Source organism: Takifugu flavidus, chromosome 2 (assembly GCF_003711565.1).
Source record: "Takifugu flavidus isolate HTHZ2018 chromosome 2, ASM371156v2, whole genome shotgun sequence".
NCBI lineage: Eukaryota > Metazoa > Chordata > Actinopteri > Tetraodontiformes > Tetraodontidae > Takifugu > Takifugu flavidus.
This window is the reverse complement of record NC_079521.1, coordinates 11,306,673-11,449,241: the sequence shown is the minus strand read 5'-3', so window position 1 is coordinate 11,449,241 and position 142,569 is coordinate 11,306,673. Positions and strand designations below refer to the sequence as shown.

General features: G+C 43.7%; 6 protein-coding genes and 2 long non-coding RNA genes across 19 annotated transcripts; 5 read left to right on the top strand and 3 right to left on the bottom strand.

Moving 5' to 3' along the window:
- Positions 1 to 749: 749 nt before the first annotated feature.
- On the bottom strand, positions 750 to 2,120 carry cdkn1ca (cyclin dependent kinase inhibitor 1Ca). Its single transcript, XM_057016301.1, has 2 exons — positions 1,438 to 2,120; positions 750 to 1,339 (listed from the first exon to the last, which is right to left on the bottom strand). The coding sequence occupies exons 1-2, from the start codon at positions 1,838 to 1,840 to the stop codon at positions 1,239 to 1,241; spliced, it is 504 nt and encodes a 167-aa protein (XP_056872281.1). The 5' UTR covers positions 1,841 to 2,120; the 3' UTR covers positions 750 to 1,238.
- Positions 2,121 to 2,919: 799 nt separating this feature from the next.
- Positions 2,920 to 18,817, top strand: trpm5 (transient receptor potential cation channel, subfamily M, member 5). 4 transcript variants are annotated; one of them, XM_057016193.1, is made up of 26 exons: positions 2,920 to 3,057; positions 4,730 to 4,797; positions 5,691 to 5,847; positions 5,929 to 6,109; positions 6,639 to 6,805; positions 6,888 to 7,065; positions 8,293 to 8,357; positions 8,689 to 8,874; positions 9,196 to 9,295; positions 9,386 to 9,504; positions 9,647 to 9,994; positions 10,518 to 10,661; positions 13,866 to 13,989; positions 14,121 to 14,266; positions 14,698 to 14,810; positions 14,886 to 15,002; positions 15,429 to 15,687; positions 16,510 to 16,628; positions 16,710 to 16,842; positions 16,918 to 17,092; positions 17,218 to 17,386; positions 17,477 to 17,655; positions 17,827 to 17,959; positions 18,082 to 18,154; positions 18,255 to 18,345; positions 18,458 to 18,817. In XM_057016193.1, exons 1-26 carry the CDS (start codon positions 3,031 to 3,033, stop codon positions 18,565 to 18,567), a joined length of 3,681 nt encoding a protein of 1,226 aa, XP_056872173.1. In that variant the 5' UTR covers positions 2,920 to 3,030; the 3' UTR covers positions 18,568 to 18,817. The 4 variants fall into 4 exon arrangements, with proteins under 4 accessions (XP_056872173.1, XP_056872156.1, XP_056872180.1 ...); XM_057016176.1 differs by having other exon boundaries at positions 18,446 to 18,817; XM_057016200.1 differs by having other exon boundaries at positions 18,255 to 18,364.
- traf6 (TNF receptor-associated factor 6) lies at positions 18,648 to 23,153 on the bottom strand. Of its 9 annotated transcripts, none has more exons than XM_057016236.1 (9): positions 23,052 to 23,131; positions 22,867 to 22,983; positions 22,031 to 22,353; positions 21,698 to 21,848; positions 21,384 to 21,542; positions 21,224 to 21,295; positions 21,023 to 21,100; positions 20,646 to 20,951; positions 18,648 to 20,259 (listed from the first exon to the last, which is right to left on the bottom strand). In XM_057016236.1, exons 3-9 carry the CDS (start codon positions 22,351 to 22,353, stop codon positions 19,654 to 19,656), a joined length of 1,695 nt encoding a protein of 564 aa, XP_056872216.1. In that variant the 5' UTR covers positions 22,867 to 22,983; positions 23,052 to 23,131; the 3' UTR covers positions 18,648 to 19,653. The 9 variants fall into 9 exon arrangements, with proteins under 9 accessions (XP_056872216.1, XP_056872207.1, XP_056872242.1 ...); XM_057016227.1 differs by having other exon boundaries at positions 22,863 to 22,983; positions 23,052 to 23,127; XM_057016262.1 differs by having other exon boundaries at positions 22,903 to 22,983; positions 23,052 to 23,120.
- Positions 23,154 to 23,191: 38 nt separating this feature from the next.
- ttc17 (tetratricopeptide repeat domain 17) lies at positions 23,192 to 34,042 on the top strand. Its single transcript, XM_057016163.1, has 25 exons — positions 23,192 to 23,394; positions 23,919 to 24,008; positions 24,157 to 24,326; positions 24,486 to 24,597; positions 25,392 to 25,523; positions 25,999 to 26,108; positions 26,230 to 26,377; positions 26,527 to 26,666; positions 26,805 to 26,965; positions 27,291 to 27,403; positions 27,568 to 27,717; positions 28,083 to 28,198; positions 28,394 to 28,550; positions 29,098 to 29,169; positions 29,454 to 29,678; positions 29,807 to 30,026; positions 31,083 to 31,202; positions 31,346 to 31,626; positions 31,714 to 31,867; positions 32,012 to 32,132; positions 32,263 to 32,422; positions 32,510 to 32,593; positions 32,701 to 32,820; positions 32,900 to 33,043; positions 33,148 to 34,042. Exons 1-25 carry the CDS (start codon positions 23,224 to 23,226, stop codon positions 33,277 to 33,279), a joined length of 3,603 nt encoding a protein of 1,200 aa, XP_056872143.1. The 5' UTR covers positions 23,192 to 23,223; the 3' UTR covers positions 33,280 to 34,042.
- Positions 34,043 to 36,558: 2,516 nt separating this feature from the next.
- On the top strand, positions 36,559 to 41,500 carry LOC130521709 (uncharacterized). The gene is made up of 2 exons (XR_008949421.1): positions 36,559 to 37,751; positions 39,815 to 41,500. It is a non-coding gene; the product is annotated as an uncharacterized LOC130521709 (long non-coding RNA).
- A 1,723-nt stretch (positions 41,501 to 43,223) lies between these two features.
- Positions 43,224 to 53,840, top strand: hsd17b12b (hydroxysteroid (17-beta) dehydrogenase 12b). Its single transcript, XM_057023008.1, has 11 exons — positions 43,224 to 43,525; positions 47,298 to 47,344; positions 47,534 to 47,609; positions 48,089 to 48,196; positions 48,393 to 48,457; positions 48,986 to 49,030; positions 49,529 to 49,563; positions 50,296 to 50,377; positions 51,354 to 51,419; positions 51,534 to 51,683; positions 52,985 to 53,840. The coding sequence occupies exons 1-11, from the start codon at positions 43,351 to 43,353 to the stop codon at positions 53,096 to 53,098; spliced, it is 963 nt and encodes a 320-aa protein (XP_056878988.1). The 5' UTR covers positions 43,224 to 43,350; the 3' UTR covers positions 53,099 to 53,840.
- Positions 53,841 to 56,841: 3,001 nt separating this feature from the next.
- LOC130521510 (uncharacterized) lies at positions 56,842 to 130,566 on the top strand. The gene is made up of 3 exons (XR_008949350.1): positions 56,842 to 57,143; positions 130,210 to 130,235; positions 130,341 to 130,566. It is a non-coding gene; the product is annotated as an uncharacterized LOC130521510 (long non-coding RNA).
- LOC130521509 (leucine-rich repeat-containing protein 4C-like) lies at positions 92,612 to 126,670 on the bottom strand. Its single transcript, XM_057025108.1, has 2 exons — positions 125,605 to 126,670; positions 92,612 to 97,177 (listed from the first exon to the last, which is right to left on the bottom strand). The coding sequence occupies exon 2, from the start codon at positions 97,136 to 97,138 to the stop codon at positions 95,255 to 95,257; it is 1,884 nt and encodes a 627-aa protein (XP_056881088.1). The 5' UTR covers positions 97,139 to 97,177; positions 125,605 to 126,670; the 3' UTR covers positions 92,612 to 95,254.
- Positions 130,567 to 142,569: the final 12,003 nt, after the last annotated feature.

The following is a 142,569-nucleotide window of genomic DNA, read 5'->3' as shown; positions in this document are numbered from 1 at the left end:
CTGGCATCATTTGGGCGTCGAGGCCGACAGCCTCCCCAGGAGAGTTTTATTGATTTCCCTGCGATTAAACTGCACCTTCAAACCTTCTGCCGGTGACAGATGAGGCATGGACATGATTTTGGACATCAGCCCTTTGATTGTTTGGCTCCAATATAGTTTATGCAGAAGGTAAAGTTGGGGGTGGGGGGGGGGGGGTCAAAGTGGAAACAGGCCTCTGTAAACTGGGCTGAGCTGGTGTCAAAGACAATTGATACTATGACAATGAAGAAGGATGAATGAAAAGAGGGGAACCAGGAGGAGACCTGGGGACGGGGGAGGGGGCTGGTTTGCAGGTGAAATGAACTGCGCACTGACTGGGGGACATTGTTCTTCCCCAAACCCAGATGGCTTATTGGAACTGCAACGTTGTGGGGGTAAACACACTTCCTGGGGGGATTCTTGCCAATTTGGCAGCTACGGCTCATATTAAGGGCTCTAATTTGAGGCCTGACAGCACAGTCCTCACAATTGTACGCTGAAACATCTCATAAAGCCACCAAGAATAAGCAATTACTCTAAAACTGGATGAGTTCTGCCAAATTTCAAACTAGCAACTCAAATTGATTTTACTACAACTCTGGAGGGTCTTTATTATTAGTTTACTCATTTCACTGTCTCAGACACAGGCAAGAATATCATTTGCTCATAAAGCCTGCATAAAATCCAGTATGCAAAGCTTTCAGTGTTTTTTTTTTACATTGTTTTTTCCACATTTAGCAAAGTATTTTTACTCCAAGAAAATGCCAAATGGGTATCTTTTCCCTCACTCTTTCTGACAAATCTTTCAGTATTTTAAAATATATTTATTACTTTGTCGAAGCATCTGAAAATGCAAATGAAAATATGACTTGGTCCGGTTGGATTTATTCATAAAATGTTTAATAAAATAAAAATATCTGCAAACTGGTTCTGAATGCAAATCAGTACCAGGGACAAACCAGTGTGCTTGTTTTTACATGGGTGGCTCATACAGCTATTATCACAGACTCACAGACATTTAAAAAAAGCCTCAGAGAAGAAATTAAATTAAAATAAATAATATAAATAACACAGGTGGCGGAAAACTGTCCAAATTAATCAAAAATAGATAGAAACAATAACATAAATTAGAGAATACATTCAATGGTTTGCTGCAGTGCGCCGACCTCGTTCCAGTTCGCATAAAATGACATAAAGAGTTCGTTGTGAGATGCAGAATCTCATCTTATTGCTTTGCTCATGGATGGTTCAGTAGAGCCGGTGTGGAAATGATGCAGAGGGACCTTGGTGTCGGACGTCCTCCTCTTCTTTGCGAAAAAATCTGCAGAAATAAAGAAACATGTTAATTATCTGTTTTTCTGGAGGGGCATCAGCTTCCTTTTCCTGCCTGAAACGTGTTGATTTTTTTGTGTTCTCCACCTGTGATTCGTGCGTAATTTCCGAGTTTGGCTGCAGACTTTGAGCGCGTCCTCTTCCTCCGGGCGGGGGTTTCTTCTGTGGGACACTTGCGTGTGTTGGAGATCTTGGGACAGTTCTCCTGATCGGCTTCACGCTCTGTCAGCTGGTCTTCCCCTCCAGTGCTGGGAGCGCGGAGCTCCCTCAGCGGTGTGGAGTAAAGAGCAGCGGCGCAGGCTGTGGGGACCTGCTCCCACTGGAACCTGCCGGACATCGGCGTCTCACTCTGGAAGTCAAAGTTCCAGCGGCGGCGGTCCTGATCCATGATCTCCTTCAGCCTCAGCTTCAGGTCCCTGCGCAGCTGCTCGTGATCCACCGGGCCGAACAAACTCCTACACACGAACCCTTTGCGCCCGACGGGATCCATCCTCTCTCTCTGGTGGCTGTTTCCTGCTCCTCTGCTCCTCCTGCTGCGTGCACGTTTATGAGCTGCAGGGCGCACAATGAGCAGAGACCCCTGATTGGCTGTTTCCTCTGAATTAGTGGAGAGAAGGAGGAGGGGGACTAGGTCGAGGCTGATGTTCAGTTGTTCAAGACCACCGAGACCACGTGGTAGTCCTCTTTAACAAGTAAACCCCGTTTTTTAAATTCTCACTACAAACACAAACTAAAAAAACTGAACAAAAACAGCACAATAACAATTTAAAAAGTTTCATTGTGATCTTTGATACAATCAATTCCTCTTTATTGGATTGATTTTCTCTCTCACACACACACGCACACACACACACACACACACACACACACACTATACTGCTATTTTTTGGAGGACTTAATAGACATAATAAATTATCCATCTCCTGGCCCAAACCGTCACAAATAAGTGCCTCACCTTAAGTCTGACCTCAACCTCAACACCAAGTCTCAATCCAGTCATCAAAAAGCTAAAATGTCCTCACTTTAATACAGTTAAAACATGTTTTTTCATTTTCAAAAAAATAAATAAAGAATCCCCCCATGCTTCGGAGTCATCTGTCTTCTGTACCTCCCTGTTTATAACCTCCTGGGATCAGGCATTAGTGGCCATCTCGAGTTGTTCTATTGGCACACCAAACAGCCTCTTGCCTAAATGAGATGTTCCAAAATGAAAAGTGGTTCAAGTCAGGAAATGAGATTTAGTTTAAGTTGCATGTAGGTCATGCAGCAGCAGTAATTAATGCTGCTTGCTTTAATTGCTTTTCAATGCACAGAGAGATGACTTCTCCCCGCAGAGAGCGCGAGACGGAAAGGTTCTCATTTTAGGATTTGCTTTGACAACCCAAGTTCCTTTGCTTCAATCCGTTGATAACATTTAAACTCGCATCGATTAAATAGAGCTGCACTGTAAATCACTAAGAAGCCTTCACATCAATTCACCAGCACTGAGAGCAAACCCAGAAGGCTAAATGGTGCACATTTGAATTGTGTTTACGAGCTGGCAGATGCGGTCCTGATGAGAGGGACGTCACCTCATTGGCTGGAGGAGGGAGGAGCCCCGCCTTCCCACTACCTGCAAATTGCCCAGGTGATTCACCTGTAGGAAGCGCAGAGAGGACAAAGGGAATGTTGGTTTGAGCCATGCAGGAGACTCAGGATACTGCTCTGGTGAGTGGAAAGAGGTTGTCTCTACTATTAAAATGTGTGTTTTATGAATAGTTTTAAGCACACTTTTGTAGCTGTGTTATGGTCAGACTGGATTTGATTATAGTTTATTAAACCCATTTATATCACTGACAGAGTTAAACTGGAATGCCACTATATTTTGAATTTTTTTCCCCATCATATAACAGTGGAAATATGAAATTATCTGTATACTGACATTGTGTTCACTCTAAATGAGCCAAACTTCTCACTTTTACAGCTGTCGTGGTTTGTAGTTGGAAGTGTTTCTAAGAGGTTAGCGAGTGATGGAAGCTGCACTTTTAAACATGAAATTGCGTTATCATTGCCTTAGCCTTGTTTTTTAAACTTGACAGGTCAGAAATTGGGGATTTTCAGCCTTCTGGAAATGTAACCCGATAATAGATAATGAGACAGTTGTTGAAAACAGATTATTTGAAAAGGCCTTTCATTTTCATAAACTGTGTAGTGCCAATGCTACATCCGCCAGTTTAAAAAACGCAAATATAGAATTATACATTCTCAGTTTATTCTGCCTGGGAGAAACTGATGATGACGGACTTTTGACCTAATAGAAAGTGCCACACACAGCTGGTTGGGTTCTACCTTTGCATGCAAAGTGCCCTGTTTGCATGTCAAATAGTCTTTTACCTGATAGCCCCAGACCCAGTCAAATAAAGGCTCCCACCACAAGCTGCTTGCTTGCATTAAAACAGATGGACTGGCTAGCATAAACCCCTCAAACAGTGTTTGTTAACTAGCAGTGGTGCCGCGTAATGTCAAGTATATAAGCATTCTCACAGATGTTTCTGTTATGAACATCTCTTATGAATAAGAGTCTGTGTTTACTCTAGCAAACTGATAATCTCATCAATTATATATGAGTCCTCCTTCTGATACAGCAGAATCATCTTTAACAAGAAGCAACCGGCCTCGGCGCTTTACATTATAAATCACTAACATCTAGCAGTTTAAGTCACATGGTCCAAACCCATGCTAGAATCCATACCATAAGATTCTGCACGTGCCCAAAATACAACAATATGGTTTCGCCAAACGCAACAAACATTCACTGTCATTTATCTTTCAGTGAATCATTAAAATGAGCGCCATGTCAATCCTGTGAGTGTTCCCCGACATTCGGGGCTCTCTGATTATCTGTGGCGCTTTGTGAAATGTCTTTTACTGGAAAATGTTTGGACATTCAAGGTCAGATTAGGCGCAAGCGAACCAGCGAACAATCCAGCTTGAAGTATTTAAGTCTGTTTTAATGGCGGGTGACCCATTAAAATGTGTTACCTTTTGGCGATTATATAAAAACACATCCACTGTATGGACTGTATTAAATCGGAGTGGATCATTAAATTTCACACACACACATACACACACACAAGGAGAGGTTTTTGCAGTGTATGTATTGTACATGCAATAGCTCCAGACCTCTTTGTATCATCCTTCTTTTCTGGCTGTTATGACTGACTGTGGTTCATGTCGTTCTGGATCAAAGATCATGCAGGAAGCCTTTTGCATATGAAAATCTTGCCCAACTTTGCATCCACCACAAATTTTTGCTCCCGCTGCAAGACGAGTGGCAACGATGATGGATTTATGTGGAGGGGAAATAGCCATTAATATTTGTGCATTCATTTGTTTATAGGGGCCACTGTCGCCGCAGAGACGGTGTGTGCGCTGTGGAGACGCCTTGGAGTGGTCTGAAGAACACAGGTGTGTGAGAGCAACCCTGGATCCACAAATAGGAATGTTCCCGCGTGAGACTAAACCAATTCATTTATGATAATTAGCAAAGGCTTTTGCCTTAAATTACAATACTGCTCAGTATTCAGTGCCAGATTAATGTGAAGGAGACATTTGCAAGATTAGATCAGTGGGTTATAACCGAAGGAAGTGCTCCTAGAGGCAAACATTTGCAGTGGGCTAATAATCCTTAACTAATTCCGAGTATAGTTTTCAATTACATTATTCATGAGAGCCGCTTGTAATTTCCAAGATTAAAATGCTTTAGTGTACATCAGTGTGTTGTATTTGTTACATGGAAGGTTATGATCTGAAGCTGGTCAAAGTCATTTCTGTTGCTTCATCACATGCGTGGCGATACCATGAAAGGTCAGCCACTGTCGGGATGGAGGTCATCATGTGTAGTTTGGTAAAAAGTCACCCCATTAGCATCAAACAAAAAGAAAATACCCAAACAGATATTGTGGGATAATGTTTATTGTATAAAAATGTTCAGTTGTTGGTAGATATTCAAATCTGTTTTGAAACGACATTGATGCATAAATGAGGGAAAATATGTGGAATAATGTCCCACTTTAACTGGTTATTTATCAGCTTGCTACCCTCCCTCCTAAAAAGACTCTTAGTTCTGCATAATTATAAGGAAGGATGAGGATCCGGGACTGAGTGGCACCAAATCCCCACTTCTGCAACTGGGTCACCTGGAAAGTCAACCCTGTAGCAGAATAATCAGTGCGTGAAGATCAGAAAAGACAAAAACACAGCTGGTTTCACGCTGTGAAACGACATTTTACCAACAAGGAAAAGTGGAATGATTGACAGGCTTAATGTGCGTATGACTACTGAATGTGTGTTTCTGTCAGCGTCCTGCTGGGCTGCTCTTGCTGCGCTGCAGTGGATAAAACACTGGAGTTTGTAGCCCGAGGTATGGCCAAGAGATTAAAGACCGAGAAGAGCCACTGGGCAGCAGGAAGAGTGGGAGACATTGACTTCATCGGCCCCACTAAAACAAAAGGAAAGGTAAGACTGGACATGGAGTACACAGGCAGAAATGCAGAAATATTAGGGATAAATCACAGCGACTGGTGTCTGTACGCCCAGTTTGTCAGGGTGCAGAGCAGCACGGACCCAGTGCTGATCTACCAGATGCTGACAGAGGAGTGGGGCCTGGCTCCGCCACACCTGGTGGTGGCCCTGGTGGGGGGAGACGAGCTGGCGCAGATGAAGCCTTGGCTCAGGGACACTCTGAGAAAAGGACTGGTGAAGGCGGCACAAAGCACAGGTGAGGAGCCGGCCACCAGGAGCGACCTTGGCGTTTCAAATCAGGCTCAGGGAATCGAGTTTCTATTGCTCTCTGGCGGCTGCTTGGGGAATTACAAAATTAGCTTTTTTTTAAAGTTGCAAAATGTATTACTTCCAATTAGAATACTGCTATCATGGGGAGTGTGGAAGACTGGGATATAAATATACTTTTATTGGTTTCTATTTGGACTTGAACACAAACTTTAAATGGCTCAAACCTCATCATCATCATCATCATCATCATCATCATCATCATCATCATCATCTCCCGAGCGCTCTACCCAGACTACAGCACTCCCTTTATTTACATCTTATTTATTTCATTCTTTTTAGTTTATTCACTGATTTGATGTCTGTGGGCTTTCAGAAAGGTACCTTTAAGTGAAATGTATTGTTGTTACCTGCAAGTATACATGAATCAAAAGATACATCCATACATTTAGACATTTGATGAGGGCTTTCTGTAAACGTCACATATGCCAGGCTGATTTCAGTCCTTCCTTCTCCAGGTGCGTGGATTTTGACAAACGGCTTTCGTTTCGGCATCACCAAACACTTGGGCCAGGCTGTCAGAGACCACTCGCTGGCCAGCACCTCCTCTAAAGTTCGTGTGGTTGCCATTGGAATCGCCCCCTGGAACATGATCCACAACCGAGAGGCCCTGCTCTCTGCCAAGGTTTCCCTGCATACGGCCACCAGCGAGTTTTAAAATGATATTTGCATCTTCTTACAATGTCTCTCCGCGTATCAACATCAAGGTGGATGAGCCCGCCTCATACAAGCCTCAGGACCTGCCCCATGGATCAGTCTATTCCCTGGACAGTCATCACTCTCACTTTGTTCTGGTGGAAGAGGATCCTAACAGACTGGGGGCCACCAGTGAGATGAGAGTGAAGCTGCTTAAACACATCTCTCTGCAGCGCACCGCTTATGGAGGTAAAGCTCTTTAGCTCTCTGCTGGCAGCCACCGATAGACTGAAGATCATTTAATTAACCTTTGTCTACAATAACAGCTGGATGTAAACTGGAAGCCTAGTATTACGTTAAACCAAAATAAACCTGTGAGAAAATATTAAAAGTGGGCGGACCCATCCTGAGGAAGGCTGCCTTTCACTGCGTTAAATCATGCTTCACATTTCCTGTGGCTTTTCTCCCAGAGGGGAGGTGTTTATTTAAAACATGGCCCTTTAAAATCAGCCCGCTGTAAAATTATAGGCCTCTTAACTGTGCACAAGTGCAGTAAAGCATCAAATGGCTAATTCTCAAAAATCATTGGCCCTGGGGAACTTCCGTGTGAACCGACATGGGCCTTCACATCCAGTTGTTTCCCTGAAATTAATTTTATACATCCTCAGGGTGGAACAAATGTATGAAATAAAGTACATGTCCCAATGTCATAAAATTCGCAAAGCCGCCTTGTTTGAATAATGTAAATTATCCCTGCAAAATAATATAAATTGTGCCTCATTCACATTTATAGCTGCATTTAATACCCATAACACCGCAGGAACCCACAGCCAGAAAACAATTTGGTACGTCCCAGTGCACTATACGTCAAACGCGATACGTCTCAATATGCAAGGCAGCGTTTTTCTCCCCAGCAGAACATGATTCACACGCCACAGAGAGAATGCCAGATGACAGCCACGCTCCAAACAGCATACTTTATCTTTTTTTTTATCTCCGCGATCAAACTGCAGACTGTGATAGATGTAAAGCGAATTTTAAAGCGTGACTTTAATCAACAGCATGACCACCACATTTGCGAATCATATTAAAAGTAAGAGGGAAAAGTAGCAGGCTGCTTGCTGGCAGCGACGCGTCTTTGGGTTGGTCGCCATAGTAACCCCACCTCTTTGCTGTGTTTTTCCAGTAAAAACCAAAATATGGCTGCTCTAAATCTATAATTGCTCTGCTGTTGCCACCACTGCCTTCAAATTGGAAAGATGGGCAAACCTGGGGGAAATGCTCCAAAGCAGAATTGGTCATGGGTTTCATGGTGATAGATCTGAGTGTCCTTGTATAAAGACTATACACTATGTGAAATATTATGTATTATATTATTATATATTATATTATATAACTGTTAAGGTAGAAAGTGTAAAACACAGTCTCTAAGAGTCCATAATTATGCATGCATGTGGGATTTCTGCTCGCTTGCAGGCACGGGCAGCTTCGAGATCCCTGTTCTGTGTCTCCTGGTACATGGTGAACCCAGGATTCTTAAAGTAAGCATCACTCTACAATACTAACGTTAAAGGTACGACTGCACATGGATGGTTTAAAAAGGCAAATGCCTGTCTTGTCATACGAATGCACAATAGCTCAGGCTGGAGAATTAGGCTTCAAACCAAAACGTCGTTGAGCCAGCCCGCGAAGCAAATTCGGTCCGTTTTCACAAAACTAATCTCCTTGGCTCCAGAAACTCTCAAAGCCACCAGTCTATTTGCATCGGACCCTTACGAGGATTACGGAATACTGCTAAATCTGAGGATATAATAGGGAACATGAAGTTGTGGAGTTGGTCTCTAATTCCAAATGTGGCGTCCCTCTTTGCAGAGAATGTATAAAGGTATTGGCAACTCCACACCGTGGCTCATCCTGGCTGGCTCGGGAGGCGTGGCTGACATCCTTGTTACGCTGATGAATAGGGGCTGCTGGGATGTGGACAGTGTTCAAGAGCTGCTGCTGGACACCTTTCCAAATGCCCACCACAGCACAGACATCAGTAACTGGGTCAAGCTGGTGAGAGCGCTGTGCACAGCACGCAGGCAGCCACGTACAGAGACACGCAGATCACAGGACGTGAGCCTTGCCAGAAAAATGGGGCACGCTGGGGTAGAATGCAAGGGAAGCTAAGGTGGGATTGTCAACATTATCGTCACAATTGGGATGCAATGACCCACTTGAGGACATTAAGGGAGAGTGAAGGATGCCAGTAACGTAGGAGCTAGTTCGTCTTCAGGCACACAGAGGGGACTTGTACTTTTAGAAATGGCGTCAATAATTAATACTGTTCACGCAAATGATGCATTAGTAATAACAGACTCTCCGCCTGCCAATCAGATCCAGAAGATTCTCGATCATGGGTATCTGCTCACGGTGCATGATCCTGAGCAGGAGACGTCAGAGCTGGATACAGTCATCCTCAAAGCGCTTGTTAAAGGTGAGGTTATCAGGAAACCTGCAGTGGGCATTGAGGCATGACAGATTTGACATTTTGAGATCTTAAGGATTTTGTGTGTGTGTGCATAAGCATGTAAGAGTCAAAGTCAGGAGGCCCAAGACTTCCTCGATGAGCTGAAGCTGGCAGTGGCGTGGAACAGGGTGGATATCGCCAAGAGTGACATCTTCAATGGAGATGTAGAGTGGAAGGTGAAGCGAATATCATCCTAGTTTGTGATCCCTGACCTGACTCAGAAAATGCTAAAAGCTGGGAATGTGGTGTGGAGAAGAGCTGCATTGTTGGGAATGTTCATCTGTGGAAGCAGAAGTAACAGACGCACGGTGTTTCTAGGCTTGTGACCTTGAAGAGGTGATGATGGATGCGCTGATTAATGACAAGCCCGATTTTGTGCGCCTCTTTGTGGACAACGGGGTCAACCTCGGCGAGTTCCTCACCTACGGCCGTCTGCAGAAGCTCTACTGGTCTGTGTCTGAGAAGAGCCTCCTCCACAACCTGCTCCTGAAAAAGTACGAGGAGAAGCAGCTGCTGCTGGGGACCGCGCGTGCCCCCGGCCCTCCTGGACACCACCCCTCTGAACAAGGGGACCGGAAACCTCGATTCACCCTTTTTGAGGTTGCAAAAGTTCTGAAAGACTTTCTTCATGATTCCTGCAAAGGCTTTTACCAAAAAACTCCAACTGTAAGTGCTCCGAAAGTTCCTGAAACCTTTATATTCTTCCATAGTATGCTGGGTCAGACATCCTTTTAGAAGATGGATTGAATTCCACCTGTCATTTCTTCCTGCGGCGCTTTTTATTCCTTTTATCTTGTGACTCTCTTTGGGTGCAATTTCTCTTATGACTAAAGCGAATTTTCGCCTTTTCCTCTGTTAGAGTCACAGTCGTAATAATGAAATTACCCTTATTATTATAACCACAGAGTGAAGCAGGGCTACACCAATTTCATTCAGCCTGAGTTCATTTCCAGTATTAAATACCATTACTGAAGTCACTGCTGTTAAATGCTTTTTACGCTTTTATTTTTTCATTGAAAAAATATTCCATTTTCATTGAAATTCAAACAACAGTCAAACATTTGATCATGAACTGCGACTCAGGATAATTCCCGTGTCACGTGGAACCTGCGTCACCGTTATTATATATACTATATATATCACCTACGTAGAATAGGCCGTAATATTTCATTGGTCCAATGTCTTCCAGGAAAAGCCGGCTAAGGGCCGACTGTTCCACACCCAGAAGAACCTGGCTGAGCTGGAGGAGCGCTGCGAACACCCCTGGAGGGACCTCTTCCTCTGGGCCGTCCTGCAGAATCGCCAACAGATGGCCAACTACTTTTGGGCCATGGTCAGTCTGCTCGACCTCTGGAAGCAAACACGTAAAAATGTTGCTGGTGTGTCAAACCAAAATAATAATGTCAAAATCGAAATAATGATAAAACCCTATTGACAAATCTGAATTGCTTTTAACATCCAGAGTCAACATCGGATACTTTTATTTAATTTATATGAGGGACTTTTAGATACAACTTTACTCTTATTTTGGGCTACGTTTTCGCCAATCCACACGCACTGACGTTTAACGAGATAAATTACGTAGTAGCAGTCCATACTGATATTTGTATTCCAAATCGGTTTGAGAAAAAGTGATGAGGGCCCGCACCATGCGGGGACAGGTCACGTCTGCCACATGAAAATGTCACTCCAGATAAAAGAGGCCGGCAAACGGAATATTTATCAAGACGTGAGGCAAAAAGCAATCTTAGCTGCAAGAACTTTATTCAAATGAAGGTCAGGCGGTTTAAGGGGCAGAATTTTAAAGGAGCAGCGAGTTGAAACAGGCCCCATCGGACGTCCTGATGATATTAATGGCAACATGCGTACCCTGTCGTGCCCTCTAAATAGTTGAAACGACAGCAGTCACTGATAATTGCTCTTTGTTTTCAGCATCTTTCATTTCTTCATCACCCTCCGCTGAACTAAGTAAGCCAATTATTGTAATCTCAAAGGTGCTCACCCCAAATGTGCTCCTTCTCTGCATCTTAGTTCAAACATTAACTGAAATGATTGTAATTGCATTCACTCTGGACACGTCCCCCCCACCTCAGACTCCGGCTGGGATATCTGCATTCTTAATTGGATTTTTTGAAGCACACTGGCTAGAATATAAACTTGGGAGATGCCTAGGGTGGCGTTTAATAATAATAATATTTAATCATCTAATAATGAGGTCTAAGGTTAACCACACTGAGCCTGACTCATCGTGTTGCTGTTCATCAACACATTTGGCCTGTTACTCTTCACAATTTCTCCTCAAAACTGCAGACAGGGCCATTAAAGCTGTCGCTTCAAAGAAAAATGATTCCTGTAATGAACACTGTCATAAAACACAGGTCCAACGCTTCCCTGCACTTCCTCCCGCAAACTTCCTTTGTCAGCAGGTTCAGACACGATAACCGCGATGCCCCTTTTTTGTACAGCTGCAGTTTATTTGATTGAGTTTAAATGTGCCTGATCAACTGATTTTTCCCTTTCTACATCATCCATATTTTTCGAAATGCGACAGGAGAGTGATCATATTCATATCTTCATGTTCAGACATATACGAGGACATAGGAATCCAGTGACAAACCCATTTCAAGCCTGAAGGAACTGGATTAAGGACTCAAACCTGAGAGAACTGCATGGGTCTGAGATTTTGTCATCTGTGACCATGTGTTCATACCATTCAATTTGAATCAGAGCATTTCTAAAGCTAAACCGTCACGTATGATTTAAGCTTGTAACATCAAGAACATTGATGTTACAACTCTCACCGCTGTCATCGAGTCACTCCTCAGCATAACCTCCCAGTTTACTACTGGTGAACGGGTTTCCCATTTCAATAGTCTCTATAGATCTCAAACCGGTCTAACTGTTCATTACAACATGCATCACCACCACATCCTCCACTATAAGGACTCAATCAATACAGCTAAATCACAGTATCATGCAGGTCTCATCAGTTAACACGCTAACACTCAGATTCTGTTCTCAGTAATTAACATCTCCCTGCACCCACCGGGCTGTTTTCCCTCACATCTCTCCTCTGTTAACTACTTTTAATGTACTTGTGAAATCCTTCAATGCAAAAACTGACAATATCCACTGTCAACTGGCTTCTCAAGTCTCCTTTTCTCCTGTTGCCCTAATTCCCTCCTCTCAGCCACACTTAAATTTCCACCTTCCCTCTGCTGCTGCCATAACTGAACTCATCAGAAAATCTAAATCACCCACCTGTCAACCCGACCCCCTCCCAACGTGTCTCATCCCAGCCCGTCTCCCCCTCCTGTCATCTCTCATCACCGCCATTATCCACCCCTCCCTCACCTCTGGTTCAGTCTCATCACCTCTCAAATCGGCTGCAGTAATGTGGCTCCAGTTGGGCTTCCGTCCCCATCGCAGCGCAGAAACAGCCCAGCTCAAAATAACCAATGACCTTCTGAAGACAACAGACTCTGGACTCTTGTCCATTCTTATCCTCCTCAACCTGACCGCAGCTTTGGCTGCCATCTCGCGTCTCCATCCTTCTTCATAGCCTGGCATGAGCTGGATTATCTGGCACCCCGCCTGTCTGGGTCAAATAATGTCTCTCCAGCAGTATTCTGTTCAACCAGTTAAAAACATTTACATCCCAGCCATTTCCCATCTCCTCCGGTGTCCACCAGGGTTCGGTCCTCGGTCCGATCTTCTTTATCCTCAATCCCCTCCCCAGCTTTAATAGTTTCCTTAAATATAATATTCACTTTCATTGCCATGCAGGTGACACCCAGCTCTACCTTTGTGCCAACCCCACCTCCTCCCTCCCACCTCTTTGTATCATCATCCTCCATCAGCCTCGCTATCCCACCTGCACGCATGAGCACCATGGGGTCAAGAGCCTTTAATCGCTCTGCCCCCCCTCACTCTGCAGATCCCCCCCTCTTTTTTAGAACTGCTACTTCTTTTTACCTTGTTTTTTCACTGTTTTCATCAGTTTTCTTTTATCTGATCCACTTGTTTCGACGCCTGCAGATAAAAGGTATTAATATAATACAGTTGAAACATTTTATGTCTTTAAAAGTGTAAGAGGGCTGATAAATGCTGTTCAGAAAAATCAGCCACAGCAGTCTTATTGTCTTTGCTTATTTTTAAATCACTTAAATTATTGAACGAATGCACCACTCACTGAAACCCAGAAGTTTCTGCTTTAAATCTGGTTTTAATAACCAAGAAGAGATAGTTGATGGCCGTTTCATTTCAAGGACCATTGGTTAAAAAACAAAAACAGAAGGAAGGCAATTAAACAAAAAGCTAGAAACAGCTTTTCTCTTCCACCTTTTGAGGTCATTTCAAAGTGAAGCTAAATTTTGGGGAAAGAAAAGGAAAGAAAAGAAAAGCCAGCACTCAAAATTAGACAAAAAAAGATTAGAACGGCTGTCAGAAGTTCTAAAATAAAAGATCCATCGCTTTGAGGTATTTCCTGGAGCCAGCTTTCATTTTTTTATTTTTTTATTTTTTTTATCTCCTCCAGGGCCCTGAGGCAGTTGCTGCAGCACTGGCAGGTTGTAAGATTCTGAAAGAAATGGCAAGACTGGAATCTGAAGCTGAATCTGCACGGAGCATGAAGGAGGCCAAGTACGAGCAGTTTGCCCTGGGTGAGTAGATAAAAGTGACCACGAGCCACGGCCTGATTAGGAAAGGGTCATGCTAACAGTGAACGGCGTGCTCGCCAACCACAGCTAAACCCCGCGGTGCCAAACCGTGCATGTAAATGTTCCTGCTGCAGATGTCTTTGGAGAGTGCTACTCTAACAGTGAAGACAGGGCGTACGTGTTGCTGGTGAGGAGAACTAAGTGCTGGAGCAAATCGACGGTGCTGAACTTGGCAACGGAGGCGGATGCCAAATCCTTTTTTGCACACGATGGAGTTCAGGTAAAGAAATGAAGCCCGTGCACGTTCGGATTCAGCTGCCTCTTAATAAAGTGTTGATAAATATTGACTTCTGCTGAATTTTTAAAAACAGAATAAAAAAAACTTTTCTTATTGGTTACTTGAAATATATATATATATATACAGTATGTGGGTTTTTTTTTTGTGGTTGTTGCTCTCTGGGTTGTATTCATCCCACCCCCTCATAGGCAACACTGAAAGTCACACATAAAGCAGAATAAATTTTAAATGAAAGACATTATGTAATTGGGTTTTAAGGTTTGTTGCGTGGATAAGGCTGTGGCTAAGCAACAAGACTTGCAGTCCATAGCTTCCTTGGGTTCAGTTACAAGGCTATAAGACGGAATCATTACCAGGTCTTTAGCGCCCCCTTGCGTCGAGCGTCATTCAGAAATTACGAACGTGCCTTGCAGGCTCTTCTCACAAAGATTTGGTGGGGGTCGATGAAGACAGACACCGCCATCTCCAAACTTGTGGTGTCCTTCTTCTGGCCGCCACTCATCTGGACCAATCTGATAAAGTTCAGGTGATGAACGCGATGCCGTGTGCCTTCACAACACTTTCAATGAACCTTCCCAATGCTCAGATGCTTGCTCTGCAGAGACGAGGAACTGGACAGCCACAGTGGCCGCGGGCAGTTTGTGGAGCTGGACAGCCTGGATACAGAAAAGGCTTTACTGTTAACCGATGATGACAATGGCGATGACGATGACCCTTTGTGAGTTTGCTGGAAACTAAAGTGTTGCTTCAATAGTGCCAGTCCCTTTATTAAATATACAGTTATTATTCTCAGTGTTTCTTTGTAACCTCTGTTGACTGTGAGCTATTTGGATTAGAAAAACTAAACTACAACTCCAGAAAATGGATCTTCAGATTTTTGAAAGCTCCCTGTTTTGAGGCCTGGCAGCAAATATCTGCAGCTCCATAACTGCTGTTATTGACCGCAGAAATGATATTAAACTAGACAGCCAGGAGGAGCCCAGGTGGAGGTGGGTTACAAATCAACTGGCAGAGGAAATGGTACCGGCCAGTCGGCAGCTCGAACAGTTCTGTCTGCCTGAGATTAATGAAGCGTTGGGGAACAGCCAGGTGATAAACATGCGACCTTTACCAGCCTTTTCCTCTTCACCTCCCTATTTTCCAGAGCTTCGGCACCTGGAGGCCCGGCAGGTCCGAGCTGCGCCTCCGTCTGGTGGCGTTTCTTGCTACGCCGGTGGCACCGCTTCTGGAGCGCTCCCGTTACCGTCTTCCTCGGTAACGTCATCATGTACTTTGCCTTCCTCTTCCTCTTCACCTACGTGCTCCTGCTGGACTTCCGTCCGCCGCCGCCCTTCGGGCCCGGAGTGCCGGAGCTCATGCTCTACTTCTGGGTCTTCAGCTTGGTGCTGGAGGAACTCCGACAGGTGATTATCAAAACCTTGGCATACTTTACTCTTACAGTCTGTCCTCTTCTTGTCTTCAATCCACTTCCATCAGCCTTTTGGGTCCATGCAATATAGTAAAGTCATTCCAGTGCACAGGCAGGAGCAGGAGGTGAGGCAAACTGCTGTGATGACCTCAGTCTCTCTGGATTTTAAGGATTCATGAGTTATTCCAGTGAACCAGGTCGGACAAGTGTGAGTCCTTCTCCCTTGGGCACAAAACCCCCCACATGCTACTCTGCTTTTCTCTCCGCTCCTCTCCTAAAGTCGTAAATGATGACGGAGTTTCCAACCTTTAGAACTAAAAGCAGATCATTTTCCTCCCACAATTTCATTCAGAATTTGCCAAAAGCTCACTGTGTTCACAAGTAAACACTGGCAGATTATTGCAGACCCTAAATTGCCCCAGAAGGCCACACCACCATCAGTGTGTACATGAATAAACATTCTATTTAATCTTTAGAAAACATAAGGCGCCATTAGCGATGCTACAGATCAGTAACCAAGGAACATAGACTCCCACGCTGCTCCTATTATCGCATTTTGTTGGGGAATATAAATGTAGAAAAAACTACCCAGTATACTCCACTCCGGGGGTAGCTGTGTACAATATGGGATTTGATGTTTATCAGTCCCAGGTCATTTTACTAATGCTTTAGGTCTCACATCAGTGCCTCAGCTGCTTCTCAAAACAAACCGATAACGGCTGAGGGAGCCAGCGCAGGTTTATTTTAGTGCGCTTAGCGGCCCCCCCCGGAGAAAGGATAAATAACGACATGTTAAATAGACCCCTCTTCTTCGCAGGGCTTCTTCACAGATGAAGAGATGAGCATCTCAAAGAAGTTCAAGCTCTATGTCGAGGACAACTGGAACAAATGTGACATGGTCGCCATCTCGCTGTTTGTTGTTGGAGTCGTGTGCAGGCAGGAGAAGTTGTTACGTTTGCTTCTACAGCTCAAGGCTAAACCCCGCAGGGGGGAGAGTTAACGCCTCTGTTTCTGCAGGATGTTGAAGGACACCTATGAGGCAGGACGTACAGTCCTGGCCATCGACTTCATGGTTTTTACTCTGCGCCTGATCCACATCTTTGCCATCCACAAACAGCTGGGCCCCAAAATAATCATTGTGGAACGAATGGTGATGCAGAGAGTTACACCTAGAATCTGAGTGTTCAGGCATGAAGCTAGACGTGCCTCCTTTTCTGCCCTACAGATGAAGGACGTCTTCTTCTTCCTCTTCTTCCTAAGCGTTTGGCTCATTGCATACGGCGTCGCTACCCAAGCTCTGCTCCACCCCAACGACCCCAGGATTGACTGGGTGTTCCGGAGAGCCTTGTATCGCCCCTACCTGCACATTTTTGGTCAGATCCCCCTGGAGGAAATAGATGGTAATGCAGATTCTCTCCTCTGCATTTGCTGATGCTCTTTGTTCATGTTCCTTTCAGGGTCTGTGATCCTCATTGTGTCTTCTGATCTCATTTTCTTGCTTTTTTTTTTCATGAAACGAGCACAGCTGCCCGCATGCCTGAAATTAACTGCACCAATGACTCAGAGGAGATTATCCAGGGTTTACGGCCACCGTGTCCCAACATCTATGCCAACTGGCTCGTTATCCTGTTGTTGGTTATCTTCCTTCTTGTCACCAATGTGCTGCTCTTAAACCTTCTCATCGCTATGTTCAGGTAGGGCCCCGGAAAATTCTGGTCTTCAAACAAAATTGTTCAGTTTTGTTGTGTAAAAATAAAAATGACACACAATGCGGCGTCTCCCAGTTACACCTTTCAGGTAGTGCAGGGCAACACTGACATCTTCTGGAAGTTTCAGAGGTACAACCTGATTGTGGAGTACTACAGCCGTCCGGCACTCGCTCCGCCCTTCATCATCATCAGCCACCTCTCCCAGCTGCTCCTGAGCCTGGTCAAACACCCCGACTCCAAGCACGAGCATCTTGGTGCGATGTTCATCTGAGCACATTTCAATGCACCTAAATCAGGACATAGTCAATGAAAATGAAACAAAATCTAAAAAAATAAATAAAAAGTGGATACGACACAGCAAGCTTGTCTCTGTCCTTGGCCTGACGGTTTAATGGTCATTGAAATTCTTTGTCTGTGTCTCCTAGAGAAAGAGCTGCCGGTCGGGCTGGACCAGAGACTGATAACCTGGGAGACGGTGCAAAAAGAGAACTACTTGGCCAAGCTGGAGCGCCAGCACTGGGAGAGCAGTGAGGAGAAACTCAAGAGCACATCCTCCAAGTAATTCATATTCCACCAATGTGGCTGTAGACCGTTCTCTAACGCTACACTGCCCCCTAGTGGTTGTATCCGTCTATTGCATCGTAGATTATAGATTTCCCCCATTTCTGCTTGTGACTCAGGGTTCAGAGCTTACTGAAAATTGTAAGTGGATTTAAGGATCAAGAAAAACGACTGTTATCTATGGATGCTCAGGTAAAAACTTAATAGTTATTCAGTGATAAGCTAAACAGGCAATCTCACTATTTCCCAGCATCCTCTAAAAGTGGCCTTTACCCCTCTCCCTGCCCTAAAGGTCAGATACTGTGGAGAGGTCCTGTCCTGGATGGCTGAGTGCTTCACCCAGAGCACTCTCAAGTGTGGGAAAGATGCTCCAAGAGCTCCAAGTAAGGTCGAAAACCAGAAGTATGACATTTGCGGCAATGAAAGATCTGGTACAATTCTGTTCACACTGTTTGGATTTTAAAAGCCGGTGTGATGTTTCAGTGTCTCTAACAGGGTCAAAGTCGACCAGCAGCAAAGACGCTGCTCAGGGACCAAAAGAGGAGGACCAAGCAGGTCATCCTGGATATGGAGCTAACAAGAACTGTCCCTATATTGATGAATAAATATGGCAGCAGTCAAGAAGGATGATTTTTAGAAGGGTTTAGTGATGAGAATGGAATTAAACGTAAAAGATACAGTTAGCTTGTGCCGGACCTTTTTTATTAGAATATTATTAAATTGTTTTCATTGCTCATTTTACAGATTACAGTCACAGATCAGTGGCACTCTTTTCTTAATTAAATGGCAAGAATGAGACTAAATTGTTCAGTGACATACAGGTCAGCATTAAAATGATCATTTATTGCATCTCTACTATGATTGGACAACCTCTTTTCACTTCAAGGCATCATGTGTCTCGCCGCCGTCCCTCCCCTCGCTGGGAAGTCCGTTCACAGTGCTTCAGGTTTTTGTCGCTCATTTTCATGCTGAAAACTAGACCAGGATCTGCTTTGAATTCATCTCATCGCAGCGGATAATCCTCACAAGAATCAGTTTTCCAATAAGCGGGCTTTCAGCAGGACATGAAATAACACTGTTACATCCGGCTTCGCGTTCTGGATATCTGAGGCCGAAGTAATATAACTGACGGCATCGTCACTGCAACAAGCGGAAAATGGAGAAAGTGAAAGAAGTGAATGCACAATGTTGAATACATCGTGGAAGGCTGAACAAACAGCTGTCAAGGTCACGTTTGATCGGTGAAAGGTACTGGTCCAAAGAAACCAGCGAAGGGTTTGTGTCTCTGAAATATCTGTCACAAGACACGACGTCCTGGCGATCAGTGAAGGTTCTTCAGAAAGCCACATATATTACAGCCATCTCTTTTGTTTTGTGACGTGTAAATGAATGATTCCACTGTGACCGTCCTCCAGTGCATACATGTAGATCCTCGAGAATGCGTGTTAGGACAGGATCTGCACTACAATGGGGAGGCCTTTAAACACGTTTGCTTCCTTTGACCAGTTCCCAAAGTCTTCCAAGGAATTCTGAACATTCACACCTCCTAAAAGGCCACCAAATCATATCCTTGACATAAGCCATGCTGAGATCCGCGTGAGTCACAGATATATCATCCATCGACGTTGAGCTGTGTGTTGGTGAATCCCTGTAACAATGACACCAAGATGTTCCAGAAGCTGTGCTGAACTTTAGTCCCTCATCATAGAGGCCTCGGGTCCTCTTGGCTGTACAGTTATTCCATCGCGGTGAAACATGTTATCAAAGCGTGGCGTAACCTCGCACCGGATGAGCAGGATATCATCTTTGACATACGCTCTCTGATTCAGATGCTGTAGGTGCAGAAATGTCACGTAGCCAAACCCTTTGGGATTACGAATGATGGTTGGCTTCTGGAAGGCCTGCAGGTCTGGTTTAGTCTCCATCACTTCGACGTGGTGCTGACCCTCAGGGCCTTGGTCGAGGATAGCAAGGCGGATGGTGCCCTGGAAGGGCCAGGTCAGCAGCCCATCAAAGGCTCCTTGCATGGTGTGAACAAAGAGGGAGATAAAATTGGAACAGCGCTGGGCATTTGGAGACTGCAGGTGTAATCGCAGGCACAGCTTATAGCCTGGACGGCCTGTGTAGAAAGCTGGGCTGTGCTCCACTACGGGCAGACCGGCTTCTTGGTTCCGCAGCAGGACAGAAAAATCTTTGAGGCGCCAGATAAAGATCCCAGTACAGTGCTGTGACTCCAGCTCCCTCACCGTCTCCTCCAACATGGACACTCTTCTCCCAAGCTCTGCGAGCTGACCAGCCTGTGGAACAGAAAGCAGAATCGGTTCTGATAACAACAACCATCAATGTGTTAACAACGGAGGCTAAGAGTGGAGAGCAACAAGTAGAGATCGGTCAGAAAAATGTTTCCTTATCGAGGATTCATGGAAGTCCCGGCAATATGTGCTCTTATTTTGAAAGTTCGGAGACACCTAACAGTAAGTTCTAATAATATTAAGGTGGTTAATGGCTTCTGATCCCGCAAAGGTATGAGATTGAGATGAAGGATCCCTATCAAACAAGGGAAATCAACAAATCACAGGCAGTGAGTCAGGTGATCTAGGAAACAACTATCCCATTGAGTTTACTTATGCAATTCAAAAAAGAGCTTTCAACTATTCCTGTGTGCTTAATTGATATCCTTTACCTGGGTTTCTTTTAAAATGATGAGCTCACGCAGCTGGTGATCTTGCTTCACCAATCGTCTATCCATCTCCCTCAGTCTCTGCGTCTCCTCATTTGGCTGGCAGGGGGCGCAGTTGCTGCTCGACACTCCTTTGTCACAGGATGACGCTGATGCTCCATGGTCCTCGAAGGAAATAGAATGTCCTATTGCACCCAGGGGTTTGGGTGTTGTGCCATTGAGGTTGAGGCCGCGTAGAAAATCCGCCATGTAGTGCATGTGCATCTGCGTGAAATCCTGCATGTGCCGAGCGAGGTCGTGACGCTGCATCTGTGGAGGCGAGCAGTTCATGTTGTGGTTGTTACCGATGACAAAGGACAGCTGTCATTCCAAGTACTTACCCTTTCCTTACATCCAAACAAGCTAAAAGTACAGGCAATGGGGGCTATAGGGCAATCAGTATCACAGTGAGATTCCATCTGAAAAAAAAAGTCAATGACTTTACTATAATCTTGAGTTTTACAACGATTCTATAATGGTGTAAAACCGAAACATAGCAAACTCCACTGATTTATTGGAGACACACTTCTTGTATCACTGACCTGGTCTCTAACGAGATCCATGTCACAGTACGGGCACATCACGCTGGCAAAAGGACACTGCTGTTCATGGCGCTACAAGGAGACAAAAACCATTTTATGAGGAGATTTGTTTGCAGCGAATACAAGCTGAGGGATTTCCCAATTCGAGAGCCAAGACTACCTCTCTCTCTTCGTAGACAAAAGTTTCTATGCAGTCAGGACATGACACAGGTCTCCTTCTGCACTCAGCAGTCATATGTTCCTCCAAAATGGTCTTTCTCACAGACTGTTGGCAGTGTGGACAAGGCACAGTTGCAAACTGACAATGTGCCAAATGATCCTGGGGAAAGAGAAAAGATTCTTAAAAAATTACTTGGTTTTGTACCACGTAATCAGCCATTCATCATGAACACCGGAGGATGCTGACAGTATTTAACTGACAACAATTTATATTTGTTTTTTAAATTATTGTTGATATATGCTTAGAACCCTCACCTCTAAATGCCTGAGCTCCATTTTCCCAGTACAGCCAGGGTTGGAGCAGCGAACAGTCAGTGAAAGAATCTCCCGCTTGGCAAAGTTATCAGGAAACAGCTGCTCCTTTGACAGCATTTCATTGTCCACAGGGCATCTTTGTCCCGCATCACTGTATGCAAGAAAACAGAAATGAGTTTCAAGAACATCAGAGCCTACATCATGCACAGTACACGAATGACATTTTGCATTACTAACATGACAACTTGCTCGGTTACAAACATTGTGGTGCTTGTGTGAAGATATGTGCGATAGGTTAAGTAGTAATCAGTTCTTTTAAGCATGAAAGCTTACCGGATGGACTTCTCAATGCAGATCTTGCAGAATCGATGACCGCAGGGGGTTTGAATAGCATTCCTTAAAGCCATTAGACAGATAGGGCACTCATATTTGCTTTCTAAGGGTGGATCAAACTCCACGTCGTAGCCTTGCTGGTGAGTGGCATCCTGAAAACTAGATGAGGCACCACTCATATATGTGCTGGGGCTTTCTGATGGGTTAAGAAGAGACTCCCGTTCTTTTTCCGACATAGCCAAAGCACAACCGGAGAGCTTTCCACCAGCAGCCCCATCAAAGCTGTCCTCCAGACTTTCCTTACTGCTGTCAAAGCACGCCATCTGTGGAAAGTAGCGCAAATATGAATTATGATGTATTTATTATGTATATAAATGTTCACCATTTTGCAACAGGGGTATCATTTTTTCCCCAGAATAAAACCTGATCAATACCAAGTTCAGAAAGAACTCAACAATCATAAACATTGCAAAGTACTACTAGTTTGTAGCATAGTAATAATAGAGCTCAGAAGAACAAAAATATCTATTTTTTTATGGTTTTCATGTACTTGATGTGAGGTTTTTGTGAGATAATTTTATATGACGTGACCTCATCAAAGACACCGTCTACCAAACAGATGTAGAAACAATCTTGGCACTTGTTTCTTGTGCATTACCTTAAGCTCCTTACTTAAATTAATGGCTTTTATTATATAGTTTAGCCTCAAAACATGCGATTACTCGTGGCAGATGAAACCGTAAATGTACGACAGTTCCTGAACGCAGCGAAACTGCGCAGGGATGCTACAACAAAAGAGAAAGCATGTCTTATAACAGATGGTATAACGTACTGACTTCAGTGTTGCGGTAGCTTTTTGGATCACTTCTAACCTTGGATGCGGAACTTGTTTTGTACTTAGGCGAAATACGTCAATGCCCAAAACGCCAAGGCTTAAATATAAATTCCATCTGCTGTGGCAACAAAGAAAATACAGTTATTACGTCTTAAAAAGTAGATAATGCTCTTAAATTGTACCCACCCTTTCTTTGAAATCTCGCAAACTTCGCTTCTACAGAATTTCCTGGGGTCTTTTTTTAATGCACGTCATCAACGACGGTCTGTGGCTGGTGCGGACGGTAGCGCCACCGTGTGGTCGGAGGCTCGGCGACACTGGTTGCCACAGAGCAGCAAAAATAAATTCAGAAAGAAAAATGGCGGACCTCAGGAGAGACTGTCCAGAGTCAATGCCCTGCCGAGTGAACTACTCACGAAAACCGTCATTTCAGGGGAAGCTTTTTATCATTCTGTGCATACTTATTGTGGATTCTGGAGGAGCGACCACCCACTGGGTTGTCACCGAGGATGGGAAAATTCAACAACAAGTATGATGGTTAACGTTAGTTTGATCACTGACCTGTAAGGTAGCTAACACGTAAAGCTATTTCAGTCAGAACAAACTGTAATATTTCCATACTTGGTTTACTAACATTTTAACGGCGTGTCTGAATTATATATTTAAAACCTCCGTGGGGTGGCAGCGGCTCTGAATGGTACATATATCTTTAAAGCATTTGTTGGACCAAATCTATTAGCTCGGGCTAGCTTAACGTACCCTCAAAGTGACGTTATCGTAAGGTGTTTGTAGTCGACGTGACTCCAGCACATGGAAATGTCAGTGAGTAAACTGCTTATTATGGGCGCTATGAACGTTAGCTTGTGTTACTACACGTTGTCACCAATCTAATCTTTTTGCCTGAAAAGAAAGCCCGATTGCGATCACCATACTCATAAAGGGACTCATAAAGCTTAGGATTGAAGTTTTCGACGTCGTTGCTCGGTGAATGAATCAGTACCACGCTGCGTTGTAATGGCTCTCACACCACTATTTTCTTGTTTTAAATTTTAGGTTCATTCACCGTTGAATCTGAAACATCCGCATGATGTTGTTATCTTCATGAGGCAGGATGGTCGCGTTAACTACCTCAAGAAGCTGGAGGTGTGTTCCACGATGTGTCAACGCTATTTTGGTGTCACCTTTCCCTCCTCATGGCATCGCTGCTGTCTTTGGTTTAACGTTGCTTTCCATGAAGCTGCTATTTCTTATTCACTGGGCTTATTCGTGCATGTGTATCTTTGTCGAGCAGAAGCAGCTTGTGGCACAAAAGATTCACATCGAGGAGAATGAGGATCGAGACACGGGTCTCGAGCAGAGACATTACAAAGAAGACCCAGACTGCGTCCTGGCCAAAGTTCCCCTCGGTGACCTGGACCTTTATGATGGCACCTATATTTCCTTGGAAAGCAAAGACATCATGTAAGAACTCCGATTTCAAATATATACTTTATTACATAATTTATACGTTTCACATTCTGCAACCAGTGATTGATTCAGGTTATCACCTTTATCAGTCGTGATTGCTTATCCCCTATACCATGATAAAGTTTTCCTTTGATGTCTTGGGATTCCCCCCAGTCCCGGAGACTACCTGGATTCTAGGTCAGCTATGCCTCGAGACCTGGAAAAGCCTGACTGTGCACAAGTCTTTGACCTACCTTACAGTATTCATGCTTTCCAGCATCTCAGGGTGAGTGAAGGACAAATGTGAGAAAATTGTTCTGAACGGAACAACACTCACTCGTGGCAATACCTTCCCTATAAGCTGCTTTAAATACTTTTAATATGAGGTGGATTAAAACACGTTTTGTCGCATCAGTTATTTCCTAATTAACATACTGAGTAACCATTTTTGATGACTTTGCAGATAGCCAAAAATAATATACAGTAATTGGCAATATGTAACAATAATATGTATTATATATCATTGCTTTGTTGTTTGTTTGGATAAGGTAAATTTTTTTAAACCAAAATAGTTTGTTGCCATTGGTACATTGAATATGAACTCTGATCAACTCCAGCAGCTGGAAATGATTGTTGATGCAAAATTCTCCTTCATTTCCAAACCTCTTCCACACAGCTGCAGTTCAAAGGAAAGCCGAGGCTGTTTATGATATTAAAATGTTTCCGCCTTCTGCTGACTCACCAGGAGTAAAAACATTGGGTTTACTCATTCCTTCAGACATAATGTCGCCTCATTAGCATTCAATGAATCGTTGCTTCCTGGAGAGGGTGCATGTGGGTCTCCTTAGGAAAATGTGCAAATAACAGTTGTCTTAAATTTGGATAGTTTGGGCTGAATATATGTACAGCAGCAGAACTCATACTCCTTTAAAAATAGCTGGATGTGTTAACTAAAACACTTGAATTTTGCATACTTCTTCAACACTGGAGATGTTTTCGTTGGTACCGCTGCTAGTTGAGAACATGAGTTCTTCATTTTCCCTTCAGGGTATCTGACACGTTCCCTTCTGTCTGTTCCAGGGAGTGCAGGAGAGGGCAAACCTGACCTCCCCAGTGCTTTCCAAGGAGGATCCCATTTTTAGCTCATTGTCTCATAAGTTAGGGCACAGTGTAGATGAGGTGGGCCATCGCATTCATCAAGCGCTAATGAGGGTAAGAGCTGCTCATAATGTGAAATGCTTAGCAGAGAAAATACATCGTTTCCTTTTATGATTTCACAATTGTCCTAAATTACAAATGGTTGTCCCAAACCATGAAAGAGCTGTCCTGAAACTACACTACAGCAGAACTATGATTTGTTATCACCCCACAAAGGCATTGTGATGGTGAAATAATCTGTTTTGGATATAAAGTCACTCTGGTGTCTCTGGACCTCTGAACTAGCAGCCACCAGCACAAATACTACTACTGTTACTGCGATGAGTGGGAGAGAAGGACTACGGCTGTGGCTTTTTGGGATTTATACAAAATAAATGCCTAAAAATAATGTCAGAGACAGATATTAGACACAGCTCTTCACACCATTTGATTTGTAATGTGTTCATTTTTCACTTTCATTCCATTGGCAAATTTCATCAGACTATCTGTTTAATTTAGCAAATGGAATTATTTTCACTTTGTGTTGCAGAACTCATCATCCTGGGTGTTGTACAACATGGCCTCATTTTACTGGAGAATGAAAAATGAGCCCCAGAAAGCGGTGGACTGTGTGGTGCGTGCTCTGCATTTCTCTCCAAGGTAAAGTCGGCTTGTTGAGAGCCGCAGCATTAGTGTGTGTGTGTGTGTATACGCTATAGTGTGCGAGGCCCGTCGCAGGTGTCTGCATTCTCATGCTTGGTGGTTTCCCCCCCTCACGCAGAAAGCAGAAGGACGTAGCCCTGGTCAACATGGCCAACATCCTGCACCGTGCCCACTTCTCTGCTGATGCTGCTATTCTTGCCCACGCCGCCCTGGACCTCACCTCAGACCTGTTTACTAGTCACTACACTTTAGGAAACATTTATGCTGTGAGTCGAAAACACTGCAGCTCAGATTTGTGGTCGGATGACAGAAAAAACCCGGGTTAACCCTTAGCTGTGGCGGAGTTTTGTAGTAAAGGATAATTGAGACAGGCTGTGTTTAATCAACTATTTCTGCTTTGCCACTGTCTGACTAGATGCTTGGGGAGTACAACCATTCGGTGCTGTGTTATGAGCAGGCACTGCAGGCCCAGCCAGGCTTTGAGCAGGCACTCAGGAGGAAACATGCTGTGCTGTGTCAGCAAAAACTGGAGCAGCGTCTGGAAGCTCAACACAGGTGGGCAAGCATTCATACATGAGGGAGGGGTAAAAAGACTTTTTTCACATGTTCTCTGGTTTATCACTGTTGTAGCTGAAGGTTGACTGTTGTTGACTTGGCTGCATTTTCATCCTGTTGTTTTCGTCATCCATGTAGGTCTCTGCAGCGGACTCTGAATGAGCTAAAAGAGTACCAGAAGCAGCACGATCACTACCTCCACCAGCAGGAGACCCTGGACAAGTACAAGCTGCTTCAGGAAGAGCAGATACTTCGCAATATTATCCACGAAACCCAGATGGCCAAAGAAGCCCAGCTGGGTAAGGCAGCATTTTACCATTGAGTTGGATTTCAACCCAGCATGAGAAAGTGCATGAGAAACATCCAAAAGAGCATGCATGAGATTCACATAGTGCAGCTTGGAGTGAATTTGCTGCACCTTTTTAGCCTATATTATTTCTGAAAACCCAGAGTAGTAGTGGAGGTAATTTGTTTCTATGTTTTTGGCAGTTTATGGTGTTGCAATGTGTAACTCCTCAGGGAATTTGCAGAAGTGGCATTTTCCTATAATTTTTCGTAGGTTAAAGTTTCATTTTGCATGTGCAACATAGAAAGACACTTTTGTTCTCCTGTTTGCTGCTTTAGGGAACCATCAGATGTGCCTCCTGGGTCAGCAGCAGCGTAGCCTCTACTGCCCCTTTGACCTTCCTGTGCGCTATCACCGTGGTGATCTGTTTGAACAGGTCCACTATGTCCAAGTGAGCATTAAGATACTTTAAGTATGAGACAGGTAATTGACAGCCAGGTTGCAAAACACTCGCTCTACCGCTTTTTGTTCCTGTTTAGATTCTAGTGGAGGTGTTTTGGGCAAATGGGGTGAGCACGTTTGTTTCTTGACTCCCTGTATTTTTTTTGTTCGTAGTTTGGAGAGGATGTGTCTGTGGCACCCAGCGTGGCACTTGTGTCAGAACGAAATGCAAACCAGTCGACACCGAGTCCCCAGGTCCATCCTTCTGTGGCTGGAGACCAAGACCCTGCTGCAGCTCTCTGGGGCAACCAACAATACACAAAGGCAAGATGGGATTCTGTTTTAAATGTTACACTTTTTGCTTTTATAACTGATCCAAAGGTCAAATAATGCCTGTGCTGTGTTACTGCACACTGATCAAATTTCAGGCCAACTCACAATCAAACATTCAAGCACTGTAGAAGCTCTGCTGCATCATTACAAAGTCCTAATCCTACTCGGTGATTAATAGTCCGTACTATTCATTTTGCTCACCCATAATCATGCTTGTGGGCTTTGTAGAACTGTGACTTTTCAGGTTTGTATTTACTGTATTTGCATAGTATTGTACAACAGTAACGGTAATCATGGTAGCTTGACAGCAATGTCAAAGCGGTCGTTTGACAGCAGAATGTGCATTTCTGCTTTAGGAAATCCAGAGGATGCTGTGGCCTCAGAGGAGCGACTGTGCTCTTGAGTATTCGAGCGTTCCTACTGCTCACCTGCTGCCAACCTACTACCTTCCTCCTGAAACACAGGGCCTCAGGTCAATACACAACTCTTGACTGTGTGTGTTCTTTGGGTACATGGTCTCTTTTTGTGGACAGGTTGCACTTGGCATGTTGTAGAAGGAGCATATACCAGCGTGTTGAGACAAAAGCGATGCCTCTGTGAGCATCTGTCTGTTCTAAGATTTGCCAAAGCAGAATCATCTGAGTGGTTTATCTTTGCCTATATTCAGTCCTGTGTCGACTGTCCTGTATGGAGCCAGCAGTCCTCCTCAGACACTAGATGTTCCCGACTGTGGTCCCAACACCCAGACTTATCCAACCCTTCTGCCAGCCTCGCTAGATTGGCCTTTGGAAGAAAAGGAGCTGCCAGATCCCTTCGCCTTCCAGGTATCTGACTTAAATTGTTATGCGACACCGTGAAGAAATTGTGAAAAAAATATTGAATTGAACTGAATTATTGCGACTTTAACTGACACATTTGTCTGTATGTGTGAGCATTGGGGAGAATATCAAATCATTAATGATGGGAAGTCCGTGGAGCTGGTTCAGGCAGACAACTCAAAGCTGCACAAAATCTGACCAGCTGATGCGCCACATGCTCTCCTCCACAGATTAGGATGGCCTATTTAACCCCCCGGTTTTACCTGGTTATTCTTGATTGCTCTGTGTTGCTTGGAGTTCAATCCCACCACCTCTCCAGAATTCTCCTGTGGGCTCTGTTTCTATGGTCCCCAGTGATGTCTGTTTTTCATTCCCCATATTGTATAAGCAGATCATTCTCAGGAAACAAATACATTGAGCCAGAGCCTGATGCTAAACCTCCTTCAGTGATACTCAATTATTGATGCTGTACCAGTATTCCAAATAATTGTGCTTAATAAAGTTATTAAATCTAATCCAAAGTTGCCTGACTGAACCGTTTCTGTAATTGTAGATCCTGAAGTCGCGTAGCGGAGGATGGTCGCTGGAGCAGGTCGGCTCTAGAATAGCTCAAGCTATGAAACAGGTAAGAAGAGCTTTTACACTAGCGCTGTCAATATAGTTTAGATCTGATGGACGTTGGTTTCTAGAGTCGTATGGACCATGGATCGCTCAGATAGTAGTAGAAATTGTCTGCTGCTTGAATCACTGGTGTTCATTGGAATGAAGAGAGAATCCATGTATAGATAGATTGCAACAGTTGAGCAAATGTTAAAGGTCTTGATTCTATTTTCTTGACTAAAATTGGATCATGTCTCATTGTTACTACTAAGAATTGATTTTAACCAAAGAACATGCATGTGTCTCCAGGCTGCTGTACCACGCTGGCAGGTCCACAATGAGGCTGCTCTTTTCTGGCGGGCCAAAGGCAACGGCAGCCGAGCCCTGCAGTGTCTGCGCCAGGCGCTGAGCTCGTCCCCTCCTTCCAATCGCCACTTGTCTCTTAACAATGCAGCTAACCTGCTGATGCACTACGGCCTGACAGCCCATGCACAAACACTTCTGGAGCAAGCACTGTCCCTAAACGCAACAGAGGTACAGTCACAGTGGTACAGTGGGCTGCGTTACGCTATTAGCAGCAGAAATAGGGTTGGAATCCGGAATCGCCATTTCCAGGTCTGATATGTTTATGTGCTTACCACTTGTTTGTTTCCTTCCATCAGCCCCACACCCTCTTTAGTTTGGTGAGCGTGCACTTGGCTCAAGGCAATGTGACAGGTGCTGTGGCCTTGTTCCGTCACATCCTGACGACGGCACTTTCCTCTTCCTTTTCTTTCTCATCGCTGGCTGGCTGCGAACAGTGTCGTGCCAGCCTTCCTTTGTTGCGGTGTCTGCAGTTCTACCCCTTCCTTTACAATCTCTCACAGAGACAGCCCTGCCCACGTAAGTGCACAAGCCGTTCACAAACATGATAAACATGATTTTTCATTAGAATTTAACTATTTAAAGTGATATGCTCATAGTGTAGTTGCATTGTTGGCTTATCTTTCAGTTAAAGACAGTGCAGCGTCCTCAGAATTAAGATTTCTTTTTAAAAATACGGCCACCTTTCCTTTTTATGAAAAGCACCAAATTAATATACTTTGAAATGTCACCAAGTAGTTTTGGTGATCATAGTTTGTGCCCCCCTTTGTCTCTTTAAGGAGCAGCAGAGTGAAGCTGTAAAAGTCAGTGTGAGAAACGACGCTGCCTGTTGTGACTGCAGTCTCTTCTTTATTCTTTCCGGGGGGAATGAAGCGAGAAGTGCTTTGAAGTGGAGAATTTTTGCCATTTAATAATTTAGGCTGCAGAAAATAGCTGATGCCAAATTTAGAACAGTCTATATTTTTACTCTGCAAAGCTAAATATTGCTGCCATAAGAAATGCCAAGCACACAAGTTGGGAAAAGCACTTGACAAACACGTGTTCCCTAAACAAAATGCTTCTTTTTGAATGAGCCGTCCTGTGATAGACGTAAAATTCAGGATCTTGGTTGAAATATGGCAGCCCAATATTATATCCATGCTCAATGCCGTGGACTAGCCTCCATACGACAGAGAAAAATAGCAGTAGAACTGTAGAAAGGGACATGGAGGACAGTGGAAACATTTTGGCAGTGCTGTAGGGAATGTTTTTACTGTCCAAATGTATCTGTTGCGCACACATATCTAATGTCACATTGAAACCACAGAGCTTTGCCAAAAGCAAATGAGATGGTGAGTTGAGTCAGCAAAGAGAAGCTGAAAAAAACATGTTTGCTCATTCAAACAGCAAATAAACAGCACAGAAAAGGTCCGCATGACAGTAGTTTAGTGTTTAAAATGACAGGGTTGTATTTACATTCATTTATTGAACTGTTTCCACAATTGTTTGTGATCCAAGGTAGTTTTGTGGGATTGTTTTCAGGTTTGCAGTAATAGCAAGGTTCAAATAACACAGATTTGATTTGTATCGATCCAGAGGGTGCTGCTTGTATGGCTGAGGACGAGCTCGGCATTCAGCTGGAGGAATGGGAGGGCAGCGATGACAGGCAGGAGCCACCGTCCATCTCTGCTGTCGAGGACTCGTTGCTTTTTGAGAGTAAGACGACTTTTGCGTCAGTGTTGTGTTGCCGTTCTGGTGTAGCTCCTTTTCTTTCTTGCAAACCTTCAAATTTAGACTTGAGTCCTCTGTTTGGTGATGCACCGGTTGCTGATGCTGTCTGGGATCTCTCTTCTCCACAGAGGTTATCGTGGACAGTAACGGGTCGGGCGAGGCAGGAGGACCGCAGCAGTCCTCTTCTCCTTCCTCAGAGTCAGAAAAGATCGCCAGCAAGTTGGGAGGAGAGGACGACTGGCAACTGAGAGAAGAATTAATGGGGGCTTTTGAGGGAGCACTGGACGCTGGGGGAAAACGAGGCGACCTCCAAGGCATCCGGGTGCTGAAGAACGACCGCGTCATGGGTGCGCGTGCAGGAGGTGGACCCTGCTTTGGAAACTGTGAAGATGATGAAGGAGCTGAATGGGTAAGGAGACCTGCCTCTTCTCAGGAGTTTGTAAAATTTAGCCTGAAGTGAAACAGAGCAAAAGTTCTCTTTGTTGCTGGTTATTAGATCACGTTTCAGGTGAAGCGGGTCAGGAAGGCAAAAGCAGATGGCATTGAGAGTGTGGCCATCTCTGACGACGGCCCGAACAGGGAGCAGATACCTGGAGCTCACTCTATCTTGGAGATAAGTGGGCCGACCATCCCATCACCTGGCCCTTCAGGTACCGCCTGAAGCCTCATTGTGATTTCTTTAGTTACTTTCATGTGTTCAGTCAAAGCAGCGCGAGCGCCGGAACTCAGACGCAGAGTCGATGGACTCTTGAGAAGTGAGATGGATGTTTGTGTTCTCCTGTTCCTTTGAGCAGGTCGCTGGAGGGATTACACAAGTCTTGGCTGGCCGGGACCAGAGGAGTGCCAGCGAACGCGAAGGGTAGACCTCACCACTGTGGCCAGCACCTGGCTGGCTGTTTCTGCTAAAAACATTGAGTAAGCACTTTCCGATTTGGCTGTCTTGTTATTTAATCAGAGTAAATCCAGATGTTTACATCCCTTTTGCTCGAAGAGAACCTGTTCAAAATGCCAAAGTGAGCTAAATAGGTGTTTTTTGTCTTTTTAGTATCACAGAGCACATTGATTTCGCCACTCCACTTCAGGAACCGGCTGCAGAACCTTTATGCAACGCCAACCTGGCTGCCAGTATGCACACCCTGGACCACCTGTCAGGAGTGGCCAACCGTGCCGCCATCCACTACACCGGAGAGAGTCAGCTCCGTGAGGTAGAGAAATAATGACTCTCTTTGAAATAGTCTTATTCTCAACAATGAAGAAACATCATAGCAGTGCTCAATGTCTCTTCCTCCCAGGTTCTGCAGAACCTCGGCAAAGATAAGTTCTCCCCTCAGTCTTTTGAACAGGTCGGCACGCGCATCGCCAAAGTCCTGGAGAAGGTAAGGCTGCTCTCCTCCTCTCCGATCTACTGTCAATGCGGACCTGCAGAATAAAAGTGTTGCTTCCCTTGCTCTCTGTGTCCTCCTTTTTCTGGTCTCTGAACTAGAATCAGACTTCTTGGGTCTTATCCAGCATGGCTGCACTCTACTGGAGGGTCAAAGGTCAAGGAAAGAGAGCCATCGACTGCCTGCGGCAGGCCCTTAACTATGCCCCCCATCGGATGAAGGCGAGTGGCTCAACAGTCGTTACTCTGCTATGTTTGTTAAAACAACATTAATCGTGAGCGTTTTTCTTGGTGCCCGCAGGATGTGCCCCTCATCAGTCTGGCTAACATCTTCCAGAATGCCCGACTTTGGGAAGATGCTCTCACGGTCGCCCGCATGGCAGTGGAAATTGCACCGCACTTTGTCGTGAACCACTTTACCCTCGCCAACGTCTATGTAACCATGGTAATTCAGCCGTTTTACTCTAGCTTTTGTTCCCATTCCCCGTTCTCGTGGCAGCACATCGTGCCCGTGATACACCAGATTGTGTTTGCGTCTCTGGTCATTAGGAGGAGTTTGAAAAGGCGATGCGCTGGTACGAATCAACCCTGAAGCTGCAGCCAGAGTTTGCACCAGCTAAAGATCGACTGAGAACCATCCAGTGTTACCTGCTCACCAAGAGAGACCGCCGCCAGCCCTAAAGCACCATCCAGCCGGGCCCCAGGAGTATCCCATAATCATACGCATTAGATAAAGCGTGAAGAGTTTTAGGAGGCCTTTTCAGGCTAAAGGAAAAATGACTCTTCCGCTGTCTCATCCAAACTCTTCATATAAATGTCAAAGTACAGCTGTAGATAAAGAGCCCAACATCTATTTGTAAACCGTGGGAATTTCCATTGCCTCGCAATTAGGTTAAGAAACTCATATTTTAAAGGGGGTTTGGGGGGGTAATTTAATTGAATACCTAAAGTTTCTATTTAACCCTTTTTATCCTGCAGTATTTTGATTTTGGTTGTTGCTACTTTCGTTTCTACATTTAGTATCTTGGTACAGAGACAAGGAGGTCGTGAAGCATGATAAACTGTGGCCAGCAGGTGGCGCCACATGCCAAACATTGGAATTTTGAGATGTCTTTCCTTTCATATTCCTAAACTGGAAATAACAGAATTAAAATTCAAAAGTACATACATTCACCTCTGCTGCTTGATCATATGGACGAAAACTCTGCACTTTTCTCTGCACTTTCTGTCTCATCCATGTTTATGTGGAAGCTACAGACTGAGCCAATGTCCTTTAGGTTCTAAAGACAAGTCCTATAACGTTTGCTTGTGCTGGGAAGGTGTTGCTGATGAGGCAGGAATTTGTCTTTTGCCACATTTTAGCGACAATAAGGCGGCAGAGATTTAATGCGGTTCTGTAATCGATGTACAGTATTAAAGGCAGTGTGTGGATTTATCACATCAACTCTGTGTCCGCTCTTCATTAACAGGAGAAGGAGACTCATAGGATCAGCCAAAATATCGAATCCTGATTACTTTTATAGCTAAATTGCCATCAAGAGGGCGCTACTCCCCCTGATTAATGTCAAGCCTAAAATATTTTTGGGTACTTTTTAGAAATGATGATGACAAATTTCAGAGGAATTCTTTTTTTCCAAGGTTTTCATTTTAGGTTTTATACAGATTGGTCAAATATATCTGCTGAGAGCTAGGAACAAACATCGTGGAATGCAGTTTATAACTTAAGATTTCTGATCTGATGCGATGAATTTTGAGACAAAAACCTTTGTCCCCGCCAGAGCTTTACCTTGAGACAGTTTGCATCAAACATTGGACACTGTGGTTCCACCATTTCTTTGGTTTAAGACGTCACCCTGCCAGCTTGGAACGTCTTGGAACAAACGAAGAACACTGTGTCCATTCACAGGACAGCGTGCATATCCCCATGAAGCCACCACCCTCTGCTCCCCCCACTCCTTTTTTCCCCCTTTTTTTTAGTTGCAAGAACTAAAAATGGCACATGCACCGAGCAGCCAGCTATTTTTAGAATCCTGTAAAGGAACAAGATGGTTGCAGAGGATCTGAAGTGTATGCAGAGTCCTATAAATACTCGCGCAGGTCTGCAGCAGCCGCAGCAGCAGCTCGCGCGCCGTCCCTTTTCCTCAGGATCAGCAGCAACATCTTCGCATTGTTTAAGAACCTCAGTTGATGTTGGTTCCTTCAGTCTATTCCTGTGCAGCTGAACCTGTTCTCCCCTCTCTCTTTTGGTGTGTTTCTCAATGAATAATTGACTGGAGTGGTATTTTTGACCAGCCCCGTCTTGGGTGCAGTGTATTAATAGCTCATGTGCAGCAGAGCGTGCATGGAATCGTCAGGGGCGTTAGGCCTGGGAGTAGGAGCCCTGTTATGTAATAGTCATGTGAGTTGGCACACCACAGAGACACTGCATTGAGAGTGTGTGTGTGTGTGGGGGGGGGGGGCTCTGTACCCATTGAGTATTTCCAGAGTGATAGTACACTCATTGAGATTCCTTTGTTAAGGCTGCTGCAGCTGAGGCAGCGTGGTCCCATTATTGCAGGGATGCGACGTCAACTCCATCTTTAATGCAACTGCACGCCAGCATCCTCGGCCCGCATGCAGGAAATGCATGAATGGAAAGCCAAACGCGCTCGTGCTTTCACTGCCGCGGCTGCACGTTGACAGGGCTGTTGCGTAATGCCTAATCTATGGGCATATCTGAAATGTCACAAGTTGGATTCATTCTTTTCTCCCCCCCCCCCCCCCCCCTCCACCCTTTCTCCACTGTCTGTTTGATGCATGTGAAAAAAAAGAGGACATTTTGGAAGTTACTTGAAGGGTCTCTTCTGTTGCGATGCCAAACTTTTGATGCCCGGATTCACGCTGAACTTTGTTACAGCATCTCGCCGTGTGTGTGCGTGCGTGCATGTGTGGATATATTTGGCTCAGTGCTGTTGAATATAGTAACACTGAATGGATGCTGCTGCAAGATATTACATAATAATAGTGAGTTTCCTACCCTGGCATGAAAAGAGGGAGAATGGCGGCTGGAGCGGTCGACGCGCGTTGCCGTGTTTTGGTGGTGATGTCAGACTGTTGCGTCGCAGCGAGCGCGAGGCGGGACGTGCGAAATGCGGCGTGATTTCAGCAATCGCAGGAAATGGGGAGAAAGAAAATCCCAGATGTGAGACCTGTCCACTCATTTTTGTGTCTAAATATCAGTTCCCACTTATACAGCAGGAAGCAGAGAGGAGAGGCGCACGCCCTGGTGAAAGAGGTAGACCCAAAATATCCCCAGCAATGACATCACCGCTGACTTTAGGGTATGAGAGCCTGGCAGTGAGGAGCCATTTTCAGTCTTCTGTACTATCTTTGTGCCATTCATAAACTCGGTGTAACCTCAAGAGCATTTCCATCAGCTGGAGAGGTAGTGGTACCAAGGACAGCTCCATCACACGTCCTCTGAACAGGAGGAAAACCAGCTTTGAATGAAGCCACGTTTGCCCAACTGACAGTGGAATCCAACAAGAATATGCCGAAAGGTGGACGTCAGACAAGCTGGCAGAAACAGAAAGTCGCATGCAGCAGAGTAAGTGGTGTCGCCTCTCTACTCATGGTAAATCAAATGGTTTAAAAGTCCCGAGGCGTCCGTGAAGGACCTGAAGGAACTTGGGGAGAAACATGGCAGAGTTTTCATGAGATTTAGTGGCATAAAGTGACCCAGGGTGTAAATGAGAACAACAGAAGCGTGGCTGATATAGGGACACATGAAGGGGCTAATTCGTCTGAAAAATCCGACAGGTCGCAGCATTAAAACCTCCAGTTGAGGCTCGTTCGAGAACAAAGAGCCGCATTCATCTTAAAACATCCCTGAACCTTAAGAGGGTTGCGTTTCCTCCATCTGCCATCCGCGTTCTGCTCCTGGAAGCTGTGCAGTGGCGTTGTGCCTCTCGTACAGTAGTAGTCAACCCTGAGCAGAGAAACCCGCAGCGCCAGGCATGTTGAGTGTGCGAGTTAAAAATAGCAACATCGGTCGGCCAAGCGGCGCTCCGTTACTACGCGTTTCAGCATTCTGCCCTGTGCAGAGAGAGCGTGCAGGACTGAGACCTGCAGCCTGTAATCAACCCTCTGCTTTCCTCACCGTGTGTGACACTGCATCATCATGCCAGGGGCCACCTGAGGGTCTCCAGGAGGATGACATCCAACCTGGAGCCATTTGAAGCATCCGCCAGGCCCTGTAAGGCCTGGACGTTTGATGTTTACCACCACGGAGGGTGAAGCTCTCCATTTTGTTTCTAGGAAAGTCCCTCATTAACTGTGGGAAACATGAAAAGGGTACCGACTGCGACCAGCCAACAATAGGCTTTTGTTATTGGGGGAAGGGGCTGCACCTTCTGCATTATCCTCGGACATGGCGTGCTTTGTGAGGAGGCTTCAGCAGCTGCCTCCTAAGCCCCAGCGAAGGTAAATGGAGGGTCCTGCATTCCACATTCAGAGCGGGAGATTCTCCACCTGACGTCAATGGTGACTGACGCAACCCCCATGAGCAGGAGGGCTCTTTGTGGTGATGGGGTTTTAAATGCACATGAGGTCATGTGCCATCGGGGCTGCAGGATGACACGCTGGCGGGCACATTTTTAGCCCCTCTCCTCCGATTTGACAGGGTGGAGATTTTGAGCAGATGAATATAGAAGTAAACGGAAGCCAACTGTGTGCAGGATTCGGTTCGGTTACCGTCGTGCGGGATCTTTTTTTTTTTTTTTGCGAGATGATGGTGCACGCGCGACTGTCGTGCAAGGAGGGGTGGAGGGTGATTGGGGAGTGGGCGGCGGCGGGGAGGGGGGGGTACAGCGGGAGCTCTCAAACGATGCACGCTCGAAATTCCTCCAAGGAACCTCTGCGAGCTTTTCTTTTTTCATCACGCGCGAGTCTAAAAATAGAAACGGGGTTGGATCGTGATCCAGAAATAGATAGGGGGCATCACTCCTATAAAAGGCACACCATTCAAGAGTACAGTGTGTGCACAGTTTGAAGAGGCGACAAAAGCCAGAGCACATTTTTGATTCCGAAACCAGCTTTTTTGTCCATCTCTTGTTTTTTTTCGTCCTTCCCTGGCAATTTTATTGAAAGGACGCTCCGCGGCCACACACGGGTGAGTAGTGTTTAACTCTCTAGCTGCAAATAGATGTCTGAATGATCAAGATTCTGTATCCGCATGAACATGCGTTTCTTCTTCTTTTTGTTGTTATTTCACACCGGGGTCTGTGCAGACTGGGTTGTTGAGGCTGAATAGGATGAAAGCAACGGGTGTTTTGTGCGGATCTCCGCAGCCTGGTGTTCGCAGGGAATCACCCTCAGTTCTTCTGGAAAGGGTGGCGTGTCTGGTGGGTTCTCCCAATAAAGGAGCTGTTGTTACTGGGATTTAGAGGAGTTGGGGATGGCGCCGGCATGGAGCTGTCCACTGGCGGTGGTGCTGAAGTCTTTTCAATGTCACCATGCCCGTTTCTAAAAACTTTAACGCACCAGCTTTCGACAAAAAAAGACAATCGCCCGGGCTTTTTCGTGTCATCGTGCTTTTTTAATGTTCATACATTCTAGACGTGTGTTTGACTTATTTTTGGTTCATTATTAGCTCTGCCGTCGGTCCCGACTCTGTTTGCAGACGTTGTTGTGCTTTTTTCCGCTTTTGTGCGCGAGGCGTCTCGAGTCGTGACTGCTAAAAGTGAGTAAGGCGCGTGCTGCGTCAGTGGCGTCTGGCTCCGGTGCGCTCGAGACAGATGGGGGGAATCGTGACCGGATGGAGAGACGCGTCCACGACTGAAAGGCTGCACGGTCCAATGAAAACGCAGCGAGGGTGGGGCCGCTGCTTCGGCACTTGGAAGAAACCACGTTCAACCGTTTGAAAACACAAGAATCTCGGAGAAACTCGGCGGCACGAGAAGATTAGGAAACTGGAGGTGGCGCGCGCTTCGGAGATGGTGCGTTTACGGCGCACCCGGACGGATGAATGTGGTGGGGATGTGGCGAAACTGTCAGGTGCTTTAACCTCCTGCTTAAGTGCCGTCTTCCTCTGTGCCGCTATTGGCAGACGGAGACTCAGCCCGTCCAATGACCGCGCAGCCATCCCTCTGCTGCGTGTTAAAGTCCGTAACGGCACTGAGATGCCGCCTCTCCTCGCCGCCGCTCTTTTTTAACAACAAGCCTGCGTGCTGCTGCACGGCGATGGCAGTCCAGAGGCGTTCCAGCACCAACAAGTCACACAACATGCGCGCAGCGCGCTCTTAGTGCACATCTCTGTGAGGACGAGGCTGCGGACCGGAGTGGGATGTGGACTGTTGTTGGGGGCAGCTGGAAGTTGTCCGTCACGAATCTTTTTGCGGTCTGGGCTTGCTGTGTATACACGAGTGCGGGAAGCCCTTACCCCAAAAAGCATTTGTGGAGGATGTGAGCATCGATCCTGTTTGCCTGGGGCTGCCACGGGTGCTCAAGTGTGCCTTCAACACGCACGCAAACACACACACACACACACACATACACACACACACACACACACACACACGGCATGATGTCACACCCTTAAATGAGCTGAAATAGTACTTACCTGCCATTCCAGTTGTGACACATAATGAGCAGCGTCGTCCTGCCTCCCTGAACGCACCAAAGCTGTCCATAATTGTTTGTGCGTGTGTTCTGATCTGAATAAATACGTTTAAAATACGAATAAATGAGGAATGGCCTCCCCTCAAAAGCCTATTTGGTTTGAAAATGTTTTGTTTTGGTCCAAGTTAGCAGGTAAAGACGCAGAGAAAGCTGTTGATTCGCAAACTGTTTTGATTCTTGAATTTCTGCTGAGTAAACATCTGGGATCCAGAGGTGAACATTTGACAGGTAGCCACCCATCAGGGAGGAGGCATACCATCACTGGGGGTTTGCTTTGAGGCATTAAAACATTTATCTACATCATCCACATCATAGTGATACGCACCCAAAATGTGAGCTTTAAAGTCTCACAGGTGGCAAATAGGACTATGAGAAACCCCAGTAAATAACAGCTCCAAACACACCCTTTCTCCGTTTATATACTCTTCTGAATCAACTAAACATGTGTCAGAAATATTTGTTTTCCAGTGAAAGGATTAATTTGTCAGTGCTTGTCCCCCCCCTCTCGTTTCTATTTTTTGTTTTATTGTTTTTGCATATGCTTTTTTTCCCTCTTTAGATTGCAGAGACAGCAGGAGCGGCCACCCGTACGACGAGGTCAGCCCGTGCAGGCTGCAACTGGGAAAGACAATAAAAGAGAAGTAAACCTTCATTTCATCCCATTGCTCGAATGATGAAAGATCATTTTTGTTGCATCGTATATCTCCTTTTCTTTTAACTTCTTCCTCGCCTTCCTTATTTTCTTTTTTCTTCTTCTGTCGCAATATTGTTTCTCACACCAAATATTTCTATAATGACAACTAAGAGTAGAGGTTCTAAGCAGCACCAACAACAATAACAACAACATGCATCTATTAGGAGGAGCGAAACATGGAGAACTCGGCCTACGTCAGAGCCATGTAGCGGATATCTCTTTCGTGTCATGCTCACCATTAAAACAACGGCATGAGTCATTTGACATTGTGTTGACTATCACAAAGTCAGGTGTTCAGACGAGAGCCTGGTTGAACTGCAGCGCTGACCGCAGCATCGTTTACAGGGGCGACCTTTGAGACCTGAACCACCACTTGGTGTTTTCTGTTCCACATGAGGTCAAACACACGTTTAAGTGTCAGACATTTAGCTCGGTTTTATTCATTTAAGCCCCCGAGGAAGTGAAACAATGTGTGTAAATATTAACAAGAATTATTCTTCAGGTTTCTTCTGGAAACACACACACACACACACACACACACACACACACACACACACACACACACACACACACACACACACATTCACAAATTACTTTTTTTAAATAAAGGTTTGTGTATGTGCTTGAATTTTCTGTTTCAAAATGATCTAAAGGGTTAGAAATAATGTTTCTCGATGTTTTAGTCCAGGTCACGTCCTGCCTTTTTGTAATTTTCTGTCAGTCATGTTTTTCTCAGCTGTGACAAGCACACATCACATCTGAGTGACGGCCGTACGGCGTTTCCTTCCACATGCTGCTAATGGGCATCACATTAAGACTGATTGGTGTGGATACATTATTTTAATGTGACATAGTTACATTTTAAGCACAAGGTTGTGGCTTTCAGTTACTGATGCACTGATGCGTCACACAGATTTGGCCGTCCGTTTAACAATGAGCTTAAATAAACAGGACACAAAAACTACAGGAACCCAGCAGATGCACATGGTGACTGTAAGTTCGGCCACTATACTAAAAACATCACTTTTAAATTGTTTTTACAGCAGATGAAGGCATCTCTATTTATCGTCATGTACAGATACAAGGATGAGCGTGTGTGTGTGTGTGTGTGTGTGTGTTCCATTTACATGTTTTATTTTCATTTATAGTTGATGAACTTTAACATCCTTTTTAACTTCAGCGCACATCTTGTCTCTAGTCTTCACACCGTCTCATTTTCTGTCTCAATTGTCTTGTTCTGTCTGCGAGATGCAAGAAAATCAGCTTTTCTTCCTCACAGATTTTTTTCCCCAGAAGTCACGAGTGGATTCCCGGTTTAACTTTATAGTTTGAATTCTAAGCATCTCCATTTCAGCAATAATGAGTTTTTTTTAACATTTAATCTGCAGCGTTGAAATAAAGTAAATGGATCCTTTAGAAAAACACTAAAGCATTTGAAGTGTAATTTTTTAAGAATGTGTTTTTATACATTAAAGAGCCTGTAAAGGTGTAGAGGAAATGTTTGCATAAATCAATTCTATTTAAATAATAAAACATGTTTTTGCAAGTGTCTTTTCTGTATCAGCTTGTGTCCTTTTTTTGGATTGTTCTTACTGCACGTGCGCACGCACACACACACACACACACACACATATACCCCCCCCCCCCCCCCCCCCACACACACCACACGGCAAGGTGTTCAACAAGTTATTACTCCATCATTTGTTTCATCTTTTGAAATCCTTAATAACAGGACCCATGATGTCATGATACAGGCTCGTCCACCAACCTGCTGAATTCACATGACAGATTAGCAGTTTTGTGTCAGCAAAATAAATTTTCAACAGAAATATCAATATAGTATTAATCCATATACTTCAGGCCATATACACACATTTCCTTTTCATTCACACGTTACTTTTACAGTATCTCGTGGTCAAAAAGCAGCCGGTGTTTTTGCTGTCCACTCTTAATCTAAATTTCATTCAGGTTCTTTTAAATTCTTAAAGCCACAAGATTTTAGACTGCTATTTACCATCGCTGCATTTCTATTTTTAGCTGCAATGCTCTTATGTAATGCTCCCGCTCACATTATGGACCACTGCTGTCTGCTCTTCTTGGCTGCATCGTGTGCTACACGTGTCACTTCTATCTGTAGAAGAAATACTGACTCCCATAAAAGTCAAAAGACATTACAAAGACATACAGAGACACATTTTAGGTTAAACTGTAATCAAGCACAGAGCTGAATTTAAACATTAAATGCTACATTTCTTCATTGGAAATGAAATCATTGTGGATTCTGTATGAAGCTGTGTTGCAGCCTTGATATTAATACAATTACAACATGTTAGTTCCGTGTTCTGACAAAGAGTGTGTTGAGTTCCTATTTCCACACGTGCTGATTTCTAGAATGCACATTAAACTGAAATGATGTACTACACAGGTTATTGCAAACATTTGCCTGAACAAGTATAAAATCCACTAAAACCTGATAAATTGGTAAAATATGACACAGAGCCCCATATTACTATTTAACTTATGAATTCTGTTTTAGGTATTTATTTATTTACTGAAATTAAGGAGTGTTTGGAAAACCATAAGCTATCAACAACATAAATACTTCATTTAGTCAGTAAATTAAACATTTCAAATTGAATTATAGATGCACAAATGAAGCACTGCATAAACATACAAGACGTTCCTAAACAGTGTTGATCAATAGAGATTATATGATTGGTGCAGGGAGAGAACATTTATACATTCTTAACAGTATAACCGAAATAGTTATTTTATTTTATTCTATTTTATTTGTAGATGCATTGCTAACAATGAATTAAATGAGTAGTGCGTTTTCCCAGCCCTAATTCCGGACCAGTTTCAGCGCACAACCTAAAACTTTTTAAGAATTAAATAAATGTGTTTTCAGTTAAATACAAAATATGTCGAAAAGAAAGCAGAAACGTAGAAAATACGATGTGTGAAACCAAAACTCGCGCTACGAGGTTTAGGATAGGAAAAAATAAAATGCTAAAATAAAATGTATGAAATATATTTCCAATTTGAACAAATAAAAGAAAATACTCGAATATATTTTGTGATATTTGTAACACAAAAGTATTAGGGTAAAAAGACTTTAAAAATATCCATTTTAAATAAAAGATATTTCGTTGCAGTACGTAACTTTGCAAAGCAGACGACAGTGAATGTTTTCAGTGCTGTAACACTAGAGGGCAGTAGGTGCGTTTTATACAATTGCGTCTCTAAAAATGGTCAACGAAGAAGAAAACAGCCAATTAGGGGCTTCCGGGCTGGGAAGCGGAAGTGTCTTACACGGAATCCTTATTAATGCACCCAATTGCACTTTGAGCTCTTTTGCCAGCAATCCAGAGGTTATAACTCTACTCGTCCGTGTTAATACCATGTCCACGGGTGAAGCGCTGTTGCGGGCCGCGGAGGCACCGCTGTTCTGGCTTGGTGCCCTGACGGCGTCCTGGGCGTCTCTGTGTCTCGTTTACCGGCTGCTCTCCGGGTTCAAGGTGTGGGTGCTGGGCAACGGGCGGTTCATGTCCCCCCACAAACTGGGGAAATGGGCAGGTGAGACACGAGTGCAGAACACTTTAGATTTACTTCTGCAAATCTCCAAACCTTTCCGACTGCGTATGTTTATCAGATAATCTGTTAGGGCAATGAACTGGATTTCCTCAAATTTCGTCGAGCAACACTAATTAAGCATTGGACTAAAACATGTCTGAAAGTGTCAGTCAATTAATCAAATCAATAATTAGATTGAAGCCCTTTAAAGCAAGATTTAAAGAAAAAAAAATATTAGAAGATTGGCTGCTTCTGGGATTGGGAGCCATCTTGCATTACTTTGATGGATGGACAAGAGTAGAACTTCCCAAAACATCTGCACTGTCCCGTGCTGGAAAGGTTGCAGCTTACCTCAAAAATGATGTTATATAATGTTATGCAAGCCACAGAAATAACATCAGTCAGACACAATTCCCTCCACACTCATCAAGACAGGTTTTTAGTCTATACTCAACCAGTAAGAAGAAAAACAGTTTCTGTTCCATTTCAAGGTTATCGGTTTAACGCATTGTGCAAGTATACTGTACATTGTAGTCCATCCAGTTTGTGTTGGGATGTAATTGGATTATTGTGGAAGGAGATTATCGACAGAGAGTGAAGGCCAACCAACTGTCAGGCTCTCTCCCTGAACCTCTGTGCTGCCATTCTTTGAGCTTTACAAGTGCGGGGGTAAAAGTTGACATTCTAACAAAAAAAATAATCAGCCACATGCTTTTCTCATATGTGCGTTTTGGGTTGTGTATGCTTGTGCATAGCTTTATCTGGATGCATCTATTGTTCTCAGCCTGTCACAGTCACCTCAGTCTGCTTGACAAACCCAAGGATGGGCTGAAGTTGCCTTAGATCTTTGTGTGTGGCTAAAATTAGAAATGCTTTGGACGGGTTTAATTTTAGAATACGCTTTCAAAATGATTCAGAATATCCAATGAAGCACAGGAGAACATTGGCCTTGACTGCATCTTTCATTCATAAACTTTGTCTCAGTCAAGTGGGTTTGGGCGAGAGAATGGTCTGATTATGTAACGGGAGCAGAGCCATTCATAAGGGAGACACACCAACCTTGTGATTCTGGTTCACTAGTACCCATCTCTCATTTTTTGTCTGTGGCATTGTGCGAAAGAAAGGTGCTCTGTTGCAGTTTTATGGAACTCCTTTGTTAGATATGAGACAATACCTCAGTTATCAATGATGTAGCTGCTTTCTTTTATTGTAATGTGACGGCAGCTGATTTGTAAATGAACCTCTGGCATGGATATACAATTTACATCATATCTCCACATCCTTAATGAATGAAACCTAATTTTAAACAATACTGCAGTGTTTTCCCTGGCGCTTCTGTAGACATTTGACCTGTGAAACCCTCCAAGATGTGCCAGATAAAGTAATCTGCTTCCATTGGAGTTTGAGCAGATGCACCAGAGTCCACCCGCAGCCAACACCCTGCTGCTACATACCGCACCAGCCACCACTTGCCTTTTTATTTCATCAACAATGACGGCTTCAGCTTTCAGAACGGCAGCAAACCTATCCTGATTTTCAAGAGACTTTACTGCAAATCTGATTCCTCTGTGTCATAATGTCATTTTACATCTGTTCAGCCCCCAGTGACATTTCTGTAAATCTGCAGTTGCTGCGATAGATGACAGACGTGTTAAATATTCCATCTACGCCTATATTGTGTGAACAACGTTAACAGACATTGACCCCAAGAATGAAGATCTTCCTCAAGCACACCTCACAAGAAGGAGTAGATCAAGTTAACCATGACGATAACCTGCTCGGAGCAATGTTGAGGTGAACCAATTGCCATGGCAACAAACTTGGAAAAACTAGTTAATCTGGAAGTTCCTCCCAGCAGCACCAGCTCGCCTCACATCCAACCCAGTTTATTTATGATGAATCCTGATCAAAAAATAGCCGTTGTTTGATTTGACCGAGGGGACATGCTTTTAAAGCTTTCCTCCCCTGTTCTGACTGCAAAACATTTCATTCTTAAAACAGCTAAATATAACCCAGCCTGTGTTTCTCTCATCGTCGTGCCTGCAGACTTTCCATCGCTCTCCCCTCCTCTTCCGCACGCTATTTTTAGCTGCCCCCAGGATCCCCCGTGCGCGCGTTTGTCATTTTCTCCCCCCTCTCCACCCCCACTCCCTTCTGTTTGGCTGTGCTGCAGCCCTAGAGGATGCTTGGCACCACGGCGTCGTGTGTACTCAGGAAGACGACACAAAGGGGAAATGGGTGCAGCGGAGAGCAGAAAGACGGATGAGTACGAAGAAGGGCCGCGTAGACTCCACAAAACAATGGCGTCATGTAGATTTTCTCCATGGACATTTGTGTTGGTGCATGGGATGAACAGACAGGAAAGTGATTAGCAGGATGGTTTAGCACTAGCACGGATGTGCCTTTCAGACAAAGGCAGGCCTGTCACCAGGTGATATTCTACAGATGTCAGCCGACGACCAGAAAGTTCCACTCTGTGTGAAAACCAGCGAGAGCGCGTTCACCCTCTTAAGAGTCCTGCAATGGTTCATTACCTTTCTGACCCCAGTCTGATGAGACACAAATGGCCCCTTTATTCGTTTTAATCAGACCTTCGTACTCAGAATCCTGGCAAATCAGCTGCTAACAGCCGGAGGCTGAGATCAAAAAGAGGTATTTATTTCATCAACTTAAATGTCTGAATGTGAGAATGTGGGTGAGGCATTTATAAATAATAAAGGGCTCGATTAAGGGCTAAAAACGTCATCAAATTAACAAGCACAGCATTGACAAACAGTTACACGTACAGCACATTAGGGGGCAGTATGCATCCTTTAAATGCAGCGCCATACTCTTACTGGGAAAAATAATCGAGTATAAAAATGATTATTAAGAAAGCTGCATTTACTTTAGGCTACATTTAAGATTGTAAAGGATTTAAATACATCTTCCAGGCCTTTTTAAACCTCAAGGTCAAATATGACCATTGACTTTGCAGTATTTAAAGTATTTTTAATGCTTTCAGTGGAAAAACCAAATTGATAGGATGTCAAGTCTTTACTGCATTTACAGCACATGGAGTTGATTTTAAGTTGAAATGATATTACAGTGTTTTCCATCTCTTACTTAATGAATGTAAAACCCCTGCAAGGAGACCCTAACAGCTGCGCTGCTCAGTGTTCCCAAACAGCCTCGTTGTTCTTTAAAACATGTGCCAACATTTCCATAATTACTACATTTCACTGTTAAAAAGTGTCAAAATATAATGGGAAGGAAAGTGACACAGACTAAGACTAAAATGACACCGTGTGAGCACAAGGACGAGATGGAAGTGCCTCTCCAACCTGTTGGCTTCCTCTGGAACATATTGTAACGACCCGTCCCCGTAGTTCACTCCCCCGTCCACTTCTGTTATATTTAGCTGGAGGTGTGATGAAGAGGTCCCTCTGAAAAATGGGAGTTTCTAAAAATAGGCCCCTGCTGCTGTCGCCGCCGCCGCTGCTGTTACGGCCGGGCCGTTCCAGAGCATCCGTTCAGTCCACTTCTACAGATGCCAGACCTAATGGTTGCTTCCTTTGTCCTCCTTGTTCACCTCAGCTGCTGTCCATGTGCAGCACGTCTCCGCAGACCCTTCCCAGATGAGTCGTTGCTTAGATGTCCAGAAAGTGTCTTCTTCTTAAACGAGACAAAGGCTTAGAACTCCATCCAGATCATTTCATTATCATAAAAGGATGGTCACATTTGGAAAGGTTTGATCAATGTCTGAAGCCCAATGTGTTCTTTTTTCCCTGTTTAGTTGTGACCGGAGCCACGGATGGGATCGGAAAAGCTTACGCTGAAGATGTAAGTTTTCCCCAGAATTTCAGCCAACAAATGGGTTTTTAAATAGATCTTAAATATTTATTTTGTGAGTTCAAATGTCCGTGTTTGTTCTTTGGGACTAATTGATCGACCTGGTGGGTAGCTCGTCTATTACCGTGGCACCTTTACATGTTCAGGCGTGCTCACTGGCCTGTAATAAACTGTTTGCAGCTTGCACGGAGAGGTTTTGCCATCGTGTTAATCAGCCGCTCTCAAGATAAACTGGATGAACTATCCAAGGCCATCGGTGAGTTAGCCACCCACCCTGTCAGTAATTTCCATCTCACATAAAATTGGACTGATTAAAAGAAAAAACAGCTTCCCTGCTAAAACTCTTGAGGGTTAAAGTAGTGATAATCGTTCTAATTTTAAAAAGCAGCAGATGCAGGGTTAAAGGTTTTGGGATTTTGTTTCTCAAAGATGAGGAAAAGATGGTTTCTAGCAGATTTAGCTGTTGAGAAATGGCAGTTCCTCACTGATTAGATGTAAAGAGTTGCATTTATGCCTTCGGAAGGCTAAAAGTGAATTTGTCCAATTAAGTTAAAGCTTTTATTTAACGGAGAGACATCCACAGAGATGCTGTTGGATGAATTCAGGATGTTTTTCCTCCCTGCTCTTCCATTTCTAAGCGATTTGATAGCAGTGTGGTCATTCACAAATCTCTCAGGCTTTTCTGTCTTTTAATTACATCCGGACTAAAAGCGCTCATACGTATTCTGCTCACAGCGAGTAAATGTGGTGTGGAGACCAAAACCATTGCTGCAGACTTCAGCTGCTTAGACATCTACTCCAAGATTGAAGCAGGACTGGCAGGATTGGAAATTGGAGTTTTGGGTAAGAGAGTTTCACCCTGAATCATACAGACTTGAGTAAATAATCTCAACAGCAGTCTGATAAAAATTTCACCTTGTTATTAAGCTACACGTATCCTGGCTTCTGTAGCCCTTTGCTGCCCTCTAAAGACTGAAACGTGAAATGACACCGAGCTCCCCACTTTCACTGTTGCAATGCTGTTTTCATCCGTTAACAGTTAACAACGTCGGAATATCTTATTCCTATCCCGAGTTCTTCCTCGACGTACCTAACCTGGACACGGTGAGTGAAGTATTTATTGTCATTATGACTGGAATATCAGTGATGATGCCACAGAGGCAGATAGAAGCCAGAGTAAGGTCCCACCAAATGGCAGGTTAAAGCAGCCGTAGCAAAATCTTGGCACCAAGTGTGAAAGGAGGGTCCAGGATTAAAGCGCGTATAGATTTAATGTTACCAGCCTTAGAGTTATGTATTTATGTTTTTTGAGAGAAAAACAGCAGGAAATCTGCGTATTTTAAAGTTATAAAACCTAAATGGTTAATGCAGTACTCTCTAAGACCCACTGTGTTAGTAAATGGGGACTAAATTCCAAAGACTGGATCCGTGCAAACATATAGACTTGATTGTTGTCACGGCTGTTTGTTCAGAATGGAGTAAAGTCTGTGGTTTTTCCTTGTCAATTGTGTAATTTCAATGTGAACAACAGCATTTGGGCAGATGGAACCAGTCGCAGATGAAGTGTGACACAGCGCAAACCATTTCTAAAGTCAAATTTGCAGAATTTTCATTATCTTCTTTGTGTTTCAGTTCGTCGACACCATGGTCAATATTAACATAATGTCGGTGTGCAAGGTGAGTATTCCTCATTTGATTTAACAGCTTTGATTTGAGTAATCCTCCCTTCCTCTGGTTATGCCACTAAAACCTTCCTGGTCTTAGAGTTGTCCAAGTTGTTGTTTTACGTGCTTTCTATGTATTGATTGATCCTGTCAGCAACACAGGACGTAAAATACAGACTGGCTAACTTCCATCTCTACTTGAGTTGCAGTTCCCACAGCCAAAGCAAAAGTCCACCCACTCTCTTAGCATCTAATTTGCGCCATTCATTCTTTGTTAAATAACCACCTCTGCTGCCTTTACCACGCCCTTTCTCTCTCTTTGTCTTTTCTTTCCAGTAAAATCTCCCCACACATCCCACATGTGTAGGTTTTCTGGAGGGGTGCACACCTCCTCAATTCACACAGATTGATTTTTTTTTTTTCTGATTGCTGTTTTATCTCCAGTTTTCACATCCCTCTCCCTCTCTCTCCCTCCCTCTCCCTCTCTCCTCTCCTTTTGCATTGTTTTCAGATGACACATCTTGTTTTACCGGGGATGGTGGAAAGGTAGGTGTTGAGCGGCAACAATACAGCTGATGTCTGAGAATCTTCGTCCTTGTTGTGTTGTGCTTCAGTCTTATCGTTTATTATTATATTTCAATTGTTTTCTGTGAATTCACACTTGATAATCAGTCCCCCGCTCTGACAGGAGTCCTTGGTTTTATCTTATTAATGCGTGTATTTTTTTTCCCACAAAATGTTGGGTTTTCAGTTCTTGTAATCCATATTCCCACCACTAGGCGTCACCAAATCCCACATGCTGCACCTTTAAGTGTAATAAACCACACATACCCTTTGACATTTGTGAAATGTCTTTGGTTAGGTTAAAATTGTGGGTTATTTTAGGTTTAAGTGTGTTGCTTATTGTTTTGTGTGTTTTTTATTAGATTTGCTTTATAAAATAGTTATTTATGAACACTTGTTAGTCTGTTACTGTTTACTATCAACCCCAAACTATTACAGAAGGATTTTCTTTTGAAATATCACGCTCTTGGTGAATATTGCACGAAAGCAGCGAGGTTCGGAGCAAAGACTCCTCAGACTAAATATTTAGGTGCTCTTCTCACCGCATCTTTGATCTATTTGATTCCAGCTCCACTTTCCAGATCAGGAAGAGCTGTTTTGGTGCATCCTGCTGACAAACATAGCAGCATTTTCTGTGCTCGTTCGGTGATTGATCTCCGGTTTGTTTGTTGCCATCTTCCCTTTAGCTCACGTCTCTCTTCTTTCTGTATGTAGGAAGAGGGGGGCCATCCTCAACATCTCCTCTGCCAGCGGCATGTACCCCGTTCCTCTGCTCACCATCTACTCCGCTTCCAAGGTAATTGCAATACAAAGATCTTGACCTTTCCCTCATTTGTTAAACTGAAGTGTTATCATTAGACACATCCCTCCTGCTTGTCTTCTCCATGCTGCTGTAGAGAGGTCAGTTTCCTATTGGCTTTCCCCAGAACTCTGCTCTCAGCAGCCTGCCTTATCTCCCCGCCTCCGGCCAGTCCTCCCAGAATGTGGACATGTGTCCAGTGCACCAGCTCCCAAGGGCAGTGCTTCCAGCATAGTTCCTGCTCTGGTTTGCAGGAGTGATGCTGAAGCATCTTCTGGGTGGTGGGCTGGCCGTCTGGCCTTCTCACTCTCAGGTGGCAGAAGCTTTCCCACTGGCCCCTGAAGAGTTGTGATTGTCCGATTGGAATCTTGGACCTTAGTCCTCCTCTTCTGTTGTGACATGTTTTTGCTCTGCCTGTTTTCCCCTCATTGAGACAGTCTGGCACAAGGAAATACAAAGCAAGTGAGACAATGAATTAAGAAGAATTAAGCAAGCGACTCTTGATAAGACAAGTCTGTATTAAAAAAAAAAGAGTTTTAAATGCCTGGCTAAAGCCACATTATTCCTGTCTCAGCACAGAGGTTTAAAAACCACTTTGACATCACCATAAATGATAGATTCTTCTTTTATCATATTTACTGCTTTAATTATTCAACACAAATAGATTAAGCCACTGACTAACTGAATCTCAAAGCAGTATAATAATTAAAAAAATGTTTATAGGAGACTGGTGTCATAATATTCTAGATCTATGTGTGGCCCCTCAGAAACAGCCTGTTTTTAATAGTTTCACTAAATCCTGTTTGTTGCAAGTTTAAAAATCCATCTCGGCTCCATTTTTGGTTTATGCCCAATTTAATGGTCAGCTACGTTCATATTTGCTCGTATTTTACACACTGCAATGTTGTTCATGTTATATATGGTCTTAATCTCCTTACTGGAGTCAGTTTTATTTTTCATTTACTGTGTTTAGGCGTTTGTGGACTTCTTTTCACGGGGACTGCAAGCGGAGTACAAGAGCCGAGGCATCGTCATCCAGGTCGGCCCACACCAGGAAGCATCATCTCCCTGCTCCATTATTAATCCTGCAGGCTCACAAGCATACGTGTTAATCTACGCCCCCTCTCAATTTCCTTGTTTTTTAACTCCTCAGAGTGTTCTGCCATTTTTCGTCGCGACCAAGATGAGTAAAATCAGACGACCAACGCTGACGGCGCCCAGCGCAGAGTGCTACGTTTCTGCCGAGCTCAACACGGTTGGGCTGCAGACCCAGACCAACGGCTACCTGCCCCACGCCATAATGGTACGTACAGTATATGCGCTGCAGGAGAAAACCTGATAGAGAGGTCGTTATTATAGAATGGGTCTTTGGTTTAATACACATCTGAAATCAGCATTTTTAGTGAACTGGCACCTGAGTAGCTCCAGTCGTTTGTTCTATATCTTCAGACTGTTAACCCCAAACACGCTTTGACTTTTCAATTTTAGCCTGAAACTGTCTCTGACATTCTGCTGATTGTTGAACAGTCTACACTACAAAAGTGATGACATAATCACTGTTGAGGCTTCAGATTGCTGGTTAACGCCTGTAGTTGGACACGGATCAAGAATCCGCACGTTGGTGTAAACTGACCACGCAGAGTGAGTCAAGAGCTACGAGTGCTCCATCCAGGTGGAAGGAGAAGTCACTCTGCGGGCCTGGATTTGCCCCTACCGTCACATTTAAAAAAGATGCCTGAGCAGCAAAATGTACCGAAGCTATTTGGCAGAGAGCAGGAACATGGCTGACGTACCACTGAAGCGGCGTGACGCGGAAGTGGTTGGCATCTCCCATGGCAACACGACCGAACACCAACCGAGGCTGCAGTTTCAGAATTTCCTGCCCCATCCTGTTGACTATATAAATTGTGTATCAGCCTCAATGAAGGAATTGGAAATAAGGTAAATATACTCAGGAATGATGGAGTGGCACAGGAAGACTCCCTCTATTTGTCCCCGTTCTCCCTGTGGTTTGAACACGGGGCACGGTCCATTTTCTCCTTTCCGTTTCCCTTTGTTGGGAGGATCCCCTCGAAGCGTGTGACCCGAATATCAACGGCAGTATGCATCGATATAAATGACGACGCCATCCATTACCGAAATACAGGTGTTCGATAAATCATACTGGACACAGATGAGCCTTTGTTGATCCTGTGCAGCCAACGGTGTCCGTGCTGCTGAGGTAGAGGCGGCGCTCTGTCCGAATATCGTAGAATGTGTGTCTGCTCGTTAGGTCTTAATCCCCGTCCCTTCAGCTGTGCAGCCCGGCTCGGCTCGGCTCGGCCCGGCTCCCCCTTGATAATCCATTGCACCTGAGCGAGGCCGCCGCCGCAGCAGCCTTTTCACTGCCATTTCTGTCAACGTCCAGATTACCATTGAGGCTGCTCGGTTCAGAGTCCAACAAGTCGCGGGCTGAAATTTAAGTCGCCAATGATTTTAGTTGCTGGGTACATGTGGCGTCATTCGAGCTGTCGTCATTGTTGTTTCTGTGGGGCCTAATTCAGAATGAATGTGGATCAGATATTTGTAAATGCCACCAGCTGAGCAAGTGAATTTTCTGCGCAGGGCTGGGTGACGACCGCTCTGCTCCCCGCCAAGATCGTGACCGGCCACATCATGCGGATGAACTTATCCATGCGCGCTTACAACCTGAAGAAGCAGAAAGAGAAGCAGAAGTAGGCGTAGATGGAGCGGCGGCGGCTGCCCACAGAGGAACCAGCTGTGTTTATGACTTGACTGACCACCACCATCATGGTCCAAGAAGACACACAACCCTGCAACTTCCACTCTTAGATGATTTACAGCCAGCGGAAACACAGAATCAGACTAAAACTCTGCTTTATTTGCCAGTACATTATCTGTTATCAACCCTTGGCTTCTGCTCTCTGCTCCCTATGTGAGGCTTGATCGTGACTGCAGAGGCCTTTGCTGAAGAATAATGGAAATTCTCCTCTTGAAGCTGTCAGCTCTAATGAATGAAACACTAAAAAGAACAAAATTTCAAAGCTAACCCCCCCGCGACTGCCACGAACAAGTAGCGGTAGCCTGCCTTTAAGAGAGAGCTGTTTTCGATGCTTCTCAGGTTTGAGTCTTCCGTGTGTAAAAGCAGTCCCTCAACTTGTTCCGGCTAATGTTTCCTGGGGCTTTACAATCTATTTTCCATTGCATAAAGATGGATTTACGCTTGGATGCACCCCAAAGTCCAAATTGAACAAGTGATAAATTGATGTATTTTTCACATGGGTGGTTCTTTTTTTTGTCTTTAGCAAAAGGGCGTGTTGGGTTGCTCCTTCATTTGTGTGTTCCGCATGTTCTGTGCAGTTCATGACTCTGGCTGATAGCACTTGCTTGTAATGATTCTGGAAAATCGCATTTCATTTGGCCTTTTGTCCACCAATAAACGTTTACTGAAGAACCGGCAGACATCTTTTGTTCTTTAAAATCAGAGCTGTGGGATTTGGAACTCGGAGATTGATTTGATTCCCTTTCTGCTCCTAATTTTCATAAAACGTCTCAGAGAGGAGTCGTAATTTTCCCGCCTGTTTGGACTTTCTAATTTGATTTTAATGAGCTGTGGAATTATGTTAAATGTAGAAAGTGAATAATGTTGGTTATTATTGATGACCAAGTGACGTCTGCTAGCTATTAAAACCAAATGTTCACTGTATAATCCTGCAGATTATTTTTTCGCATTATTTAAATTTTTATTAATATATTTTATCACATTTGCCATTTCAAATGTCTTAACTGGACTTATTTATTACTAATTATCCTCGCATGTAATACAAGTGTGTTCATTTTTCCTGTTCTTCTGCCACTTCCTTTACAAACACCACCGTCCGGTTCCCATGCCAACCGCTTCAGTGAGATTATTCCGGTGCACTGGTATGGAAGCTACGGAAATGTGTCATCAGTGAGAGTGTAGGAGGAAAGAGGAGTTCTGCAAGTGGAGGGATGCCCAAAGGAAGAAACAAGTGGGTCGCGGAGCTCTATATAAAGAGGAGCTCGCTGGTCCTCACAGTCCAGGCTCGCTTGCACTGGCTTGTGTTTGCTCCGATTTCAAAGGCTGAAGGACCAAAAAGACCAAAACGGGATCTCGACACTCATCAGAGAAACATTCGGAACCCAGCGTTTGGATCAGCCAAGCAAAAATCTCTGACAGAAGAGCAAATTTTCAATCTTTAAAGTCATTAAAAATACAGCCTACCCTTCCCTCTCTGCATCTCATCATCCTCACATTGGTGCCACGGTTCACCATGGCGACCAGCATGGACACGGTGCCTGCCCGTTTGCTGCCTTTGGTGATGGAGGAGTTCCCCCAGTCTCTGGCTACAGCTTGTGTCTGCAGGGCCGGGCGCCGAGAGCCCCGCCTCCGCTGCGTACAGTGTGGCATCATTGAGGAGGAGGAGGAGGACTGCTCCAGTCTGGAGGAGGACCAGGCCCAGAGGTCGTTCTTGCAGACCGTGGAGAGCCTGAGGAGGAGCACCAGATGAGCCCCTTCATAATCTGAGCACGAGCGTGGTGAATCAGACTTGGCTGCAGCCAGTCTGGGGACCAGCGGACGCCGTCGCTGTCATGGATGCAGACTGATGAAGCTGTTCCAGGCAGCAAAAGCTGAGCGCGCGTGGATCTGACTGAAGAAACCATTCATGATTAACGAACCGTGGCCGACTGGTTGAACAGAAAGACGCTGGTTCCATTTATAATATCAATTTTTGTATTTTGTGTTTTTCTGTCATAGGTAACATTCAGGTTTTTGGTTTCCTTTAACATTTATGATGCATATGTATAGTTTTGACTCTAACATAAAATGCACTGTTATTAAAATGTCACCTTTAAAAAGGTTTAAACACTGACACTGGTTTCGGTTTATCCTTGTCATGGCATTTCTTCTGGAAGGTGGGAACATGTGACAAAAAACACTGAATCTTTGGCTCTTTAGAAAATCATTAGAGCCTTTCAGGGATTTCCATGTGGTGGCACTATTGATACACTTTAAAAAACAACAAAAAACCCACCCACATTACTATAGCACAAGCTGCACAGCACTCCAGAATAATCCTCCCTCTACCTGCGAGTGAACCAGGGATCTGCAGATTACCCACAATGCTGATATAATTCATGGTTCTGACTGCAGTTCACGACTGAAGCATAGTTCTCGAGTGCAAAATGACATTCATTAGCAGCATGTTTGTGTCCTCTATTTAGTCATTCTTTAAAAAACTGTTTTATATCAGTCCTCAAGGCAGTTTTGCTCAATCAGTCTATTTCATGCAGATCTCTGTACTCTGGAAAGTAATAGCTACTTTTGTCAGTCTCAGTGCCAAAAACAACTGTGAAGCAGCTGCAAAAACATTTATGAATGGGTTATTTTTGAGGAAAATTTAAAAAGCACTTCTGAAAAAGCCATTTAGCAGATGTGCCATAAATGTGTTCCAGCGGTGGCATTAATTAACTGGTTGATTTGTGGTTTGTTTAATCAATGCTTTTAAATTTTTTTTTGAAAAAAAAAAAAAAAAAAAAAATATACGTTTAAGCTTGGTAACTTCGACTACCATTATTGCTTTTGGGAGTTGAGCACTGATGCAGAGATTAAAGGTAATTAAAACAATCGCCTGAAGTAACCTGCAGTTTGTCTTTGACACTTTGGGTTTTCCTTTAAATCAAAATTATTGTCTGTGTGCTCCTTTGTTTCTGGTTGAGAGCACGAAGCCTTTTTAAGATGCTGAGCTCCAGGCCCGTGTTTGCATTCGTGAAGTGGCCTGTGTCATTGCTACGACTTTCTTTAGTCCTTAGACGTCCCTCAGAATCAGATCCCTCTGCGTGAAGCTGCTGCAGCTCTTATATATCCCTCTGTTATGCAGTTAACATAGAGGCTACTCTAGAATCTCTAAAATATACACCTACATTGGCATCAGGAACAGGATTTTTAAATACTTCCAGGTTTAGTCAAGGCTGACTACTTTATAGATGAAAAAAAATTAAAACAAATGTACGTTTTGTTAAACTACTAACAGGGAGAAAACACATTTAAATTCTTGAGGGAAAATGTTGGCATTTAAATCCACCAGCCTTGTCTCCTCTGCTCTCCTCCGGGGGGAGATACATGTTTTAACGATACACTTCTACTAACTTAAAATAAATTTAAATAATTTGATGCTGTGCTACATCACAGATTATGAGAGAAAATGCTAATTGGACTTTATGAAAAGCATTTACCTACGTGAGAAAATGAGGGATTGGTAATCTGGAATTGGGTTGATTTAAATTTTCCCGCCACCAGGGTAGTCCTGGTGCGCTTTTTTCCTCCTCTTGTGTGGTCCGGACGGTGTCCCTGTGGGCGGGGTAGACGTGGCATTGGAGTGGGGCGCAAATGCCCGGGCGGGATGCACCTGAGCGCACCTGAGCGCACTTTACGTAAAGTGATCTGCTAACGTGGAACGCGCACGTAGACGCCGTAACTCGATGGCAGCCTGTCAACGCGCGCATTTTGCACGATGATCAAAAGATGTTTTTCTCACTTACAACTGTGAAAGTGATTGTATTGTCTTGCACCACGAGGAAGATGATCAACGTGTTGAGACGCTGCGTGTTCACACCTAGAGCGCGTCACACTTGCGCAGATAGGTTTGGAGTCAATTGTGGCGGATACTCCCTCTTTTTCCAGCCTTAGCGTTCCCATCACCATCTGAAATTCACCGGGAAGATGTGTTCTCCCAACAAGGTAAGTGTTTCTGTGCTCCTGTTTAATTCTGTCGTACTTGTTTACATTGTAAAGCCTTAGCTGGGACGCTAACAGGGCAGCAACTGTTGCCGCCCATTGACATTGTTGCACTTTGGGTTGTCTATGAAGAATGCCCATGTCAAGGTGTTTCTGCAAACTTTCTGAATAGACAGGACTGTACTTTGGCTTCAGGCAGATCTTATCTCTAAATGTTGTCCTGGCTACAGCCCATTATCAGAATTAACATTTGCTTTATGGGAATATGAATGCAATTTTATCACAAAGTCATGTTCATAATTCATCCACATGCTTCATACTGTATTCACTGACCACCCCAGAATTATTTAAATTCACCTAAATGGTTTCTGTGATGAATGGGAGTGCTATCATCATATCATAATTATATCTAAACTGCTGAGCTCATGTTCTACATTATACGCTGCTGCCGCTTAATGCTGCTACTCTCACCCTCAACCTTATATCCACGCAAGCCTGCTGATGGCCATCTTCCTGTGTATTTAATATAAGGGCGGTTTCTCCTCCAAGCTTGGACTCCTATGTGTATAATTTTGCTATACATAGTGAGGTGTCTAAACTTCAGTTATGATTGGGATAACCTTACTGGTGTCTGTACTTTGTTCATTGGAGTTTAACCTGACCTCTGACCAACCTATTCACTTTTCTGCTGTGTGGTTGCAAAACGTTGAGACCTTGAAAAAAAAACAGAGCTGCTCCACCACCCCCTTTCCCCCCCTCACTAATCTTTAATTTTAAAGTTACTGTGAGCTATTTCCTCCGAAAATGTGAATCAATCTGGATGCCTTTGAACAGCCCAAGGACGTAAGTCCTTCCTTTCAGATTGTGTTGAAGCATTTGCAGAAATCAGGTCCAGTGGAGACCTGAAATATCACCAATGCATTTTATTGCCTTATTTGCATTTGTTGAGTGAGAAAAGTCACAAATGTCGGCTCTGTGTTGCTAGCTAATGATGTAAAGCTGTCTGCATGCCCTACAGCGCTAGCCTAAATATTTAATCAAAATCAAATCAATTTTTATGGCATTAGTAAAGGTGTTATTTCAAGATGTACTAGCTAAAATACTACATATTGATAAAATAATTAAACCATTTATTTAGTGAAACAGTCTTAGTGATGAAAACCTAAAAAAATGTTGAATTGTGTTTTTTTCTTCTTAAAGATATAATTAACTTTCCAATTTAGATCAGCAAGACATATCTCCCCAGTCCTTAGGAGGAACATTTGATTTTGTTTTATCTCATTACGTAAGAATGTGAGTTGTTATGTTTCCTGACAGATATGCTGCTACTACAGCACTTCAGGACGCAAACTTTGCTTCACCATCCAAGTAAATATGGGTTTTTAGCAGTAACACTGCAGAAAAGTGCTGCTGCCATTAGTGCCCTCTTCACAAACCTTTGTCAACCTCTGCTCAGGATTTGGGTATTTTTCAATACATTCACAAACAGAGTTTGAAAGAAAAGACAAAATCTTGGAGGAAAAATGGCAACATTTCTTCTGGTTTTTATTTCCTTTGAAAAAGAGTCAATGTGGAAATTTCTTATGTCGAAGACGTCGCCCAGGATGGTATCCTTTAGTGATTACAACATCTTACGTGAATCTTATCTCGATTTTCATTTTATAGATAAAGACCAGTGCTGGCCCAATAGAATCGACAGACACTAGTTGCCTGATAGAAAATATGTTCCAATTTACCTCTTTTTAAAAAAAAAAATGACATCGCACGATGCCTAGCTTCGACACCCAAGCCATTTTTGGGGAAATCTGAATGTTACGTTTCTTAAAAATCTGCTTATTCCCCCGCTTGTTTGGGTAAACCTCCTGGATATTCTCTCTAAGTGGTCTCCTTGATACCGCTGTATTCTGTTCACCGAGCACATGTATGTACATGATTGGACTTACCCTTCGGTTTCACTTGTCGAACTGCAAATTGTTGTCACATTGGCAGGTTCACTTCATTTCAGCATGCATGCTATTAGGGGGTTATTTGTATAATTTACCACTTGTAATTCCAAGGCTCAGCCATACTGGCAAGAACGTTCAAAACTAAATTGAGTGTGAAGATTGAGCGGAATTAATGTCTGCTGGACTGAGAACAGGATCCGTGCTGTCAGTGAGCCCTCAGCCACCACAAGGACAAGAGTCTGAGCAGGATTTGTACGTGAAGGTTGACTAAGCAAACCCAATAATTGTGCCGCTCCATGGGAAGTTGTCTGCACTGGAGCAATCAACTAGTCCTTTTTTCTTTTCTTTTGTTGGGCAAAGTAAGACATGGGGGCTGTGTAGGATTGTGCTAGCTAAAGGCTGCTATGGACACTCCCAGATCACGTGCAGGATTGTGTGCTAAATGACAAGTCACATTTTTGAGACGACTACCATATTGATGTTAGTAGCTCCTCAGTTATATTTTCAATTTAGTGGTGCATGAACATGTTCAAGTTATAGCAGTTTTGTAAGAGCCAAAATAACTAGTTACTTTAATAATATTTTTCTAACATCAGAAAGATAAAAAACCAAATACCAGGTCATTTTCATTAGTTCTGTGCCAGCAGTAATCTACACAAGAGGGTCGTGCAAACCGAGTGACAGTACTTATTTATTCACTGAACCGGATTACTCAATTGTGCATGTTTCCATTATTTCAAGACAGAGCTATCATTGTACGCAGTTAGGGGTATTTGCAGGTTACCTCATAAATGGAGTCTGTAATGGTGCACGGTGCATGGGGTGTCATCTCTGGTCGCTTGAAAGCCTTTGCCTCTACATGGAGGTCAAGACATACAGCCACTGATGACGATACCAGTAGCAGGTTTTCCCCAATTAATTTAGATGAAGAGATAGCACTAGCATGTGGCAAAGCAGTGATACTGAAGTGCAAGTCAGTGGTTCTTGGTAGAGGTGGTGTGTCCTGGGTTGGGCCACCATTACATACAACCCAGAATGGTTGTATGAGCTATATATGAGCAATACCCTGACCTATACCCTATGAGCTATGAGCTAACTTTCTTTTAACCTCTTTACCTATAGGCTCTAGAAGCTTTAGCCTGAGTCATTAAAGCGCAATTCTCTACTTCCCCCACAGTGATTCTTTATCAGCAAGAATGTTTTACAAAGTCACCTCCCCAAAAAACTAATAGTTTTCCACTCACCAGTTTTTCATAACAGCGTATTGGGGAGGCTTTTTATTCTTGTAAGTGTTTGTGACAAGGGGCATTTTTCAATCCGCCTTCAAAACAAAAACAGCCCAAGCATGCCTCCATTATATAGAAGATGTTGACTCACAGCCATAGTATTTGTCTTGTTGTATCTGGAATGTCATTAATGGGGCAACGTAGCGAGAGCCGCTATCATTTCCTCTGTGATCTGCAGGCGGTATTAAATAGGTATACAGTTTGCAACAGAATGAAATAAATGATAACATAAGAACCAATAGATGTCTTTTTTTATAATGTCAGACCTCCCATCGCACAAACTGAGTTTTTCTTTATTCTGTTCAGTCCATCATTTATGTAGCTTTGTTCAAATAAAAAAGCAGCATAGCAACAAATTGCAATTTCATTCTTGGTCCATCATTTATGTAGCTTTGTTCAAATAAAAAAGCAGCATAGCAACAAATTGCAATCTCATTCTTGGTTGTAGTTGCGTAAAGCTTAGCGGCTCTGGGATGACTCTTGTTTTGAGCCCAAGCAACTGGCTCTCAGAGAAATTGGTCTCAGGTCAGTGGTTGGGCAAGAGCCCTCTGATTAGTTCTATCACTGTGGATTAGGACTTAATTCCCTTCGTCTCTTGCCTGTTTGACCTATGAAGAAAATGAAGAAATACATCGGGGCATCTTCCCAATACATCCCTCAGCAGGATGCTAGTTCAGAAAGCTGCCCCAAGTAGTCATAACAGTCATTCATGTCCTTTCTAGCTAAGAACAAAATCCATTATTAAATGCACTATTGAATATTTTGAGACTATATCTTTGAAAAGATATTAAATAAAAGTTAGACAAGTGCTATACACCTCCAAACACCAAAAGTCTTATTATTTTCAATTTTGGATGAACTAACCCTAAAGATGCCTACAGTCGCATATATTAGCAAACCAAAAACATCACCTGTGTAATGATATAGATTTGCATTTGCGTTCTTAAATTGCAAAACATCAATTTGCCAATCAGAAGGAATGCTGCACTATTGGCCTGCATATCCATTATGACTCCACTATAGTCAAGCAAATGGTAGGAATAGCTGGTAATGTGACCATAATAAAGTATTACCGTATTTTCTGGACTATATGTCGCTCCGGAGTTTAAGTCGCACTAGCCAAAAAATGCATAATAAAGAAGAAAAATAGATATATAAGTTGCACTGGACAATAAGTCGCATTTTGGGGGAAAATTTATTTGATAAAATCCGAGACCAAGAACATACATTTAATCTTGAAAGGCAATTAGCAATCCATTAGCATGGATTAGCAATAAGGTTACGGTATGCTAACGTAACAAATTCAGCTACATGACCCACAACGAATTGAGCACGTGTCTGCTTTGTTAACCTAACATATTAACAGTTATTCAGATAACTATAGCATAAAGAACATCCGAGCAAGTTTACCAAACTATCAAGTCTAACTCCATAGACGAAGCACCGCTTCTTCTTCTGCGTCGCTAAAGGAACCTGTTTCTCAGGTACATACGCCTAGAGCGCCCTCTTGTGGTTGTCAGTGTGAAAATAACGAACATGTGAAATTCTGTAATAATGTATTCATATAAGTCACTCCGGAGTACAAGTCGCACCCCCTGACAAACTATGAAAAAAAAGTGCGACTTATAGTCCGGAAAATACGGTAGTTATTTGGAACGATACATAAACATTAAATTTCAATTCTCATGGCTACATCTGACTGGTAGAATCTGGGTGCAGAGCAGTAGCTCACGCTGCCTGGTAGGCAATTTATTTGTGTACAACTTGAGTTAAACTCCTTCCACCGAAAGAAAGGATCTTTTTTTTTGTCATTGTAGATGTGCAGAATGAGGTTTCACGGGCCAGATAAGGGTTATTTTTGAGCTGCTGGTGCTTCAGCCGCACACCACTGTGGGTGAACCTAACCAGTACACGTTTGATGGAAACTGGAAAGTGCTGTTGTTGCTGGGGGTCAGTACAGCTCCACCACTACACCACTAGGTGACTGTGTGAAAACTGCCTCTTGATTTTAAGGACACTCCCAGGCACCAGGGAGTACCGGTAATCTCACCTAGGGCACCTAATTGGTACAGCTGACCCTGAGACTGCACAGTGAAAGAGGACTGCACAGTTGCCATCAGCAGAGCGTTACGACCACCAATGCTCAACTTATTGCCGATTATAAGCCTCTTAGGAGCAAAATGTTGTTTTTTTTTAAATCTAAAATTAATTGGTTACTACATGGTTCCTGACCTTTGTAATCGATGTTGTATAGGATCCCTTTTGGGCTTTTCTCATTTAAATAAGATATCATTATGGTCTGTATTGTGAACTTTACTCGGCTTGGCCATTTCACCTTAAAAATTGTCTTCCTAAAAATAAGTTGCAATACTTTATACCTTTGAGAATTTAGGCATCGGACATGGCATGAGGCATACTTTATTTAATAAAGTAGAGTGTTGTATTAGATTGAAAGACCACTTTGAATAATGGCTCACTGACATTGTCATTTAGCGTGAATTACAATGAATGAGACGTTGATAAAAGCATGTTGTTTTTTTTTATCAAGGGCACTTTTCATGATAGAACTCTGAAGAAAAGGGCCTGAAAAGGTAGAACTGTGTTGTTTCTTCGAGCTAAAACACATTTTTCCTCTCTAAAATTGGAAAATAGAAGATACAACCTAGGTCACACTGTATTGTCTAGTACCCTTGATGGATCAAGCCAGTGTCAACCTATTCACGCTTGCATTTCATTCACTGGTGGCTTTGCACGGTTCCACCTTTGTTGATTGTGTCAATGGAATCGGGTATATAAAATGTACCTGTGTGAGATTGAGATTGAAAAGAGACAAAGGTGTGAAGAAAAGTCAATAAATAAAGCCAATATATAGTATAAAATCAAGCTGCACAAATATTCATATTCAGGTTGCTGCACATGTTCCTGGAAGCTGTGTGAAGTCGTCTCGTAGAGGTTTGCATATTGAACGCTACATTTTTACTGCTTTCTTTTTCTTTAAGACATTTCCCGATGTGCATTTCTGACAAGTTTGGATTTTAAAGCCTTTCTTTGTAACCTTTTACTCTGTTCTTCAGCGATTTGTCTTCTACCCCTTGTTGCTTAAAAAAAAACATCTGATCATTAAGGCAAATGGACACCATCCGGCACAATTCATTTTACTTCCGGGCCTTGTTTCAGACTGCATTTATTATGCATTTAGTCAAAGTTATTGTTGCACCATTGAGATAATCTGGCTCGTTGCACAGATCACATAACAAATGAAACTACTAAAATTTAAAGTAGCACTGGGCCACAGACATTTGTAGGCAGGATGATTTTGGGATGATTTCTGTCGCTTTATGCCTTTAAAATGCCCATTAAACGCCCCATTTCATAATCAAATACGTAAGAACGCACTGCTAGCACCCCTGCAGGGATACGTGGTGAGTGACATTTCCAACTATAAGAACATATCAACTTTCCTTATACAGGGATGAGTTTGATTTGAGGTGAGGAGGCAGTTGGCTTCTATATAAATACATTTCTAGTAGTTACATTTTCTTTGTTGTGCATTATAATGTCCTTATTTTTACCAGGCAGGATGATAGAATAGAACTAACAGTAAGTGAAGTGCTTCATTCTGAATTAAAGGAAAGGATGAAGATCAGTTCTAGGAAGCTCATTTGTGCTATATAGTCATTGTTTAAGGGACATTTATTCAGCTTTAAGGCCAGACCCTTTCAGCCAGACCTTTTTCGTTCTTCCTGCTCAGTCGGGTTGTGGGTCTGTCTTATAAGAATTAACTGGGGCCTGCCCCTGGTACTCGTGCTTCCCTCTCATGCATTTTCAGAAGACATTGCCACTGTTCATCAAGGGCATGGTCAGTAGTTATCACAAGAGTGATTATTCTCTATTCTCTCCTTCCTGTCTCTCTCATTTGATTTCCATCCGCGGGTCTTGTTCTCTCACTCTCTTTGCCCCCCTTAATTAGCCTCCAAGCAGACACAAAGAGAAAGTTGTGATAATGAAGCAAGGAGAGGAGAGATTCTAATTTGGAATGCAGCTAACCCATGAGAGACGCGCTATTTCATCCCTAATTTGTCCTCCCAAGGCCACACTGGAAGTGTTCAGTTTACCCACCCTCAAAAAGGTTTCAGTAATGTCCTTACTGTCAAACTGTGCAGCTGAAAAATGGATGCGTAGGAAAGCAATCAGGTCATAATTCTGGGGAGTTTCAAAAATTAGTGATGCACGCGTTCATTGTGTGGAATTCTGAGTTACAGCGGCTCATCCCAACCTGGATGGACAGCCATCATTTTTTCAGATTTACTTCAAAACCTGGCCACAGAATTGATCCCTCAGTTCAGTGAAATGACTCTTCAAGGACTTTTCCAGGAGAACGTAGACCAGAACCAGTGCCACAAAATACTTGGTCTCTTCTTTCCCTTCTTGGGCTTCTGACGCTTCTGGAACTGCTGACTCAACAATAATAACACGCTAACATATGAAAAAGATTAAATTATTCTCGACATAATTGTTAAGTCATACCCTCATATCAAACTCAGACTTGAGTGCCTGGTGATTGCAACGATAGGCTGAAGTCTTGAGAAAATATCTAGTCCGTGCTTCTCTAGAAGGCTTTTATTTCTATTCAGGCATTTCCAGTACTTGAAAATATCTCTCTCATTTAGATTAATCCCTCTCTAAACACTTGGTGTGGATCAGCCAGTGCACTTGCATTCATTTAAAGCACGCCGTGATTGCAATCCCGGAGGGAACAAACTGATAAGCGGATTGATTGACAGATCAGGGGGTCTTGCCACTGCATAATTTATCTCCAAATGTCTGCTATGGAGTTCACATTGAGCGGAGATAATGTCACTTTTGCGCTTAATAAGCTAATGGATCCTAAATCCATTTTTTAGCATGCATATGAGCCGCACGCTATTACCCTAATGGTGATGCGCAGACGGGAGATGGAGAGAATGGCAGTGAATGGTGTTTGAGTTTAAATCCACTAACATGGCGGAGAGAGATTATGACAGAGGACGTGCCAAGAACAGTATTACCTCCTCCGTACATTTGGTCCCAATATTCATCCCCCCCCCCCCCACAAATAATCAGATATTTGCTGGAATAGAACAATTAAAAGTGCAATTAATGAAATATTTATTCATATTCTTATTAGAGGTTATTACAGGTTGACCAGGTGATTGTTTAGATTTAGTATCATCAGCATTAATATGCGGTGATGGAATTTGGCTGCGATGGTAACAGATGACTGCGCAGGCACCATTTGCTCTAAGAATATAATGCATAGCAATAGTTTCCTTTGAGACCTGTTGCACAACATAATACAGAAATAACTGAACTATATGGCAGCATTAGCAGCTGAATATTGGTCATTTCAACAGGACAAAGTCAGAATGTTTAGGGTGCTTTGGATTTAAGCTATTGCTAGCTTCTATACTTGTTTCCAACTAACATCACTTCATTTTATTTTATTTTTTTTGAATATGTCGTGACACAATGTAAGTAACTCCATGACGGAATCTGAATGACCAAATTTGACATTCAGGTCCTCCACACCCCCCTACTCCAAAAACCAAAAACTGATTGTTATCGGACAGATGCTGTTTCTCAATAAGCACACTTGTCCGTGCTTCTGTAATGCCCTCTTCTTTTCTTCTTCTCTTTAAAAGTGTTTAAAGGCAAAGCAGCTACCAACGAAAAATGCTTTTAAGGTTGGGAATGATTTCGAGTAGTGAAATGTGACATTCTGGTTTTCAAAGTTATGCTAATCCTTTGATATTGTTATTTAATCCTACTTCCTAGGAATGTAATGCTGTCATTCCAGTGTTTTGAGATTACCGTCTCCACAGGGAAGCACCGCTGTGCCGCAGTCACTTAATAGCAACGTTTGATTCAACTGCGGGCCTTTCTGTGCGGTTTTGTATATCCCTGTGCTTTTGCTGGTTTTCTCTGGGTACAGTAGCGTCTGTGACGTTCCCATTTCCCTGCTTCTCTTCCAGTGACCACTCTGAAGCATTTCACCATCTTATGCTTCCACACAGCACATAAACAATAAAGTTCATTCTAATCTAATAATTGCTTGATTCAGGTGTTTTCATCTGTCGTGGTGACACGCATTTCTCACAAAAGCAATTAGCTAACGTAGAAATCATTCCTTTAGGCCATATTATATGGCTGGAATTAATTTGTTATGTTGTGTTTGTATTGTTAGAACGTGTCGTAGTAGCGCTTATTTGTTGGCATAATGGAGATTTTAAATCATCTTCTATTAAAACAATCTAGCCATTATGATTCAGTGAGGTTTTATGCTGCTGCCACTAAACAAACATGGCATTTCTCAAAACTCCTGACGTTTTCCTGTGCACACGTGCCTCCACTGCCTCTGAGAGCAACCACTATTAAGCCCACAAAGGTAGCACAGATACCGTAAAATGTGTGTATTAATCAGTAGCAATTTTTTAAAATGACTTAAAAAATCACTGGAACCCCCATTTGAACATTTAACCGAGGCAAGTTGTTTCCAACAAGTTAATTCTGCAATTAGTGACCTTATTTTATTTACCAGCCTCAGATTTAACAGCCATGTGTCTGCGGCCTTACATCAATAGTGAAAATGAATTTAGAGCCTTGTGAAGATTCTCATCGGTGTTCACGCTTAGCCTTCAGTCACATGAAACGAAGTCGGTGGAAGCCCAATCAATCAGGAAAGGTTAGGTAAGGCTCGGTAAGTGAGTTTCGACAAAGTTGTGCCTGACGGTGCAATTATGGCGCCGTGGAGAAATGCACCGGGAGCAGTTTATTACTGAGCTGCAGGGTTGAGTTTTTTTATTTGACAAGGACCTCGTGCACACATGTCAACAGCCCAGATATTATCATGAAAAACCTACGGAGAGAAACGTCACAACAGCTACGCTGAAAGTAGTGAAATGTCCCGACTTTATGTTGCAGTTGATCACCCTGGGACTTGGCCTGGTAAAGGATTCACCTTAACTTTTTAGATAAAAGGCGTGACCAGAAAGAAAGATCGACCAGGTAAAGGAAATCAGTAACGTGATCAGCAGAGAGGAAACAGATCGCATTACACAGCAGGCAGGGTCCCGCAGCCCCCATCACCCGGGTGATGAGGTTAGAGTGAATAATGTCTGAGGAAGTTTGGGCGAGTTGGAGGATCATCAAGTGCAAGTTCGGCTGTGATAACTTTCCTCACAAGGTGCCTTAAGTCCTGAAAATGTACTCATGGGTAATAGATATATATTGAGCGTGCTAATAAGAAATGTGCAATCATCGGTATAATCTATGACACCAAAGTCTGGGACTCGGCTTTATGATCATCCTGTCAGCAGACGTGAAGGCGTCAATGGTTTGTTTATGATTTAAGGTTCAACCAAATTGGACGAGAATGTTTGAGGGCAATTCTGCATGAATTTTATGATGGAGGGCTAGAAACATGCAACATGCTGTTGCTGACAGAACCTTCCATCCATCTGGGCTTCTCAATAGTGACAACTGCCAAGGGGTCAGCTAGAGTTATCGAAAGAAAGAATTTACAAATAAGAGCGGCAGTATTCTTAGCTATACTTCCTAAAATGCAGGCACACTACACTTTGTAGTCACTAGTCTAATTTTAAGGCTAACCAGGCTAAAGAACAACCAAACACATGTTCACAGCGGCAGGAAGTTGAATGTTATCAAATAATTTCAAACAGGTGCTTATGAAGGATCCCTTTTCTGGCCAGAAAATGCAAACAAACCTGTCTTAGAACCTAGAATAGAACCGAGAAAGGCCACTGTGTAATCTACTGAAGCATGCTGTTGCCCTCCAAACTGGTTTGATTCGCTAATACGACCGCTGATCTCCTTGTGGAAACAGCGACTTCTTGCCATGGTGACCTACATGCAACGCAAGTCTTCTGCAAGCTCTGGAATAAAACTGGCACCATTGACTTGAGGCTAATTTGAGATTAAGTTCATCTCTATTGAAAAGTGGAGGAGAGCAGGAGCAAATGGACTGAAACGTCTGATATTTGATCAGTGCTGTGCATTGTTGTCAACAGTGCAACCTCTGATTATTATGGGAGTTTCAGTCCTTTAAAACCAGGACTTCATTACGGTTTTTGGTCACGTATTTCTTTATTGCCTGTGGTCCCACTACAGCTTCAGTTATTATTGTACATTTAATAACACAGCCCTTGTCTTCAACAGGAAATCACAGAAACTCCCAGATCCTGCTTTATCTGATTAGGATTTAATCAAGTGTGATTTAATTCCATCACTTTTGCAATCCCTAGTTGTGGACAACAAATTCTCTCACTTCCTGTTTCCTGTAGATTGTGTTGGTGGATCATGTGTGTTGGGTTCACTAAATACTGAAAGGCTAATATTTGGCTAATTCTTTTGCATATTCACCTGCTTTGAGGTTACACAAGCACATTAAGCACGTTTATCGCTATTTTATTTTTATCGATTACTCATTTCACCATTTATCGTGTGGCTTCAGCGTAGCTTCTCACCCTCTGCTTTATCCTCCGTCTGTTCAGTATGTGTGAAATGTTCAGCCGACCTCCTTTGCTGCCAGGGATAGGTGTGAGAAGTGTCATTTATTTATGCCTCTGGGGATGAGGCTCAGCGTGGTTTCACACCTTCATGACTGTCTGGAGCCGCGCCAGTTAGCTGGGACAAGGCAGCCCAAGCAGCAACCGAGCGGCTGCCGGCCAAGATGGCTCGTTGGCGGTTCATACAAAACGTGGCCCAAACCAAAGGCCACCAACTGCACCCTGTTGCTAACCGACTGTGGTCATTGGCAACACTCTTCGGTGCTACGTGAAGCTGACCCCAGCAACCACCGTTAGGTGCATTGCCGGAGCCAGAGTGGGAGACCTGGACTGTTAAACATTACATCTCTTTTGCCAAAATCCCTGTTACAAAATACTTTGACTGTCGGCCACCAGGTTTATCTTTTTTTCTTTTTTTTTTTGGTGAGACCTGGAGGAGGAGTGTGTTGGCTTAAACCTGGACCTGGTGGTAGAGGGGCAGTGATCAATGGATCCACTTTGTTAATTAACCTCAATCCCAAACCTTCATTAGAATTTCTGGCGTCAGAACTGGAGGATACAAAAGTGTCAAGGTGTGTTTGCAGTCGCCTATTGGCCCCCTTGCTGGGGAGAATAGTGCTTTGAACAGATGGAATCCTTAAATGACTTAAATATTCTCGTAGGTGCTAATAATGCGATGTTTACGTTTTGTGGAATTACCGGAGTCAACAGATAAACCAGCCGACTCTCAGTCGCCTCTTTCCCGGTTCTTATTAGTCAGCGTCCCCTCAGATCTCGCTCCTGTCAGACTGTTGTTGGGCACAATTTGAATTTTTGACGACAGATTCTTCCTCTCAGAACACAGCAGATATCTGTCGGATAATGCTGTAGCTAAGTTAAAGGAAGAGTCCCCTAAACAGCGGGAGCAGCGTGTGCGTCTACAGGGGGCAGTAATTACAATCTTAGTCCTGCTGGGATTGACTCTCTTAAAATTTGCTTCCATGGTGTAATTACAGATCAGGAATTATTCAGGCCTCAAGATTTAAGCCAGCTAATAACTTTTATTCTTACTACGTGTTGATGTTGATCATAGTGAATTGAAAATATGATTATGCTGCTTTCTCCTGAAAACTGAAGATTTTTTTTTACTTTAGTTTCTAACTTAGTTTCATATTTTGGTTAAATCTCTTACATTTAAGGTCAGAGGGTTCAGTTCCCTCCCACTCATTATCATTTATAAAATACCACATCCATAGCATTGGTGTATAAATGCTGAGCGAAAACAATGAATTCATTGTTTAGTTGTCGTGGAACATTTATTTGCAAATCAATACATCTCTGATGAAAATGGTGGCCTTGACAAAACCCCACTCAATGCCACAAAGGGCTCCATTGTTGCTTATTTAATTCCTATTTTAACATCTGTATAACGATGACATTTTCGGCACAGAATCAACTTAGAATAAATTGGCCATCAAAGTGAGGACGGTTCAGTTTGAAGTCGTAACTGCCTGATAATCAAATTTACTTCTCTGTGTTGATCATTCCTGTAAATTGCAACATGTATGTATTTTTAAATTGTGATCCACAGTGCCTGACAAAGGCCAGAGAGATTGACCTTTATGAAGATTAGGATTTTCTTTATTGCTGCAGCTGCAACAGTTTTGCTGCTCCCGTGCACTCAGCCAATTAAATGTGTATGAATATGAATAAATGTGTGTTTTTAAGGGCACAGACTAACCTCAGTTGAAGACGTTTCTCCGGGCCTATTTTGAAAAGATCCATAAATGGTAAAATGGAAAGGAAAAAATCAGATGAATCATGGCGGCTCCAGTCTGAACTGGGAGGGTGCGGCCCGCCATCATCATGCTTGTTTCATGATGGTCGCTGCCTTCAGGTCACGACAGATTTGTCACACTGTCATTCACACAGCTAATTTTATATTTAGCGTCATCGGAGCTGTTCACACAAGCTGGTGCTTTCAGGCAACGCTGCTGGAGCGAGGTAGATGCTCCGAGCGCCTTCAGATAAATCATGCACGTGAAGGAGTGAGACGTGGGCCTGTATGAATCAGTGGGCGACACCTTTTTTTTTTTTCTAATCGCATGAAAAAATTCTAAATTCATCGGTGTATCTCACGCATAGAACATATAATATATTGCATGTTTTGCCTGCTTTCATCCATTTGACGCATTGGCCAGATTTAAAGACCAATATATACGTATTTAATCTCACCTGTAACTGCGTTGGTTGGTTCTTTGCTAATGCTTCATCTCCCATTATAAATAAATAACTGCAGCTTTGCATGTTGGGCGATGTAAAACCTCAGGCTGTTTCTAAAGGTCGAGCTTAAATCCGCCGGTACGTGCACCACATTTCGTTTTCTGCTCCCGCTTTTTCTCCATCCGCCAACATCTGCCGAGACTTTAAAAAAAACAAAAACATTTCTTTTATCGATCCGTTGCTTCTCTGCCATGTCTGCTGTTTCTCACCAGTTAAAAGGAGGAATTCAGGTGAAAACTTCATCTGTCAAGAAGATTATACGGTCTGATTTGACCAGAATGTTGTCCTAAAATGAGGAATGTGGGAATATCAGGAGAAATACTGGAAACAAATCTCTTGTTTTGCCGTTTCCGTCTTCTCCGGGGGGGGGCTTGCGCAGATCAAATCTATTGTTGGCTTTGTTATTTTGCTGTCATTTCCTTCACAACAATATCTCCCAGTAGGGGTGCTGATTAATCCATTAGCAAAGCTGCAATTACCATTGTCCCTGCGGCTCTTTTCCTGTAAAAGCAGAAATGATCCACTCTGACAGAAATCATCATTGGAGATGACTTCATTTAGCATAATTCAGGACTTATTTTGCCAGTTGAAGTTGATTTAGATTGTTTATTTGATTTTGTGGTATTCCCACTTCACCTCCCTCTCATGAATGTTGACTGTGCAGTGATTTGCGCTGTTCACAGAGAAGAGAGCATAAATACAGGCGTTGACCTTTGATCGGAGCCAGACTGGTTATTAAAACACCAGCGGTGGCGCTGTCAGGGGAGATTCTGATTTCGGTGCCTCTCCATTTGTGTATTTTTGCAAAATGGCGTCTACGCAGAGAAAACTCAGGATTCTGCTTCTTTGCTGCATCATTAACTATTTCTCTGTATGTTTCCTTTCTCCTTCATTACGTTTCGATTGCTCCATATAAGGGTGAACTCGTGAGCATGTACAGCCTGTACATTTACTCACACTTTCATTAAGCTGTTGAGGCTTTAAGAGGCACTCAACAAGGTCTGCATGTACATGCAAACTGCTGTACCTGCAGAAAACTCAGCTCAGTTTGCTTTGTGAGATGTGTTGGAGCGTCAAATTAAATGTTATTTTGGTGCGGATATTGCTAGTTTTATTGGCATTTATTTATTTTCTTCCCCACCTCTGCATCCCAAAGAGCGGGGATTGCTTCATCCTCTGGGCAGCCACTGGATAATTAGAGAAACATGGATAGTTCTCCACTTCCTTGTTGAGAACGTGGGAATGTAAACTCACCGGAATGTCTCACAGGTGTCACCTTCACCTTTTAAAATACATTTGAATTAACTGAAAAGCACTTGAATCCACCATGGTTCACTGGTCACAGTGCTCCTTCACAATAGAGCACACCTAAAAAAAACCCACTTATTTCAGATTCCTGCCATTTACAATTGTTATACTTAATTATCTCTGCTTCCTGTTGACATGGTTGTATGCCATATTTTGCCTCTTTGTCTGTCTGGGCTGGATGCACCTAAGTGGTAATTATGACTATTAGCATTATGATTATGTCTGCACCATCACAAAGTCAGACCACCTCTGTCAGTGTTTGTGCGATTCTAAATACTTGGCTGGAAACTGCTGTCGAGCTTCCAGCGCCGAGGACGTCAGCGCTTAATACAAAACTGATGGTGCAACTAATGAAAAACATCTGGCTAATGAAAAATACCCCAAGTGATGCCTCTTGTCTCTAATAGACTCAGTAAGTAATTCGGTCTTGGCGCTCTGCTCTCTTCGAGGGCTTGCTGGTTGGCGGTTGGATTCGAGAGTATTTAACCGTAAAATAATCAGATTCTTGGGAAACTGATGAGAAATGAATTGCGGAATTTTGTTAATTCTATTGTAATTTCCGGGGGGGGTTGGATGAAGGTCGGATGGATATAGTGCTCCGCCTCTTTGTTCGGCTCTTCATCATCAAACTCACGACTATGGTATGGTGGATTTCCTGTTTCCAAGAATGGGCGGTAAATGTGGACACTCCCTAAAAGTCATGGCGCTGTCGTTCTGATGAGGCAGCAGTCGTGGAATAAAACCCTCGGGCAAATTAGAAATAATTCTGTATTGCTCCTATAATAGTCTCACAGATGGTTCCTGTTATTGTGGAAAGTTCTCTCTGCAGCCCAGTAGTTTCATCCATTAGTCTTCATTAAATGTCCCACTTGTGACGAGAATGATTAACAATCGGAAAAACTCAAAGATCCATCGATTTTACCTTATTCACATTGATATGGTTGGTTCTGTATAAATATTATTTTGAAAACTTGCCAGGTAGATCTTTGTACAGGATGGCAGACTTTTAACGGAACCTGGTGACACTGTCACTGATAACGGCCTCATCTGCTTAACCGTTATAGCTGGGAAATGCATCCTGCTAAACACAATAAATGTTATTGGCTTGGGTCAATCGAGGACTCAGACGCAGCCGTTTTGTCGTTTGGTGCAGAAAAAGAGAGAAGTCGATATAAAATGTTCCCTGGAGAAAATACCGAGAGGCCAGCCTGGTCTGAACCTGCCAGGGCAGGTCAGGCTGCACTCAGGGAGCAAATCAAATGCTCTGCAAGGGTAAAAACAGACTTGTGAAGTTTAAAGACTGAAAATCTGCGAAAAGTGAATCAATAAAAAATGCCACAAAAGGCTTTGAGCACAAGTGTTGCAGCGAAGCGGCTCGCTGGCTCAGAGGAAAACGCTGAGACAGTGTGGAGAAGCCACTGGGCGAACATGTCTTCCCTGCATTTTAAATGCTTCAATTGAAGTTTCCCCGCGCGCCGTGATTATGCAGTCAGCTTTCCATGAGAGGGAGGCATCCCAGTTTTTTAGGAGCAGAATATAAGCTTTTAAAATCCTGGCCAAATAAAAAGACAGGAAAGCGAACCAAAATGTGGTCAGTTTAGGCCAAAAAGACCTTTTGATGTGTTCTTTTCTTCCACAGACCTCTGTGTCTATGATGATGCCCTGTCCTCTGCATCCTCACTCTCACGCCAGCTAACTCCATCCCACCTTTAAGAACATCCGTAAATCTCCTCTTTGGTCTTCCTCTAACGCGTTGACAGGCTCCCGTATGTTTTGGCAGGAGGTGTGCCTGAATGTCCCCCGTTGCCATGTTTTCAGGGTCTTCAGCACCAAACCTTGAAATGCTCCATCAGTTTAATTTAATGTGTTTAAATTTGTTGTTGGTGAGCAGCAAATTATATCATATGATGGGTGTGTATTTGAAATAAATCTGTGAGGCGTTTGATGACACAAAACCGAACTAAACCCCTTCCCGGTTAACCTGTCTCCTTCTCCTTTTACACTTAGATTTCAGTCTCTCATCAAATGTCTCTAAAGCCTCCTGTTATCGCATTCGTTCCTGCACTGCATGTTGTTATTAACCTGACATCAGTTCAATTCGAAACTCGTAACAGCCTGTAAATGAAGCGTGTATATTCACACCAAGATGGACTGAAGCACCATAACTAATTCTGCCATATTAAAAATCATAGAAATTTGTGTGCCCTTCACACAGGCCTGTGTCCCCCAGCGTTGCAAGTGGCTCTTGTCTCACGGAGGACTGGAGTATGTAGATAATGGATGTATGATTCCAGATGTAGGTTGTGGACGGAACAGCTGGGGCTGGACCTTGTTTGCTGCTCTAAATCAGCTGTTTTCTGTGTAGAAACCACCGACAAACCAACAGGATTTTGCGACAGATGGACAAAGCTAGCTAATAGCTGATGAGCATTTGGCAGCTGAAGAGCCTCTGGACATGTTGGAGAGCAAAACAGAGCCAAAAAGAGAGAATATTTGATTAGAAATCTTTTGATAGCACAGCACCCAGCCTTAAATAAAACCTACTGCTACTTATCAGTAACAAATCTGTAATTTACGTTGAGTAGTTTGCAACCTCACCTTTAGGAGCGAATGTCAATAATGTACCTGTTCCTGTAAAGGTTAATAAAAAAGAAGAGCTGATGTGTGTTTGCAAGGCCTGAGTGGCCTGAAATTCAGATTGTCCAAGAAAGGCCTGCATTGAATTATCGAGGGATCATCATTTGCATGTAGCTGCAAATATGTTTAAATAGTCCCGAGAAGTTCCTACTTTTATTGAGGAAATGAGGAGCATCAAATCTGAGATATGAAACATAAGCCAATTAGCTCTGTCTGCCATTTCCACAAAAATCTCTAATACAAATAGGATTTAATGAAATTAATGAAAATTACTGAAGGCGACAGTCCTGGAGAGGCAGAATGTTGTGAAAAATGGATGTAGCCTGTGTGGTTATCTCTTTGTATAACCATCATTGCTCCTTGTTATGTGATTTCAGGGGTTGTCGTAATGTGTGTCTGCTTTTTTTCCCTTCTGCATATCCTAATTATGTGGGATCTCCATTTTTTTTAAGTGAAATGGAACCAATGAACAGGTGACTGTCCAAAACCTAGCGGGCATACGCAGATGCTAATTTCACACATTGCTTTGAAACAAAACAAAGACGTTCTGTACAATTGTGCATGCCACCGTGCTCAAATGAAATTGGAGCTCAGTGCCACACGCATTGATTGATGAGTTACACCAGCGTTTGCCTGAAGAAAAGCCACAACATTTCAGGGAAACGGTGCGGAGCCGCAGCATCCGCCTCGCTCGGCTTTGATGGACTCGACATTGTCAACAGCCAGTTTGATTTCACTCTGAATGCTCTTATCAATTGTCACTGATGACATTGTGCCTTTGCTATGAGTGTAAATTCTCAATTGGAGAGGAGTAAATAGAAAGGCACAAACTGTAAACATGCTGAACCAATCAAAGCTGTATTGTTAGAACCCGAGCTCAACTACTTTTCTCCTTATTTCAGTTATCAGACGCGATCATTTCACATGAAGGACACGTGCCCCCATGATGGACCGATTGGAGAATAAAAGAAAAATCTGGATAAGGGGAGAATTCAGCATATTATATAATAATATTGTCCCAACAAATGCAACCGGAGATGCATTTATGCTGCATTTTGAGCTACTGAGCTCTTTGGAACTGCTTTTATCTTGTGCTAGCATAAATCTGCATCAACACATTCCCCCCACATCCTCTTCATCACTTCTGACCGGAACTCGCTTCTCTGTTCATAAAGTAGTTGAACTTTCTTTTCAAGTTAGACATTTTATTCCCGAAAACCTTCCACCATTCCCTCAGCTGGTTGCATATGTTTATACCGTCGCCCTCCCCCTTGTTAGATTATGGATCCACTTTCTGTTTGTTCATTTACAAATGAAGACAGGCAGAAAAGTCGAATGTCATTGTGGGTTGTTTTCATTTAGAAGAAGAAATGGAAAATGGAAAGAGGGAACAGACGCAGGTGTGTGCTTAAATCCAGATGCCAAACTCTTAAAACACACAAAGAAGCTCTTCTGACACGATTTTCTAAAAACAAATGCTTGTTAGAGGTTCTTGTTAGCACTGACCCAAGGTCGGACTGCAGTGTCGGCGCCTCAGCACGTCTCCCAGAGACTTTTAGACCTCTTTCTCTTCGCTGTGGATGATGTAATGTGGTTTAATACCTCTCATACTTGTCATTTCCCACCATTTGTGCTTCTTTTTGTGATATATAATTTAACTTAAACGACCTTTAGTGAGTTAAATACAGGGATAAAGAATAGGACGAGAGCTGGCGTACCCTGAAGGAACAGCAGTGAGGCTCCTGCCTTTCCTCTCCTTTGAAACGTCTTCCTTTTACAGTAAAACATATTTGGATTCTCCTCTCTATGTGTGTCCAAAAGACAGTTCCTGTCTCATGTCCAAGCACAGGCTTACTAAATGCCCTGTAAACCAGACATGTCATGCTGCTATGTGGATATGCAAATGCTGCTGCCAGTTTGACTCAGTTTTACAATTATGAGCAATTTGCATAACTGGTTACTGGGCATGCTCATCCTTTAAACAAGTACAAGCATTCCCCTCATGCTGTGTGTCACACTTGGGGATCATACAAATTAGGCTCCTCCACAAACGCCCTCCATTTTACTGAGGCTGCAGACACGTCAAATCGGGAAACTCTGTGTTTGATTTCACGAAACGTGATCAGAAAGCAACGGCGCAGATACATTTATCGTCCCGTAATGCATCCGCAATACTTCTTTCCCGCTGAAATCCGCGTTTCAACTAAGCGCGTGTTCGAGGTGAATGAAGGAGAGCGAGACAAGGTGAGAGACAGAATGTAGGGTATCCCCGGGGACGGCGCCTGCTCCCGCAGGAGCGACCTGTCTTAAATAAATCATTCAATTTTCATGCCCAGCTTCCCTATCTGCCTTTAATCCAGTGTGGGAGTGAGTAAAGAGAGATAGAGGAGTAAGCTGTTTGCCTTCCTCCTCTGCCTGTGTGTCGCTTTAAGCCTTTGCTAACTTGAGTTCCCAAACTTTTTTTTTTTTTCCCCTGACCTACTTAAATGAAACCATAAATCCACCCTGTGGATGCTGTACAGTAATGGGAGGCAATTCGAATGAATCTCGTGTAAATAAAATTGGTTGAACTCCTGCATGGGGTTTATGTTGCATAAACAGAGCGGGACATTTTAGACTCAGCACCTTCTCTAAAAAAGGACTTATTTTGTGCATCCAGGAGTGATGCACGCAAAGATATATGGGGCCAGAGCTGAGCAACAGCATTCATATCTATGGCTGTCTGATACCGTGTAAAGGCTCATTTAATTTGTAAAGAGGCTGATAGCAGTAGGTCACAAGATGGCTTTGGCAGCAAGCAAGAAAAGGTTACTGGTGTTGCTAGTTAATGTTAGCCTTGTTATTGCATTTGAAGTGCGTGCTAATATCACAATATTGTTTGCTTTGGTGGCGTGTTTGACAGAGAGGGGCTGGAGGCAGCTTCTCCATCAGTCCATCGTTGGAACTTTGCGGTGCAGCGAGTCGGTAACGCGGATTAGAAAATCAGGGACTGATGGTCGTATCTCACACCCAGGTGATGCATGGGGTGATGGGCGTGGTTAGCCCTTGATTAGATGCGCTGTTCGAAGCGCCATTCTGTATTGTCTGGTGGATGCGGAATAAAGATGTTTAAACCATCTGCTCAGTCTGAGTCTTTCCTCAGTCCTGCCACAACATCATCTGTCCAACTAAAACATAACAAATTTCATGAATTTTAAATGTCTGAGGTGAGAAAAGAGGTTAGCTATTAAATATCAAGATCCCAGAAATGCCTGCCTGTGGAAAAAATCATACGTAGATATGCTCGACTGTAAACTTTAAACCCTTTTATTCACCCAGACCCACTTGTTTGTTTTTCTATTCCTTAGGTATTAACATCCACCTACTTCTGTTTGTTTTCAGTATGTACTGAACATATTCTGTACGAAGCCCCACAGGGACACCGAATGAGATCTGAAGGTCGTTGCTATTTTTGCAAACGGCATCGCTGTTCTTAAACTACCCTTGGCACATCCTGTGGGTCTGCCTGAAAAGTGCGCATACTGCATAACAGATCAGTTGACCCTGTCAGCTGCGCCTCACCGTGATTGACACTGTGCTCGTGGAGAGCTGCAGACTTTTACTTGTGCTGACAAGACAAGCTTCTCCCCTCGCACGAGTTCCTACACCTCGCCGAGTCTGGAGACTCTTTAGTCTTTCATGTTGGGTTCAAGTGCAGCAAGTTACAGGCGATGGAAGTTTTCCATTCCTTTGTGAGCAGCAGGTTTAAAAAAAACAAAACAAAAACAAAACCCAAATCTCGCTCAGAGCATCTCAGAGCAGGTGAACATGAAAACCTGCTCGGCTCCTTTCATCAATGGACATGTACTGTCATAGTGGCAGTAATACCGATGCAGAGGCTATGTGTAATAACAGATAGTGTGTAATAGTATGTAATAGTGCAGGTGGTCGGTCTCAGGAATCCATCTGTACCATATATCTGTGTTGCCACAGCCATTCATGCATGCATGTAAGTATAGGGTAGGGCAGGGCAGGGCAGGATGGTATACGTGTGCGTCTACACGTCTTAGAAAGTCCTCAGCAAGTCCCAGAACCACTAAAGACAAACACCTGCATGCTAAATCGTGTATCTTGGCGCATCCATGCACACCAGTGACTAGTATTCAGATTTTAAGCCTCCTATATGGGATCTATTCATCATGACTTCACCGTATGCCTGCGCACAAGTCCCAAAACCGCTTCGACTTCGCAGCAGAGACCACGCAAGAATCTAAATGAGAGGCACGGGTATTTATTCGAGATGATGAATATTAACAGTAAATGCTTTCCATTTTCGACGTTATGTTTGCGGGCGCCTGGACACTATAAAATTCAACAGACAAGTAACAACATGCATCACCTTCCCCCAACAAGCTTCTATCATCTGGTTTTTTTTGCTAACTCTGCCGACATCCGGCTTCATTCCTCTTTTCTCTTAGCTACAGGATGTGAGCGTGCCTGAGCTGCAAATATAGAAATAAATAAAAGTGCTCTTTTCAGTTAAAAACAAACTTGATTTGTAAAGAATTTTACACATCTGCTTTCCAAAGTCGAAGCTCTTCCGCCCCCACCCGAAGGATTTTAATGTCATGCACTTTTCCTGTTTGGCTGACTGTCGCCGGAGTGCAGTTGTATGAAGCAGTTTTGTGAGCGAATGGCTGCCCAAGTTTCACACTCGCCCATTAAATCACATCTTTTCTGGCTTGGAGCTTACTTCACTCATCTCCTGGAAGTCGGCCATTTCCGACATTATATCCTTATCTTCATGGAGCCCACCAAGAAAAGCTCAGCCTGGCTGTTTCAGACTGCAGCGACTTCCGCAGTCGGAAGCAAAGTCCTCCTTTACAGAGTAAAGCTGTGAATACAACAGTTTTCTCATTTGTGATTGTTAAAAAAAAAAAAAAAAGAACGTGTTTTTCCCATTTGACTTTTGTGCCCCTGATAAGCTGAGGGGACAGTTTCAGTTTTTCTTTTGTGTTTTTGACATAATGCCAAAAATGTCTCTCTGTATATGTTGTTTTACCACACTTGGAGATGTGACTTTAAACATTATTACGTTTGTTACTGAATATTCTCAAGATGGATATTTTCTCCTCAAAAAGTCTTTAAAAGAATATTTTCGACCACATTTCATATCATTTGACAGTTTTTTTTGCCTTTGGAGAAAAAAGGGATGACTTATTACAGGTGAAATCAGTCTGCTGCTCATTATTTATAGATATGTATATCACTGCGTAGGGTTTTGCACCAAAAACCTTTGAAAACCATCACCATAGTGGTGTTCATATGTTCATATTTCACAGATCAATGGATACAGGAGGAGGGAGTGGTGGTGTGTGTGTGTGTGGTGTGTGTGTGTGTTGGAGGAGGAGTATTTCTTCTGCAAGTCTGATAGAAACAAGCTGCTCTTTAATTCAATCGTAAAGAAGCGAGGCGCTCAGAGGTAAATGGGGAAGAGTATGAGCACGAAAAAACCATAAAGGGACCCCCCCCCCCCATCAGTCTCTTTCTAAATTGAAATTTGAGTTCAACCAACCAAGCACCACCTCCTAAAGAAAAACAGTGTTCGTGCAAACCTTGGTATTTACCAGTAAAATTGCCCAACCCATCCAGACCAGTAATAACAGCAATGTACATGTATTGATTTAGCTTTACATAGATGTACAGTGAGTGCTTTTACATTTTCATTCATTTAGTGACTAAACGAAGCACTGAGTCAATCTTTCATTCCAGTCGTTAAGTTAACTGGAGTCTAGTTTCATTGATTTCAGGAGAAAAATGGGTTATTTTCTTGAAAAAAAAAAAAAATCTGAACTGTGCATTTTACAATGCTTTATATTTTTATTGATATTCATTAAATATAGGCTGAGTAGTCTGCGCAGTTTATACCTTTATTGTCGCAGCCTTGTTTGCTGGTTGCACTACATACATAAACATGATGACATAAACAGCAGGATGTGTGATTTTGTTTTTGTATCCTTCATTTTAAATTCCCTCAAACATACAATCGTAAATTGTAAATAAAAAAAAGTTGCTTAAGGAGCAAATCTTTATGGCCAGACTCATATTGGAGTTTTTATTTCTTACACAGGCAGTAAAATATTAGATTCTGTGCAGTTCGGTCTAATGACAGTTTGTGAATTGGTTGTGTTGTACTGGATGTGTGTAAGAACACCACCAGAGGTGTCCTGAAGAGGACAGGCTTCGGCTTGCAGAGGAAAAATGCCGAATATCTCTTGCAAAATCTCCCCACAGATTAAGATTTTTTTCCCACTCAGTGAAAAGTGATGGAGGTTGCAGCAGTCAGTGACTTTGTAACATTTGGAATCGATTTGCATGCAACAAACTGACAACTGCAATAAAACGAGGCATCCATTAAGTCTCCAGTGTGTCCTTGTTTGACCTCTGCTGAACCGTCCTACTTACTGCACAACAGCGTTAAACAGGTTGTTCCCTAAACTTTAATTGTCTAAGGAATACATGAGGAGAATAACTGCAGCTGGCTTGTTTGTGACCTGACAATAAAATGTTAGCCTGAAACACTGCAAAATGCATTTATTTATTTGCTTTAATTTGGAAAGATTAGAAGTGGGGAATAATTTAGGACATTGTCTTCAGGAGCTATTTTGGGGTTCAGCGTCTTGCTCAGGGACACAAATGATACATTTCCATTGCCACTACCTCTCCTCTCCTCTCCTCTCCTCTCCTCTCCTCTCCTCCCCTCCCCTCCCCTCCCCTCCCCTCCCCTCCCCTCCCCTCCCCTCCCCTCCCCTCCCAGATGACTTCCGGTAACTGGAATTGTACAATTTCAGCTGGCTCATGCGTACCACTGACTACCTCTTCTGTGAGATTGTTTGGCCGACAACAGCATCACCACCCTAAAATGAGCAATGCTGACAAAGCCTCTGGTATTCCAAATAATTGGGAGGGGAAAACTGTTCTTGTTTTGTCCGCTGTCACAGGCAATTTCGTGACTGCGCACCTGACTGGTCAACATTTTGCCCCTGGCCACACTACTCTACCCTATCCTGCCCTTTCCTACCCTACTTACCCTATCCTGCCTTTCCTACCCTACTTTACCCTATCCTGCCCTTTCCTACCCTACTCTACCCTATCCTGCCCTTTCCTACCCTACTTTACCCTATCCTGCCCTTTCCTACCCTACTCTACCCTATCCTGCCCTGCCCTACTCTACCTCTACCTACTCTACTTGTTTCGGTACCTCTCGGTTTTCCCAAACATTTACTAAATAATGACATATCAGGCCACTGATTGGTCAGAGATTGTCATCATCATTGTCATCATCATTGTCATCATTGTCATCGTCAAGTTGTCGTCAAGCTGAATTGGCACCTAAACACATGGTGGCGATTTTTAAACTAATATTTTTTGCTGTTAAGTTAGGTCCAACAAGACCAAGAATTTATACCATGGCGCTTTGGTGGTGCAAACCTTTCTCACCGTGTTGGTGGATGAAAACATCCAGAGTCAGCTGGACTGGTTAACAAGAAACGAGTGGGTTTACCTGCAGCTTTTAAAACAAAGGGAGCAATGTGGCACAACACTGAGAAAAATTTTAAAAAATTAAAAGAGAAATTAAAAAAGCTGAAAAGCGACAACCATGTCATTAAAGATCACAATGGTTGGAGGGGGCAAAGCAGAGGAAAGAGTGGAAGCACATCAAATTAACTGACCGGGTTAACACAAACCGGCAAACAATGGCAAGAATTTGCATGTTCATTCTATTTATGTATATTGTTTATTTGCCCATTTATTGATTAAACTTTTACTTCAAACATCCATTTATTCATGTTCGTGCTATGAAGACCAGATATGTTGATCTGAATGGAGAATAGAAACCTGCTATAACGTCTATTGTGTATAGCTGTTTATACTTTACGCCACTTTTGAGTGCAAAGATACACAATAAAAGTCAATGTAGAATTGTTGAACAGAGATCTGCCACATGAAGGGAACTACAGGGATTGTAATATTTGACCTTGAGGGATTGTTTTGGGCTGCAGCATCAACCGGAATGCTTCACAGCCCAGAACCTTTTCCTTCATCAAGCATTGAATGCTGTCTTGTGCTGCATAGATCAGAACTGTGCTTTGTTTTATTTTATCTTAATTGTCAGTCATTGCACTTTTAAGCTGCACTGATGGGGCTTTTATTACAAGAGCTAAGGTATGTGAAGAGCAACTTTTGCAACCATCCCTGTCAGTGTCACAGATGCTGATGATGTTTCTCATTTATCTTTGGTGAAACTGGTCCCGTTGATGGGTTCGCCATGTCGAATGTCACCAAATTCTTTCTTTTTAGGCAAGTAATTAACGAAACCAGAGCATACTTGTCTCCAGGACGTGCTCAGATTATTTGCTTTGAGTCTGTGCCCCCACCGATAGCGTTATCTGTCAGGAACAGCAACATCACGTTCTGTGAATCCTCAAGAGGAGTTGTGTATGATCGTTTTTTCCTCTGTAATCATGCATTGTGCGTGATAACCGTTCTTTTTTTCGAAGGTGAGGAAAATGTACAACTGCATTTCATTATTATAAGAACAGGTCGTTTCCACGTTATGACACAACCTGAAACAGCCATTGCTAATCAAAAGCTTTTCCTTTTAATTCTGTCTCTTTTTCTAAAGCTTTATTCTTCATGCTCAGGAAGCGACGGATCCTGAAAATCCTCATGCTTGCCTGATATCCCCTGATTCATAACACTCCTTTGAACAATTAATGGCTGATGATCGGCCACCTAATGAGTAACAAAACGAGCATTTTGTACCAGCAGAAATGAACCAAGCACCATTTAATTATGATTCCTCGTCCTCCCACACCATGTACCGTCACATTTGTTTATCAAGTAAAACTATTTTTTAAAATGTTTTTAAGCTTTTTTCTTTTGAGCCCACTTGCTCATGCCATTATATATTTCCTTGAATGTACGGTTATTATTGTGCTTAAATGAGTATGCCTATTTAAGTTGTAGTGATCATATAACTTATGACATATATAAACTTTGTCCCATTTCTGTTGAAAATTGTATTTTCAACAATTGTATTTTGATTTAATTGTTGGTAATCTTTATAGTTGGAAATTCTCGATTAAGCTGCGGCAGAGTGGGCCAGTTCGTGATGTGGTGAAGGTGCATCGCCACACAGGAACATGAGTGTCTTCATCTTATCTGATAGAGGGAAGTTTGTATGGAGGAAGGCTCAGTACCTCTGTTACTGAAACCCTAGAAAGGACCAAGTTTGTTGTCAACATTGGCAGCCCCGCACCACCACCGCCTGTTTGGCATCCACTCCATCGATGTCTACCCTGTCCTCCTCCTTCCTTCCCTGTCTGTCCTTCCCTGTCTGTCCTTCTCTCTGTGTCCTTCCCTGTCTTTACCTTTTGGAACTTTGCCACCTCGAGCATCTTGGCATCTTACGGTCACTGAGCCCCACAGCTAAAAGAAAAAGCCTCAATGGAAGCTAAGGATCTTTTCTAACCATCCTTTGACCATCCTTCTTTTCTTCCTCCTACTCTGGATTTTCTCTTATTCTGAATGCTGAACTTTTATGGTTTGACGGTCATGCTTAGTTTCTTGCACAAGGTCAAAGGTGAAGAGGAATAATTTGGTCTGTGATAAAGATCAAAAAGCACTGTGGCTTCGAACAGAACTGGTTTTTGTTAAAGCACAAGACCTTAAATGCGTCATACTGAATCAGTATTATATTCTTTTTCTGAACAGCAGCCGACCAGATATTCAGGAAAATATCACCTGCATATTAATTTGGCACACAGCGTAGAATTGAATGTCAGCTGTAGAACACATCAGATGTATTTCTGGTCACAAACTGTCCAGGGAATACAAATCCATTTTTGTTGCAACCCTACAAGTCTCTGTTCACACAGTCTTACTTTTGTCACTCAGCTGAAACATTCAAACATTTCCATTGTCAGAAGTATGCTGCATCTCCAAAAATCAACCCAAAAAACCCAACCAAAATAAAGCAACAGAAATGTGGTGCAGAGAGCCAAACATGTTTAAAGCAGACATTGATTTTTTGCTCTTTATGTAAAATAATAAAAAAAGAAAAGAAAATTGTAAAAGAAACCAATCGGAAAAGAGCATCTGTTTTCTCTGTCCGCGCAGTGTCCATCACATTGAGAGGCATTCAAAATCCAATTACTCTGGGCCGAGCATGGTTTATAAAGCCTTCTCCTGCGACTCTTTCCAGTTGCTGAATTATTGACTGCATACAAAGCTGTGTTGTGTTCAGCGTGGAGGATGTGCCGCCCAAATTAAAGTTATTTGACATCAGCAACTGTAGTCCGTAATGATATGTTTGTGTGATTGTGGCATTTGTAAGTGCGAGCATGGATTTTCAAGGACTGTTGGAAAAGCCAAGCAGCTTACGAAACATGTGGGTGAGAGTGCACTTTTAAACGACGCAAACGCTGGTTCTGAAAAGCGTTCTGATTGCAGCTGCCCTGCATCTTAATAAAACAGTTTTTATATATTTTAAATGGAGCCTCACAGCTTTTAGCGAGACTCTGCAGGCTTGTGTAGATCCTTACAAAGAAGGTACAGACGTGTTCTTATGGGAAGCATACAAAGATGGCGTGTGTCAAGTTTTTGGTCAAGGTGATTGTGGCGACGCTCACGCCTGCATGAGCACGCGTCAAGAAAAAAAGAAAACAAAGAACGAGTGAGGAAGTAAAAGTCAGACGAATTTGAAGGTATACAAATGTCAAAATGTCGAGGCTTGTAATCCTTTCAAGGGGTGACAAGGAATTTGGGTCGCTTGGCACGATTCCTGCTGTTAACACAGGAGGAGTGCTTACTCTGACTTCAGGAGGTAAACACGAAGGTCTGATCTTACTACTTTTTCTCTCCCTCTCTGGCACGACCGCTCTCCTGCACTCCTTCTGGCTTTAAAGGGATTATTTTGGTGAGAGTACTTATGGATTTACAATGGTGCTGTACAGGGGATGCTGACTGGCCAATTCACATCAATGCCACTCTTGCATAGCATCTTTTATAATTATACGCAGGTTCTGATATTTAGTTATCAGCGATGATGCCGCCTTCTCGCATCTCAACTGGATCACTCACACAAAATGTTTTTGAAAATCCCAGTTTTGTGTAATTATTTCCCTTATGTGGTACATTGGTTGAAAAAAAACCCCCACATATTTTCCAACAATTTTTTTTTTAGATGATCCAACATCTGTCTTCCAACCATCCTTCCATCTTCCTCTGCTTAAAGCAGCTGTTGCTAGGCAACAGCTCAGGGCTGCATTTGAATATTGATATTAATATAAAAGCAATATCCATCAATCACTGGCTGGGCATTAGATACACCTTTTTCAGCAGTGCCGTTTTGTTGACTTTTATTGTGCGGGACAGGGAAGGACACGGGTTCATTGCCTTTGTGATTTATGAGTAGTTCTGTAAGGTGCTTTTGCGGGAAATGTGTGACAACAGTTACTTTGTCATTAGCGACATGTTAGTATATTAGACTAAACACGCCCTGAATGTGGAAATAATTCATGCAGCGAGGTGCAGAATTTCAAATTGTGTTAAACCAATGGTAATTAATCTATCAGTTCCCCAAATTCTGCCATTTTAGGTCCCTAATTATGTACTAAGTGCTGCTGTTTTGGTATCACTAAGGAATATAACATGATAATAATGACACAGAGGAGGAAATGAGAATAAAAGAACCCCCCTGCAAAAAAAGGCTTGATTATTTCAGTGGGATTGTACACATTCTGGGTGTAATTATCTTTTCTCTCTCTTACCGTGACTCATGAGGCTAGTCTGAGCACCAGCACCATGTTTGGCCACCATTTATCTGAACACCAGCTTTTTATGGTTGTGCTGGATTTCTCCAGGTTTTTGCTTTCTTATCAAGGGCTGTTTCCCAACTTTTTGATTGACTTTTAAGGAAGGATGTTTCAGCTTCCCAGACCGAGCCCACCTGGACATTTAAAATTCCTGGCATGATCCTACATCCAGTTTGCAGCAATACATCTATAGAACTTGGAACCCACTTAGAAAACCCTATTCCCCTGCATACTATGAATAGTCTATCCTGGGCGACTGCATGTGCAACTGTAAGCTGAGAGAGCTCCTCAGGGAGAATTCAGTCTTACTCTCTCATGCTGCTTACCCAACACATGACCTATTGGGATACAGTTAGCTGAACCAATAGAATGGCAGTTATGAAGTATGTAAGAGCAGGAGTGTTGATCGATAATTCATTTGGGCTTCACCATCATAACGACATAAACAATGGGGAGGATCTGGTGGTGGCTGTTAGGTCTGGCCCCTTAAATCAGATCTGCCAGAGGAAAGCGGCAGCCTGTCATTCGGACAGCCGAATGGCCGGGCAGCCCGCAGCAGCTCATCAAAGATGAGGAAAGGGCAGAGAGTAGCATTGCGACTGTCTGTGCAGGTAACCACCTGTTTATTATGAGACACCTGAGGTCCGTCTGAGCTCACCGAAGCTGCCAGCGCAGTGGCCATACCACTATCAAGATAAATGTGCACCTAAGCCTGAAGAAAGGTTTTGATAAAGCTGTTCTAAGGTGTTGTCACACAGTAATTATGTGTCATTGCCTAAAGTAATGAACTGTAATTGATTACACACACACATACACACACACACACACACACACACGACACACATAATTTTCCTGCTTCCGCGGGCCATGTAGAAGGGTCCATTATCAATATACTAACATGCAGTACTGAGCACCAGCGTCCCTGCAACCAGAAACATTGACTTGCACTGTCAGCAGCGGGTGTGTGTGTGTGTTTGTTGTTTTTCAGCCTTGTCATGATGACGCCAGTGTTTGTGGCCAAACACTGGCAAAGAAATAATGCATGATAGCTTGTCCGTTAGCATGCTGGTGTAAGCGTACACTGTTAAAACCCGGGAAGCTTGACCCAGAGGATTTTCTGAGATTTTCAGGCTCATCAGTTCTACACCTGTACAGCTTTTGTTATGTTTGCTTTTTGCTGCAGCTTTATGGGCCACCCAGGAGTCACAGAAGACTTTGACAGAAGTTCTGACAAATGTACCATTGCTGGGACCTGGGGCCTTGACACACAAACACACGATAACAAGGCTGCAGGTTGTGTCCGCTCTCATCACACATTTTCCCGCTGCTGACTTTGATGCTGAGTCACTGAGCTGATGGTAGCTGTGTTTGGAGTTCAGACAGTCAACCGTTGCCTTGTTGTGTAATGCGACTGAGCGCCGCGAGATTTGATGTGCGGTAAGAGTGCTTGATGCTTGCTCGGCGGTCTGATTTTTCTGCAGTACTGTATATTTAAGTCCTGTAAACAAATCTATCCCCTTTTTTCAAAGTGCAAAACCGAAATAAAGACGAAAATATTTTTAATGTACCGTATTTTCGCGACCATAAGGCACACCGTATTAAAAGGCGCAGTCTCAGTTACAGGTGCTATTTCTGTATTTAACACATGCATAAGGCGCACCGGATTATAAGGTGCGGGCATGCTAAAACATACCGGTACGCTAGCTTAAAACATGCACGCTAGCGTGTGTTTTTTAAAAAGGCAGCAGGAGCAAAGCTGAGTTCGGTTGTACTTTATTGAAGTATTTAGCAATGTGCTCACGTTATTTTTTGATCAACACTCATCCACAAATCCATCATCCAGCATTTACAGCTTTTGGAACTCGGTACACACACACAAAGCGCACCGCATTATAAGGCGCCCCATCCATTTCGGAGAAAATGTAAGACTTTTAAGTGCACTTTATGGTCGCGCGAAAATACGGTATGCATAGGAAATCAAACAACATGTGTATAATGTAACGCATGTTATTTGACGAGATACCAGTGGAGCCCCTGCAGGCATAAGGTGAGAATTCCAGCTGATTGAGGACAGTGTACCCCCAGCCCACCACAGCACTGCAAAACCAAGATCCACACACTCCCCTGAGAAGGGGCCTGCCGCTCACCAGAGAGCCCTGAGCATGCACACACCTACCCTGAAAATCCCAGTCACGACATCCTCTGCGTGCACTGTGGGAAGACTGGCAGGAGTAGAAGGCCCCTGTCGCGCGTGCACACACACACACACACACACACACACACCAACACACACCAACACACACCAACAACCCACCCACCACTTGTACCCCCAAAGCTCTAAATATCTAAAGTGCACTTAAAACTGAGGTGCATGCAGCCATGCAGTAAGACGGAAGGAAGGGCTGCCTTGAATCCCACAAAGACGTGTAACAGAAATGTGTGACAGTTGCACAATTGTTTTTTTATTGTGGAGAGGGGGGAGGGGAGGGGGTGCAACAAAAACTGGAACATTCTTTGATTCTTTTAAAAAGGAGTCACGCATGGTAGCCCGTTGACTGAGATACACCTTATAATTGTGGGACTGTTTTTGGGATGTAGGTTTTGAATTCAGTTTGTGTTAATCATTGTAAAAAGTGTAACGCTAATTTTAATCAGTTTGCCTGGTATTGGTGTTTATTTTTGTACAACCACGAAACCTGTCACAGTTTATGAAAAGCAGATGCCTGCCTCCTCCCAAAGGGCAGCATGTCGCTCCGTCTCTGTCTGTCCGTTTCTGTCTCTCTGTCTCTCTGGGACCTCATTTGCGGAATTGCAATGCTTAAGTTCTTTATTTTTTTTCTTTTTTTTGATTTCCCGCCCACATATTTCTACCAGGCACACTGGTGGTGCACCAGGTTGAAGCCAGATTGGTTCCCTCTGTTGCAGCACTGGTTGGCTGTGTGAGGCAGCTTGCTGGCTTTTATTTTCTTCATCGTTTTCATCACATTTTTACAACATTGCCTCAATATTGAGCTTTAATTTTCTCTTCCGTTACTCAGCAGTATTTGTGCAGAACAAGTCTTGGCGAGACATAAACATTTACACACGGAACGCTGTGTAGAATCTGTGCTTCTTTCTGATATGATAATTAATTATACATTAACTTGTCACATTAATATTGATGAGCCAGATCAAAAGCCTCAAAATCTTTAACACAAATGCATACACTACACTTGCAAAAGATTAACACTGATCTTTTGGATGTTTCACTGACATAAACTAAAATGTTATCAGTTCTCTCTGCACACCTTTCACAGCACGTCTAAGAGGTTTTAATAAGGTGCTTGAAACCAGCAGTCAAGAGGGAAACCATCTGCATCGCAACTCGCCGGATATGTCGGTATTTAACCCCACTTGCTTCCCCAGACTACCTAATGGGTTTTTTCTCAAAGGGGTCTTTAACAATTAATACAACCTAACAATATGGGAGTACAGGTGGATGTGTTTTGGAAGGTATGAGTATGTATGATGGTGTCATGTGTTGGCATGGAAATGCCAGCTATTAGAATTGATGTCCAAAGGCAGCGAAGCATAAGCACCTCTTTCCAAAGTAATAACATCGACTACATTTTAGAGAAGGTGGTGAGGCACAATCTATTCACCCTTGAAGCATGAAACGAGTCCTTTGAGAGCCTTGAAATGGGCCTGCAGGCTTGAGCTTTATTTTCAACGTGGGGGGGAGGCAGTATAAATGGCCTGGTGCCATGGCGTTCAGATCCTGATCATGGATCTTGATTTCGCTAATGCCTTTGCTATTCTTTCTACCACTCACACACCTACAAGAGAAGACTGACAGATCGGTCTGAACGTGAACACCTCCAAAACCCAAGTGATGCGCATGAACTCGACACCACATGCACCGATCACTGCGGAAGGTAACCCTCTCAATTATGTTGAGGAGGACACGTATCTGGTAAGTCTCTTCAGTGAGGACAATTCATGTAGTGGAGATATCAGTATCACATTTTCAAGCCCTCATACCAGCTGGAATTCCAATCAGTACAGCATCAAACCCAAGATGCAGCTGCAGCAGAGCTATGTTAAAGTCAATCCTGCTGAATGTCTCGGAATGCTGACAATCCTTGAGAGCCACATGGGAAAGATCGACAGTTGGCAGTTTTGGCAAGAAAAGATCTTCGATGGAGACCTGTACAAAAAGACAAACTGTCGGAATGTGGTGCTGGAAATTAAACAGATGGCTTGGACTTGTCTTCTGAATGGACCAAGACTGCATTCCCAAAGTAGAATGGAGATAGACCCCACCTGAGAAGAGGACACAATGGAGGCCATAAACAAACTGGCAGAGAACTGAAGACGCCAAACCTATGGTGGGGCAAGACAGAGCAAGTTGCACAGGAGAGATCCCGATGGAAGCAGATAGTGGCAGCCTTATGTTCCCCTGGGAATCTTTATATTACTACTATGATCACTAGTAGGTCCTTGAATATCCTTGGGGGTTTGTCAGATCCTGTCCATAAATCCTATTAGTATACACATTCATGATAGATGCTGATGCAGACTTGAAGCTTTGAAACCGTCATCCAGTAACTGAATCCCGCTGTACCTTCAAATAAATGCACTTCTTTACCTGATTTTTGAGATTGAAAGAAGCAGTGACGCTCTCGCTCTTGGGATGTTGGAACAAAATACATTTTATGTTCTTTACAATAAAAACTTTTATCTCCTAAAAAGGCCAACTGGCTCCAAGATGGCTGTGTATGTTTGTATTATCATAGATTATCATCACATTACCACAAATGACTAAACAGTCAATGATAAATGTCGTTTTGAGATCGCATGAAAAGAATCAATTTGCATTTGAATCAAATAATCCCATTCTTGAACAAATCCCACCGTCCAAAACTTACCCGGTATACGAAGGAATCGCACATCAACCGATTCCTGACATCTCGCTGGGCAGCCATCGGTTATTTTCCGAATAAAAAAGAATGATCCTGCCGGCGGTTGCGACTGTAAGCCGCTTTTTCCTATAGGATAGTTCGGCTGTTGGAATAAATAGTCCCTATTTCGTTGGGTTGGTGTAATTTCTGTGAAAATCAAACTCAATTCTTTCCAGATGATAGTCCGCTTAATTGATTCAATCTTAAACACATATTTGCCACTGAGGGAAGGAAAAACTTCTACACTTTTTCCCTCCTTGCTCTCCTGACTATAACGATGTTCTCCAAGGTTTTGTGAGCTTCTTTGTTCCTCATATCGAGTCAGCGGATGGAGCAGCGTGCCTATTGTGCTCTTGGATATGACATTCTTAGATTTAACTCCATGAATCAAATCATTCTGTCAGACAGATGAAGTGATTTAAATTGGATAAAAGAATCCAACTTCCCATGAATTATCGAGAAAGATCACTCCCTTTTTTCTCTTTTCCTCTCTTTCCACTTCCTGCTCAGAACTCGTTAAAAAAAAGCGGCATTGCGTTTCTTCTGAGCTCAGCACTGGGAGCTACTTAATAATCCTTTTTATTTCTATTTCTATAGATGTGCTCATGTGCAAATAGGACAAAGATGATGGATAGCGGTGATGTTTGTGAATAATTCTGTCTGTAAAATATAATGGAAAAGAAATTGCAATTTTATTTGTATTCATGTACAGTAGGAACTACAATCTCAAGTATCAATAATTGAACATCATCCGTGGAGAAATTTGTCTGACTTCTTACAAGCAAAGTCTTTTGAAATCCTTTTTTTTCCTTTTTTGTTCTTGTTTTTGTTATGCTTTTATCTTTTTTTAACAACTGAAGCACATGTAAAATTATGGTCTGATATATATATATTTTTTTCCTGTTTTTTAAAATATTTTTGTAGAAACTGAATGATCTGATGATCATTCTCTCAAAAAAAAAGAGAGAATATTCCCACATACAATAATTCCCATACATAGACAGTTGGCAGAGTAACACACGAGAATTTGATCACCTTGGCTTCGGGTTTTGCACAAAATCAGGCTCATTCTGCTGGTATTTCAAGTCCAAACTTCTTAATTTCATCCTGGCATCCAAAGATCCCCCCCAAGTAAATCTTGCTCTTGTAAATACCAATATTTTAACGTCCATTCATCCTGAATAACTCATAACCCTTGTGTTCATATATATATATATATATATATATATATATATATATATATATATATATATATATATATATATATATCACACACACACACACACACAAATTGAAACCTTTTTTACTGTAGCCAGCATCAACATTGAATCATTAAGCCACCAAAAGCATTGAATAGGAAATGAGCATTTAAAAAGAAAACAATGAGAAGAGAAAGAATGGTTTGCCTCCGACTTTAGTATTCAGAAATTCAAAATGCTCCACGGATAGATATTAAAAGGTTTACCTCCACATTTCCAGCCCTTGTCCATCATTCCACGATGAATGTGGGGAGGTTGCACGTTGCCATAGTGCTCTCGAGAGGTGAAAATCATCATGTGAATTGTTCTGGAAAGCTGAGATGAACTGTGATAAGATCAACTTTTACCTTAAATCTATTCCTTTAAACTGCGTTATCTTGTTTTGTTGCAAATTAAAATTGTTTGTTGCACCAAGACCAATGTGAGGCATGTCTTCCTCATCTTGCTATGCGCAGAAGGTCACTCTGTTTCCATGGCGACAGTCTGATGGCTAGCTTTGCCTCCTTATTCTTCACCCCCCCCCTCCAATCCCTTCATATCTGCAATATCTGTTTGAAGCCTCCTCATGACCATTGTGCCTCATGGCTCCCCTCTTTCCTCACCTACTCTTTACTTTTCATCCCTCACTCTCTCTTCCATAAGCCTTCCTCTTTGAAAGACGAAATGAGAAATGAGTGTAAACAGAGTACCAGAGATATGAGGTTCTGATGGTCCATAAATGATGCAGCATCAAAGTGTGTGCATGTTTCTCTTGGACAAAAATGAATCCAAGCAGGGGTCGCTTTAATATCAAAAGCCTCTGTCCCGCGTTAGTTGGACGCCGGGGGAGTGAAGACTCATGCTGTTTTGTTATCAGCTTTCCTCTGTTACTCTGCAAATGAACTGCTGATACAGATTAATGAGCTCTAACCCGTCTCCCCTTGTTTTGCTGCCAGTTTCTGGCTGCTCCGCTGACTATTTTAGCCTCTTTTCGTATTTGTCTGACGGGGTCGCACTACATTACAAAGCAGCCTCATTTGCAGCCTTATCTGTATAACAGATGGAATAACAGTGCCTGAGCTTGTGTGACCCTGGGGTGATGGCAAGGTAATGCGACACTGGGTGAACGTAGATCATTACTGGGTCAAGAGCGAGGCTGCACACAGCAGCCTTATGCTCCCCTTCATTTTCTCAGGCAGCATCCTGCCATCATGTGGCATGTGCTGTGTATAAGACAAGACAAACGAGCATTAACAGGGCTGTGGAACAGCATATGACTGAGCTATGCGACAGGCAATGGAAGCTTAAAGAGGACAAAAAGAAAGTAGGTGATGCCCATACATGATGAAGCATTTAAAGGCAGTAGATGCAAGAAGGCGAAGAGCTGAAACAAAAAAAGGTAAGAGGAAGGAAATGCAGAAGGAGGAATAAAATAAGCATTTCATCTTAATTAAAGTGACGGATGTATGGCTGTTGTGTGGGAGCCACAGGGGAAATGCACATTTACTCATTTAGCTACTTTGCTTCTCAGTCATGCCGGCTTCGCTGTGATTTCATCTCAGCCGAGTCATTAACAGATTTCATTTTGCGTTGAGTGACGCCCAGAATATGATAGTAATAAGAAAAATGACCCTATTTTTGCTCTCTGCCATTAAACCTCCAGCAGATAAATGTTTATAAATAGAGAAGCAATGCCCTCCATGCCCTCATCGCACCAAACGAAATCGAAGTTTAGCTGTGTTGGTTTCGCGCGAGCCTCTTGATATTCTGCTCACCTTTGGCAAACCATTCTTTACCTTACGCAGTTTTACACACAGAGAGAAAAAATGAGCTAAAAGCTATCACATTTTTTCTTCTTTTAACCACTAGACATACTTTTAATAAATAATCTTTGTTTTTTTTTGTTTTTTTTAAGACACTTGCTAAAGTATCGTGCCATCCCTTTGCCGATTGCTCGTTATATCCCCATTATCCACATACTCCTTTTAAGTCCTTTTGATTCCTTCAATTTTTATCTTTTAGTCCATGGTATTCCCAAGTATGAAACAGTTAATGATATTAGTTTAAGTTCCAGATCAGATCTGGGTCTCTTGTACATTGTCTTTTGAGCAGGCCTGAATCAGTAAAGGTTCCTGCTTTGCTGAACTGTGTATTGTACTGAGCATAGGCGTGTGATGGTAAGTGCTCTTGTAGGTGTTGTAGTGGTTGTAGTGCTCCAGGGGGGGCAGTGATAGGTGTCTCTCCATGGCAGCGACACCCGCAAGCTCTTCTTCAACAGTGATGACCTCCATGGATGAGGCAGGGCCATCGGGGTCTTGCTGGTTATGTTGCTTTCTCATTTTGTAGAAGATGACCAGCAGAACAGCAGCCATAAGGGTGATGGCCACAAAGCAGCCAATGATAATTTTAGTGGTTTTCATCACCTCATCCAGGCCATTGAGAACTCCCTCTCCATCCGCATTGAGAACTGGAATGGTGTAAGTCCTCTCTGTGGTCCTTGTAGAGACGGGAGTACTTTTCGTTGTTGAGGATGACACCCAGCCAAATGGTGGTAGGGGGGTTTGGCTGTCATCCCCGAGGCTTTCAATGGTCTCCACTGTGACTGTAGTGAAATAGGTCACTCCGCTGTTTTCCACGGAAGTGACATTAAGTACCGCAGAGGCCGAAATGTTGCCCGCCGTGTTGCTAACCATACAGGTGTAAGTCCCTGTGTCCTGCATTGTGACACTGGTGAAGTTCAGACTTCCGTCATTAAGTACAGACAAACGCACTTTATAAGCCCCGTGTGTCACCAACGAGCCATTAGGTGTGAGCCAGCTGATAGATGTCAGTGAGCTTGTCCGACACTTGAGCTCTGCGCCCATGCCTTCTGTCACATTTAAATCACTGGGTGGCTCCAGGATGACCGGAACATCGCACTGGAAGTAGCTGTGATCCAGTTCACCAATGTAGCGACCTTTAAAGGCTGTGGGAGAATGACAGCGGGCACAGCAGCTGGTATTGGCAGGCACAGCCTCCTTCAGCCACCAACTTAGCCATAAGATGTCACAGTTGCAGTTCCAAGGGTTGTGATGGAGGTGGACTCGCTCGAGACGATGCAGCGGCGTGAAGAGGTCATGTGGGAGGAAGGTAAGGTTGTTGTGAGCCAGGTTGAGCTCCACCAGTGATTGAAGGTCATCAAAAGAATTCCTCTCAATAGTTTGGATCTGAGCATGCATCATCCACAGCTTCTGGAGATTCACCAGTCCTGTGAATGAGCTGGGTTTGATGACAGAGATCTGATTTCCTGACATTTCTAGCTCTTCAAGCTTAATTAAAGGAAGGATATTAGGGATCTCCTTAAGGTTGCACATTCCAAGGTTCAGGTAGCGGAGGTTGCTCAAGTCCTTGAAGGCTCTGTCAGAAATGTAGGAGAGGCGTTTGAGCTCCCCTAAATCCAGCCTTCGAAGGGAGGGAACCCGGTTGAAGGCATAAGACGGTATACTTTCAATGGGGTTGTTCCGTAGCCACAATTCCTTTAACTTTGACAAGTACTCAAATGCTCCATTAGGGATTGTCGTGAGCCGATTATCAAAGAGTTCCAAAGTGTTGAGACTGGCCAGCCCATTGAAAGCTCCAATTTCAATGTTGCGGATATGGTTTTTGCTGAGTTGCAGTATCTCCAGGTGGCGCAGATGTTTGAAACTGTCTACCTTGATGACCTGGATGAGGTTGTCTTGGAGATTCAAGTAGCGGGTGTTGGTGGAAATGCCGTCCGGAACATCGCGTAGACTGCGGCGGGTACATATGACCTTGCTGAACTGGTTACTGCACGAGCAGACAGAAGGACAGGTTTGAGCACGAACCAGCCCGGCCACCACCAGGATCTGCAGGGCCAAAAGCAGCGCAAGGAGGGGGTTGGACAGCGCCCCCTTCAGCCTACGACCTCTCATTGTCTGGCGCTCGAGGGAAGAGATCATCGTGATCAGCAATCATAGTTCATGGGCTGTTTACTTTCTCTGTGAATAAAAAGAGAGAAAATAATTAATTACACAAGAAATGACATATTTACTGGTGTTTGGCAGGTTTCAGTGCTCTAATCTGTCAAGATTTTCAGGTTAAGAGACTGAAGTAAATGTCATTCCTGCCCCGAAATCGAACAACAAAATTAGACGTGCTGAGAGAGGACTGGAACTGGTGGCACACAAGCTAAATGGTTTTTAGAAAAGCAATCACCAGATTAGTTAATAGTGAAAAATAAATACTGAATGAAATTAATCATAGCGTGCAGCCCTAATCTATTTATACATTGATGTGTGCAAAAATTGAGAAAACACGGGCAAAACAAATTAACAGCTGTCGTTGATTGACAGAAGTGTCCATCTGTGGAACTGTCACAGATGTCCCGCCTTCACACAAACTGCTTCATCCATGTTAAAAAGAAAAAAAAAGTCTATCTATTCATATGCATCATATGCATCAACTGCCTCACTTGTAAAGGCTGAGGGTGATCGTCTAGTCTGCTGAATCCACATTATTAGAATTGCAATACTACAAAGTAATCAAATGCTGTCTCTCTTCTTGGGGCAACTTCTGTGTGTATTCTGATTGATGTTTCTTTCTAAGTGTTTTTTTTTTTTAACATGTCAAGCTTTTTATTTTGTTTAAGTAGAACTTGTGTCTTCCTGCCCAGTTTGCCGTCACATCATTAGAGCCAGAAGGCTGCATTGATGCCATCTGCCAGGTAAGCTTTTAGGACTGAGAGATTCTGCCAATATATCAGGTGTGTTGTTTGTTTGGAGGGCATCTTTGGCCTTTATTGACTTACTTTACTGGACTGTCTCCAAAGACAGAGTGATGGCCACTGCTCAGATAGCAGCTGAGGGGCTGCTGGTTTCAGGGAAAATACAGTGTTTATATATATTATTGCTGTCAAGCGATTAAAAATTTTATTCAGATTCATCACAGGGTTGCTGTGGATTAATTTTGTTGAATCATGATTAAATATCATTCACTTTTAATCTATAATAATTTGCGTTTGATTTTGAGTCCCTGGCTAACTAATGCTCCGCGTTACTATGAGATTTTAAGATGGAAGTGCTTCGGTGGAAAGAAAACTCCTTCCTGCAAAGTCTGCATTATACTTTGTGTCGGTTGACTATGTAAGCCTCAAAATTCCACCTCTGCCTTATCCTTCCTGGTTGATTTTGGTGAGTTTTCCCTTATTTTACATCCCTCCCCTCTGGGGGCATAGGGCTGGATCTGCTCTTTTATGAATGGAGATGCATTAGGAGCTCTAGAAAAGAACCTCCAGCAGAATATGTGAATGAAGATAGCGCCTAGGCCCGGGATCCACAATGCTCACCAGAATTAGCAGCATTGGCTTCCTGTTCTCTTCACAGATGAAAGCAGCTTCACAATGAGGACATCTGGCACGTGTGGGAGACCATGTAGAGGCCATAAAATTGGGTTATGGGTTTATATAAATGCACCCATGATGGTGGCATGATGGCCAAAGGTGCACAGTGGGTATTGACTGGCATTTGTGCGAGGGAACCATTTTGGGAGAAGTCCCAGTATTGGTCCTCTTTTCATCGTTAAGGGTGAGTTCACACTGAGGGTAGCCACACCTGGCATGCAGTGCCTCATGCTCGCAGTGGCTACATTGGAGGAGGGAGTAACTGTCTTTCGTATGGTATTTAATTGAGTGATCACCATCACACAAAACAGCTGCAAATTTAAAATGTGTAAATAGATCACTAATGTCCCATCCAATCATTTGTGAGAAACAATCACCTGTGTTGGATTCAATTAAATCAGATTAGATTTCTGCAAACACACATTTCCAAGCGTGTTCAAGCTAAATCTGCTGCACTCTACTTCCATTTTTCATCATCAGCTGCCCCCTAAAATAAAAAAAATCAACAAACGAATACTGTTTTTAACAGTTATTAGCATCCTCATAGCCAACCTCTGACCCCACTGGCCTGCTCATCTCTTATAATGATAGCTTGTTGTAATTAATGTATTTGCACAATTCATCTTGTATGGAAGCAAGATGTCAGTCCTGTCAGTCCTGTCAGTCCTGTCAGTCCACTGTCAGTCCACTGTCAGTCCTTTGCAGTGAAAGGACTGACAGTGCTGGGTCAACCTTTACTTCTACCTAGTGCACACGCAGTACACTTTCAATTGATCTCTTTTCATGTCTTTCAACTCATCTGCTAATCAACTTTTCCATCAATTCCAATCTTATAAAAACAACGACATCCTTTTAGTGTTTTCTAAACTGTAGAAATTGCTAAGTGGGCTAAATTTGTTTCGCGGTGGGTTGTGACAAGGGGAAATAATCAGCAGGAATTAAAACTACACGTGGTTCCATTTCTGCACCAGCACGGGTGCTGTGCCAGCTGTGGTGGGAACAGGTTGGAGTGAGAAGAGCCTTTGCTATCAGAACCCGCCTGAATGAGGCGTCCCACTGGCAGGAGCCAATTTCCCTCCTTGGGGGTTAAAAAAAATAAAAAAATCCTGCAATGCTATCAAAAAGCAGAAAATGGGAAACACGACAAAAACAGCTGTGGATATAATCTGTCAGTAGGTTTCCATCAGAATGTTTAATCAGCAGTGGGTACGTTGAGGTTCTATTCTTAGAATCAGTCCATATTTGGTGCCAGCATTTATAATGTTATCCGAGTATGTGCAAGCACACTGCGTCACTGCATAAAGGCATGTTACATTGCAGAAGAAAAAAATCAAAAATGGCTTCAAACGTCATTTGTCCTATTGTTCATCCAACACTGTGGATTCTTTCCATCCAGGCACACTCACCACACATTCATATCCACTGAAAGCAGTAGCTGCTTACATCTTAAATCCTGCCAGCAACATAAAAAACACGCCCACCCTTATTTTTCTGCTTCGGCACCCGCAGCCATGCCATTATATTCCTCGCTGGTGCGACTTGTGTAATTCATCTGTGATACAAATGTGGCTGGAGGAATGCTGAGTTCCTCAATCAGGGTGGGCAGGAAATAGATTACAACCCAAAATACACATTTTTTTTGATGATTTTAAAAAACAAAATCAGATGATGTCATTGTGGGCTGCTGCAAGCTATCATGTCCTCCACAGAAAACAGTCTATCATACTACTGAGAAATCCTGTCTCATTTCTTCATACTTTGTTCATAAATTTGCAGTTCAGACAGGAAGTCACATCTCTTCAGATGTTCACACACAAACTTGGTGTAATACTAATAAAATACATTCAATGGCCACTTTATTAGGCAATAGCTTGCCAATAAAAGGTTGGACCCCCAATTTGACTTCAGAACCGCCTTAATTCTTCATAACATTCTTTCATCAAGGTGTTGGAAACATTTCTCAGAGATTTTGGTCCTTATTGACATGAGAGCTTCACACAGTTGCTGCAGACCACATCCCAAAGATATCTATTGGACTGAGCTCTGGTGTCTGTGGAGGCCGTTGGAGTTCAGGGAACTCATGGTCATGTTCCACAAACCACTTTGATGATAGGAGCTCTGTGACATGGTGCATTATCCTGCTGGCAGTAGCCATCAGAACATGGGTCCATTGTGGCCATAAAGGGACGGACATGGTCAGCAGCAATATTCCGCGTGACTGCAGCATTTAAATGATGGTCATTTTGTCCTAAGGAGTTCAAAGTGTGCCAAGAAAAAAAAATCCCCCACTCATTACACCATCAGCAGCCTGTACTGATGATTCTAGGCAGGATGGATCCAAGCTTTTATGTTTTTTGATGCTACCATTTGAGTGTCGCAGCTGAAATCGAGATTTGCCGGACCAGGCAATGTTTTTTCGATCTTCTATTGTCCAATTTTGCTGAGCCTGTAGGAATCGTCGCCTCTTTCCTGTCCTTAGCTGACAGCCGAGTTACTGTTGCCCTTTGTATCATCTGGAACCAGTCCGCCCGTTCTCCTCTTGCCTCTCACATCAACAAGGCATTTTCGTCCACACAACTGCCGCTCGCTGTGTTTTCGGACCATTTTCTGTAAATCTTCGAGATGCTTGTGTGGAACTTCCCAGTAGATCTACAGTTTCTGAACTACTCAGACCAGCCCGTCTGGCACCAGCAACCATGCTGTGTTTAAATTTCAGCTAGTTGTCTCGACCACATCTACAGGCCCAAATCCACGTGATTTGCTGGTTAGCGACGTGTGTTAACAAGCCATTGAACTGACCTACAGTAATTAAGTGACCAATAGGCGTAGTACCAGGCATCGTTCAGTCACTGCTTGTGTATTTCCTGAGGTTGTGCTGCATCTGTTAAAAGTTTGTTTATTTTTTAATGCACTCTGATGCGTCAGAGTGGGGATTTAGTAGCAGTTGATCTCGTGATTGGGACACTGATTGTATAAAATATGGAGTGAAGTGAAATCTGGCAAGTCTTCTGAATGGATGCATGAGTGCTGCCTGATGAACTGTCATCTCGCTAATTCATTCAGCACATTACCGATTAGCAGCATTTGCATACGTTTGTCGTATTTTTAGCTTCGTTTCTGCTGAGTTTCGACGCCTCGCGGGCCATCTGGGGTCTTACGAGCCTCGTCTACAGACGCTGCGCCAGAGACACGAATGGAAAGAAAAGTGGTTTCGTGTTGTGAACTTTCTGCCACTGAAGAAGTAATTTCTATAGCTTTAAACGATGTTGCTTCTGTTGTGGCTGCACGTGAACAGGCGCTCTGTGGCACCAACACACCGCCTGTTCTAACCTAGAACAGCTTGTCTGAATCACATTTCTTGGAGAATAAATGGAAAAGGTAATTGTACAAAGTGATGAGTGTGACACATGTGAGAAATCCTCAGGTGTTGCAGTACACACACACACACACACACAAACAAATAAACACACAAACAAATAAACACACAAACAAATGAACACACAAACATGCAAAGCCACCATATGTCATGTGAGGAAGATGAAAAACCTGATTAACAATGGCTGCGGCTCATTAACTTTCAGGAAATATTTCCTTTATGATCCAATAAAACATCACTTATCTCAGCACTTCATGACTTCACACCCAATCGACACGTATTTTTAGGACCCAGCTGGTTAAATGCGAGGATTTACTCCCATCTAAACGCAACAGCTCGGGCTGCGTGTTGGGAAATGCAAATACTGTAATACATTTAGAAAACCAAGTGTCTCATCGATATGTTGATGCAGGACAAACGTGTTAAAGGTTAAAACGATCACGGTGATCAGATCGTAGTTCTGAACATATGAAGGTGGACCTGGACTTATAAATCCTGAGCTTTGCAGAAGCATGTGTGTGTTTTCCAGGTTTGTTGCAGGGTCGTGTGCGCCTCCTGGGCTACGAGCTGCAATTTTAAAACCCTGTCCAGGGTCCATCGTGAGCACAGGCCTCCAGCGCTGTCTCATTCTGACATGAAGGCTGAGAGTGCTTCACTCTCCGCCTCTGCTCCACCCGGGGAGGAAAAAACAATTCCCTGTCTCGACCTCGGCACACAGAGCGCTGGTGTTGGGGAAATAAATCATGGAGATTGTTGCCTGACTTATCAGCCAAATTCTTTTCCTCTTACAGGAGGGAGTAAATGGTCATTCCTTGATCCTCTCGGAATAACAAAGTATTTCCTGAGACATGACGTTAACCATATATTTCTCCGCCTGCAGCAATCTAATGCATTAACACAGCGTATATAATCTGCCTGGGCTTTTTTATTTCTCATTTCCCTTCAACGTTTTGCTCGATAAAAACCTTTGAGGGGAAAATAAGAGAAAGAGGATGGAACCATTCAACCCATAGCAGCTCATAGGGTTGCTACTTTTATTTATGCCATAGGTACAAGATTAATCCTTCAAACATGATGAGCATCTTTGAGTGCAACTAACGGTCACTTCACAGGACACCCAAAATAAAGCCTCTCACTGCTGTTTTCTGGACTTAAATATTGCTTATATACTCAAAAGTAGATGCATTTATACGTGTGCACACACTATATGACAGGGACAGAATAGAATTCAATTTTCTACCATCAAATTAGTGTGTGTTTTTCTATAAATGTAGTGTTTTTTAATTATTGAAGTACAAAATTTATTCAAAAACTTGTTAATGAAGTTTGTGTTTGATTAAAACATGAATTTTCATAAATAGCATTAACTCGGATAAAAAAAAAAAACTGTTTAATTGAGATGTATTTTGGTTTTTGATTAATAGTTTCATTATATTTGTCAGTTAATAATTATTTTAAACGTGTATTGCTTTAATTTCTCTGGTTCTTTGAGGGCCCCTGACCTTCAGACAGTCTGAAGCAGAGGCAACAAAACAGTTATTTTAGTTACTGGTGGCATCTGAACATGCACCCGGTCATGTTTACAGCGTTTATTGTACATATCTGTCATGTTAATATCCACCATGGATGGATGGAACATTTAGATTTTCTTAATGCCCTAGTTGTTTTCAACATTGTTCAAGGTTGGAATATATTTTATATTTCATATTCCGAGAGCAGAGAAGGGCATCAATGATTGTTAAGAACATTTCAACCATTTTTCCCCTCTGGGAACAGTTCCGAGAAATTTTTCACAAGAATTCACAATTCTTATAAATAAATAAAGATAACAATGTGCTTTGCCTCAAGCTGCTTCCTGACATCATCAAACTGTCTTTAGTTATTGGAGTGAGAGGCAGAAATGAAACCCAGAGCATTTTACAAGGTTTGTTGCTAGAAAAGTCTCAGAATTACAGACAACACAATGTGGCTCAAGTTAGGAGTTGCAAGGCTGAAGGTCAGTTGAAAAATCTGCGCCTTTAAATGAGTCGTGTACGGTCAGACCTCACCACAGGTGGTCTACTCGGGCTTGATCAACAGTAACTCTAGCACAGTTAAATTCTTTATTATTTTGTTTTGACCAGCTCAGATTGTTCCTTTTGTCATCTCAATAAAGTCACTTTTTGCTGCAAAGTGACTTTAGGGGCACAAAAACACTGAATCGAGCTGAGTGATCTACAGCCTAATCCTCACATGCTGCTTAGTAACCTCTAAACAATTATTTTTGTGGAACAGCAGAATCGGCTGTCGTGGCTAATTATTTGTAAGCGGCCCCGTCTTAGCCAAGCTCGTTTGATTTAACACTAATGTAGGGGAAAAATTGATTAACCTTTAGGATAAAATAAGGGGTTTGTGCTAATAAATGGATCAACTCAAAGCATCCCACAGCTGTAGGATGAAAAATATTCTATGCTAATAAAATCAATTTTTTCCCTCCTGCTGCTTGATGTGTGCACGAGGGGTTTACGTGCACCCACCTCAGCTTGTATAGCGACAGGAAAAATCTCCTTGTTCTTTAATGTGAGCAAGGACTCATTAAATCACAAGAAAACTAATTATTGCTGTCAAAATAAGAGTGCATACAATACAATATCCCGTCCCCTCCTCATGAAATGGGAATAACAAGGAGGCGAGGTCGACCTTCGACCCGAGTTTAACCTCCAGGTTCCCTTGAGGCGGCCGTTCGCCACGATGGCAAGATCATATTATTGAAAATCATCACTAATTCTAGCTGACGAGGCTCATTGTTCCCAGTGTGTGATGGGATGATATTAAAAGAGTGGCAGAAGAGAGGGCAAGCAACCTGCCGCCTGGAATTACGATCAGACGGACAGATGTGAGCAGACTAGGCTTTCTTTGTCCTGAGAACAGTGCAATACATATTTCAAAAGCGGAAAGAAAATCTAATGGACCTTTCACTACCCCATCATCAATGTGCTGAAGGTTGCTTGTTGCAGCAGTGGGGAGGTAGGCAGAGAGAGAGAGACACCTTTAAAGTGATAATTTAATTCCTCTTCATGCATTACCTTATGCTGCCTCCATTATGATAATTGCATGGGCTAAATAGTCTGCAGTGTCGGGGACTTCCCAGAGCAAATGCACTCTGCCGAGGCCTTGTCTGGTCTCTGCCAACGGATTAAGACAAGATGCCCTGGGTGGCAGGGCCACTGAATGCTAGGGCGCTCTTAGTATTCATATCACTTCAGTCTCCTCCCGTGACTGCATTTCTCAAAACAAACGCAGTATTGAACAGTGGCTGCGCGCGGGCCGACAGCGAAAAACAGCCGCGGCGTCGCTCCCTTCGCCCGTCGTGGCGGCGGGGAGAGTGTTGGTAATTGGTTGCACAGATGTAGACTGACTGCTGCTGTCACCGCCAACCGTTTGGGTGATCAGAAAGCTGAACTGCGGCCATCATCTCTGTGAGCGGGACAACAAAAGCAGGTAGCATCTGGCGGTTTAGGTGGGTGAATACACACAGCCAGCAGCGGCAGCTGAATAATGAGCTGCACACACTCCCATAAGCTGCCTTCTGTGAGCAGTTAAACACAGCTCTGCTTTAGCAGAGGATTTGTGTGACCCCTCAAGCACGGGGTGAAAAAGGGGAGGAAAAAAAAAAGCAACTTTCTGACATACTGTTTCAGAGGTTCCACGTCGCAGCGAAGCCAGTGTTCCATTTTAGCCTCCATTGCAGCTTTTCTGTTAAAAACACTAATTAACACACAGTCAAGGCCACATGTTTCAGAAAAGGCACCAGGAGTCACGTTGTAATGACAAAAAAAACGCCAATGTTCATTTTGACAGTGACAGGGTCGGTGGTGTGTTAAAAGTGCCACAGTAGCAATGTAGCTTCAGCGGCTAATCTTGGCGAGTTGCTCTTCCCCTGTGAAAAGCAGAGTGCTCGAAGGGATTAGTTCACTGGTGTGTCCCCTGTTCAGTCATTTTTCTTTTCTCTTTTTATTTTTGCCAGGAAATTTTGGCCACTCTAGTTTGCAAACTGGCTGAACAAAAGTTGAAGACAGATTCCTCCGCAGCGTTCCCATTAACATCGGGGTGACAGGATACTGACAACACGCCACAAAACGCGGTCTTTTGTTTCTTTGTTGACGACTGCTGCCTACAAATGTGTCACCCGTTCTTATCGCAAATCCTCGTCTGCCATTTACTGTGAGCGTATGGGAGGTGATTTTGCTTAAAATAAATATATGTAGGCGCTAATACGCTGCGAATATGTTTGTGTTTGCTCAGTCTCATGAAATCAGAAGGGGAGCCTTTTTTATGGCTTAGAGTTTGATTGGCGCTGGTTGTGTTCTCTCTGTAATGTGTCAAGCCAACCAAAGCTGCCCCCGCTGCTGACGCAGCCACCTCAGGGTGGCACATAATCAGTGGAGAACCGGCACAGGTGAGCAGCGCTGCTGTGTTTTCCTGTGTGTTCACCTGAGACATCAGAAGGTGAGATGTGATTAAACTACTGTTCCACAGATGCAGAACAGATCCGTTTCCTCCTCCTCCTCCTCCTCCCACCATCGAGACGCCCTGCGTCGCTCCACTTTCGTGCTTTCGCACCACAGACAAACCTCACCGGTGTTCACTTTGAAACGAGCGGCTTGTTTGAAGCACTTTGAGTGAACACCAAAAGAAGCAGAATAATTTATTTTTTTTTAAAAAAAGGTGGACAAACCAGTCACGTTGCTTGGATGCAACAGGGATTAATTACGTGGCCAAGAATAAGTTGAGGCCCCAGTTTATTGGGATGAAGAGCTGCAGCTTGGTGTGTGCTCTGGAGATTAAAAATAAACTTACATGAGTACCACCGGAAAGCATGAAAGGAGCCTGCAACAGTGTTGAAAATGCCATTATGGTTTAACCGTGACGGTGTGCATGAGCTAAATAAAACTGTATAGTCTTCTTTATTCTAAATATACTTAAATTCACCTCCAGGTGACATTAAATCCATCAGGAACAACGGAATTATAATGCTTGCCTCCTTCACAGTGAGTCAAAGCCAAGACAAAAGTGGATGCAAAGTAACTCTTAAAGCCCAACTGGCTTTCTTAAAGTCATAATGACATGCTGCTCCCATTGATCCCGTCAGAGAGACCATGTCTTCTCCCCCCCTTCCTCCTGGGAGGTTGGAGTCATCTTCACTCAGTGCCCCCCTCAGAGCTGTGCAGTGAGCTGCTGGGGGAATAGCTGCTGAAGGACAGGACAAGCTCTGCATGTACGTTACATGCTCCTTCCTGTCTGGTTGGCGGAGTTAAATCCTCCTCAGAAAGAAATTCCCACTATGAGACACAAAGCTTCTTGAAGCAGGGGAGAGATTCCTATTTGAACTGATTAGCAAAGAGCCATTAGGTTGTCCTACTTAGAAGCCGATCTATTCAGCCTGTCCTGTAAGAACAGAGGGAACAATGGCTGCTTCTCCTCAAGGTTCCTTAAAGTATATCCTTGCCACTTACTCTAAAGCCTCTGACACTAATTAATATCTCCATTTTTAAAAAAAGAACTTGTCCTAAGCATGTTTTCATTTTATATAACGTCACCATCTAACTTCCAGAATTATGGGTCTGCTCATCATGGACGTCGTCCATACTGCTCAAGAGATCCACAGCCAGGAAATAAAATTCCCTTCAACCAGATTACTATAATTATCCACCTCGCAATGAAGGGTGAGCAGGGATTAAGGTCTGTTTAAAAATAACCACCATCAAATATATTTGGGCTCTAAAGGAAAGCTGTGACGCAGACATTATTATTCAATGTTCTGATCGCCCCCGTTCCTCTTTTCTTTTCTCCCTGCTAATCTGGCCTGATAATCGCGCCTCGAACGCGTGACGCACAGTGGGAGGCCGTCTCAAAGTCAGTCGAAAATCAAAGCTGGAGAACACAATGGTCCGTATGCTAGTTAGCTAAAGATGGGCGCAGGATCTCACGAACTGTAGCGATCGGATCGCCTCTTACTACTGCCAGGCTGCTTCTCTGAGGTCGCGAGAGGCCTTGAAATTGTTGCAACACGAGCTCTGTCGCTAGTTTCACTTGCAAGATGATGCCCGGTGCTGCAGGTTTCAATGGAGGTTAAGGCAGTGTTTTCAGGTTTTAGCATCGGCCAACCTACTAAAGTGGTACGCCCTGTGGCGGATTTGGAGGGGAGGCTGCTTCTCGCTGCTGATGCAGCTGATTATGCATGGCTGTTGTTGACTGCGACCAGTAGGCAGTCCATCTTGTTTTTCTTTCATTACTTGTTCATGGACTCATCTCTGGCATGCTAATAAGCTGTTAAAGATTGTTGCTGTTTTATCCTTTCTTTGTTCCTTCTTTGTTTTTTATGTATTCTTTTGTATTTGACATGCAAAAAAAAGACATCTAAAGAACCTGATGTATACAGTATGATCAAATGCTAATGTTATCAATATCTGTATACATGTATGCATGTGTCTGGTCCTCAGGTATTTACTTATAACTTACATGACGTGCAACTTTTGCATGTTTTCACAGCCTCAGAGTTATTTGTGTTATTTACAAGTTGTATTCGGTGTTGGTTAACTTGGCCTGAAAGAACCGCTAATTCTGTATTGTAGCTCATCTTTCTTTAAATCGTTTAGCCTGCTTGTGTCACGCGGACAGATAGTGCACGCTTCTTTGTATTCCACGTTGAGGGAATCAATGTTAAGGATGATTGACAGCTGAAACCAGCATACGATTAGATATGTGGAACACAGTGCTGAATAAAGTGCTCAAAAAAATGAGTTTTACCTAATGCACTGTAGATTAGCAAAGAAATAATTAAAAAATGTGCAGCGTGAAGCTGCTCTGTAGGGAACTGACGCTCTGCTATCGCCGTATTTGACTATCACAGTCTGTCTGGCATTCATTAATAGCGTTTTCTAGACCCCACATGTCCACTGTTCTCCAATTTTGTCCTGATTGTGTTCTTTAGCTGTTTAACAATGTTCATCAGCTGGTTGCTGACTGTCTGCCATTTGGTGCTGGGCAGGTGGTGAACAGTGGGTATTTGGAGCAACTTTGCTGAAAAAGCAGCTTCTGGCTGTGGTTAAAAATGGCATCCAATAGAGGACTTTCAATTCAGCAGAATCCATCAAACGATGGGAGATAGCACGGTTCAATAATGCAAAAACTCAGTGTACATGTCTGGAGGTTAACCGTTTGCAGTGGCCAGCGGGATAAACAACGCCATAAATCTGCAGTCTACTGTACATTAAATATGCACTTAATAATTTAGTAGCAGATGCATGTTCCTGTTTGCAGATGCATATTTCTACACCGGCAGCGTGGAATATTCAATTGTGCACACTGAGCACAGAGAGTTCATTGTCTGTGTCTCACTCTGCATGTTTGCATCTCCACAGCACCTAAATCCTCCAGCTTTTTCACTCCATTTCCTCGAAGCACCTTCCTCCTCCCCGGAGAACCGCTATCTGTCTCCCTCCATCCTGCCGCCGCTCTTTCTCCCTCATACCGATTCTCTGCTCTTGTCACTAAATAATTCCTCACAGAGGGAAATCTAATCAAATCTCAGTGAGTAAGAAAAGCAGAGGTGGGAAGCGACTGTGTGTGTCAATCGGAGATGGAGTGGGGCTGAAAAAATAAGGGGGGATAAGAAAGAAACCCTTGCAGTGTTTGAGGGGGGCTGGAGGACTGCAAGTGCATTAGCAGTCAGAGCACTTATTGGGAGGAATCCATTCATTATTCATTAGCTAATTCACCATGTATAGTAATTAAAATCAGGGCCTGCTCCAAGATGGAAAGAGCAATAATAGACTGGTTTTCCGTGTGCAATATTTAAGAGGGCTGTTTTTCAGCACTTATTCCCCAGGGGGTTTCTAAATCATGTTTATGTGTTTAAAGCAGGCAACTGGCTGTCAGGGCCCCTCCTGCTGAGGAAGAACTTGAACCTGTGATCTTTCTGGTGTGTGATGGAATCTCAAATATAACTCTGCAACTGTGGACCTTTAGACATTTAGAAAGCTAATTGCATCAAAATGGACATCAAATGCAGCACAAATCAGACCTGGAATAGAGCCAGTGGAAGGACTTAGTAGTATTCATGCAAGGAGAATTTCAAAAGCTTAATAGCGAAGAGACAATGAGTGTGCTTGGAAATGTGGATGCAGCGATGCAGTGTCCATTAAAGCTGTGCTCAAGCTTAGTACAAAAATATTAAACTAGAGAAAGATCTTGGATTACTTAGGACAGCTTATGATGGTGTTTTATCCCAGGTTCTGATGACCAGCGGCTCAATCGTGGAATAACGGCAATATACATGCTCATAAAAATGGGAATTTCATAAGTTTACAGGAGATTCAACAAAATAAGTAATCAGGATCTTAAGACTTGCAAGCAAGGGGCTTTTTTGACAAAGAATCTAACCTAGAGTTAGAGAGCATAAATACACATCTGCACTGCAGCTGTGAATCCTGGGAGTTCATTGATTTATCCACTCGGGGAGATTCAAGTGCGCAAAATGGCAACAGTTAAAAACAAATTAAGTTAAATATAAAAAGAGCCATGTCCAAACAGATAGGGCTTAGCCCAGCCGCTCCATTACATCCCGTCTCCGTTGTGTAACCTGATGGCTGTCGGCATGAATGACTGGCGAAAGTCTCCTCATGCTCATAATTTCATTGTGCAGGGAAATGTCCGTAGCTTTGCCCCTGCTTCGAGGCTGTCGAAGGTGGCTCCAACCACACAGCGTGTTTCTTTGACTTATTCAGCCTGCCTGAATCTCCTGCATTGATGTTGCCTTCCCTTTCTCTTTTCCTTCGCCGTTTAGGCCTATATTAGTTGTTTAAATAAAAAAAGAAACAAAAAATGGGGATCAAAAAGCTGTGCTATCCCACACCTACAAATGCTTGGATACAGCCCTGCTAATGAGCTAGCAACTCATCCAGGGGTGTACCCTCCCTTCGCTCATATGCAGCTGGGATGAGCTCCAACACGCTCGCCGTGACCCCGCAAGGGACACAGTGGTCCCAAAAAAGGAAACAGAGGAGATTAAACAAAATGCAACCTTTATCCTGCATTGTTCTGAGTCAAGCCGCTAAGGAACGTCAACCATCAACACTGCCGGCGTCGGGATCTGTGCCACAGAAATGAATCATAAATATCTGCAGGAGTCCGGAAAATAAAGGTCAACCTACTCGGCCGTATCAGTTATTCTGGCTCAACACCTCAAACAGGAAGTGAATGAGAGCCTTACAGAGTGCCGACGACACCGTTTGGGTGTTTGATTTCAAACAAATTAAGAGATCAATGGGAGGCAAACTGTAACGGGGCTTGTGGATCATCCCGCGGTGCCGTCTGCTGGGGGAAATAATGTGCTTGTTTTAGCTTTATTTGCTGCTTGCTTTGGCCTTGATGTGGCAGGAGTGGTAAAGTTTGGCGAACAAAAGCCTGGGTGCATGTGCGTGTTTGTGATGAGGCCACTCGCTCCAGCCAGACTAATTATCCCTCTGTCAGGTGGCTCAAATCAATGGCTATTATCATCGCAACATCCAAGTCTGGGTCTGAATTGTGGAGCGTTGCGCCTTCGGCCTCGATCCAAAAATGCTCTTTTGCTCGTTAACACAACCCGCTCCAGTGGGCGGAGCCTAAGGCCTTTTAATTGATCTGAAAATGTGCCAGTAAAAGGGTTGGAAGTAAAGTGCTTTAATGCTTTGAACAGTAATAACTATTAACCATTAGTCCTACGAGTATTTTGCGCTGTGTAAAGAGGGACGCTTAAATCATTACAACAATTAGCACCCATGTATGTAAATATGTACACTAACCCCTTAATAAATAACAAATCCATAGTAAAAGGAGTGGGCTAAGAGCCTTCGATTATCAATTCGGACCACATAGAGATAGGTAAACTGTTCATTAGCCACTTATGTCTGCCCCTCTGTTCTCTATTTACATTGACAGTAAAAACCAGGGATTCAACGAGGTCTTTTTATTATGTGGATCCAAATTAGCAAATGTGCTTCGATTCTAAAAAACCTGATCTATTCAGGAATTCTATTCTTGTCTTGGATTGAAACAGGTGGGGACGGTTTCATCAGTTCTCTGCCCCCTCAGAGACACAGCGCTGATGAAATCTAGGACAGATGTGATAATTCTGCTGCTTTAAATGCTGATAACTCATTTTTTAGAAGTTAAGTAAAGCTGGCCCCGATTCGCCACTTCGCTGGGATGAAACACGAGTTAAAGCTACATGCACACTCTCACGCCATTTCTTTTGCATATGTGACAATATTTGTATGGGAAAAGACTAAAAAGGGGAAAAGGTTTGGGAAAGGTTGGAAGGTATTTGCTTTGTTTACCTACAGTTTAAGGATTTAAGGTTGTAGCCCTTTAATGGGATTCCTGACCTGCGAAATTTAGCTTTAATTATGTAATTTTAATCAATGATACTAATTAAAATGATGAGTGAAAGTGTAAATTCATCACACTGGGCCATGTAACAGGGTTCACTGCATGTAAAATGGGAATGTAATTTAGTCTAATTGCCTTCGCAGGCAGTAGTTTTGTCACATTTCATGTTCCATGTTCATGAAAGCATTTATCCCTCATATTCAGTCTAGAGATGGAGTTGTTCCTTCAATTAAAATATCCGGGCCCCTGTCACTGGTTTAAGTGGATGAAAGCAAATTGTGGCTGAGTGAGTGGAAGATAGAGGGAAAGTGACAGATGTTGACTGAAGTCGCGGTGACTCGGCTCTCTCTCTGCACCCGTGTGAAAGTGGGGGTCCGTCCCTTGAATACAGATGGCGGCCCAGAAGCACTCGTCTAAACGAGCGCTAACACGCGGCTGTCTGGAACGGCCTGCGTCTACCTGTGCAAGCCAAATGCTTTTCGGTTCATGTCTTAGCCAGGAGCATTTGTTCACAGCGTGCTTCAGAGGAATCTTTCATGGAATCTTGGGCCCCCACCCGGCACAGTTTTCCAGTAAATGTGTTACACGAGCTTTTATATTCCTTCAGATGTCATTGAGACGTGAGGAGCAACGTTCAAACAACAAATACCCTGCATTTCACGCTGCTTTTCTACCTGACAACACCGCGCAGCTCAAATCAATGCTCGTAGAACATGTGGCTTTAATGCGCAATCATGGTGATCAAATTGAAATTTGGCGGGGGTCTACCGTCTTCATGCCTCGGTGGTATAGCGGCCTGATTGGACGAGAATTAACCTTGAACGCTGCGGGGAAAGACAAAGGAGACCACATGGTTTTCCAGTAATCAAATTATCCGTCCGCCTGCACGTTGACAAGCACACACTGATCCAGCGTCTGACGGATCGTCCCTTTGAGATGCAAATCTCCATTTATCTTATCTAATATCACAATTCAGGCCGCGTCTGTGGAGCCAGTCGCGTATGAATACAAAGGCTGACCTGTCATAAATCTGAATATCTGATGGTTCTTTTTTTGTCTTATTTTTGACTTTTGTGTATTCACACATGAATAATCCGAATAAATGGTTTAGCCTATCCTGCACTTTTTTCTTAGTTCACTTTTTCAGATCTCTACAATTCTGAAGACTCCCAAGAGTCTTTTTTGTTAAATTGTTGGACACAGAGCCCCCACACTGGCCTCACGATTGGCCCCAACAATGGCCCCAACTGGTGCAACACTGACCCCGACACTGGCCCCAACTGGAGCAACACTGACCCCGACACTGGCCCCAACTGGAGCAACACTGACCCCAACTGGTGCAACACTGACCCCAACTGGTGCAACACTGACCCCAACACTGGCCCCAACACTGGCCAAACTGAACCAACACAGCCTCCACAATATCCAGTAGTGCTGCAAAGTTTTGTCAACCTTGCATCATTAGTATTCTATAAATCTCTATTAACATTGAACCCAACTGAGACTGAATCTCAAAACCAATAAATCAGGCAATTAGGCACTGACTCAACAGAATACATTTAGAGTGGGAACACTGGGTTAGCATATTGGGTTTGGGTTGATTAAGATTTGTATCTCTTACTAAAGAGGTTTTCCTTCTCTGGCTTTATCATGAAGAAAGATACTCTCCAAAATAATAAATGTGACATATTATGCAGCAGAGTCATGAACTAATAAAGCTAAACACAGTCTGTTGACTGGTTAATGTGTCTCAGCAGCACTACAATAGGTGAACCAAATACTAAATATACTGGCTCCTGAGGTCTGACTTTCATTCATTACCCAGAGAGACTTTGACTCGCTGCTCGGAGAGGTCAGGGATCAAACCTCCACAATCCAGGGATCCGCCCTATCAATGAACAACCACGGTAGCCCCCGAGCCACAGCCACACCCTGACAAACATTAAACCTGTCGCTCTCGATGAAGTCATACGGCATCGTTTTTAACATGACATCAGCCTTCAGTGAATGTGGCGGATTGATTATAAATCAGTGGCTTGCAGTTAAGCCCATTGTGTTTCTCCTCTCTTTAAGCTGGAAACCGTGTTAGAACAAAATTAAAGGTCTTTTCAGAGTTCTTCGCTCTACTGTTGGAGCTAACTGAATGCAGGGTGCATGTGCGCCCATTACTGCTGTAAACTGCTGGTCAAGGCTTGATTTCTAAAATTGTACTTGGGGACAATCCGGCTTTAATTTATCCTAATTATGTAAAATCAATGGCCAGGCAGGAACAGCAGGAGAAAAGCGGGTTCATTTCCTTTTTTAATCGTCATTCAAGGCCATTTTAAAGATAGCTTTGACGCCAATAAACACCCGACCAGCTACATCTTTAAAATGGCCTTGAATGACGATTAAAAAAGGAAATGAACCTGCTTTCAGTCAACGGCAAATCCAGTAGCTGATATTTAGGACATTGCTCAGTCAGGTGTAAAGGATTCATGTGGATTTGCGCGTGAGAAGCTGCCTATCATTCACTGCGCAACATTCTTGACAAAACACTTGTCACAAGCTAATGACTATTGATCAGCACGAGCGCAGCAGAATTGCAGGCCATGCTGGCACAGATCCACGGCAGGAAAACAAACTCCAGCACATCAAAACGGAGAACTGACGAGGCGGGCCCGTTTATAGGCTGCATCCAGCGGGTTTGTGGAGGTAATCCCATTGTAGTCTCACTGCTCTGTGCAGCTTGTTTTACAGTTGTAAAGGACAGTTCTGAAGATCTTCTCCTTTATTCAAATTACAATGCAACATTGGAGATTCGATGGAAAAATCAGCGCACAGACACTGAATTCCGACCTTTTGATTCAGGAATTGGCTGCAGAACAGATCAGACTTGCTGCTGCAGGACGCTTCCGTCACCTGATGGTGATGTAAATCGGCACCATTTCGTTAATTGAGCGACGCGGCTTTGGATCCTCATTTGCTTGATTTGAATGCAGCTTAATTGAAGTTTTAGCGTCCGTCAAAGCTAAACCTTAACAGACTGTTGTTATTAAGGCTTAGCTTGACAAGGCTGTGTGTATCTTCTTTCCCTCTTTGACCTCATCAGACATTCTTGCTCATTAATGATGTAACCGCCTGTTTACATTCTGCACCCTCTTTTATCTGCACTCAGAACACGATTCATTTTCATTGCCATGTCTCCAGCCGCGTCCACGGCCGAGGTCTAAAGGTTAACAAGGTTTTCCTTCATCCTACTCAGTGTTTACACACACACGCGCGCGTGCAGAGGTGTCTCTCGGGGCCTCCACGCAGCGCTGCACTTGATTCTGGTTATGCTCAAGCAGAATACACAGGCCTGAGGGCCTGGAGGGGGGCCAGACTCGTCACCTCAATTTTGGATCATAAATGTGGCCTCTACACAAGGCCCGTGGGGCCTTTTTAAAAACAGGGCTCAGCTTGGTTGGACACACTTCTTTTGCTCTGTCCTGACTGCTGGTAAGCCAGCTGATCAGGGAAGCAGAACAAAGCTGGTCTCTTACAAGCACTCGGCTCTCAACCTCTTGTACGGTATACAGGATATATTCCTTTTTCTTGCTGAAAAAGAACTGGATTCCGCTTCACTTCTGCTTCCGAGAGACCTCGATTGCTCTCAGGACACCAAAACTCACAGAACTCTATGAAGCGTCTCATTTCCACACTGGGGTCATTGACATAAAGACAACTTAATTGAGTGAATAAAAACAAAACTTGTCTAGATTTTAAAGTGTTGACTTCATTTTTTTAATTTTTTTTTGCATCGCTCCGCATCCTGCGCAGCGCAGAGCAGCGCCTCGTTCACGCTGGTGTTTTTGAACGTCTAATTTGTTCATGAATAATACAGCACCGACCATTTGGCTCATGAATATGAAATAGATGGAACCACAGGCTCACCCTATAATCAACAGTCGACACACACAGGCCGTCGTCAGCGCTCTGCAGCCGCAGTTCCTCTGGTGTATTTAACCAATCGCAGCCGATCATGGCTTCAGCAGAATGTTAGTGTTGGTACAAACTGTCCCCGAATAATGTGTGAATACATCATCGCTCGTCGCCAAGGATATTTTAATAGATCACAAACGTTCTCCCTGTCCATCTGTCTCGCTCTCGTCTTGTACAGACAAATACTATTTACGCCGCAGTAGTTCCCTGAAACACAGACTTCCTCCAGCATGGAGGGAACGAAAATGGGATTGGAATGTTTTATTTACTGTTGCTGGATAAACAGGGAGCGCATTTTAGGAACGATACACAGCAGGACAGCTAATGCACCACCAATGTCCTGCCCATCTATTTAAGCTGCGTGGCTCTGCTCCAACATGGCCATATGCCCTTTAGCCAGGCCGCTCTTCCCTATATTAAATGAATCACAGTTTACATATCACCACTACCCAGCAATAGACCAGTGCACGAGGTAATGAAAAGGGATGCTGATGTTTGTCTGGCTCCAAAAAAGGAAGGCATGTTCCGAACACTTAGATAAAAGCCCATATAAAAACCCAAAAACGGGCAGCCATTTTAGCTTCTAACGTGGCTGATTCCTCATGGCAAATCGGTGTTTGCACCAGAGCACGAGTCTGTGGGTCATATGGAGGAGGAGTTGAAGGTGAAGCGGTTCAAGACTTGTCTCTTGGACCTGTTGGATGTGCAGAAGTCCACATCTCTTATGTAACAAATGGAGATTAGTGTTATATCTTCTGCAGGCTAGAGCTATAAACGAGAGTGCTTAAATCCTTCAGTAGTAAGAAAACACTGTCACTGAAAACAAACTTGGTGTTTGGTTATGACAACGGTTAATTTGTCTTTGTTTTTGATCAACGACTACAAAATAAGAGCCTTCTGCCTAGTACAAAAGTTCAAAATGTCGTATTACTGGCACTGTGGTGAACCTGTATTCTGCTTAAGTGCTAAAACGAAGTGTAGTTTTTCCTTGATGTGACAGTAATTTCTCATTATCCAATCAGATCGCAGGACTTGCCAGTTAAATTCCCAGCTCTACAGGTGATGGGTGCATTAGTGGAGCGGCGCGCCGCGCGCCTAATGTTATTAACTGGCCTATTTGTACGTGTTTTTTATTACCAAAGTGTGAATGGTAGTAAGACTCGGGACTCCCCCTCTGTTCGTGTCTGTATTCCCTGCCTGGATAATTAGGTCCGAGCAGCAGGTGCTAGTTAGAGGAGCTCGCAAAATTTAGCTTCAGCTGCACATTGTTCAACGATGCGGCAAGAAAATGCATTTCAGTTTGAGATATAACATTCATTTCTTTTTTTACCTTTTAAGACTCTCGTTAATCTGATTACCGTCTCTGTCAATAACCATATTATTTGAATATGGCGTTTCAAACTAGCTCAGCTTTTTGGCTTGTAGAGCTCTGTATGCAATTTTGGTTGTAAAGTCAGTTTTCATCTGTTAGTGATAAAACTGTCTCATTCTTTTATGTTTCCTAATTGCTCAATTAGTCTAGGAAGAGCAGTTATTGGGCTGATTGGTTTATTTTAGCACTTGAGCAATATTGATTTGCGGTCCTAAAAAATGATGACCACCCCTCCCTTCAAATGCTCCACTTGGATTAATATTCTATTCTAAATCTAATCTATTCTCTAATGAATATTCTATTCTTCAACTCTTAATGTTGTGTTTGTCTGGGATCCACCTTTGCTACTTAGCCCAAAATTGACTTAGAAACAAGAATTTTAGAGGTTTTGGCAGATGGGCCTTGTTGAAATGGCATCCACCAATAATGAGCGGAGGGCCGCTAAAGATCAGCAGGTCCTCGTTCTAGGCCTTCACTCATGCGTCAATAAACAACACAGCAGCGTTTTACCCAGCAGTCGTCAGATGCAGCTTCATGCTGTCATGCCTGTCTCGTCGCCATGCTCGCCTACTGTCATCAAAGACGCGAGCTAAATGAACTGGCAGGAGATAAAATGTAGATTAATATGTTGGGAATTAAACAGGTGTGTGTGTGGGTGTGTGGGGGGGGGGGGGGCATGGGGGTGTGGAGAAGCCAGAGAAAGGAGACGGAGCCTCATCATGGCAGTCATCACTTTCGCTATTATCCCTAATTCACGGAGGGAATACCTTAGTAAGGTGGAGTAAATTTGAGGCTGATAAGCTGACAATGAGATTTGCCCAGGCTTTGAGGCAAAACCCCTTCTGAGGCCCGCTGTTACTTACACTAGTCTGAAGTCAGATCATCAAACGGCAGAGCGTCTCACATGGCTCAGCCATACAGGTTTCTTTTAAGCCCAAACACAAGTGCTGATGCAGCTTACAATATGAATTTTCCACGTCCCACATTTATATATATGTATGCCTGTGGTCTTTGTAAGGTTCAGACTTGAATCTTTTCTTTGCCCGAGTCTCTAATTAGTACTCAATTTGAAAGGGGGAGCTGAACTTCTCACATAGACATCCTCCAGAAAATTCCTCGTGGGCCGTAAGTCTTGGCTGGGAGAGCTGCGGAGAATGTTGTCGCACGGCGAAGCGTTCCAAGTAATTAAGCACAGGCAGTATCATTTCGAACCAACCCTAGCGGGATCCCTCCAGGGACGCTAATGTATTTTGGTCAGTCTGTTACTTAAAACTGTTTGTGCAGATACGTTTCACAACAAACAAACTAATGGCTGAAATTATCTCCATACAGTTGGGGTCTAGGTGGGGTGTGGGTGTTCTTGTAGGTCATGTTTAGGGTAGGTGAGTGTAAAATTAACATCTGCTCTTCTTGCAGCCATGGGCTAGAGAATGTCCATCACTGACTGGTGTAAATCATTACAGTTGACAACCTCAGCTGGAGGTTGTGGATTATGGTAATTGGTCAATTCTGCCTGATGACGAGTTAGGGATGACCTCCTAAACATTCCCGTTAATTAACTCTGGAAGCAGTGGGGCATTTCCAACCAAGTTATCAAATAATGAGGTTGGGGGGAAAAATAGGAAGGAAGAAAAGGCAACGCCAGGTCGTGTACGTGTTTGCTCTGAGAAGAAGCAGCTTCTCTTGGCTCTTCCCTTCCATTTTCCTGTACGGAGCCAGGACTGCCAGGAGTGGAGGAGATCCCTGGGTAAATGACCACCTGTGCCCTCAGGCAAGGCTGCAAACACACGCTTAAGGCAAGTGGATGCAGGACAAGCTTCATGTTCCTCTGAGTATATTGAAAGACACTCAAGCTAATTACAAGAAGCCTGTGAAAGTGGCTGACTCACTGTGTGTCCGACATTACTGCAAAATGCCATAATTATTATTATTATTATTATTATGTCATAAAGCCTTCCAACACTGGTCGGAATGTTGCTTCAGCTACGCTCTGTGACCAAACCCTGCATGATTTCATTAATAGACTGGCAAATATCAGCGGGTTCACAATATTCGTAAAGCCATGCTGATGGAAGGGGGGGGGGGGTCTGAAGCAGTTTCTCTGTGATTACTGCAGCAACAGAATCCAACCGACCAGTCGACCAGTGTTCGGCAGACTTCTGGCCTGACTTTTATCAGCAGCTGCTGGAGCCCAGGGTGTGTCCTGGCTGCTGCTCTGCTGGGTCGATGCTTTAACCCCTCTGACATGCACGTCGGTGGGTCATTTCACTCCTCATCTTTTATTTCAAACCTGCTTTTCTTGTTTGACAACTCTGAAGTTTGACAGACGGGTCAGATTGGTTTAATTGGCTAAGGTTAATCCTTTCCTCGCTCGCGGCGATCTTGAGGAGGCTGTTCGTGCTTTCCTAAGCTCTCTGTTCAATGACTAAAGCTGTGTGTGTCACACTTATGGAGCCTGTTGTGTTATTCCTCCAACTGGTTTAACATGTTAATGTGTGGCTGCTTATTAAAAACAAGATCACGTGACACCCTTTCTTTATTCCCTCTGCTGGCTCCCATTGCAGTTCAAAAAAGACTTTACTGTCTCTTGCCTTATCTGTCTAATCTGACATGTCTGGTGTTTACAGTGTAGAGGCCTGTAAAGCTGCACACATATAGTGTATGTGGCTCGAGGGGGATGCAGTATTTATTGTTTGCAGGCTCTTTATTCATGCTAACGCCGAGTGGTTCTACCTTAGAATGGAAGAAAAGAAGCCTGCAGATTACAGAGCGGCGGTTTTGTAAAGCAGGGAATTAAACATGTAAACTATTAATCAAAACGCTTGAAACACAACATTGAGATGCTCCAGCGCGTCAATACTATTCTTACGCTCCCGGGGTATCATTTAAAAACTTAATGTGGCCGATGTTTGATACTCGTCATGGGAGGGATGGAAGCATTTATTTGCGTAAAATAAACCAAAGCCTGTGAAATATTTGAAAGGATTTTGGTTCATACAAACAAAATAAATGCAGTTGAGTATTTCATAGCAAGCAGGATCTTACATTTTATCTGCACCTGTTCATATGTTGGCAACGCTTGTGGTGTCATACCTAGAAATGATGCTGAAATCAGGAAGTCTAAACCCTTGAGCCGCCCGTCCTCTGGCCTCTAATCATAAATCCTAGTTTGAAATAATTGTGATTCAAAGCTGGTCTCATCATAAAATAATTACAGCCGCCATTAAAGCCCCCACTTTGAGCGTAATCATATGTTGTGCGATTTCATCCAGCTAATGGTTGACAATAATGCACCATAACTGGCACATTTGTGGTCTGAACATCTCAAATCACACATTAGCCTTGACAGGAGCCTTTGACTCTCTTATTCTATTTGTTTCATGTTAGACGCGGTGAGTACTTATCCTCACAAGGGCTCTTTTTAAACCAAACAACATAGTCTGGAATTATAATGTCATTCAGTTGGCAGTATAACACTTATACAATCCATGTGGGAAAACTACAGTTCTTTTTCAGTGTTTAGATATTTCTGTCAACGGGTGGTATAGAATATGAAACCTTAAACAATTAGAACATGAAATAAACACCTACGAGCCATATCTGTCAGGGCGACTACTGAGCATTTGTAATTTCGTTATTCCAGCTCCAGTGTAAACCATCATTAAAGGCCTTTCAACAAGTCTAGCTAATCCTCAAATGTGTTTTTGTTGATCCTTTTTTTATCTTTTTTAATATTTCACAACTAAACAAAGTCTGAGCAGCCCTGTTTTCTCTTATGCCATAAAGGAGGGACTGAAGTGATGATTGTTTTCAGTGGTTTTATGAAACCAAAAGAGAAACAGGAGAAAAATCAAGTTGTTGGCCTTCAGAAACAATGCGGCTCGCAATCCAAAGAATAGCCCGGATTTGCAGCAATCTGCACATTTATTAGTTTCAAATGCAGTGTTATGTCTTTATTTTAGCTAATGGTGGAAGAAACAGTAAACAACAAGAGAATAAACTCCAGAGTAAAGGCCATAATTACCTTACTGGGATTATGCATTATTGGAAACAGCGGGAGGTCCTCGGTTGTGCTTCACATTACATGAGAGGTGTGAAATCCTGCAAAATAATGTCGGTTTCAACAGGCCTAAACTGTCTGTGTGCAGGTTATTGAAACCCAGCCGAAAAATCTATAAAGGGCATTATGGCATTTGCAGCAAGTGGCAGATTCCTGCTACTGGTGCCTGAGCGCAGAGCTGTCAGAGTCTCGCTGGAGATGATGGCTGGTCTCTGCCAGAGGCTACTGCAGACACATGGTACACAGCACAGATGGGAAAATAAGACACCAATGGCAGAAAACAGAGAATGTGTCACAATGACATGTGTGCCATAAGTTACGGTTTCTACCACTGAGTAATGAAGAGTAGCGACTCACTCACACCACGTTAATATTTGTTGATTTCAATGCAGACTTGTGAATGACACCGAGCAGGATTCACTGAATAATCCCTTTTTTGGGTGCACAAAGGCATAACTTAAGCTGCCGCTCTGAATGCTAAATCTCTCCAGCCTGGCACGCATCGGACTGTTTCACACCCGGGCGGCTCGGCTGCTTCAGATGGGCCCGTCTCTTGACTCGACACGAACACGTGTTTCACGGAGGTACCACTGGAAAGATACAGAGTGCTATCTATCAAAATAGAGCTGTCTGGCAGTGGCTGTAATCTTAAACTGCCCTGCTGGCTTATTTATATCACACAGACACATATTGGACATATACATAGAGAACTGCACTGCGTTAAGATTGAAAAAGGCGCCAGCGTGGAGGGCCTGTTTTTCACTTCATCCAGATAGAAAGTCAGCCAGGATTTATCACCACTTCACACACAAATCCTCGCGTCGCAGGGGAAGTATGAAGGAAGGCCGAGACGCCATCATATAAATTGATAGAACAACAACACTGCAGCCCCGTGGAGGAGCGCAGCCCTCTGAAACCATCACCATCAATCGCTTAAATGCAATGAAGAGAACAGCTGTATGGAAATGAATCAGCACTTATCGCTGATGACAGCTCCAAAGCCAGGGCTTTCCAAAGTGGGCCCCAGTCTGGCCCCGGGCACCGTTTCCGCTAAGTTCTGGTGCAGTTTATCGAACTGCGTAGATAAACGAAGACGAGTCTGGGCTCGTATTCCTAAAGGTAATCACAAATGTGGCGTTTGCTGGCTGTGTTTTCCGACCTTCTTTCCGTGACACCCCGTGTTTCTGCGCCACCGTGGGGGGAACAAATCTGTGCCAAAGCAGCAGTTATACTATAAAATAACAAAGTACCTGAGCAATTAATGCAAATCATGAGCCAAAGACAGGCGCGTGCGTATTTATTTACATTTGAGGTCATTTGGAGTCTGTCCTCTGCTGCAGCAGTGGTGTTATTAAGTAAGCTTCAGGCTACTGTCGCTGTTTTTTAATTAAATATCTTATCAGTAGGTGAGCTTTGCAGAACTGTCCGCCGACGTCCGAAATAAAACCAATAACTTGCCATCAGTAACTGAAGCAACGAGCCTCCAGAAATCCCTAATCAATCAAACGCATGAATTTAAGCTTAGCCTGTTGCCTTGCTGCTAAACGCTAATAAAAATGAACACACAAAAATTAGCACATGCTATTTAGCGTCAGATACCATTTTAACAAACAGCTTCTCATAAACTGTGACTCATCCCTCCTGATGGAGCTGGTGTAGCGCAGGCCTGGCTGTTCCCACGCATGTTTTCAGCTTTTCTTTGGGGTTGAGGTCAGGCTCTTTTTGACAGCCACTCGGATACTTTGACATTGTTGTCTCAAACAATTCTGCCACCGTTTTTGGAAGAATGCTTGGGGTCGCTGTCCGTGTCCAGGACTCGGCTGGCTGATTTCTTGAGATGGAGCTTCAGGATTTCCACATTTTACTCAAATTCGGAACCACACCGCTCGGTCCTGCAGCAAAACACGCCCAGAACGTGACTGCGACCCTGCTGGTTTACAGCTGGAGTCACGTTCTCGCCAATGGTGGCGGAAACTCTGATTTAATGAATTTTGGATCAAACATTTGGATTTTCTTATTTTACCAGGGGTTTGTGACTTAATCCTAAACTCTGTGAGGAACACCCATACATTGATCCTGGCATCCCATAAGGATGCAGCCGAGCCAGTGAAGATCGGCGCCGGTGATAAGCGCACACTATGTCACGATGACAACAAACAAACAAACGTCTTCCTTGATTTTAAGAATCTTCTTAAAAGGTCGTGAGGACGCATGAGCCATTTTTAATGCCCGTATGAGCAGCAGGTTTTAAAATAACATCAGTGTTTGAGTGAGTAAATTTAAAGAAAATGGTTGGCTGGTGAGTCATCGTCATCATCATCATCCTACAGACAACCAGTACTCGGATGTGTGCGCCACACATGAAAAAGCTGTCAGTTCGCCCCCGGTGGAGGTTTGAGTCACAACTGCGGTGTTGAGTCGATCCCGGTGTAGCTTCCACTCATTTTGCGGTTGTTAGGGAGCCAGGTAATGGATCCGAGCGCACGTCTGTGACAATTCCCACCCAATGACCGAGAAACCGACGCCAGAAACCAAGTCTGTTCCTGAGCGCTGAAATCAAGTGGGTCAGCCTGGCGGCAGCCGTCACCCGTGTCGACCACGCGGCGCACAACAGAGGACGACGTTTCTGACGAGGAACTGCTCCGCGCTCTGCGTTTTATGTAATACGTGGAAGCTCCGTGCTGCAGCTCAGGTGTTCGCGGTGACCTAATGCCCTATTGAGACTCTCGCTGGCGTGTGGCCTTTACTGCAGAGGCCCTCGGGTCGACAGGTTATACCTCTGAGTTTCATTTTTAGTTGGTTTCAGTAATCATGTGTCGCATAAGCAGGCACGTGGCTTCCACCATCCTGACTATTGAATTTACAGACTGGCCGCAGCGGAGAGTGGCGCATTTGAGGAACCAAATGGGTCAGGTCTGGAGCGGAGCGGCCTCTGCTCCCGCAGGCGGCAGTTTTGTAACGCCGATGCCCGCTCGGAATGCGGATGGCTCTTCCCACTCCAGCCAACACGCGGGTATTTTCAGCATCAGACCATTTTTAGCACCTCCCTCTGACGGACAGCTCCCAGTCACATTTCCAGCGGAGGTGCTGCCAAAGCAACGAGCTCAGAAGTTGACATTTTTAAACGCAGCCCACCTTCCCCACCGACCTGCTCGGGCTAATGGTGTGGAGATGACCCCCCCAACCCCGCCGCCATCTTTCCCCCAGGTGTAACTCCGTTGTAGTTTCGCTGAGGTTGTGCAGAGGGTCACCGCACGCCAGCGAGACAGACAGAGGAGGCGACGCGTGTGTTTCTGCGCGAGCGATTGTTCGAAAAATAAAAGCCAATCTGGACGCCAGGCTTTTGTTTGCACAGATTGCAACTCTGAGAGCCTTCCCTGGGGACCAGGCTGCTCACCTGGCCAATCCGCTGCTCTCTGTGCTGCAAACGTGTATGCTGAGAATACCTGAACTGAATTTGAATTACCATATGACGTAGGCCCTTTATCGGCCGTAGCGTCCTGGTGGCAACGGACAACCACAGACAGTCTGTTCCTCAGCTCACATACACAATTTGTTGCACCAGATAGCCCCCCTACACACACGTATTTCTTTAACTCCCTCCCTGCGCCCGTCCAAATATTTCACACGTTCAGACGCACGCCAAATCACGCACGCACAGCCACCATCCACTAGGACTATAAAAGCAACGCGTCAGAAAGTACATTTTAGATACATTGAAGGCAGCGAGGCGACCTCAAATGGCAGATTGGTCAGAGATGATTTATTCTGAGTGGGGACATGCAGCAGCCGCCGCCAAAATGAGCAGGAATAAATGATGGGGGGGGGGGGCGGACACATACTTACGCATTTTCTCGACTAAATGAAACCGGGGTTGAAAGCAGTGTGGGAAAAATCAGCAGGGCCCCGGTCCCCGGTCTCAACATTTGCAGCGCGACCGAGGAAACAAATCTCCATTAGAATCAGGTTCGGAGGCTGCTGCAGTCCGCGTCTCTGTCCATCACAAGTCAACATGCGAAAAATGCCGAGCGCTCAGGAGTTGCGTGGATCTGCGCTGCGGCTTCGGGGGGTTTTTTTTAAAGGAAAAAAAACAAACAAAACAAAAACCCTTCAGAGGAGCTGCTGTAAACCCCCCCTCGACCCGAAGATATTCCCCTGGACCGAGGAGGAGGAAATCCTGCAGAGTTTTTGACGAGGGGGAGAATCAAGTCTGCTCCAGGGCCTCGTTTCACTCCGAAGCGGTCCGACTCAGACGGACTTAAGAGCCAAATGAATTCAAAAGGAACAAAGTAAAAATGGGGGTAAAAAAAAAAATCTCAAGTGCCGTCAGATCGCATGTCCCACAGAATCAAGGTTTGATGGTTAAAACCGGCCCAGTTCAAACATTATTCAGAGGGGAAAAGGCGTCCTTAAAAAGCACCAGTGCGCCTATTGGAGAACATGAAGGATATCCGTCCCACTGCAACCATCACACGCGTCGCATCGGGACAAATGGTGTGCCACCGGCTGCTCCGGTATCACTGGGCATGCAGCAGACTGTAAGAAAAAGCGATCGGCGTTATTGATTATATAAGCGCGGCTTTTAGTCATAATTCCGCCTGTCAAGGAGAGACTGTCCGGTGGTGAAGCGGCGCCGCCGTCGTCGTCATCCGTGTGCTGCAAATAAAGCAGGTTCCTCGCCACCGGCTCCTAACGGTTCCCCCCTCTCGCTGCAGTCCAAGACTGGAATAACGAGCACGCTGAAATCGCGGTCCCCGCGCACGGATCCGGAAGGGGAGGTGGGGGGGCGCGTGTACGCCAGCCACGCGTGTAAGCGTCTCGGAGCGCGCGTGCGTGTGTAGGCGTGAGCGCGTTCCTGCATCGCCCAGGGAGCACTTTAACTTTGACCACTTTGGCTGCGCGTCCGTGCGCCCGTTTAAATCACACAGCAGCCGTTAATTATCAGGGATCAATAGCATTAACGCGTAAAGCCCCGATCCGGTGTCAGCGCGCGTTTGTGTGTGTGTGTGTGTGTGTGTGCGCGCGCGCGCCGTTCCATTGTTGATGAGGTATGGTTGCCATCTACAGGCGTTAGTCTGTGCCGTAAACGCACCATTTCCACCCGCAGGTCTTATCAAGGCTCCATCTTAACTGTGCATCATCTGATCTTTAACTGTGGAAGCGTGCGCGTGCGTGCGTGCGCGCCAGCATTGTGGAGAAATAAGACCATGGAACATATTTTCACTTCTAGCGACCGTTCCTGAACAGATATTTACACTTAGTCTGTAGTAGAGAAAGGAGGGAAACTTCTGGGGCTGTGTGGTTGTTGTGTAAAGAGCTTTGGTGACACCAGGACCCGCAGACAGACAAGTGAGGCTGCATTAATACCATCTGAGGAGAACACGATGTCTCATTAGATGCCATAATGGACCACATGTGGGCTACGTGACAGAGTGCCTCCCGGTCAGAGAGGCCAAGCTACTTTATGAGACTGAGAGGACTTCCATGAATATTAATCATGACATTTCGTGTTGTTTTGTTCGCAAAAAGAGGGGGGGGGGATCAAATGAGGACTGATTGAGAACTTATGACCTCTATAAAGTCAGTCATTACGGCATGTGGCCGTTCAGAATATGGGAAGAGATACATTTATTAGAGACAAATGTAATCACTTTGGAGAGAAAAATGATCTAATGCGTACAGGAATGATCTGATTTGTCCCCAGAATCAGTCGAATAAATCAGAGTATTTATAGATAAGCGGGGTTTAACACAAGACCTCCCAAATTTAATATCGGTAAATGTTTCTCAAAATGATCACTTAATTGCTGTACAACAGCTTATTTTTTTAAGCAGGAGACTCGTTATAAATAAGGACAAATGCTGTCGTTCACTGTTTGCTCAGCGAACGTTCCTTTGGCTTAAAAAGAGTTCACAGAGCATTGGTCCTTCTTTTTCCTCTCTTTGAAAGTCAGAACTTTCCCCCGCATGCATAAGAAAATGGGATCTGTTCAAAACACGAGCCAATTTCACACAGATTAGAGGTAATCCCATGCTAAGTGGCAGCGGGAATCTCATCAAAGAATTTTCATCATATCTGCAGATGATGTCACTTTCAGGTGCATCAAACTGGACCTTTGGGTTGATCGCGTCTATTTTTATAGGCAGCAGGAGGAAAAATAACCTACAAGAGACTTTAATGGTCTTTTCTGACAAAACTTCGTTTCTTGACTTTTAATTCCTGAATATTTCCACATATATAAAAAAGGAACTGGGATTAAAGGGGTAGGACACCTCAGCAACCTACACCGTCAAATTGGCCAGTGTGCCCAGTGTTTTTCACATAAGAATATAAATACTCTCTGTCTTATTTAGCCCCGCGCAGCGGTATCGCTCACATTTTCAGCCCACAATTGATGTCTGGGTGGCAAGTCGACTCCGGCGTCAAGCGCAGATGACAGTTTGACAGCTCATATTACTTCCGTTTTTCATGCAAATCATCTGAGAAACGGCATAGAGCAGAGCTCTGCCTCTGCATTCGGCGCTGTTTTGGATGTTGACTGATTTATTTAACCCTGATTTATTATTAATGATCTCAACAAGATGGCTATTTATGAAAATATTTATCTTTTGTGAACTCGGATGACAAATAAAGCCGGATGACTTTGAATATCTAATCAAACCACACAGAACAAAAGAGTCTGTGTGGATCTAAATGGCTGATTAAAAAAAAAAGAAATTGCTTTATCTCTGCAGAAGAATCTATTTGTGCATTCGAGCTGCATGTAAAATGGGGGTGAAGACGAGCGCATAAGTCCAAAGTTCGTCGATCCAACACAGGTGGTGTCTCATTTCAGCGCTGGTCTGTGAGCGCTCGGCGTCCCACTGCAGGACCTCAGGCCCTCATTCGATCACCGTGATGTCTGTTTCTGGCGCCTTTGACAGGAATCTGCTCACCGAGAATCTCACGCGGGACCCTGGCAGTGCTCCCGCGCGCGTATGGAAGCAGATGCCGGTGCTGATGCCGGATTGACGCCCTTCCCTGGCGTTCCCTGACCTTCTGCTGCCTTGGGATGGTTTTGGAAATCTTTTGACCACCTGTACGGTTGTGGTTTTCTCTTGTGTGACAATAATGGAAGTTGTAACTTCTGCTCCTTTGAAAGAATGAACGGCAGTCAGGGACTTATTTAGACAACTTGGTTTTAAAGTCTGTCAAACAAATTGGAGGCTACATTTGGGGAAAACTTAGTGTTTAACAAATTTATGGGCAGAGATGGGTTTAGTTGACTCTTTCTATCCTTAATTTAGCTCCACGGCTGCTTTTGCTGTCATAATAGATATGGATTCTCTATTTCGGTCCCACCGTGGGACATCCCTTTTCCTTCATTTCCATCTTTTTCCATTAGCCTGTCGGGACCACTGGATTGGCTGCTCTGCTCTCAGGTCCCAGACTGCTTTCTGGGACAAACTTCAAGAAGCATGGCTAAAAAAAAAAGGAATTATGGAGTGATGAGAGAGAGGATCCTGTAGCGCTACAGAGTCTCCTCAATTATTCAGATGGACGCTGTCCCTCTGCACTTGTTCTCTCTGCTTGGTTTGAATATTAAAATGGACTCCCAAAGAAGCAGATGATGATCATGATCCAGAAGATGAAGCCCACGCAGAGAGCAAAGGCTGACTGTGCTTGACTCATTGCATCTCCACCACAGCAACTGCTGAACCAGAGACTATAGCTGTACAACTGACTGCAGGCAGGGGGAAGTATTCCTGTCACGTTTGGCCTAAATTCCATGAAAGACAGGCTGAGGGAATCTTTTTAGCACCAAATATGTCACCTTCAAAAGATGTAAAATGACCTTTCTCCTCACAATTAGAGTATGGAGAGACTGAACTCTGGGTTCTCTGTTCGCATACCTTTAAGTGGATTTTGGCAAAGTGCTCGATTCAACATTATCAACGTGTCACTACACTAATTCTAACACCGCCAGTTACAAGTAGAATGTATTGTTATATCATTTAAGTGGTGGTGTAGACTAAATATTTCTTGTCTATTTCCACTGATCAAATGGTAACTGACATTGAATCGGCCCCACACACACTCCATCTTTTAACTTCAATGTATCCTTGTTAGCTAGTGCTTATGTTACTGGTGTTGAAGACTGGTGATCTCAGCATCAGCTTTCTAACTTTGGGTTTTTTAAAAGAAATACAAGATATTATCGTTATGTAATCAGACGCATCCCCAAAGCAAAAGATCAGAGAGCCTGATTATTTCATGTACAGTTTGGTTAATCTTTGATTGAGCTGGTTTATTTTTGGATGTCTTAAACAGTTAATAACTGATAACTGCCGCTAAATGGTAACAGTTAAGAGTTGTTGAGTTAAAAGTTGTAAAAAAGACAAATCTGCTTGTCTTGAGTTTTCTTTATTCTTTTGAATGTTTAAAAGGGTTTTTTTTCTGTCTCTCTTCAAGGTCAGAAAAGGACGTGAGGAAAAAAGGTGTTGTTATGTTACACTTTAAGTGCAACTTTGCGCAGCACTGATAAGCTGCATATTTATATAGACTCATCATAACAAGTAGTGTCTCTCATCCATGCCCCCCAGAAAGAATGATCGGCTTCGGGGTGATTAACGTTGCTGCTGTGCATGCTGAAGGCTGCTGCAGCCTATGCTCTGCCACCACTGCCGCTGTGCTGCATTCGTGTTCCTGTTAAACCCCTGATGTGTGTTTGTGTAATGCCTTTGCGAGTTTGCTAATTTCATCTGTCCCCGAATTAATTCCACCTCTCTGTGTCTCTTTTGAATAAAACTACAAGCATGATGATCAATATTTACCTTTAATTTGTTAATGATGGCATCTCTACATAACCTAACCCAAGGTGGGAATATAGCCTGAAGCGGGTTTGTTTTACTTTATTTGAGATGCGTTATTATTATTATTTTACTTAATTCGAATTCAGTCATCACCGTACATACTAGTGTGGGAGGATGAATGTTAATGGACCCTGTTTTCTCTCATTACAGCAGTTCCAGATAATTGAAGTGGCATTTCCAATGTATGCATATTACACTAAAGCCCCTTTGTGGATTAGGGGAAAGGAAAAAAAAAGTTGGTGAAATGGCATCGAAGGCAGCAAATGTTTCTCTGCACTCTGTCAGGAATGGAGAGGTGCCAGCCGAAGATGCTGCTCAGGGGCTGGAAAATAATTTTCTGTTTGAACATTGGGGGGGAAAAAAGCTAAACCTGAGAGAGATGTTTAAAAGTTTCGGGGGAAATCTTTTTGGTAATATTTCCATTTCTGTTTTTTGGTTTTGGAGGAAGCCGACTTGGAGGCTTTCAAAACAACTGCTTCTCAGCCACAGATTTGCCTACTGAGTTTAAATCTAATAAAAAGAAAAATCTGAACTGGAATAAGAATCTGCTATCAACTCCTTCGGCGTTCGAAATGGTGAGAAACATGGTATCACACTTGTTTTTCTGTCAGCAAACACAGCGGAGTGCTGGTGGTTGCTGCACCAGTTTGAATCGTTCGGAGTACTGGGATGGATTTAGGTAACAAAGACTGCAGGACCTTATGTAAGGCGGGATGAATGAACGGTAGCCGAGCTTCTTTTTCCTGTCCTCCCTGGACAGAAACCCTCGTCTCCTGGATCAGCTTTTCCTGGTGCGTTGCTACCTCCCACAATGTTTTCTAACTGGAGACCTTCCTGCTGCTCCGAGCGTTTGAACGCCTCTGCTCATGTGTCTTAAAATGGCTGTGAAATACCTAAAGATCTAAAAGTCTTCAGGCCGAGGTGCTGAGATCAGACCGAACTGTGATCCTATTATTGTCAATTTAAGCAATTTTCTCCAACTTCAGAGAAAGTTATCAGCTATTCATAGACTGGAGTCTAAGCAACATATGTGGATAGATAAGCGTAGGCATCAATTGAGACATGAGATGTGCTCCATTGAGGTCATTACTGTCACGACAGGAGGGGGCACTAAATGCTTCTCCGGTGGGGAGGTTCTCACTCGCTCTCTCATTGAGGAAACCCTGGACAATCTGTGATTTCAGTGACCCGTTGAGCAAGTGAAAGTCTGAATTTATGAAGTAAAGATGTTGTTTTACTGCATTCATGGGTAGGTTTTAGGGAAGAGTGAGCTGAAGCTACGTCTCCCTCCTTGTTGCTGTCATTGTTGATCACTGGGGTCCGGCAGGGCCTCACCTTCAGACTGCATAATTTTGATGAATTGCATCAATTCTCAGTAGAATTTAAATGACCTCCAAAAGATTGCACCAAGTCCTGGTCGTTCTAATAAGTGTCACAATACAGCTCAACAGCATGAAGATTAAGGCAGAAGTAGGCTTCGAGGTCTTAGAAGTCCAACTTTCCTGAGAGATACACCACGTGCATCTTTAGTTTATTTCTAATTTCCGGTTTCCAAAATTGTGACTGCTCATTTCACCAGAATGTAGAAGGGAGGTAATCCCTTCCCTCATCGGTTAAAGGCTGACCACACGTGCATTTATCAGCGTAATGGTAGAGCTGCAGCTTAAGATACTGGTGTTTCTCCCTCCTTGGCAGTCCAGTGTCTTTCTTAATCCGAATTGACAGCGTGTGTCATAAAAGTCTAAAGTAGTGACCTTCCATTTTGTAGATTGCTTCTTACACCCTGAGCCATTCTTCTGCAACATTGAACTTTAAGGGCGGACTTATGAATCCACTAATCTGTCAGAAAGTCTAATAAGACCATCTTCTCGCTGTGAAATCCTTTAAAATGGCTGATGGACTGCAGATATGAGACTGTACGAATCAATATGCAGGATCTGATGTTTTGTGCCATGAGGGAGCCTGATTCAGATGTCAGAAGAAGGACATACTTTCCAAAGAATGGTGACTGTGGCATAAATCTGGGTGACTATCAGACAGGTGGCACAATTCATTATGAAACCAGCTGATATAACGGCTCTATTCTGCAGCCAACTAATTTGATTAATAGAGGTTATGGCTCCTGGGTAACTCAATTTCTTCTAAATCAGTATTTTCCTGTGATGGCGAGTAGGTGAGGCTTGTGAGATGACTGAAGACCACCTGGAGGCCTCTTCACAAATCAATACCAACCTCATGGCCGACGTTATCTCCTAAGGAGGGGAGTAAAGATTGATTGTTGTTAAGCACTTTACAGGATGGAAAGAGGATGAGGACGGATCATAAAACGCCCACGCACCACCTACCCATCCCTCCCAACTGCAACAGAGTGTAGCCAATCGATTAGAGCAGGATCAGCAAGACATAAATAAATAAATAATAAATATGGGAATAAAGAGCGAAGTAATGGTGAATTAAAGAAGGAATTTAAAGGTAGACGCGCAGTATTTCTCTGGCCCGCTGACGGCAGCAACAATAGAACCACTTGTTTTAAATTTGGCTGCTGTCAGTCGCAACTGACCCCTGAATGCAACGTGACTTGTTTTTGGGTCAAGCAAAGCTGGAAGTGTGAACTTCAACCACATCCCATTTGTGTTACGCAATGGCAGACCTCCTCTTGTACACGTGTGGCTTGCACTAACCGCACGTCATCACTTTAGAGGCCCGTCGCTTTAACGAAGCAGAAATTATCCAGAAGTGTAAACGAGGGTTTTGTTCAAACTGCACGGCTCACTTTGAAGAAAGAACCAATGAGTCAACGTTACGCAACGGCAGCACCTTTCGCTCCACGCAGCACATTGCGCACTGCTCGCATCCCCACTGAACATTTCTGGAATATTTGTTTCAACGCTGCAGTCGTCCCTCGGTGGAACTCAGCCCAGCATTCACAAGTGTTGGCCTGGAAATGAGTTTGAACGCATGCTCATCTTGTATTAAAACGGCACATTCTTGAGCCGCAGATCCGATTTCTTCAGATTTGCAGAGGCCCGATTTCATGAAAACGTACTTCCAGTTCACCGCAACCGGTCCAACAGGAGCAGCAAATGAATCAAGCGCACAGGAGGAAATGGACAACGTGGGCCTGCTGGGCAAAGTGACTGAAGATAACGCCTCCTCCAGCTGATGATGTGCGTAAATTAGGTCTTGTCAAAAAGTCTTTGACGCTCAGACTCTGGGGGGAGATTTGGTGATTAAGGTGGCGTTTTGCAGCGTGTGAGATAAATCCAGCCATGGAGTCCAGACTGTGGCAGCGGCGGCGAGATGGAGGGCCTGCTGACGCTGATGAATCCGTGAGGTCTCGGCAGTGACGGGCGGGTGGGGCATGAGAGCAGCACGAATGAATGAAAGCAGAGACAAAAGCCTGGCAGTGGGAACACGTTCGGTTCCCAATGAAGGTGCGTCTTTGTGCGTTCGGACAGGCGGGAGCAGCTGATGAGAGGAGCCGATAGCTGATGGCTCCAGACAATGACGGCAGGAAATTAGGAGTGTGCGACAAATAAATGAAAGGACGCTGTAAGAAAATAAACCCTTACTTCTTCACTTCTACCTAGGAAGATGGTCCCTGAGATCATTTATTTCCACAACAGGAGGAGTGACCTGTTGTTGCAGTACTGCTTCATAAATGGAGAAGACTCCGTTTCTTCCACAACTGACCAGCAGGTGGGCTTTCCAAAGAGAAAATTAATAAACTCTATTTTCTTAATCAATTAAAATACAAATGGTTTCAGGTGGGATGAAGTGATGTAATATGGATGGAAATTTCCAATATAGACGTCGGCAGGCAGCAGCTAACCTGTTCACACAAATTATTATAGTTGTTTTGGGGACGTTTGGGGAAATTATGCATACTCCCAGTAGCTGTACAAAAGTTGATCATTTAGTTAAGTGCATTCCATTGCTCCCATGAAACTCATGAGGTTGGTGCAGTCTGCAAGGACATAAGGTTTGAATGCTGTCCTCCATCCATCCATCCATCCATCCATCCATCCATCCATCCATCCACCCACCCACCGCTTATCTGGGGTCAGGTCGTGGGGGCAGCAGCCTAAGAAGAGAAGCCCAGACTTCCCTCTCCCCAGCTACTTCTTCCAGCTCATCCGGAGGGATCCCCAGGCGTTCCCAGACCAGTCGAGAGACATAGTCTCTCCAACGTGTCCTGGGTCTTCCCGGGGTTCTCCTACCGGAGGGACATGCCCTAATCACCTCACCAGGGAGGTGTCCAGGGGGCATCCTAACTAGATGCCCAAGCCACCTCATCTGGCTCCTCTCAACGCGGAGGAGCAGCGGCTCTACTCCGAGCTCCTCCTGGATGGCAGAGCTTCTCACCCTATCTCTAAGGGAGAGCCCAGCCACCCGGAGGAAGCTCATTTCGGCCGCTTGTACCCGTGATCTTGTTCTTTCGGTCATTACCCAAAGCTCATGACCATAGGTGAGGGTAGGAACGAAGATCGACCGGTAAATTTAGAGTTTCGCCTTTCGGCTCAGCTCTCTCTTCACCACTACGGACCGGTGCAGAGTCCGCATTACTGCGGACGCCGCACCGATCCGCCTGTCGTCCTCCTGCTCCAGTCCTACATCCCTCTGTAAACGCATCCAAAATAGCATTGATGGTCACAGCGGATTTTGTTGCGCTGCACTCAGAACCATCATAAATTCGATGAATTGGAGTCACGTTTTTATGTCTATGTACATTGGAAACCGTCGCGCTAACTCGACCGGCAGCGCTGACATTCTGATCCGGGAATGAAAATGGCGCCGCCGGTGCCCTACATCTGTCTGCATTGGTTCGCGAAAGTGCTCAGTCTCGGCTCCACCAACCAGCCGGCGCTCGCTGCTAATGTTGTAGGTGTAAATGGAGTCACGCTCTGTTGAAAGTGGCTTGTGTTCGCGCTCCCTTCATCCATCATATTTGAGGGTACGCCTGTCTGTCTGTGTGGGCAGAGAGCGACCGAGGATGCTCTCCAGCCGGGCCCAGGAGATGGTCTGAAGGGAGCAAGACAGATGACGGATGAGGTGCCGTCATGGCTCCGTAAGAGCTCAGTGAGACCTGTCTTCTGGCGGCACGTCTAAATTATTACTCTCAGCTTTGCAGCGTTTGTAAAGCTCGCCACGGTGGGGTGTTATCCCAGCGAGGCTGCTGCACCTCTGCAGCTTCAGGATTTTGTTTCTTTTGTGGGACACGAGATCCTCGACTGTCTCGATGAGATATTTCAGGATGATGTCATGTTGGAGTATTCGGAACGTCTGTCCCGCTTTCAGGGGAAAGAAACAAAACAGATGACCTGCTTTTAGGTTTTAGGCGCTACATTTTAAAGAGCTTTTGGCAACACGTATGACCTTAGCATGTCAGGAACGACCGCCTTCAACGCAACTCTTTTCTGCTTCGATTGCGAATTCCCAGAACAGCTGCTGTGACTCCAGCAAGGCCTAATGCTGGATCCTCTAATTAGAAAATAAAAACATGTGTAGAGTGTGATCCGCTCCTTCTGCGGGGTCCAGATCACGCCACGGACCCGTCTCTGAGCCGGAACGGCAAGGGCCCCCCTCCGTCCCAGTGTGCTCACCAGTGTGCAGACCCAGAAAGCATCACCGATGAGGAGGAAAGTGTGAGTGGGAGACGTGCCTCTGCCAGAGACTGTGGCTGCTTGTGCATGCCAAATTTCCATGGAAGAAAGTAGGTCGAACAATGCAACCCAAAATATAGCCATAGCAGCCGTTTCCTGAATAGCAGATATTACTGTGCACGTGAAATGTCTATGTGTATGAAACAGGTTCAGTATTTGTCAGTAAGAATCCTGTTTTTTATTTTTTAAAACCTACAAGTATCGGTTTTGAATGTGAGTGTGTGATGTGATAAACAATATTAACCCAGTATGTGCTCATGACCCACAGAGCTATTTTGCTGATAACTCTTGTACACGTGTAATAAATAAGCGAATTTCCTTCATTAGGAATCTCAGTTTAAAGGGGGAAAATGGTGGTGTTGTTGGTGCGGTTGTATCGCGGTATGCAGCCTAGGTGGAAGTGTGTTTTTGCAGTGTTTTCTCAGCCCTCCTCACACAAACGTCAAATGTGTTATTTACTGGGAAAGCAAATGGTAAAATCTGACATCCTTATTATATTCCAGACTTTCATAAATGTTTTTAACTGGCTGTTGCCTAGCTACACCAGCCCGAGAAATGGATGTGTTCATGCCAACCCTCATGCTAATTCGCATCATCGCTATATTCATTCATCGATTTATTTCCAAATGAGCCCGCGTAAAATACAGAATTGGCGAGTGAGAGGGGCGTCGGGAAACCCTCAGGATTCCATCCAGCTGTTTGTCAAGTCGCCTCCAGCGGCTGCATTTAACAGTGATCCAGAGCAACAGGAAAAAGCCAAAAGCTGTGGAGGAGCCACACGCTCTGAAGCTGCGCGTGACATCTGGGCAAGGCTAACATATTGCTTTAATGTTGTGCTGCAGAACAGCGGGGGAGCTGTCAGCTCAGCCGGTTGAGGTCGCGAAGAGACTGGACAGAACCGGCTGCCTCGGAAAGGTCCAACATCAGAAGCAGTCACAGTCCAGTGTGTGTGTGTGGTGGGGGGGGGTTCAAAAAGCACAGTCATGGACCCGTTTCACCACAGAAAACAAGCTCCCTTCCTTTAATGTAGTTAATAACGACACCCAACCCCCCTCATCTGTTTGGTTTTTAATCCAGATGTGGAAGTAACCAGATTATATCCAGGCCTGCCAAATCTTCACGCGGTGGATCCAATCGCGTTATGTATGAAACATTCCAGCTCAGATCGGAGCGATGTCTAATACAGGAACTTCCTCTTGTTACTGGCTGCTCCTGGAAGCTGGGATGTGGGCCAGGAAGGAACCAAGTCCTTTTACGAATCCATTCACCAGGAACGGTTGTCATCCCTCCAATCCATTCAAATTTGATTTGGCAAAAGAGTACTTTGCATGACGGAACCCTTCTCCTCTGATTGGGGGAGGGATCGAGGGGGCGTTGAATAACGCACATGACCGGGAAACTAAATGAGTCAGGAGGTGGAATCCCGAGGCCTGTGCAGCAGTCGCTTAATAAATCTAATATCTCATTTTGAAACGGCACTTTAGCCAGTGAGGCTAAATCCAAATAGATTTACTCTGCAGCGAGCAGCAGATACATTATTAGCGTCTCGCTGTAAGACCTTCAAACCTTATTTAGTCTCCTGTGTGGACGGAGATTTGCCCCACTGAAGCCCCGTTTCTTGACGGCAGTCCGCTTAATTTGCCAGCCTGGAGCTGGGGGGGGGGGTGGGGGGAGGCCTCTGAGGGATGAATTCTAGCATAAAGGTGTGATACAAGAGGTCCTTGAACAGTCCTGAGTCCTGTCACTCCACAGGCTGAGTCCTTCCAGCATGTTCTCGGCCGCTGGATGTGGACATTTTGACACCTTCTCTGAACGGTTTTCGCACCCATCAGCTATTATTTTATTATTATCGCTAGAAAAAGGAATCAGGGGGAATGTTTGGCAAAACGAGGAGTTCCACTTCCCTTGAAAATATGGCGCAGGAGGTTTATTTTTGTTTGTTTGTGATCCTTACAATGTGACATAAACTGAGGTGAAACAAACCGTGCATCTTTTACAAACCCTGTCTACGTCTACCCGTCGTGCAACAGAACCTTGTTCGTTCTGTGCATTAGAATGCAGCCCAGTCCTATTTTAGAAAGATTCTGCCTTGCATTAAAGCCTGACTTGCATGTCAGCTACGCTGAGACGGTGATTGTCATGCACGCTTCTGAGTCATTCTGCCGCCATATAAGAATATTTCTTTCTTCGTGGGGGACTGACTCAGTCATAACGCCCAGCCATCGATGTAGTTTCTATCACAAAAAGCTTGAACCTGGAAGTTTGGTGCCATGGCAACGATTCCACTCAACCTTTTCTGTGAGAAAAGTCCATTTTCAACATTTTTTTTTTCAGAATTGAATGTATTCCAGCCTGCCTGTGACGGATGCCACAGTACAGAGATAATCAATATTATTCACTTCACTTCTTACGTGGTCACGTAAAGGCTGATGGTGCATAATGACATAAAACGAGGAAGCAGATCGTTCGTGCAGCAGGAAGGCAAAGTGCAAAACATTTTCTCAATAATTAGGGCTATTTCATAGGCGATTTAGGTTGCGCCTGGAATCACTGTAGGTCACACAGTACGCTATCTCCGTCACTGCTGCTGCACTTGGTGGCCGAGGTGAAATGCATTGTGGGACATCTCCCGGGAAACTCGGCGAGTACTCGGTGAGTGATGGCGTTTCACAAGAATGTGAGGACCAAACAAGTACGCCTACTGAGAAATGGCCTTAATTTAAGCACCTGTAAGTAACCAGAATCGGCAGGTTTTATGTCTACGGATGAATTAAATGACCCGATGTGAGGCCTTTCTTCCTAGTATTAACTGACATTTAACCAACTTTTACAAGATTTGTGGGGCACAAGCCTGCTGTTTGATTTTATAAGCTACGGCCAGCACAAAGAAAAGAGGAAATAGAGCTAGTTAGCAAGGAGCGATCGTATTCTTTGATTTCATTACAGAATAAACTTATTCTATTAACTGGCGAGCAAGCGCGATACTTGACTTGTAGTAGGTGAATAATGCAATATTGATTTACAGGGAAAATTTTAGTGCTTGAGTACAACACCGGGTTATCTATTGAGTCAGAGCCACGCAGGGTTATTATAATTAATGCTAATGAATGTTCAGGTTGCATCAAGCAGCTTGTTTCTATTCATCTCGGGACCCCGTTATGGCTCAGCATCTTCCTACGGGAGCCTTGAATGGACAAAAAGCCTGAACAAATATTCATCACCTATAAATGATCACTTTAATACAGTAAAAGTCACATTTTAGATGGGTGCATTACATTAATTTATGACCTTGGTCCGTTACATCTGCCATGTCAGGCACTTTTTTCCACTGTAGCTCCGCACTTTTATGGACAATTCAGCATTTCTAACTTTGCCTGTGTGGACTCGGCATAAAGTGGCTGAAATATAGTTTAAGTTTAAGCAATTTACCGTCCAGCCAGGTTTATATTACGAAGGCCAGTTTTTTTTCTTCTTTATTTCACGTCAAAACATTTCACACATTTCAGCATTGATTTGTTTCCGAACACCTTCCCTCAGTGACATTTCTTTGTCGGGGGGGGGGGGCATCGCAAACTTGATATTCTGTTTGGAGCTCAGACGGAAATTCATTTCCTGTTCTGAAGTCGGCACGATCAACATAATTTATGACTTTGGGTCGTGAGGGGCCTTTTTGTCACTTGGAAATTAGGATTTAGTGGAATTATTATCAATCACTGATTATGAGCCTGGCTCATGATCTCTGTGGCACATCCTCAAATGAATCTTTTATTTGAGCTTTAATAAACATTTGGTGCGTACGTAAATGTAAAGGTGGATGTTGGCTGTGCATTAGCACATTGAAGGCTGTGTAGAATTACAAATTTTTACTGGAGATCTATCTTGTCCGTTCATCTGAAGATCTGCTGAGAGCCGCGGGGCGAGGGGAGGGGGAGGCCTCTGCTAAAGGAGCTAGCCTCAAAGCCAAACTTCTATTGAACACAGCATGTTTGAAGTCAGCCGTGCACACATCAAGGGTAGCTAAACTCAAATATATGGAACACTACTGTAAAAGCAGTCACATGTGGCATTCATAAAAAGCTACTCCAACAGGGTACAGCGATCGGCACATCAAATTACCAGAGCTCTTTCCTTTTTACAAGAATCAAAGGGGTTTCTTTGAATAATAACAACTTTTATCCACTTACACCGCAACACAATGTCTAGTCTGAGCAGTAGCTATAGCAGAATTTCTTAAGTCCAAGAGGATTTATGCTATTTTCTCTCCCTGAGCAAAGATAATAAATATTGAGTTTTTAAGTTAGCGGTTTTCTAAGGAGGGCTTTCCAGGAGCTCACTGGTGAGTTTTGGTCACTTTCCTTTCTTATCTTAAGGTTGTTTTTTTTCTGCTTTAATAAGAAAATTGCTCTTGATTTTTTGAAATTCTGGTCTGGGTGTTGCATTGGAGGTGATCCAGAGAGTCCCTAACTGACCCGGCCATTAGAGAGAGATGATTCATCTTCAAGAACCTTCAGGAAGAAGCTTCCCTCAAATTGACACTGGCGGCGGCGTCCTGGGTGAGTTTGATATAGTGTTGAGAAGAACCATTAATTGTCTCTTCTCAGCCTCAGTTTGGAGACTGATTAATGAGGCTTTAATGGAGCTGCTCATTACCGACACATGCAGGTTTTTTTCCCAGGTTTTAAAGGCGGTTTAATTTATATCGGCGGAGATAAACATCTGACATATACGTATTTGTCTCTGCACACCCTCCTTGATAGGATTTCCTGACCAAACATTTTGTTTTGTTGGTGAGGAACACGCACCGACAGCCACCCTGTTGGGTTTAATTAAGCCGAAGACAACAAATATAGTGGATGAGGACGTATTTCAGTTCAACTTGACTTAATTTTCCATTTCATATTTAGAACAACGGTTCAAGGTTCAGAAACAGGGTCACCTGATCACATGGTTTCTGCCCCCCCTTCCCTCCCCTGTCGGTCGGTGATGATGTCATTGACACATTTTCTTATGTAGCGACTGACCCGCCGACCTCTGACCCCGTTGACCCAATCAACTTTAGCTTTGATTTGATAGTGTAATTAATGTACTCGTATGTATGATGTATGCCTATTCTGTCCTCTATCTGTCCTCCCCCTTCTTCACCTTCGCCCAGACAATATTTGATTGTAAGAGACACTATATGAAAAAAGACGTATTGAATTCTTTCAATTTTTGATTAAATGGCATAAAAATCCGCCATATTATGGAATCATTAACACCCCTCTGATGTCGATGTGGTGATAAATTCCAGTGTTCAGTTTGGGAAACACTTCCACATCAATCCTTTGTTGACTATAGATAAAAATGGGGAGGGAGGGGTTCCTATAGCAGACATGACGAATGAGACCAGATGCTGGCCCCCACTTCTACCCATGCAAACAAACAGGAGCTGTCAAGACAACACTACACTTCATTGAATTACACGATGATAAAATAATTTCCATGAGGAATTAAATTATATATTTGTTAATTGAATAAACTGATTATATGATTTCACTATATTAGTCAGAGAATACAGTGCACAGTTTAGGCCAGGTCCTCATTTCCTGCGCACAAATCAGTGGCTGTGACATTTGCAACTCATTAGATTGGATGCATAGCTTAATATAGGTCACATTTGTTTCATCTGTGCTATAAGCAGGGCTAAATATTTGCTTATAATTAAGTTCAACATTTCTGTAAATGACTTTGTTTGTTCAGTTGCAGCTGCAGATGCAGTAATGAGCCGACCTACGGTTGGAACCAGGCGACCGTGTCCACACAGCAGGGAAATCTGATATTTGAGCCTTAGAGCCGAAACAAAAAAGCTAGAGCTTCTAAATATACAACTTTGGGAGTAAAAGACTCCTTTAAAGTGTTCTTTAGGAAGCCTCATGTAATATTCATGGAGTTTAAAAATGAACCACACACGAGGCACTCCGGCTTGTTTTGACCGCTGACTTGAAACTGCATATATCTCCACATCAGACGGAAGAACTCGGGGAAGCATGTGGAGGGTTTCTACAGCGGAGTTCCTCCACATCTCTGTCAGCAAAGTCAGGGAAACAAAGTGAGGCCTGGGTGAAAGGATTAAGGGGGGACGAGGGCCCTGAGCAAAGCGCTGCTGCTCGGCTGATAAAGCTTGCCGAGGAGGCCGATTCACATTAAAATCTAGCAGACGTGGAGCCATTATTGCTCTCGGAGGACACATCTGTGGTTGTCAGGTTGCGTTCATGTGGCCTGGGGCAGAGTCGAGTTCCGACACTCTTCTGCTGCAG

Excerpts from the sequence above, each read along its gene's own strand:
- traf6 (XM_057016289.1), bottom strand. The coding sequence starts at position 22,353 with ATGGCGTGCTTTGACAGCAGTAAGGAAAGTCTGGAGGACAGCTTTGAT. Across the intron at positions 21,849-22,030 it reads TGCATTGAGAAGTCCATCCG|TGATGCGGGACAAAGATGCC; the intron begins GTAAGCTTTCAT and ends TCTTGCATACAG. Across the intron at positions 21,101-21,223 it reads TGGATCTCGTTAGAGACCAG|ATGGAATCTCACTGTGATAC; the intron begins GTCAGTGATACA and ends TTTTTTTTTCAG.
- hsd17b12b (XM_057023008.1), top strand. The coding sequence starts at position 43,351 with ATGTCCACGGGTGAAGCGCTGTTGCGGGCCGCGGAGGCACCGCTGTTC. Across the intron at positions 49,031-49,528 it reads ACATAATGTCGGTGTGCAAG|ATGACACATCTTGTTTTACC; the intron begins GTGAGTATTCCT and ends CATTGTTTTCAG. Across the intron at positions 51,420-51,533 it reads GCCGAGGCATCGTCATCCAG|AGTGTTCTGCCATTTTTCGT; the intron begins GTCGGCCCACAC and ends TTAACTCCTCAG.
- LOC130521509 (XM_057025108.1), bottom strand. The coding sequence starts at position 97,138 with ATGATCTCTTCCCTCGAGCGCCAGACAATGAGAGGTCGTAGGCTGAAG.
- ttc17 (XM_057016163.1), top strand. The coding sequence starts at position 23,224 with ATGGCGGACCTCAGGAGAGACTGTCCAGAGTCAATGCCCTGCCGAGTG. Across the intron at positions 23,395-23,918 it reads ATGGGAAAATTCAACAACAA|GTTCATTCACCGTTGAATCT; the intron begins GTATGATGGTTA and ends TTTAAATTTTAG. Across the intron at positions 28,551-29,097 it reads CAGATCCCTTCGCCTTCCAG|ATCCTGAAGTCGCGTAGCGG; the intron begins GTATCTGACTTA and ends CTGTAATTGTAG.
- cdkn1ca (XM_057016301.1), bottom strand. The coding sequence starts at position 1,840 with ATGGATCCCGTCGGGCGCAAAGGGTTCGTGTGTAGGAGTTTGTTCGGC. Across the intron at positions 1,340-1,437 it reads AAATTACGCACGAATCACAG|ATTTTTTCGCAAAGAAGAGG; the intron begins GTGGAGAACACA and ends TTATTTCTGCAG.
- trpm5 (XM_057016176.1), top strand. The coding sequence starts at position 3,031 with ATGCAGGAGACTCAGGATACTGCTCTG. Across the intron at positions 8,875-9,195 it reads TCAGTAACTGGGTCAAGCTG|ATCCAGAAGATTCTCGATCA; the intron begins GTGAGAGCGCTG and ends CCTGCCAATCAG. Across the intron at positions 15,688-16,509 it reads TGCTGGAGGAACTCCGACAG|GGCTTCTTCACAGATGAAGA; the intron begins GTGATTATCAAA and ends TCTTCTTCGCAG.